The sequence below is a fragment of the Rhipicephalus microplus genome, unplaced genomic scaffold, assembly GCF_043290135.1.
Source record: "Rhipicephalus microplus isolate Deutch F79 unplaced genomic scaffold, USDA_Rmic scaffold_140, whole genome shotgun sequence".
In the NCBI taxonomy this organism is placed as follows: domain Eukaryota; kingdom Metazoa; phylum Arthropoda; class Arachnida; order Ixodida; family Ixodidae; genus Rhipicephalus; species Rhipicephalus microplus.
Genome location: NW_027464711.1, coordinates 169358 through 292434, shown reverse-complemented (window position 1 = coordinate 292434; position 123077 = coordinate 169358). Strand labels below are relative to the sequence as shown.

General features: G+C 45.8%; 3 protein-coding genes across 6 annotated transcripts; all 3 read right to left on the bottom strand.

The window, feature by feature from the left end:
* Positions 1–14441: 14441 nt before the first annotated feature.
* LOC119176836 (uncharacterized) lies at positions 14442–22059 on the bottom strand. Its single transcript, XM_075885411.1, has 3 exons — positions 21490–22059; positions 18429–19907; positions 14442–15828 (listed from the first exon to the last, which is right to left on the bottom strand). The coding sequence occupies exons 1-3, from the start codon at positions 21535–21537 to the stop codon at positions 15607–15609; spliced, it is 1749 nt and encodes a 582-aa protein (XP_075741526.1). The 5' UTR covers positions 21538–22059; the 3' UTR covers positions 14442–15606.
* A 16898-nt stretch (positions 22060–38957) lies between these two features.
* LOC119176835 (sodium-coupled neutral amino acid transporter 7) lies at positions 38958–70947 on the bottom strand. 4 transcript variants are annotated; one of them, XM_075885415.1, is made up of 9 exons: positions 70682–70941; positions 55183–55313; positions 52645–52843; positions 50501–50636; positions 49627–49722; positions 49455–49512; positions 47200–47462; positions 39897–40093; positions 38958–39173 (listed from the first exon to the last, which is right to left on the bottom strand). In XM_075885415.1, exons 1-9 carry the CDS (start codon positions 70884–70886, stop codon positions 39091–39093), a joined length of 1368 nt encoding a protein of 455 aa, XP_075741530.1. In that variant the 5' UTR covers positions 70887–70941; the 3' UTR covers positions 38958–39090. The 4 variants fall into 4 exon arrangements, with proteins under 4 accessions (XP_075741530.1, XP_075741529.1, XP_075741528.1 ...); XM_075885414.1 differs by having other exon boundaries at positions 38958–39266; positions 50501–50612; positions 70682–70940; XM_075885413.1 differs by having other exon boundaries at positions 38958–39266; positions 70682–70935.
* A 4042-nt stretch (positions 70948–74989) lies between these two features.
* Positions 74990–114351, bottom strand: LOC119176443 (sodium-coupled neutral amino acid transporter 7). Its single transcript, XM_037427714.2, has 9 exons — positions 113699–114351; positions 88978–89099; positions 87423–87621; positions 85643–85778; positions 84722–84814; positions 84363–84420; positions 77249–77511; positions 76292–76491; positions 74990–75415 (listed from the first exon to the last, which is right to left on the bottom strand). The coding sequence occupies exons 1-9, from the start codon at positions 114039–114041 to the stop codon at positions 75234–75236; spliced, it is 1596 nt and encodes a 531-aa protein (XP_037283611.1). The 5' UTR covers positions 114042–114351; the 3' UTR covers positions 74990–75233.
* Between the last annotated feature and the right edge of the window lie 8726 nt (positions 114352–123077).

The following is a 123077-nucleotide window of genomic DNA, read 5'->3' as shown; positions in this document are numbered from 1 at the left end:
AAGCACAAAAATTTGTTGTCTTTGCTATTTATACTTTATGCTTGCCAAGTGTACATATTGTTTTTCAATTGCAAAGATTCGATAAAGGCTTGTGTGACTGTGCTACATGACGCTCTTCGAAGGTAGCTTGGGCGATTGTTGCAGTGAGTTGAAAAGAAAGTTTTTATGAAAAGTGTGTGATGTATCGGTACTGGCGTTTTTTCCCGTGCTTAATCCTGTTAGCTGGCATACTTGTCTGTTTGGAATAAATTGGTTTTAACCTAAGACTTTACCTGTTCATGAGCCATTGATGCCTGAACCATGCTGCAGAAACTTTGTTTTGCCTATTGGCCATTTCAATTGCATATGGCAGCACTTTCTGGAATACTGCTTTACCCTGTAGTTGAACAGTTTCTGTAGTTATATAAAGCTCCATTTTTCTCACCAGCTCCTTGGCAAAAATCATGCAAAAATGTAGTGAACATGAAAGTTTCCCCTTGAAACAGAATCATTAGGTATGCATCAGTGCTGTTATAAAAATGGTTGATGTTTCGCTGAATCACTTAGTCCTTTTAGAACATGAAATGTGCACAGCCCTTTTACACAAACAAGACTGCGTAGGTAATTTTTTACTTGGAAAAGACTCGTGATAATGCATTCATATATGGTACCATATCTCGAAACATTTGGCTGACCTTGAGATTCAGGGCAAAATGCAAAACCACCTTTACTTAAATGCTTGATTGAACATCTCGGGTACGTCTCTACACATTGCTATCAGATGCATTAAGAAAAGTGTGTACCTTTGGGCTGTATTTCATTTTAGTTCAACACTATGATCAGTGGCCGGCACATGCAGCCCTGCTTCTCTCGGCTATGTGCACTAAAAACGACGGCGTTGTGTGGGTACTTTGATGTTGACATAAGGTGCAGCATCTTCGATTGCCTCACATTGCTGCACATAAGAGCTTAGCCTTTCTCCGTGCACGAAAGTGTTTGAAATAAAGTTATCTCTGCTGATTCAGCCACTGTATAAAAGGTCAGAAAATTGGTTTTGTTTGAAGGACCAGTAAACAAGCCCGAGCTCCAAAAATCAAGAGAAATATGCGCACTTCTGTTATGTGAACATGTTGCCACAAAAATGTTGCGAATGCATGCTATAAGGAAGTTACAGTGGTTAGAATTCGTTTCAGTGGTTTTCAAATTTTCGCACGGCCTCTCCAGCCTTTTCTGCCAGCGGAAAGGGAAAGGCGTAGCCCGTGACTCTGCCCATTTCGGCAACGGGACACGACATCAGCGGTAGTCATCAGCACGCAGCCAACGACGAGCAGAGCATCCTGGACATGAGCACGTGTCATAGCGGCGCAGGGAAAGAAAGAAAGCACAGTTCAAGGAGCACCCCTCCCCTAGCGGTAGCGCAACGCCTCTTTATCTCTGAGGCTTTGGTTCTGGCAATACTGTTTCTCCCGGTAGTTTCGGGCTCTACAAAACTGCAGAGGGCAGCAAAGGTAAATGGAAATGCGAACTGCGTGGCGGAAACTGCATTGCCGCAGGGGGCTAAGGTGGAGTTTCGCAGGACAGAGGACCAATTGACGAGCTCGGTGGTACATAAAGTTGCTCATGGGCAAGCTTTCATCACTGTGTGTGTACGAGGAGGATTAGTATGCCGAAGGCATAGAGTTTCATACAATAATACTGTGAAACTCGATGGGCGAAGGAAACAAGCACTTGATTGTTTTTCGAAATGGAGAGAGTCTGCGTGGCGGGCAGTGCTGTAATATTTTAAAAATGTGATCGCTATGGTCTACCGTACCAGTTGGCGAGCTTTGCAGGGTGGAAAAAAAGGCTGAAGCCTGTTTACTGGCCCTAAGGGAACGTAAGCCCGCACAAGTGGCAGGGGAGACCTATGCGACTCTTTTATTTGTGCTGTTTAGAATTTACATGGCATTAATAATAATAATATATATATATATATATATATATATATATATATATATATATATTATATTTACTCGCATAATGAACACACTTTTTCTCGAAAAATCGGAGCAAAGTTGGGGGTGCGTTTACTACACGGGGTAAATTTTATGAAAACTCTTTCAGGAGAAGGAAAAAAATGTGGTAATGCAAAAAAGGTTAGGTCTCTTAGCCTTTCACAATTTATATACTCGTACACTGTTGGGAAACTGCTTCTTTGTTGCACTTTACTCATCTTCGGTAGTTGATGGCGCTATCTTCTGCAAGCTGTCATATTTCGGAAAATAGGGTACTGTGTATGAAAAATGGGGCACTGTGGAATTACAATAGGTATGATGTTGTGAGAGGAATATGGAAGGGGTCATGGCTCCTGGTCTGATGTTCGGCGATGCGGTCTTGTGCATGAGATCAGAAGTTCAAGCAAGATTAGAAATTAAGCAACGTGGAATAGGTAGGCTTGCTTTAGAAGCTCACGGGAATTCACCAAATCAGAGAGTACAAGGTGATATGGGGTGGACATCATTTGAGGGCAGGAAAGCTAGCAGCAAGATAAAATTTAAGAATCGATTGAAAGAAATGAAGGAGGAGCGTTGGGCTAGGAAGGTTTTCAGCTACTTGTACATGAATGTCGATACAAAATGGAGGAAGCGAACCAGAAAATTGGTGGGTAAATACTTAGAAAACAGCAGGGGCCAAACCAAAAAGAACTATTGGTTAAGAAGAAGGAAACGGAGACTGACATGTGGAGAATTAGCATGATTAAGTAGTCCGCACTAGATATCTATCGAACTTTTAAGCAGGAAATTGCCAAGGAAAGGATTTATGATTGTACTCGGGGTAGTTCTCTACTGTTTGAGGCCAGGACAGGAGTATTGCGAACCAAGAATTATCGGGCCAAACACAGTATGCAGTGCGTGTGGAGAGGTGGAGGGAACTGCTGAACACTTGATAATGTTCTGTAAAGGGCTTCACCCTGTAGTCCAGGATGATGCCGCAGAGTTTTTGAAAGCACTGGGGTTTAAGGACAGGGAGGGCAAAATAGACTTTAAACGGGTAGAATTAACTAGAAAGAGGTTATATGATTGGTGGCTAAAGTCAAGGCACGAGTGAAAATTAAACCATTCACTACAAAGTACCAGTCCTATACTTCACTATTTAAAGAAAAAAAAAAGAAATCTAGTTGGTTCACTAAGTATTACGGCTAGGTGGCGTTAGCCGCCGCCCGATCTAAAGGGTACAGCCACATCAATCCATCCATCGTCCCTGAGCCGCCCGCGCACGCCATAAAAACGCTTTGCGACTAGAGAGGTCTAGAATACCATTTACAAGCGCTGCGGGCGTAGCGGGCGCCATATGAGTTTCAGAATAGCGTTTGCCCTGCTGCGATCTGCAACGCACGATCGCAGCGACACCGTAGCCTCGAAACCAGTGCTCGCAGGCCACATGCGGACCGCCATGGCGCCATCACCACCCGTAGCCTCGAAACCAGCGCTTGCGGGCCGCCATTACCGCACGCAATTTCGGATTTTTTGCGTGCGGTCCGCGAACGCGAACGCCGACTCGCGTTACGATGCATGCGCAGTGGCAGCGACCGCACCGCAAGGGCTCGCAGTGCGCTATTCTAAAACTCCTTACTATCTCTTCTCGCATTCGTTTAACAGCAACAGTGGTTTCTGCTGTGTTATATAGGGGCGCCCAAACGCGTGCACTCATGGGGGAACGGGGAATGAAGGGGCAGCTACGGTGAAGGAAAAAGAAGGTAGGCTAAAAAAAGGGGGGGGGGGGTCGCAGGAAGCGACCGACGTCGGCAGGCGCGGGCAGTTTGGTGACCTTCGCTCGCTGTGGTGCACAGATAAGACGGGCACAGATAGAAAGAAAAGCAATAAGCACGCGGCTAGGGTGGAAGGGGGGGGGGGAGGGAGCGAGCCGAGGTGGTTGAGGGGGACGGAAAAGTAATAAATAACGGAAGAGCGCCAACGGGTGAGGAGGCACGAGGTTTCGGTTAGCGTGACTGCAGCGGATGAATGTAGGGGATACGTTTATTACGCAGGGAGGGGGGGGGGTGTCCGAATTTCGATGACTGAAATTGGGAGTGCGTTTATTATGCGAGTGCGTTCATTACGCGAGTAAATACTAAATGTGCAAGAGGGCCGCCTAGGCTGGTAGCTCCGACAAAGTGAAACAACCGCCAGCCGTTGAAAAACAAAGGATTCCTCTGGCCACTGAGGCTAAAACATGTGCGCTACAGAACACCTACCAGTTGTGCGCCTCCTGATTTCCAATGAGGCCTCCTTAAGCCCCGTACTGCGCACACGCATGTCTTGATCATTTTCGGGAATTCGAGCCCTTGTTGCGCCTTTGGGTAGCGTGGTGCGGACTCGGGCCATCCGAGTCCCCGGAGAGGACGAGTAGAGAAGCCGGAGAAGGAGAAAAAAATGTTTATATACAGTATTTACATGGTAGCGTGGTACAACATGAAAAGAGAATCACACACGAGCGCCTCTGCGCTAGCGTTTTTATACATCGTCCGCCTTCCCAAGATCCCTTGCAAAGAAAATTTATGCGCAGGATACTCCAATGAGATCGTCGTCTTCCTCTCCGTCCCCGAAGAGGGAAAGCCAAACACCGCCTCCCTCTGAACCTAGGAAAGGGGCAAGACATGCCCAGTTCGCTGTTTGGTGAGGGAGACCCCACGCGCCAGCGTGGCACCACAGTGAGATGACGTGGAATCCCATGCGCAAAGTCGCTCCCTGATGCAGCCAGGTTGACTCAAGCAAGGCAGAATACCCCGTACAGCTGCTGGGTCGACGCTGCTTCGGAGTGTTGCTCTCGGCGGCTGACAAAAGCTTGGCCAACGACTTTTGTGTCAAGAGGAGCCGGCGACGTGGTTTTTCCAGATTGTCCGCGTCCGTCGCCGTCCCGGTGCAGGGTTGACTCATCAACAGCTGTCAGGTGCCAGCAGGCCGCGAAGACCACGTGGAACTTGGGCGAGGCACAACAGCACCCCCGCCGCCAGATGATACATCGGGAGGTCGAGTTGTTCCATGCAGCTCGGCCGGGTCGATGTCGGCGACGTTCCGGCAAGGCTCTTGCTTTCTCGAAGGGCCTGGTCAAACTGGAATGCTCCAAGAGCTGGCCTCTGCGCCCCGCTTCGGTGAAAAGTGGGTGACAAGCTCCAAGAAACGACCTTTGTCAGCCACACACAATGCGACAAGCACCGCGTGCACGCCACTCTCATCGCCAGGCCTCCGATTTTACAAAGCAAACATCTTATCTTAATAACTTAAGCTCAAGGAAACAATGTGCATACCAATCGGGACAAGTGTCCAGTAACTCTTTCATACGTAACTCCATTTGGAATCGAGATAACATTATAATCAAGCTAAACAAGCAAACTGTAGAGCTCGGGACAACGAGGGAGTCAGTGAAAAATTTCTCTACGCCCTCACTGTAACCCATTGAAAAAAAAAGTACACATAAACTAGGTAAAGGTAAACAAAAAAATCAAACAAACCTTCCGCGTCTTTTGACGAGTCAAAACGCTCGACTTAGGGCGTCTGCATTTGTATGAAGGCCACCTCTCTTGTAGCGCACCTCGAAATTGTGCTGCTGCAGTGCTATGCTCCATCTGAGCAAACGACCATTCTTAGGTGACATTTGGTGTAACCAGGTTAGTGGAGAGTGATCAGTTTCTATAATAAACTTAGAGCCAGCAACATAGCAGCCTAGTTTTCGTACGGCCCAAACAATGCAAGCACATTCTTTTTCCGAAGTGCTATAAGCCTCTTCCCTGCTGCTCAATTTGCGACTCAAATACAAAACCGGCCGCTCCTCTCCACTCTGGTCCGTCTGACATAGCACTGCTCCTAAACCGCGTTCGCTTGCATCACACTGAATAGTGAAAGGTTTTGCAAAATCCGGTGCCCTCAAGACGGGTTTCTCACTCAATGCGTGCTTCAGCTTCTGAAAAGCGTCTTCCTTTTTAGAGTCCCATTGAATGTTCACAGGTTCGGTCTTGCGTAAACTATCTGTCAAAGGGCTGGCAATCTCGGAGTAATTCGGGACGTAATGCTGATAGTAACCTGTGAGGCCGAGGAATGCTCTCATCTCGGTCTTAGTGCTGGGACGACGATAACCGACCACCGCGGCTACCTTGAGTTCGGACGGTCGACGACGCCCATTTCCTACAATGTGCCCTAAATAGCTTACTTCAGCACAGCCCAAATGACATTTCTCTCTCTTTACCGTAAGACCTGCATTTTTGACCCGTTCCAAAACCATCCGAAGGTGTTCAACATGGTCTTCCCATTTGTCCGAAAATATCGCCACATCGTCTAGGTAAGGCAGCGCAAATTTCTCGAGCCCGTGGAGAACCTTATCCATCAGGCGGCTGAAACAATACGGCGCGTTCTTGAGCCCAAAGCTCATCATCAAAGGACGAAAAGTGCCCAGGGGTGAGATAAAAGCAGCGTATCGACTCGCGCGCTCTGTCAAAGGGACCTGCCAATACCCCCTAACAAGGTCTAACGTAGAAATGTATTTCGCCTTAGACACTGTCTCTACCCTCTCTTCAATGTTAGGAATAGGGTAAGTCTGGTCGACTGTTACAGAGTTCAGGCGGCGATAGTCCACGCATGGCCTTGGATCACGGCCCGGAATCTCAACCAAAATCAAAGGCGAGGTGAAATCACTGTCTGCTTCGATGATAACACCTAGGTCGATCATGCGGCGAATTTCGGCCTCTAGTATCTCTCTCTGTCTGGGTGACACCCGATACGGCTTACAGCTGATCGGCTTGTTAACCGTCAGCTCAATGTCGTGCTTAATCACATCCGTTTTGCCTGGCTTCTCGGAGAAAACGGTAGCGAATTCCTGTACTAAAAGCTCTAAATCTTCCTCTTGAGCCTTACTTAGGGTGTTCCCTGTGTCTACCCTATCGGACAATGTGCTGCTGACCGTGCCATCGGAAAGACAAAGGATTTCCGCGCCCTCATCCTCAGGAACATTGAGTGCAAGGTTTACTACTGCTTTTCGTCGCATGTAGGGTTTCATTAGGTTACTGTGATACACTTTGGGGCATTTCCGGCCCCACTTTACCTCGTAGTTGGTGTCTGAAAGCACTGACAACACTGTCGCTGGTCCCTCCCATTGTACGTCCAGCTTGTTTTTTCTTGAAGGGCACAACAGCATCACCTCATCGCCCACTCTAAAGACTCGCTTTCGAGCTGACTTATCGTAACGGGCCTTGGAAAGCGCCTGTGCTGCGCGCATGTTGCTCTCCACCACTTCGCGTGTAGTCCCCAGTCGCCCCAATAAATCCAGTACATAGGAAACCACATTAGGGTCCTCCCCATATCCAGTCCATGACTCTCGTATTAAGTGCAGCGGACCTCTCAAGTTCCTGCCGTAGACAAGTTCAGCCGGACTAAAACCCGTACTCTCGTGTGGGGCCGACCTCAGAGAAAACATCGCAGCTGGTATACACCCCTCCCAGTCACTTTTATGCTCAAAGCACAAAGCTCGCAAAACGCGTTTCATGACCGAGTGCATGCGTTCCACAGGGTTCGACTGTGGATGGTGAATAGAGCTATGCGCGATTTTTATCCCGCAGCGTTCTAGGAATGTAGTCGTAAGGCAGCTTGTGAACACACTTCCGTTGTCACACTGTATCTCCGAGGGAAAACCCACCCGAGAAAAAATAGACAACAATGCGTCCACCACGCATACTGAACTCAACTCTTTCAGTGCGATTGCCTCCGGGAACTTGGTGGCAACGCACAGCGCGGTCAGGACGTACCGATATCCTGATTTAGATGGAGGCAGAGGCCCCACGATGTCAATCACGAGCCGACGGAAGGGTTCTGTGACTATTGGCACTAGTTTCATTGGTGCCTTCCATTTGTCTGTTGATTTTCCTATCCGCTGACAAGTGTCGCATCCACGGACAAACATCTCTACATCCTTCCAGCACCCGGGCCAGTAGAACTCCTGAGCCAGCTTAGCTTTCGTTTTCTTTATACCTAAGTGGCCCGCCCAGGCGTTGCTGTGGGCCAGGTCGAGAATGTTCCGCCGGTATTTTAGTGGAACTACCACTTGGTTGTAGACCCGCCCTTTAGCGTTCTCATACCTGCGATGCAACACCTCGTTTTGGGTGTAGAACGAAACGTTCTTCCTAGAGTTACCTTCCTTATGTATGGCATCTAGCAGCATAGAGAGTGCGAGATCCGCCTTTTGATCGACCACTAGCGTTGCACGGTCGGTTCTGGCTAGCTGACACCAACTGGTGGACGCGGGTGTTAACACCGAGCCTGTCACCAAGTCCTCGTTGTCGGGCGTTAGAGATATTTCCTCGCTGTTGTCGACCATAGCCCCAGTTTCCGTCTCGACAACTCGCATGGCAGACTCATTTTCCGTCGCAACTACCTCAGGTTTTCCTACACTGCCCTCGGACGTCTGTTCCCCAGAGGGTGAGCTGCTCAGCTGTTGCGTCAGCTCGCGCGCCTTCGAACGGGTAAGGGCCATGCAAGCTATTTCGGTGGCAAATGATTCTCCACGTGTTTTTAACATTTCCTCAGACTTATTTGAAAATAGGTAAGGGAAGTGCTCCGGGAGGTTGGCTGAAATTGCTGCTTCCGTACACAATTGGCCGAAAGGGCCCTCGATTACAACCCTCGCTATCGGTAGGCAGACGCTTTGCTTTTCTGCCACTTGCCGAATCCAGGCACACTCTCCTATATAGTCTTCGGAAGATACGCAACTTGGATGCGCTACATCCATTGTGGCCGCCGAGTCCCTCAATACCCTACACATTCGGCCGTTCACTGAGAGTGTCCTCATGTAAGGCTTCAACAGCTTTAAGCTATCCTCTGACTCCTGAATTGTGGCAAATGCCATGTGCCTCTTACAGCTCCTGGCCATGTGGCCCTTTTCTCCGCAGCTGTAGCAAACAACTGGCTTCCGCGCTTCTAACGCATGCGCTATGTCACCAGGCGCCTTTGAACCTGATGAAGGTGCCGCCTTAGTCCCCTCACTGTCCTTTCCCTGCTGATTGTCTAATAACTTGGAATTTTCGGGTTTCCAGTTATTTCTTGCAAACCTCTTGCGTCCCTGGTTTCCCGACCAGCTTTCTACCTTTTCATTTTTTTCCGAAGTTCGTGGTGTATTGCGGAGACTACGGCGTGAGCAGTAATCTTCGGCGAGTTCTGCTGCCCTGTTCATGTCTACGTCTTTCATCCTATCCTGCACCCAAAGCCTTACCTCCTCGGGAATTCCCCGGTAAAACTGCTCAAGTACCATCAACTCAATGACCTTGTCATGGTTGCCATAGACTTGCGCGCTTTTGAGCCACTCTTCAAAGTTGGCTCTAATTTGGTAGGCATAGTCTGAATGAGATTCGTTGCCCCTCTTAGAGTGCCTGAACCGCAGGCGGAAAGCCTCTGTCGATAGGCGACATTTTCGTAGCAATGCAGCCTTTACCCTGTCATACACCTCGGAGTCCTCTTTATTCATTCTTGCGATAACATCGGACACTTCGCCTGGTAGTACGCATATCAGTTTTTGTGGCCAAGTCTCCCTACTAAACCCTGCATTTTCGCATGCTCGCTCAAAATGCACGAGGTATAATGCAATGTCGTCACCCGCCTTGAAGGTGTGGATTAGATCCTTTATCTTTGATTCTCCACCCCCTGAATTTTGATTTCCCACGGACATACGAAGCTCCAGTTCTTTCAGACGGATTTCATGTTCTTTATCCTCGCGATCCCTCCTTATTTCCTCCTCTCTTTGTTCACGGGCTAAGCGCTCACGCTCCTCTTTCTTTGCCAAAATGGTTTCTCTGGCCTCAATGGCCTCTTCTAAACTCACTTCCTCTTTTCCCAAGTGCTCCAAAATTTGTTGTTTTCTTTTAACCGAGCCGACCGAAATATTCAGCTCCTGACAAATTTCGAGGAGTTCTTGGACCTTAAACTTCTCCATCTTAGATATGCACACCGTTTCTCTTCTAAGGTAATTTTGCCCACGAGCCACCCAATTCTTGGTCTGCGAATCAAAATTTACCAAAATCACCCTACCACGTTACCGACCATCTGCGCTAACGAGTCTGGCGAAAAGAAGAGCAAACACGCGGCACTCACCACTTCGATGCAGCCGACGCAGGCGAATCCCATAAGCTGCCAGCCACTGTTGCGCCTTTGGGTAGCGTGGTGCGGACTCGGGCCATCCGAGTCCCCGGAGAGGACGAGTAGAGAAGCCGGAGAAGGAGAAAAAAATGTTTATATACAGTATTTACATGGTAGCGTGGTACAACATGAAAAGAGAATCACACACGAGCGCCTCTGCGCTAGCGTTTTTATACATCGTCCGCCTTCCCAAGATCCCTTGCAAAGAAAATTTATGCGCAGGATACTCCAATGAGATCGTCGTCTTCCTCTCCGTCCCCGAAGAGGGAAAGCCAAACACCGCCTCCCTCTGAACCTAGGAAAGGGGCAAGACATGCCCAGTTCGCTGTTTGGTGAGGGAGACCCCACGCGCCAGCGTGGCACCACAGTGAGATGACGTGGAATCCCATGCGCAAAGTCGCTCCCTGATGCAGCCAGGTTGACTCAAGCAAGGCAGAATACCCCGTACAGCTGCTGGGTCGACGCTGCTTCGGAGTGTTGCTCTCGGCGGCTGACAAAAGCTTGGCCAACGACTTTTGTGTCAAGAGGAGCCGGCGACGTGGTTTTTCCAGATTGTCCGCGTCCGTCGCCGTCCCGGTGCAGGGTTGACTCATCAACAGCTGTCAGGTGCCAGCAGGCCGCGAAGACCACGTGGAACTTGGGCGAGGCACAACACCCTGCCACAAATGGGCCACTGCAACACCTTATCAAGTCAGCTTGTGTGAGGTGACGGCAAAGTGGCTATTTTGTGGTCAGCCCCATCCCGCCAAGAGGGCAGGGATGTCAAAATTACACCCTGACGAATGTTGCCGTGTAACTACTACAGACTAAGTTCCTACAGCGGTTAAATGACCTCCTTTAACAGCCGTACACCCCAAGGAGATTTAAATAATTACTTTAACCTCCTTGGTACACCCTTACGTGTTCTCTTTGCCTTGATGACCTCTAAATTGCATTCCATGCATCTAGCGTGGAGTGTAAAAGGCAGGTTCATGTCTCTCTTAAGAAGTTGACACAGCTAAAAAAGTAGCATTAGCTTTTCTTTGGAAAAAAGCATGCCGTGGTATTCTCCAAGGGGGTAGGCTTAACTGAATACCATTCTGAAACTAAACAAAATAGGGCTGCTAGTTAAAAAAAGAACACGAAGTCTCCAGGAATTACTGAATAAGAAGCTAGGTATTACGCGCATCAAATGTCAGAGAATTAAAACAAGACACTGTGGTTCAAAACATGCCTGGAAGCTCTGGGTGCCGATAGCAAGTGCCTCATACGCGTCAATCGTTTCTTGGTAAGACTCCAGTTGAAGTCTAATGAACTTGCATGGAAATGCTGAAGCAGGCAGCTCGTTGTTGCATACGCCCTCGGTATTTGTGCGGGGGGGGGGGGGGGGGGTGAAAAGTCGCCAGGCTACGCTGCCATAGAAATGCATGAACTAATGGTCTGTGAACTTTTGGGCAGCCCTGTACATGTCCAGGTCTTGTGTGCCATAACATTATCACTCACTGAAACAAATTATACTGCACAAACAAGCTCATACTTTGATTTGAAAGCTGCGAGTGCAATGTCCCTACCAAAGCCCTCGCTTTGGTAGGGACATTGCCAACAAAATTAGCCCTGCAAAATGATATTTCATGTTTCATTGCATTATTTTATTTCGATATTTCATTATTGAATTTTGCATAGAATCGCCGGGAAAAGAGGAACCACATGACTGTTTCACAGGAATTTTGCGCACAGTGCAGAAGTCGCCATCTACCAGAAGCGCAACGCAAGCGATGCACTTCCGATAGATGGCAACTGCGCCTCCAATGTATATGTGGCACTGCAATAATCTAGCATGCCTTGATGCACATCGAGGCATCCTGCAATAATCGGTGCCATTGGTGGATCGTGAAAGAGGGCCCAGCAAGTTCACTAATGTCTCGATTTTTTTATCTACAAAAAAGGAAACATCTAGGCTTATTTTTTTTTTTTGGGGGGGGGGGGGAAGGAACTGATACATGACTTTTGGAGCTCTTTTTTTTTACAATAGGTAGCTTATGACCCACTCATCACGGCTGGGAACCTCGTTTGCAGAAGTGCCTGACAATTATTTATTTGCAGACGTTTTAGAACGTCCAATCACAGTTACGGTTACAAAGAGCACCGAGTTGGGCAGAAGCAGTTCAGGGACCAAGGCACAGTGGTGGTGCGCGCGAGAGTGGGCGCCGCACTGGCTGCACACTTGAAGCCGCACACGGAGGAGAAAATCAAATGTAGCGCAAGCGCAAAGCGCGTTCAGTAACACTGGTATGAGGCATTGGAAGCCCGACTCGCATGCGTTACGTTGCCCAGTCGTGTAGGCTGTAGAGTTAGAGCACTAAATAAACTAGTTTTATTATTCATATTTACAGCATACATGTACTCATAGGCGTGCGCCCTTCAAGAGGGCGAAGATTGAAGTAACTAGAAGAATAAGAATGGCGTAGAGCACATTTGGCAAGCATTCTCAAATCTTGACGGGTAGATTGCCACTATCCCTCAAGAGGAAGGTATATAACAGCTGCATCCTGCTGGTACTTAGATACAGAGCGAAGACCTGGAGAATTACAAAGTGGGTTCAGCTTAAATTGAGGACAACGCAGCGAGAAATGGAAAGGAAAATGGTATGTGTAACCTTAAGAGACAAGAAGAGAGCAGAGTGGATCAGTGAACAAACTGGGGTTAAGAATATCATAGTTGAAATCAAGAATAGAAAACTTAATGGGCATGGAGCGGGTACACAAGATAACCGCTGGTCATTAAGGGTAACTAATTGAATTCCCAGAGAAGGCAAGCGGGTTAGGGGAAGACAGAAAGTTAGATGGGCAGATGAGATTCAGAAGTTAAGATACTTCGGCACACTGTGTTCTCAATCCAGAGTCTATGCCTAGTTGTAATCACGTTATAGCACCACTTAGCATTTTTTCCTACAGCACCCATTTCTTGGTGCACGCAACGAAAACAACAATTTTCACAGTAATTCTTCCGTTCAGACGGAAGTCTGGCCATCCTAAGCTAAATTATGAAGACTTTTTTACGGTTCATTAACTTTCTACAGTTATGAAACTTTTCACTTAGTATCTCGAGAGATTTGCGTCGCGCAATTGAGAAGTAATCACCAACACCAGGCCCGTGACCCCGCCCCAATTTTTTCCACCAAGGCTTAGGGAGCGAGAAATGACCATTTCAAAGGGGTGCCCCTCCCGAAATCAAGGATGCCCCTCCCCCCGCCCCACCTACCGCAAAAAATAATTCTGGTTACACGCGCCTGCCAGCTAAAGAGCGGGTACGCGGCGGGCGCAGAAAAAGGAGACACGGGGAGGTGGAGAAGGCGAGTCCTTACCGCGACGTCATATCGCCGCAACCGCAGCGACGCCAGCGTTCATTCTCGGGGCTAATAGTGCACTTCCACCAGGTCTTGGAGAAAGGGCTTTTTGATTTCTGCTTCTATCTGGCATTACTGGCAGTGCTCCCCTTATTTGCTGGAGCAGATGTCTCAGCAGGAACGTCAGCTTCAGATAGTCATTTCTTTTAAAGACGATAGTCTTTCTTGGGGACCTTCGACGCCAAAATTTTCGTCTGTCTGTCTGTCTGTCTGTCTGTCTGTCTGTCTGTCTGTCTGTCTGTCTGTCTGTCTGTCTGTCTGTCTGTCTGTCTGTCTGTCTGTCTGTCTGTCTGTCTGTCTGTCTGTACATTTGTCTGTTTTTCCGCGCTAACAATACGCCAAACAGCATCAAATGATACTTCAAACGGCCAACTCCATCCGCAGCGCCCACCAATATAGCTCAAGTTACAACGTTCATAGTTGTTCGACAGTCAATTAAAAATCAATTATTGCGAATATCTGAGGCACTATAACAACACGTTGATATTTTGTATGAGCGCCTCTATTAGACAAGGCACACATAAGTAATTCTGGGGACCATGGCGTTTATCACGCTGCGCTGACTGCAACGCGATGCCGTAAAAGGCAAGTGTTTCCAACGCTTTGCTAAAATGACACGGTGGTGGCACCTACCCGTCGCTTTGCGTTCTACATCTTATCGCCTCTAAGACAGGCGCGCATCTTTCTCCGTGCGCGCGCACGCCTTCTTTCGTTTTCGAAGATGACTGCAAGATAGCGCTCGTGTCTAACGTGCCTCGATGCGCTCGTTCGCCTTCGCTGCACGGATCGAGACTCTATAACGCAGAATTTCCAGAATACAATTCACTGATTTTCTCGCGAAGAACATCAAATAAACGTTTTGTTCACTCTCTCCACACGTAAGACTCTCGTCTTTCGACGACAATTGCAGTGAAAAATGCAGATACAGGGCCATTTCTTTTTTCATTTATACATACTGCAGGCTACATTTTGGCCCAAGGAGGAGTGGTGACAAAAAAGTACATGTAGACGAGTGGCATAAATGGACACATGGTCGATCAAAAAGAAAGACAAGTAAAAAATTCAAGAAGTGTTAAACATACAGCGTTGCTTTCCGTATACGCATAAGCTGAAAGAGATTCAAAGTAAATTATGCAACATTGGATTGCGAACACTTCACACACCAAAGTTCATATTAGCAATAATATTAACAAAGGAGACTATACTGAGGCAGCGGAAACCACAGTTTCGGGTAATTTATTCCAACAGTCAATGGCAGCTGGAAATAATGACTGCTTGCGTGAGTGTATGCGGCTTATATATTGTCTCAACATTTTACTGTGAGCCGCTCGAAAATACAGTCTTGTGAGAGAATGTTAGCATGTAGAGCGATTTATTCTGAAGCAGCCATAATAGAGATAAAGAAACTTCGACCTCGATATTAGCCTGCCTTGACCTAGCGTCTGTAGGTTAGCTTCCAGAATCAAAGGGCTAACGCTGCTCCTCCCTTAATATTCAGAAAAAGCGAACCGCTTGTTGTAGTATTCGTTCCAGTTTATCAATTATATATTTCTGGTGTGACCTCCAAATTGAATCCGCATACTCTAGGCTAGGTCACACTGAACATTTATATGCTTTTAGTTAGACGGATGTTGGTGCTCAACTCAGTTTTTTTTAGCATTGTGAGTTTACCATGAGCTTTCCGACAGATGTCATTAAATTCTCGAACTCTTGCAGTCATAACGACATACACTCATCAAAATTGAACAGATCGTCCCGGAATAGTCTCCCGTCTTGTAGTGCTTCTAGTGTTCAACTTCACAATGCTGTGTCATAACAAATGACAACTGTGTGTTCCGTTTGGCTTCTGCTTGAGCGCAAATGTGCGTGCGCGCGACATGCGCGTAAAGCGAACCAACCACGCATATCCACCTTAGAATGATATAAGAGTCAAAAGAGTAACGATTCTCGATGAACCAGCAGAGACGAAAGTCTTTGAGAACGGAGAGCGTCGTGACATGTTCGTGCCAGGTCAATTCGTTCAAGTTCTACCTCGCATAGCAAGACAAAAAATAATAGAGTTAAAAAAAAACACGCAGTCTCCTTCGCTCATTCCACAGAGTGATCCACTTCAAGATCTGGTCGCTCCAGTTGTAGGTGTTGTACTGCATCTTGAGTCACCATGCACGATGTAACGTTCACGTACTTCAGCGACGGGCACTGTGCTACACGAAGAAGTGTTCCGTCGGTGACGTATCTGCATCCTCCTATGTCGAGTTGCCTTAGCCTCGATGAAGGCCTGAGGACCGGTGTCAGCGAGTCATCATCCAACTATAGGAGCAAAAGAAAAAAAGAATGGCATCAAATAATGCGTACACTTACGTACACACAGGTGACGGGAACCCATCTCGCGCTCTTTTCTCGCTAACAAAATTGTGGCACCGTCTTCTAAATTAAGTGCCCCACAGGCACGTGGTGCAAATCAGCGCTCGCCTGTCATTGTGATCTGTAGGTGCTGCCGGGGTTGAGTAAGCTCCCAACATTTAACCTGCAACGTTTTGTGTTTAAATGTAAACACTTTGACAGATACAATGGCGGATCGAGAGGGGGCGCGGAGGGGTGTTAGGGGGGATATCGCCCATTCACCAAAGGCTGTGTCAGCCCCAAACCCCTTCCCTTCAGTGCATTTCGCCACCGATTAATGAGGACTACTGTGGGCACAAATTAACAGTATGTTGTAATTGAGCTCTTATGATGATAGTAACTACAAAAAACAAAAGAGCCAGAACCCCTCTGAGCCCCTTAAGATGACTGGCTGTATGGATATACATCTGGCTTGGTTAACTAATTCAATATGCGGAAACTTTACTCCTGTAGCGGACTCGGCGTTTTGCCCCACGAGGGGCCCTTGAGGTGAAATAAATGATGACGATGAAGGATGAAACGACAAATGACTGCAGTGTCGTAGAAGCAGGGGTTCCAGAAAAGCGGGCGTCATTGTAACTGGCAAAACGTCGCGAACACGCGTCGACGCTCGTCTGATTGATTCCTCGGCCGAAGGTTAGACCTTCTAAATCGACACTTTTTCGATATGTGATAGTAGCCACCCCTGTGTCACTGTTTCTGCCTCAGTCTCTCATTTTTTTTCTTGTTCCTTCTTCCAATGTAACCTATCTATACACGGTGACAACTTTTCTCGGCGCTGAAGGGAAAGCTACGGAGGCGGAGCTTCTGCACATGTAGCACTACGCGAAGTAGTCCATTCTGGCGCACGTCTCGTAACGCTGTGGAAACCGACGGGGGCGCACCATCAGCGTTTCGTGTAGACGCAGACGCCGCACAGCGTTTGAGGTGGACGTAAAAAGGCGGGACTTTTCAAAAACGCGAAGTCACAACAGATAAATTAAAAGAACTATGAATATCTTTATGGTGTGAGCTGCGTCCAGTCTTCAATAGCTCCACATAGAAAATAAAGGAGGAAGATTTATATTTCACGTTGAAAATACAGGCGCTACGTTAGAACCACCTTCACTGGCGGTAGGATGCACGCGATTTGGCTCCGTAGCTTTCCCTTCAGTGCCAAGAAACGTTGTCGCCGAGTATAGCCGCCTACGCCTGGGTGCTCTCGCGATTACCTCCTTAACTTACCCTCACATACTAATTTTCATTCACCCCTATAGTAGTAAATCAAAATTAGTATGTGAGGGCAAGAGGCTTCGACGATTATGTATGGCTGGTAATGGCTTGATTAACGTGAAAATTCTATCGTGTACGTCGTCAAACACTTTCCTCAAGACACATGTGGCACGTATACGACAGGCCGCGGTATGCGCGCCACAGGTGATTGACAGTTAATATCTACCCAGGAACTGCCAGAAGATACGTTCGTAATATAAATGCAAGAGTATAGTAGAAGAAACTGACATTGGTGGCGTTGACCTGGTGAACAAAAATAATAAATAACAGGGTCCCAGCAGTAGGAATTGAACCCAAGCATTCTGCATGACAATAAAATATTCTACAACAGAGCCATGCCAGGTCTCATAACTCTTAGTAAAAAGACACCATGCAGGCGTAATGTTGGTGAAACGTCAATTGTGGTTGCAGTGCTGGCTATCTAATTTTATAAACATTAGATAAGTACTCCTACGATACTGGTGTCACGCCGTTTTAAGGTCGATTGTATTATTAAGTGCTACAAATTGAAGTTGGTATATACATAACACTAGCCAGGGCTATACCTTACTCGCAAGCAGAAGCGCAGCATTGCTTACTGCTTCTGGTGTTGGTAATACCATGTTGCTATTGGCGTCGTTTGGTGTATGGTTATATAAAACTTATGCGACTGTTCAGCGTTATGTGTGTGCATACAGCATTTATACATCTTTAAAAATGCACCACGATCACCTTTTCTGCTGATATGCTTCGCTTGACATCGATTTCCATGGTACGTGGGGTCTGCCGAATTTATTATTTCGTGGTTTTAACCGACTACGTTTCCGAAAGTGGTATATTTATGCAGGGTATAATTTCTTTGTGTAGTTGGTCTAATCGATGATCATGCTAGAGCACTATAGTATGCTTTACTTCTTTCCACCCCTGCAGGGTACGATGATGTGCGTGAGAACTCTTGTACAGCAAGTTCGCACAAAAGTGGACGGCAACAATATAGCCATGAGCTGATGTATTCTCTGGCGCGTCATATTTAAATATAGTTACCTGCGTGAATCAAAGTATAACTTTAGTGCAAAACAGGTGAGACGAAGGAAGAGAAGCTTACGGGAGGATCGCTGCAATGACATGGCCTGAAGGACAGCACTTGTCCCGTGGGCGTCCCTTATTCTGTTCCACCTGTTTTTGCGCTGAAGTTATTCTGAAATTCACCAACTAGCATGTATTTCAAAGCGTCTGCAGTGTATTTGTCTACCTACCTGCACGCAGCAGCGCAGAACTAACTTCGACAGGCTGGGGCAGTGCAAGGCAATGTGTTTCAGCGACGCAGACGTGAGAAGGGGGCAGTGCCCGAGGTCCAGAAACGTCAGTTCACGAAAGAACATTGCGGCCAGCACGCCTGCGTCGGAAATGAGGGAGCAGCCTCCAAGGCATAGCTCTTTGAGACCGCCGAGGCTAGCCATGGAGGTGGGCAGGCCCGCTTTCATGTTGCTTGGATGGTGCAAGGCGGCGTTAGTGAGACTTGGACAACGTCCCATACGCAGCACTCTGAGGAGGCGCAGGTGGGTCCAGATAGCTCGCACTGCCTCATCAGTAAGTAGCATCGTGTGGGACACGTCAAGGGATACGAGTGTCGGCATATGCTCACTCAGGCACTTTACCACGTTTGCTCCTATTCTGCAAGAGCTGATGTTCAAAGCTTGTATGTCTGGCCATGGCCTGGAGGAAAGAAACCGCACCATGGTTCCTTCTTCACTGAGAATACAATTTGAGAAATCGGCGCACTGAAGTTTCTTTAGGTGCACTAAGTTAGCGAATCCCATGGAACTTACAGTGCTATTGGACATGTCCAGTTGTTCAAGTGCCCTAAGACTTTCGCACACGATTTCCAGACAGTCGTCACCAAGCAGTGGGTTGGATCCGAGATTCAAGCACGTCAGCTTGGGTGTATTGGTGCATAAAGCTGTCACGCCCTGCACTCCTGACAAGACACAGGAAGCTGCGTGGAACTCTCGCAGAGTCTTCGAAAAGGTGGCAGAAAGCTTAGCGATACATCTATTGTCGATTATGGTTCGGCTCAGGTTCAGGACTTGAATCGGTGCGTTTTCTATTGTTTTCAACACTTCTTGCAGGGTGAACACTAGTGGGCTTTGCACTTGTCCACCAGGTGGGTAAAAACGTCGGTGCACCGCGTCGTGCACGCTGAGCCGGCAGCCTTCCAATGAAAGGGCGCGCACTTTTCCTGTCACAGTCATTATTTCGTGGAAAACCGCATCTGTGAGGTAAGTATTTGAAAGATCTACTGAAATGATGCCGGACGTCTCACGCAAAAAAAATCTATGCGGAGCGTGGTCAGCAATGCCGGGCTCGCCAATTGACTCCAGTTTGTCACAATGAATGACTGCTAGGTGTACCAGCTTTCGACATTTCTCAAGTACCGAAACGAAGTCTGTCCAGCAGAGCGAGCAATGTATCAATTCCAGGCTCTTGAGCGTATGCCCTACTTTCTGCCAAAACTCAGCATCTGCGTCTAGCGCACAGTTCTTGATAACCAAGCGAGTCACGATTGAGTTGGAGTGCAAAAGCACTAGCATCCTCTCTTTGATATTTTTCTCCAGTGTGACTACTACGTCTTTGTAGATTCGGCTGTCGACGGCTGACGTGTACCACGTTTTACACGTCATTCCCGCTGCTAGCCTGTCGGAAACATCCAGGTATGAGAAGATGCGGCAGAGGACCTGCATGTGAAAAGAAGAACACCATGTTTGGTATTGCAATATATAATACGACATAGTAAACGTGTCTGATCCGACTGGACTGGCCAGACGGCACTGCTTTCATGGTTAGCACAGGCAAAACAACACTTGGGACCACATATTTTCTCACATTCCCATTCTCTCTACACAGTTCCTTTCGTGTACTATATATATATATATATATATATATATATATATATATATATATATATATATATATATATATATATATATATATATATATAAGGGAGAGAAGTGTATACCTAAGGGCTCGTATTTCCGTGTTTTTTAACACAATATTGATGAGATATAACGGAGAGTAATGCCAAGAAATGTACAGGGGAAGTTATTAGAACCAATGAAATGTAAATAAGAAAAAAGAAGAAAGAAAAGTGGATGAAAAAATTACCAGCTGTGAGCAGGAATCGAACCTACGACCTTCGAATAACGTGTTCGATGCTCCAACCACTGAGCTATCACAGCGGCCGTCCCTCAATATATATATATATATATATATATATATATATATATATATATATATATATATATATATGCACGCTACACATTACTCTGACCGAGATTTATGAAAAAACACAAACACAAAGCAAAACACGCGCTTTAGCTGCTGTATATATATTAGTGACACTCATGTGTACTTAAGCCGGTATTTTTTTTTCATTGCTAAGAAATAACTTTTTAGTTAATTTTAATTTGTCAGCTCTAATTTGCCAGCCTCGCAGTAAAACACATCTGCCGCTGAAACCTGCCTGGTTGCTTCTCACTAGAATAAACAAAGACGCACGAGACACACCAGTTATGAAATAAACGCACGATCACGCCGCTGCGAGTGAACGCGCCCGCCTGGGTGGATCAGTGGCTGCCGACCCGGAGGCCGAACTCGTCAATTCGATCCCGGCGGTCGCATTTCGATGAAGGCGAAACGGAAGCCCGTACGTGTACTGTGCGATGTCAGGGAATGGTATAAAGAGCACCAGATGGTCAAAATTACATGTGCCCTCCACTGTGGCGTCTCTCATACAGTTATATCTTGGTTTCGGGACGTCAAACGACCGAACGGAGCCATGTAGCAACGAAAGTACGCTTGATAGCGCACGTGAGGGCGCATCTATTTCATATTTGGCGTGTTTCGCACGTATTTGTTTTCTCTCGGAAAAAGCAACAGGAGAAACTTCATCACAAAACAAATGCTTGATTATTAGCTCATTTGAGGCAGCCTACAACCAAAAGTTAATATTTTACAAATTAAAGTGACAATTGGCTAACAAAGTTCAATGATTAATTAGTACGTATTAATGAAAATATACAAGCACACACAACAAAGTACAAATTATATCGCAGGAAAAGCACGTGAGATAAATGACGATCGTAGTTGTGGGACTGAAAAACGCCTTAAATACGCCATTCCTATATAGTCTCTCTAATTTATAGCGTAGCTAAGTGATTGAACTTGCGTTGGCATAAGAACAAACATATAGTACAGTGAAAAGACTGACACATATTGCAAGCGATAAATGCACGTCACATTTATCAAAACGACACGCACCTCTGTGGGGAGTGATCCGCATAGTCCTGCATCTTCGTTGTAGGCCATGGTGCCAGTGGTTGGGCCCGTGTTGTCAAAGTCGAGCACTTGATCCACGTTAAGGACAGTCTCAGGGGACAAGGACGGCTTACGTCGCTGACAGAAAATGCACTTGAAGGGTGACGACGTAAGTGAAACCCGCGACAGCGCCAAAAGGACTCAACCTGTCGGGCGAGGCCGACTTGGCAACGCTCCACATGCGGCGCAGCAAACCCCGGCGCCGTCCCTCGATGAGCCCACGGAGGTAGAAAAGGCCGCTTTCGGCAGGGCGCAGCCGCTTTCGGCAGGGCGAGCAGGGGAGCCCTCTCTGGTGCGTCACAGCGATGGTGTAGAACGACGTGGAGCAAAAGGGCGCTCCTGGAATGTTCAGCCGCGCAAACTTTAGGCTTGTTGAGGCACTTATCGACGAGCGGTGGCTGTTCAATCAACGGCTCAAATCACGGACGCCGAGCGCGAGTGGCGTTCACGAGCAAAAACAGACCCATTATAGATGGCGCTAGAGTGGATACCCCACTAAGGTCACTGTATGCCCCACTGTAGTGCTACTCCTCGCCACACACTGTGCACTTGAAAATAAAGTGTATTTGTGGCAGTGGCGTAGCCAGGGGGGGGGGGTTCAACCCCCCCCCCTAATTTTTCGTCCATCATCCCCCCCCCCCCCCTCCACTGCCACTTACTGAACCTATTTTTTTTTTCGTCGCTTCGCGCTGACATGATTTAGAAACTAAGTGCTGCTACTATCAATATCATTGCTGGGCGCTTTTACAATGAATAATATCTGCATACGGAAAAACGTGTCGCGGCGTTTCTGAAGTCATAGCATTCTGTGAGATTTTGGCGAGGAATCCGGCCGCGAGCGCTTCAAGTTGGCTCGGTGACGGGATTGATGCTCAAGCGGTGGTGATACTTGTACCCACCGGAACAAATCTTGCCAGAGTCGATCACTACAATAATTTGCAATAGGGAGAGGTTTGTTTTAATGGAAACAGTCAGGCACAGTTTCAAGGTCTGATAGGCCACATTCAAGCATAATACAGTGTGACTCTTCGTACGTGGGCCAAGATATACTCAAACCAAAGAATAACATGTCTATTTAACCTTCGCACGTCCTGCTAACATCTAAACACACACACACACACACACACACACACACACACACACACACACACACACACACACACACACACACACACACACACACACACACACACACACACACACACACACACACACACACACACGCACGCACGCACAAACACACACGCACGCACGCGCGCTACAGATTATTTGGTTTATACACATAACTCGACTTGTAAGCGAGTGTACAGTATACTTATACATATCTTTATCGAGGTCCGTCATCCGGACACGAATGCATAACTGCAGTTCATGACTTCATGCAGCGTCATGTTCGCAACTCTCGTGTCCTGCTTATGGGAGATTTTAATCTCCCAGACATTGACTGGACTACGCTAAACCACACATCATCTGCCTCGGACGCTCTTATAAACATAATGTTGAACTTTAGCCTTCAGCAAATCGTGTTATCTCCAACCCGCTTACAGAACACTACCGAGAGCATATTAGATCTGATACTGATTAGTCAGCACTTCCCGGAAGACCGTGTTCGCACTGACGTAGTTGACGGCATATCAGACCATCACATAGTCATATGCTTGCTGCCGCTTGACTCCAGTATTGCATGTGAGCAGCGTGGATCAACTGTAATTGATTTCAAAAAAGCTGACGATAGCAGCGTATTAACCCATCTCGCACATGAGTTCGAAAACTTTTTGCAGCTAGCTTTTGACGCATCCAGTGATACTAATCTACTTTGGCTAAGTTTCAAATCTACCGTTATGTACTGTGTCACTAACTTCATACCAAAGAAACACAAGAAAGCTCCAGGGAATAATCCTTGAATAACACGTGAGGTTATCCAGGCCAAGCGTAGGTTAAAAAGGTTGCGTGTGGCTGCGAAAAACCATAAGTGTAAATCATCCATTCAACAGAAGCTGCAGTGTGCAAAATCAGAGTTGAAGCAGAAAAAGAAAACTGCCAGACAATATTATTTTAGTGTTATACTTCCAAGCTTTATTAAAAGCAACCCAAGCGAATTTTGTAGATACCTTCGCACTAGCAATAATACACAGTCGCACACGGATTCAGGGGAAAGAACGGAAAAGGCTAACGAATACAACATTTTTTTCCAATCAGTGTTCACGACTGATAATGGTGCCACTCCTCCAGTATTATCCCTCGATTCGCCAAGCATCGATCACCTAGAAGTCACAGATACAGGAATACTGAACTTGCTTCTTAACTTAGATCCTAAAAAATCGAGTGGTCCAGATGATATTCCTAACGAGTTCCTTAAGAGGTACGCGGAATGGTGTAGCAAGTTTCTTGGGTTAATCTTTCGAAAGTCGCTTACTTCATCCCAGCTGCCAGATGACTGGAAGATTGCAAAAATGATACCTATTCATAAATCAGGAGAACAGTCATTGGTTTCAAATTACCGGCCGATATCCCTCAGTAGCATTTCATGTAAGCTACTAGAGCATATCATCCTCAAACACATAACTGTTTTTCTCGAGAAAATAAAATTTTTGTCTCCTAATCAACACGGATTTCGTAGTGGCCTGTCCACTGTTACGCAGCTAACGGAGGTAGTTCATGATCTAGCTTCTACCATAAATAATCGTGGCCAAACAGACATAATTTTACTTGATTTCTCTAAGGCTTTCGATTGCGTATGTCACAGAAAGTTACTAATTAAACTGAAAAGTGCGATAGGAGAGGGGTTATTGTTTTCTTGGATAGAAAATTTCCTAACAAATCGCTCACAGTTCGTGCAGTATGAAGGTCATATATCAAACATAGTCCCCGTAACTTCTGGGGTCCCTCAAGGTTCCGTCTTGGGACCACTACTATTTTTAATGTTCATAAATGACCTCACGTCAAACATTAACTGTAATATCAAACTGTTTGCAGATGACTGCATTATTTATAAGGAGGTAACCAGCTACACAGACCACATTAATCTCAATGAATGTCTAACCAAGCTAGCAGATTGGTGCGCTAAGTGGCAAATGTCCATCAATGTGAAAAAATCCGCAGCTATGACGGTAACATATAAGCAGAATCCATCGCAATTCATCTACATCATTCATGGTTCACCACTGACTAATGTTGTGCAGCATAAGTACTTAGGCATTACATTAACGTTTGACCTGAGATGGGATACACACATAGTCACTGCGGCCGCACTGCGTAAACTTTTCTACCCAAAAAGACGACTTAGAATTGCACCAGCGCCCGCAAAACTCTTGGTTTATACCATGTTCGTAAGACCAGTATTAGAATATGCCAACGTAGTTTGGTTTCCTTATACGCTAAGTGGTATTAGTAAATTAGAGGCAGTACAACGCAAAGCCATACGGTTTGTACACAAGTTCAAACGTACAGATTCTCCCACTAACTTTCTGGCTTCTTCTGGCATTGAAAAACTAGCTACTAGGGCAAAAGAGGCACGCCTGAGGTCCTTGTACCAGTTGTTACATGGCCACTACAAGGTAGATGTGTCTAAGTACGTCAAATTTTCACAGTCACGCCCTACTCGTCATAAGCACAAACACAGCCTGCAAGAATATTCCTCAAACAGTGACGTCTTTGGAAAATCGTTTTTCCCACTAACAATACGCGAATAGAATAAACTGAATGCAAATGCTACTAATGCCGACACACTATTCACATTGACCGCAGTGTTAGAAACCATGCGTAATCTACAGTAGTGCTTCAATGCTTCACATACCTTTGCTATTTTCCTCTTTTCTTTTTATTTTTTGCACGGCGCACTGTAGCAGGCCAGAAGGTACTGGGTGAGGCTTATGTATGTCAGTTGGAATGTTATTGTTTGTTCTTCATGAATGTATACTACCTGCAATGTGCCCTCTGTAATGACTCCAACAATGGAGTCGACAGTATTGCAAATAAATAAATAAAATAAATAAATATCTTTATTATACCCTAACGTCTTAAGCACTCCGAAGTGTTCTCTAGTGACGAAGGTGCAACACAGGCAAACGTGCAGGCTGATCACAGTCTTAGAAAGGCCTACTAATATACTCATCATGTAACTTAGGCTGATGAATAAAAAGATGACGGTCATAAACCTGAAGCAGCAGCGTAATGAGAAATGCAGTGTGGGCAGCTGTAGTGAGCACAAGCTTTATTATTCAGCACTGTGGCAAACAGTGCAAGAATAAGGAATGAAGATGGAAAAATATGCGAAATATTATATATATTGATTCGCTTCGTCTGTTTGTTTCTTGACATTGACATGACTAGAAGGGCACACAGAGCACAGAAATGCATAAAATGCAGAAATGTAAAATTCACGTAATCACGTAAAAAGTCACGTAAAATTACGAGCAATATACATAGAAAGCATAATTTTTTACAAGAAATGAAAAAAGAAACTTTGTGCAAGCAATGTCTCATGCCGCAAACACACACATTGCATCATTATCATCATTATCATCATCATCATCATCGTCGTCGTCGTCATCATCATCATCAGCATGACTACGTTCACTGCAGGACAAAGGCCTCTCCTATGTTCCGCCAGTCAACTCGGTCCTATGCTTACTGCTGCCATTTTACAGCCGCAAACTTCTTAATCTCCTCTGCCCACCTCACTTTCTGTCTCCCCCTTACGCGCTTGCCTTCTCTGGGAACCCAGTCAGCTACTTTTAATGACCAGCGGTTATCCTGCCTATACGTGCTCAATACCCGGCCCATGTCCATTTCCTCTTCTTGATTTCAACTATGATATCCTTAACCCCGGATTGTTCCCTGAACCACTCTGCTCTCCTCTTGTCTCTTAAGGTTACACCCATCATTTTTCTTTGCGTCGCTCGCTGCGTCGTCCTCAATTTAGGCTGAACCCTCTGTGTAAGTCTTCAGGTTTCTGATCCGTAGTTAAGTACCATCAAGATGCAGCTGTTATATCCCTTCCTCTTGAGGGATAGTGGCAATCTACCTGTCAAGATTTGAGAGTGCTTGCCAAATGTGCTCCACCCCATTGTTGTTCTGCCAGTTACTTCAATCTCGTGGTTCGGCTCCGCGGTTATTACCTCTCCTAAGTAGACGTAGTATTTCACAACTTCAAGTGCACTATCACCTATCTCGAAGCGCTGTTATCTTCCGAGGTTGTTCTACATTACTTTTGTTTCCTGCAGATTAATTATAATACCTACCTTTCTGCTCGCTTTGTCTAACTCCGTGATCATAAGTTGCAATTCGTCCCCTGAGCTACTCAGCAATGCCATGTCATCGGCGAAGCGTAGGTTACAAAGGACTCTGCACTAACTCTTACCCCTAACTCTTTTCATTCTAGGCCTCTGAAAACCTACTGTAAGCACGCGGTAAATAGCAGTGGGGAGATTGTATCCCCCTGCCTTACACCCTTTTTGATTGGTATTTTGTCGCTTTCTTTATGGAGAACTATAATGGCAGTTGATCCCCTGTAGATTTTTTTGCGGATGTTTATATATGCTTCGTTGAGTCGACGCCCTGATTCCGCAGTGTCGACATGACTGCTGATATTTCTACTGAATCAAACGCCTTCTCGTAATCTATGAAGGCTATATTAGTTGGCTGTATTCTGAGCATTTCTCTATTACCTGACTGATAGCATGAATGTGGTCGATTGTTGAGTAGCCTGTCCGAAATCCTGCTTGATCCTTTGGTTGATTGTATTCTAATGTTGTCATAATTTTGTTAGCAATTACCTTTATAAATAGCTTGTATACGATGGAGAGCAAGCTGCTAAGCCTGTAATTTTTCAAGTTTTTGTTATCTCCTTTCTGATGTATTAAGATGATGTTAGCATTTTCCCAAGATTCTGGTACTCTACCCGTCAGAAGACACTTCGTAAACAGGGTGGCTAGTTTTCACAATCTATCCTCCGTCTTTTAGTAGATCTGATGTTATCTGATCCTCACCGGCAGCTTTGCCTCTTTTCATGCTCTCCAAGGCTTTTCTGACTTCTATCATTACTGGTGGGATGCCATCTGGATTACTGCTAGTTCTTATATTAAGGTCGTGGTTTTCCCGGCTACTGTACAGATCTCTGTAAAACTCCTCCGCTATTTTAACTATCCTATTCATATTGGTAGTTATTTTGCCTTCCTTGTACCAAGTTTCCTATCCACTGCTTTCACGCTTCCTCCGTTCTACAGAGCGTGTTCAATTATCTCCATGTTATAGCTTCGTACATCGAATATCTTACGCTTATTAATCAACATCTAAAGCTCTGTCAATTCCATTTTGTCTGTTGTCATTGAGGCTTTCATGCTTTGACGCTTTTTAATGAGGTTTTTCGTCTCCCGGAACAGCTTGCCAGTGTCCTGCCTAACTACCATGCCTCCAACTTCCACTGCGCACTCCGTAGTGCATGATACTCGTCAGATTATCATTCATTGCGTCAACGCTAAGGCTGGTTTCCTCGATAGGAACCAAGCACCTGTTCTGAAGCGAGACTCTGAATTCTTGTACTTTCTTCCTCAGTGCTATAGCTCATTTATTGGGTTCTTGCGTATTGGTTTGTGTAGTTTCTTCTTCAAGTCTAGGCGAATTCGAGACCATGCCATTCTATGGTCACTGCATCGCACTTTGCCAAGCACTGCCACATCCTGCGCGATGCCTCGGTGTGCACTTAGCATAAAGTCTACTTCGCTCTTACTTTCGCCATTACGGGTCCTCCGTGCTCACTTACGGTTCTCTCGTTTTCGGTAGAAGATATTCAAGATCCGTGTATTATTGCGCTCTGCGAATTATACTAATAGCTCCCCTCTGACGTTTCTAGTACCGATGCCATAATCTCCTACTGTCTGGTCTCCAGCCAGCTTATTTCCTACCACGGCATTGAAGTCGCCCATCAGAGGTTAAACCCCATAAATTGATCATTAACAACTACGTTTTTACTGTTGTTCAGAACATCTCAATACATGAATAACTTCAGTTAACTTTGATTCTTGATTGAGCTGGCACCTCTGGTTGACAACTCACACACATTCAGCTGAAGCCGACTACGTTCCCGTTAAAGAACAGAGAGAATGTTTTCCGGACGGACTTGTACTTCACGGTGAATGCTTAGAGAGTGATGCCAAACAATCTTTAATGGGTTGTTGCAGCTCTCAGGTACAACTTTAGGTGTCTCGGGGATGAAAAAAAGCGTTCTGCTTCAACTGTGCTCACCGGCAGAGTTGCCGCAATCTTTAGAAGATGGTGCACGTTTGGGAAGAATACCTCTGTGCAATTGCAACCACTTGCATCGAAGAAATGCTCAGCGTTTCTCGCTTCTCTCGCTTCCATTTCGCAGCATATACTGCTAACTCGCCTTGCAATGCTGAAGTTGAGATAATGTTCGAGTATATACTCCAGTAAACTTCTCGGCAGTGGGAAGAGTGGCAGATTTGGGAATGTTCTGTGGCAGAAGCGAAGAAAGCATCTTCAAGGTGTGCCGATGCATTTTAAAGCGCTCATTGAAGTGGTCTATTAAATAGTCCAGAAAAAGCCGGAAATTCTGAAAGCCTAAAGTTTTCTTCCACGCCAGCTACTGGCCCGTTATTTTGACGAAGCTGCATACCTGTGACAAGCGGCATTCTCATTTTCGCCAGTTGTCAAGTGTGTACTGGGAGCAGCGTCGCTTTTCGGAAAATAATCATCGAGCGTTATGCCATACGACGTTTCGGCGCGACCATCGAGTCTCATAGAAGGGCGTTGATTGACCCAGGACACGAACTACCTAGCAATATGTGTAAGCAGTCTATATCAAGGAGGTGATTACACATTGCTAGGAAGCAACGAGCTCAGCAATGTTCAGGCAGGACCCTGAATGTGAGAATCGAGAACTTTAGCGACGATACATGTCGGCTGGTAAAGTTCCGCCTTAAACGCCAGCGCCCGTTTGTCGCCTGGCGGAAAGATTCGCGGGTATACATTTCCTCCGCTTTCCTTCAGGTGCCGGTAATGTCGTGTTCGCGCAGTATCTTACTCTGCGCTAGAGTACTCGGCTGCTAACCTGCAGATCTCGGGGTGGAATCGCGGCTGCAGCGGCTGCATTTTCTATGGAGGCCAAAACGCTGTAGGCCCGTGTTCTCAGAATTGGGTGCATGTTAAAGAAACGAAGGTGGTCAAAATTTCTGGATCCCTCCACTACGACGTCTCTCATAATCATATGGTGGTTTTGGGACGTGAAAGCCCACATATCAATCAATCATTCTTACAGCACCTTTGCTTACTCTTTACACAACCATACGCATGGGAAGAGGGGGAATCTCATGGCTTGATATACTTGTGCACCATCTGTCTAAACTACCGCCGATAGTGACGTCACAGAAAAAATATAATGCCTGTGCCCCCCCGCCCCCTGTAGGGTCTCTGTGACACCCCCCCCCCCCCGAAAAAATTTCTGGCTACGCCCCTGATTTTTGTTCTGATCTTAGTCACTCAGCGATAGTCGCCTGGGGTCGAGGACATACCGTGGTGTCATCTGCTGGAATACTTCTGTGACGTATAAAATGACATCACGGGGTACTGGTTCTGCGACGTGTTCGACAACTCCCGTGATTCAGGTTGTTCTGCCATGGCTGTTCTCGCTTCGCAAGCGTCGGTTGTGTTTGTATTAGCGGCAAAACTGTCTAAAGTCTTCGCCAACTAAGATTTTTAGCGAGCCAACGTACGGTCATCGCCGCGCCGTCCACTTTCAACGGAGCGTGCGCGCATGTTGCTTTGGATGCACAACGTGAAGAGGCACTCTTGTAAAAGGTGATTGATATGATTGATATGTGGGGTTTAACGTCCCAAAACCACTATATGATTATGAGAGACGCCGTAGTGGAGGGCTCCGGAAATTTAGACCACCTGGGGTTCTTTAACGTGCACCGAAATCTGAGTACACGGGCCTACAACAATTCCGCCTCCATCGGAAATGCAGCCGCCGCAGCCGGGATTCGAACCCGTCTTGTAAAAGGTGGGTTGTTATGAAAATTGTCTAGTAATCTGTATATCGAAGCATTCTCACATTGCACGAACATTTGTGTTTGCTGATGTAAGCGTGATGGCGCGCACCTGCCTCATGTTTTTGCGCGGCCGAGACGTTTTGATCAGGGTGGACTGCCGTGCAGGATTCAGGCAACACCTCGCCCTCAGAGTGGTATAAAGTGGCCGAAGGGAACGGGGTATTTTTTGCATTGGTTCAATTCGCATGACCTTTCATGTGGGCATCTATAGAGTTTTTGGCGGCAATAACATTACTCTTCACAACAACCGTATAGTTTGTGCGGCCTGCAACTTTCACCATTTGAATTAGTGGAACTTCACCTGCCTATATTTTGTCTCCCTGATACTCGCTTTCACTCGCTGATACTCGCTTTCAAAAAAAAAAAAAGAAAGCCGCTGAGTGAGCTGCACACCTGAGAATTTCAGTTTTATCAGCGAAGTGTATCGGTGCAGCGACGTTTTGGAAGGGCTCATTCACATTAAGACTCCCTGGAATGCGTCCGGTACTGCGGCAACGAGCGTGCAAACAAACCTGTAAGTAAGAAAACTAACTGGTTCTGGGGTGCGACCAAGCGCGCTGCACTGACGACGGCAGAGGCGAGTCAAGTGATGCCGCTTACTACGTCACAGCGAGAGCAGCGCTGGCCTCTCCAGTGGTCGCCCTCGCTCCCAACAATATCTCGCCACGGCCGGGCTAGATGATGATGAATCGACATTTATTGGGCCCAACATTGTTGGTAGTGCGTGCAGACACCAGATGGGGCGGTTCCCTAGTTGCGGGACCCGTATGTATCCAGCAGCTCTTGGCCCCTGTCCGTCAGTGCACGCTGAGTCGGTAGGGCGGGGCTGGATAACAAGGTCTCCCATCGCTCAAAGGGTTGAGAATTCAGGGTTTCGGGAGGAAGGGACGGTGGGGAGTTCTTAAGTTCTGTGCACTCTGCCAAGATGTGCGGCAGTGTGCCATTTTCTATTTTACAAAACGGACAGAGCATGTCGTGTTACGCAGGGTACATGCGGTTAAGCAGTACGGGATGCGCAAGCGATCTCGCCTGCGCTCTACGCAATATCGCCTGTTGTGTCCTAATCAGGTCGGGGTGTGGTTTTGGTACTTTTCCTTGCACCTTCCATGCACCTTCCCTCTCGGTACATCTGGGTAATGTCCTGAAAGCTGGTAACCGGGTGTGGTAGCTCTTCCGGCTCAGGCTCGGCCCGGATTGATATTTCTCGGGCATGACAGTCGGCAATGATGTTGCCTGCTACCTGCGAGCGAGCCGGGACCCACACCAGCTCTACGGTTCTTCCCGGAGGCTTGCATTTGGATAGAATGGCTCGTGCCGCGGATGAGATTACTCCCCTGCGGAAGCTTCCATAGGCTGTCTTTGAGTCGGTGACCACTGTGTCCACGCTCGGCTATACGAGTGTGAGTGCCACAGCCGCTTCCTCGGCAATTGCAGGGTCCTTTGTCCTCAGAGATGTGCTGATGATTAGCCTGTCAATGGAGGTAACCACTACCGCAGCACGGTCACTGTGTTTTCGGAGTGAGGCGTCCATGTACATGACCCTGGGGTTCTCTTCCAGCTTCCGGGCCATGGCTCTGGCCCTCGCGATGCGCCTCTCGTCGTCCTTGCCCGGCGTCATGTTCCGGGGAAGAGGTTTCGTTTGAATTGTTGTCTTTCAGTCCTTCGGAAGGGCCGCCTTGATGGGTACTGGCTCGATCTGCCATCCTATTTTGCGCAGGACAGCTCGTCCGTGCTCCGTGTGACCGAGCCGGATTTTCTGATTAGAGAGGTGAGCTTCGATGAGCTCCTCCACCGTGTTGTGGGCACCCAAGCCTAGCAATCTTAGCGTAGACGAGTATATTGGCACGCCCAGTGCTTGCTTCGTTGGTAACCCGTGACACGACAGTAGGTAACCCGTGACACGACAAACGCGCGTACAAAGCGCATGACATCGTCCCCTTTCAGGGCTTAGTTTCTATTGAATACCCTTCGAATCATCCCATGAATCTGTTCGGTTGTAGTCTTGATCTTTGTGATGGTGGCCTGTGCCTTCCCATCACTATGAAGCAGTAGACCGAGAATCCTGATTTGCTGTGTTGGTTTGATGGCTATTCTGTCGATGGTGATAGTCACGTTAGGCGGCGGCTCTTTCTTGGGTTTTCCTGGTTGGATCATGAGCAGCTCTGATTTTTGGGGAGCGCAACTCAGTCCACACCACTTGGCATACTCGTGCATGGTCGTCGCCGCCCGCTGCAAGGCTTCCTCTGCCCATGCATCGGACCTGGCTCGGGACGTCCACGAAGTGATGTCATCGGTGTGGAACGCGTGGTTCACACCTTCGATTTTCTTGAGCAGACCGGGTAGGGGCAGAAGGGCTAGATTGAAGAGCAGGGGTGACAGGACCAACCCCTGAGGGGTGCCTTGATCACCGAGCTCGACAGGGTCTGATTTCTCCTCTCCTATCCTGATGGTCACCGTTCGGTTTGACAGAAAGTCACTTATGTAGCCGAATGTCTTGCGGCCACACCTGGTTTTGCTCAAATTTCGCAACACGCTCGCGTGCGACACGTTGTCAAAGGCTCCTTTCAGGTCGAGGGCGAGTATCCCACGTGGTGCGTGCTTCGTTGCTTGCTTGACGACCAGCTCGTGGAGTTGAATCATCACGTCTTGGGTGCTGAGATGTTGCCTGATGCCATACATCGTCTCCGGCATCTGATCTGTTTTTTCAAGGTGCTTCTGCAGCCGGCGAAGGACCATACGCTCCATCACCTTTCCCACACAGGACGTGAGGGAGATGGGCCGCATGTTGTCTATCGGGAGGGCCTTGCCGGGCTTTGAAATAAAGTGGACCTCGGCTTCCTTCCATTCCTTCGGCAACCATGAGCTCTCCCAGGCTACGTAGATGTGCTGAGGCCGCGGGCCGCTGCATCGCTCATGTTACCGAGTAGTTTGAAAGTTATGGCGTTCCTGCCGGGTGCGCTTCTCTTGTTGCTTAGGTCTATCGCTGTCCACATTTCCGTCATGGTAAACGGCCGATCAAGCTTTTCGTTATCAGGTTCCTCGTACCTCTCGGGTACCGGGTACTGGCCCTTCTCTGTCTTTAGGTACTTCACCTTCAGATCTTCCAGGAGTCTGCGGCCGTCTCCCTTGTACATGTTGTTACGAAGTGCGCCTCCGATGACGTTACGAAGGGTGCCACGAACCTCGCCGCTGCCACCACTGTTACGAAAGACGGCGACGCCAACACGGTCCCGAAGGCGCCACTGCTTCGAACTCCACCGGGAAGGTCACCAGCCGTTTGGCAGCGTAGGTTTCTCAGCTCGCGACTGCTTCTGCGCAGAGCTGATAGACGAGAGGACGAGACGATGGTGCGTTAAACAAGGTTTATGTACAGCATATATACAGATGCGTTACAAATTCGGCACTGGGGCCGGCAGCTGAGAGACTAGAAGAGCCTAGCTCTCTTCTCTGACACATAGGTCTACTACTCGCGACGCGCCGCAAGGCTTTTTTATATGCACTGGGTAGATTATTTGAGTAATCAAATGTCCAACCAGAAGCGCCGCTGGCCGTGAGGTCAGAATCCTTCAATGGGGTGGCCACTGGGCCACGTCATTTTCATCAAATCCGGAGCCGCTGCGCGTGGTTGCAGCCAAGGACAAGTGACGTCACCACGCATTGCGTCAGACTCGCCAGACAGGAAGGCGCTGATTGCTTCGACGGGCTCATGGGCTGACGGAGCTCGATGTGCGTTGCGGGACAGATCGGCGCCGCCGCGTGATGACGACGTTGAGTTGGTCGCGTCAGGCGGGCTCACGTGCTGGCCTTGACACAGATTGCCTTTTTCAGAGGCATGGACGTTCGGTGTGGACTCGCAGGCATAACAATGTTCAATACTTTGGCAACGTTGCGATTGGTCGTGGTTTTGCTACTCAGCGGGTCGAACAGATACCTCAAGAGGCACCACGTCTTCCGTGCCGAGAGCTTGCCCTGCAGGCCGTCGCAGGTCTTCAGCCAATTTTCCCTGCAGAGCTTGGCCGCGTGCTCGGCGATTTGTTTGTTCAAGAGTGCTATGCGCTCGGCCAGTTTTTTGTTGTGTCTCTGACGCTTCCACCACCGCGTTAACGAGTGCAGGGCCACCCACATGTTGGTTAGTCTAGCATCCACGTACGGTGTCTGCGACGTCGTTGCGATTTCTTGGGTGAATTTTTGTAGGGCCTTCTTCTGGTCTCTCGCCCATTCACTGTAGGTCTGTTTTCTTTTAGATGGATTCAATTCTTCCTCGGACGCCTCTTCTTGTTCTTGGGTAAACTTCCTCATCTTAATTGTCCCAATCCATGATACGTGCCTTCCCCAGTACAGCCCGGTATCGGGAGCCTCTGATCGTAATGCCGATCATGCTGTGGTCACACCCCAAGTCCACGTCTTCCTTTGCCCAGGTGACGTCTAGTGTGCCCGATAAACACGTCAGGTCTGGCGTAGTGTCCTTCGCGACTCTGTTGCTTCTTCTGGTGGTTACATCCGGCTCGTTCAGGAGGGCCATCTCGTGATCATTCATCACCTTGGCGAACGCTTTCCCCCTCTTGGACTGGAACTTATATCCACAAGTTGTGTGAGGGGCGTTAAAGTCACCGAGGATCAGGAGTGGCCTAGTTCCCGCCAACCCCTTTGCCTGTCTCACGATGTAGTCAAATTGCATCGTAAAGTGTGGCCTGTGCGGAGGCAATCACCTGACCACGGACAGGGCCTGGAAAGCCTGCTTTAAGATGCCTTACATTGTCCGCCGGCGACGCTGGGAGCGGCGCTGAGTGGAGGAACCATACGACGCTGGGAGAGGTAACCGAGACAAGAGAGGTCCTGCAGGTGGACCCTGCCGTAGCGCCTCCAAACAACGAGACCGGTCACAAACGCCGGACTGCAGCAGCAACAGTGGCGGTGGAAACGGCCGCCAGAGCCGCTCCCGATCGAAGCAATGATCCGGGGGTGGCAAAGGCGGTGGCAACTGCCGCTGGGGGATGACGCATAGGACTGCCTCGGAGTCCCGGGCCTGTTCAAAACGCCGGACTGGCTGCAGCTGCCGGGCCAGTTCGAGCTCCAGGGCCGGTTCGTAGCCCCGGAACGAGTCAACCAAGCATCGAGGGATCGCCGAAAAAAAGGTGGGCTGGATAAACAGGTCTCCCGTCGCGCGAAACAGTGAAACCGAATCCCCACCCCTCACCCCCTCCCAATCTCTTAAAGGGAATACGCAAAAAGACACTAACGAAGTGACAGAGCTTAAGAAAATTATTGAGTGCCAACATGCTCAGATCAAGGAGCAGAACGCCCAAGTACGAGCGCTTCTGAGCAAGATTGATACGCTAGTGAGTAATGACAGTTTGGCAAACACAAAGCCCCAAAACAATACCACGGCTGTAAACAACGCCGGAGGCTTGAGCAAGGTGCCGCGTAGAAACCCCCTCAACCCGCCTAGTGTGTACGACGGGAGAGGCTGAGGCCTCGCAACGGGCATCGAATAACCAAGAGGCAATGGACGCTGATGAGAGCCGTGTGACTGCAGAGACCACGACCACGGCAACGACGCAGATCCCACGAGAAGGAGAGCCGGTGGCCATTTTGGCTGCAATCACCCAAATTAATGTAAGGCTAGGCAATATGGATGCCCGACTTGAAGCTATCGAGAGTCAGCGTCACACGCTCCCGGTAAAGCGTGACTGCCTAGCGACAAAAGTAGTCTCAACGTCGGTATGGAACCGGTTTGCGTCCCTGAAAAAGAAAAAGGAGTGGGCCGAAAGAATAAAGGACGCGATCGCGAAAAGGCGCGGTCGACTCGAGACGTCCGGAAGGGATGATGCAGAAGCTGAGTAAAAAGCATAACAAGACCGCGGGGGGGGGGGGGGGGACACTACCGTAATTTACCAATGGAACTGCCACGGCATTCGCAATAAAGAAGCGGAGCTACTGTTACACATTGACGAGCAAGAAAACAAGTCCGATATAATTGTTCTACAAGAAACGAATGGGAAACCAAGACTCCCGGGGTACGTCACGTACACTGACCCCACGGAGAATGGAACGGCGGTGCTCGTACGGAGCAGCGTGGCGGCTACTCAGCACGTCACGGCGCAGGGTGGATGCGAGCACACGCTGGTAGAAAATCATGCAAGAGAAATTGGCAGTTCGGGCAATCTATTCGTAATGAGCGTGTACTGCCGGTCATCACAACGTCAGTACGAATTTGACTGGGCTAGAGAGGGAGCGGCGCGCTAACGGCGTCGTGGACTGGGCTGTGGACGTGGATGCTCGCCGTAGAGTGTTTGTAGGAAAGGGAGGGGCGGCAAGTGGGTGGGGGCAAAAGTTTATGTTGTTCGGATATGCGCACGTCAGCGCGCAGCGGGCGACTGCCACGTGCGAGAGCATCAGGCCAAGCCTGCCTGCCGCTCCGCGGGCCAACTCTGATCCCAATCCATAGACGGCGCCGCAATTTCCCCTGGAATATTATGCTGTTGAGTTTGTGTGTATGCTACCTTTAACTTTACCACAGTCACTCTACTAGGGCTGCTTTCACTGTGTACAGTCGAATCTGCTTATAACACTACCAGTTTGAACAATATGTCCGGTATAACAATTAGAAGCTGCTGCCCCGTCAATTGTTGTAAGTTTAATATGGTGGATTAACCCGCTCGCAGCAGTACTCGCATGCCGCATTATCAGTTATAACAATGAACTCTGGATGTTGCGGGTTCTTCCTGAAAGGTAATGGAACGCGAAATTTCTTAAACTAAAAAAAAAAACAAACTTGAAATTAAAGTTGTTGAACCCAAAGGCATAGGCAGAATTTTCTTTTTTTTTCCGGGGGGTGGGCGCACCCCCTATTTGAAATGGGGGTCGGGCAGGCAGATGTTGCCGAGTGTCATTTTGGGCTCTGTATGTCATGGAAAAAAAAAAAAAAAACACGGACTTGAAACGAGCTCGGTGTGCCACCCCTTGGCTACGTCACGCCCCCCAGCAGCCCTTCAAATTTGTAATATGCTTCACCGCAGAGCGCAGTGACATTGTAGCAAAGTTAACTTTTTAAAATTTGCCATTACGGGGGTGCGGCGTTGGCTTCAGCTAAAGCACTTTCAGACATGAAATTTGAATGAGTTGACACTTTGCCAAGTTTTAGCGTTCGGAACTCCAGGCGTTGTCATACATTGTGATACATGTTCATTCACTACCAAGGTATTTTAATCATTTCATATAAGAACGTATAAAACAGAAAATGCGAATACATTACTCGCGAAAAAACAATTGAGATGTTAAACATGCAGCAATTTGCAATTTTTTTGAGAAAGGCAAAAAATAATGAAGTTATAACAGAAAGGAATAAACAATCATAGTCATGAAAAAATAGAGTCTCGAGGTTGAAGAAAAAAAGTTGTTCCGTAGTAAATGTTCAAACCAGTAATAGCATATAATTCATTTAGCGCGACACATTTTCACCTGGCGGCCCAAATTTCAGAGTGCCTTCTAGGCAACACCTTTTTTTTTTCGAAACGTAACACCTCAATACCAACTTCTCTCACATTCATATTGTCACGGGGTCGCCTTCTCTTGTAGAAGCCTGTACTCCGGTGGTAGCCCTTGCTGTCGGCGGCTTGTTCGCTGCTCTTGGTTGGCGTCGGTGTCTTCTCCGCGACGTGGGCTGGGTTCATGGCTTGACGGGGGCGTCCGGTACATGAACGAAGCAGCACCTCCACCAGATGTTACGGGGTCGTGACGTGGCCGAAGACAGGAGACTTCGTGTTGGGATTTAACTGTTTATTTGGGCGAACCTGTGCCCGGTAAACGGAAAGTCCAATTACAGCAGCAGTCTCGCACAGATAGCAGTCTCGGACTGATAGCGGCGAACGGAGCGTCGGCCTTCGATCAACAACAGACAAGCGGCGAAGCGCGTCGGCATTTATACTCTTGCTGTCGAATGTTCTAGTGTTATCGCTGGCGGTGGCGTAGGTTCCAAAACAATCTGTACCGTTCGCAAAGTGGGCGTGATCTTATCGAAATGATCTACTACAGTCCGGAACCTTCTCGAAAACTGCAGGCGCGGTTTGCGCTGAGAATCGTGTGGTGTTTTGGGACGATAACAAAAACTTGGGAAATGGAACGTGGCAATATGTATACCTGCACGATTCCCCCATCTTACACTGTTAATTTATTCATTTACTGATTTGTGTTTATGTGTGCGTGTGTGTGTGCGTGTGTCCATGCGTGTGTGTGTGCGTGTGTGTGTGCGTGCGTGTACCTGTGTGTGTGTGATGAAGCGCAAAAGACGCCCTCTTCTCGCCAATACATCTATATACTGGCATGGACTCACGTATCAGACACGCTAGAACTTTTTTTTTTATTTCAGCACAGAGTTCAGGAAAACTATTGCATATTCGAAAAAGAGAACATTCAGTTCAATACACACAACTAAACTGTAATAGCAGAGGAGAAATATGTTGATTGGTCACTGTCAAGAGCAGAGGTGGTTGGCATGTCCGGAGACGAGTTCGACGAGCACGATGTGCAGCAGGACCACGACGAATAGGACGGCCCCTGCAAACACCATGAGGGAGCCGACAAGCATATGCCATTGCAGATGGGTGGTCGGGGCACCTTTAAGCTGGGTGTAGCCCAGCAGGCACATGCCTACACGTAGAAGTAGTGCGAGGTATGTCGTCAGAGCAGGCCCAGGGAGAGACAACAATGGAAAGGAAAATAGCCACGCTCGAAATGATGAAATGATGAAACTTTGCCTAAGCGCTATAGAACGAAAAGAACATGCAATCTTTGTACATGATTCATTATTTTCCTTTTACTTCTTTTCAATATATGAGGGGGGGGGGGGGGGTCAATACGCGGTACATCACCATTATTTCGCCGGATAGATCCCGGTCTAGGTGCTTCTGAAATCCCAATTTCGGCGTTCGTATAGCACCGTGTTTGGGATCTCTTTGTATGATCATGCTTAAGTATCAGACGAGATGAAGTGGCGCACCCCGTAAGATCAAATTTAACAATAATAATAACTGAAACCTCCATTAAAAAAAGGAAAGAGCGAGAAAAGAAGGCTACACGTCTTTCGAGATTTGGGCGACATTCGTCACTCGAGACTAGTTCGTATATATTAGGGTGCCTGAACTGTTTCTCTCGCAGGGGCTGGCGAGGGAAAGCCATTTAGGTACCCTAGTATACATGAATAACCAGCACCAGGACCTGAAGTTGTGGCACTGCAGCTTCTATTTCTTCGCCGCCAGCCATCACATTCCAAATGCGTACCGGGAAACACAAATATGTTGAGCGCGGCCAGGCATCCAAGGAACTTGATGGCCACACCAATGTCCAGAGGCAATATGGCTAGACCCACGGTGCTGGCGAACCAGGCGAGGCTGAGCTTCGTCTTGCGAGCGCGCTCTTCCTTCCGGTTCTCTGATGGACTTCCGCGCAGCTCCAGGTACAGCTCCTCGATTGCATCCCTGCAAGGAATATTGCCCAAACTGTCATTTGTTGATTTTATTCGAACAGAATGGCTGCAAGCGTTCATGCGTCGTTGTAAAATTTTCCGCTGAGACATTGCTGCATGTACTGTATAGATGAAGGCCACATTTGATCATATACGGCAGAAAAGTGCCGCAAGAAGCTGAATTCACGTACATCTTGACGTTCGTGGATGATGCTTATGGCCAGTGTTGCAAGCGTTGCCGAAAAAAAAGTAACTGAATACGTTACTCGTTACGCCAACTAAAAAAGGAACAAGTTATCGCCCTTACGTTACTTCAAAAAAAAAAAGTAACGCGTTAACGTCCCCGTCATGAAAAAAAAAGAAGCAACGCACGTTGCTTCTGCCATTACTTCATGGTTAAAAATTTGAGTCGATTAGCCTTCTCTGCATAAACACAGGAACAATTTTATAAAGCTCACATTTATATTTCATATAAAACTGCCAGCCAAAACAACGATTTTACCTGAAATACTGATTAAGCGAGAATGCTTTGCACCAATGTTCCGGAGCCCAGACGTATTATAGTGGCCTATTAAGTTGCGTGTAGTTGCCTGTAGTTACACGCGGACTCTGTGTCACATGATATAACCATTTTTCTCAGTGTCACATTAAGCACCAATTGAGATTTAATCATCAATGCCCTCCTTAACATAAAAAAAGTCACTGAACTCTCAAAACAAATTTACAGTAGTTCTGGCGGTGTGCTTCTACACCAACTACACAAATGCTCAAGCATTTTCGCCTCAAATAAAAGCTCGACGGATTAGTTCCAGGGAAGAAATTATCGCACACATAAGTAGAACTCGCTGTTGGTCCAGTTGGCACATGTCTGAATTAAATAGTCAACTACGCGCCAAGATCACGCATCGTCCTGTCTATGTGTTTTACAGCGAAAGCTGTTATGATATCACAACTCGGGTCTCGCGCAGCGCTGTAGTTGTCCGCCGCCGCCGGTGTCCGTAACCACATCGCGCGAAATCAGAAAAACAAAAACCTAGTACCGACGACACAGTAAGGCTCTAACCCGGTTCTGCTGGGTGCCAGCCCAGTATTCTACCACTGAGTCACGCCGGTGCTTGGGACTAGCTGGCAAACTTGCCTTAGACAGGCTTTATGTCGGGAAATCAATCGCGTTAACTGGTTTACAAAGCGTTTCAAAACAGCGAAAGAACAAGCAGTCGTCGCACAAAGAGAATAGCGTAACGAGTGGGTCGTCCAATCCTTAAACCAATTACAAAAGCTTGCTTTTGTTCACCTATTAACTGTGGCGCATACCCACTTCAGGCCCAATTCCTCATCGTCATCGGCCACTGCACGAGCAATTAATTGGCACAAAATTCTTGAGAGTGAAACAACTTTATTGACGATCCGGCATAAAGGGGGAAGGGGTAGGGGGATTAAAGCGAGACACTAGCGTGCTCGGACGTCCCAGAGCAGCAACCTACTCGCGTCAAACCCGTGGGGGCACCGCTTTCGGCCACTGGCGTTCCAGGATGCTAAGCACGTGCTGGACCACGTCTCTTTGATTGCCTGGCTCTCGGCTGATGATTTTGCTGCTTATGGCAGTTGGCATTACTTCTTGGTTACCCGGCGGTAGTGCACAGTCCCAGAGGAGGTGTCTCTGGGTGGCTCGCGCCTTCTTGCAGTGTTGGCATACATCAGTGGTGTAAACCTCCGGGCAAACGTGCTTTCCCAGACGGGGGTCCTTATTGCTTGTACTTGCAGCTGCCGTAGTGTGGCTGCTTCTCTGCTTTGTAGGTCTCGGTGAGGCGGTGGGTAGAGGCGTCTGCTCGTTCTGTACCACTGCAGAACGTCGGCGTAGGTTGTGATAAAGTACTCTCCGTCTTCGGCATCGGGTCGTTGCGGCTCCGAGGAATGCGTTGACAGAGGCCCGCGGCTAATTAGCGCGTGTGCCTCCGTATCTGCCTCCTCGTTGCGGTTCGGGCCCACGTCCAGCTCCACGGCGTGCGCAGGGAACCACTTGACGGTAATGTTGGTTTCCGGTCTTGCTATAGTTGAACATACTCTTGCAGTGGTTCCATGGACGTTGTTTGTAGCAAAGTTGACTATTGCCGTCTTCGAGTCACTGAGGACCGTGCGGCAATCCGGGATCGCTAGTGCCAGTGCGATTGCAAACTCCTCGGCTTGCGTGGGCGACTTGCACCGTATGCTTCCCGACGTTGTGAGTACTCCAGTGTCTGCTGCGATGACTGCTGCTGCGTACGTGCTTGGCCGGTGGGGATACTTTGCCACGTCCACGTAGTACGCGCGCGGATCGTTGGCGTGACCTTTTGTGAGGGCCGTGGCTCTCGCCGGTCTTCTTTCTTGGTGTACTTGCGGATGCACGTGCTTCGGTAAGGGTGGAACCCTCAGTCCTTGGAGAACGTCCCGGGGTAGCTGCTTTGGTACCTCCGGAGTCGTCGCTGGCGCGTTGATTCCGATGCGTTGTAGTATCGTTCTTCCCGTCCTGGTCTGGGACAGGCGGTGATACTGCGCCGTTCGCTGGGCTTCTGCGATTTCTTCCAGCGTGTTGTGAACACCCAACGCGAGCAAGCGTTCCGTGTTGGTGTTGGCACAAAATTCTTGCAAGTGTTTAGCGGATACAATGCTTCTCAGAAGAATGACGAAAAATAGCATAGCGAATGCTGGTCTACTACCCTAAATTTTTTATTATAATGTCGTAGTGGGCATCAAGCAAGTGTGCTTGCAGCAGTTACCCAATGAGTGTTTAGAAAAGGCTTTGAAAGGCCGCTCTTTTAGCTTTCGCTGTGACTGCGCTGTGCCTTCCACGCAGACCTGGCGTTTTTTTTCTTCCGTGTGATTGGGATTTTGGCGTGAAGTTGCCTATTTAATTCACACATATACAATTTTTTCCCCTTTAAGTGGTTTTTCTCTTTAAGCGGTTGTCGTAAAAATTGCGGATGTTCATGTGAAGGTCTTTAAGATAAGCCTTGTTCGCACAAAAGTAGAGTAACTATTGAAATGTGTACCAAGCAGTTTCCGATTGAAAGAGTCGAATTTCATCGCGAAAATAATGGTAATAACTATTGCTATATATATATATATATATATACAGTACTTCACGGAGAACTTTCTAATAACTAAAACTTGTTGTAGAGCTTATAGGCAACAGCTGCATTTAAAGCCCTCATCTCACAGCTTGCCTCGCTACTTAATGAATACGACTGCACCGACGCTCGAACGCTTTGGATGTTGCTTGGTGGGTCAACAGTTCGCCACTGCGTCAAAAAAAAAAAAAAAAACACTGGGGCGAGCTTTGCGAAAGTTGCGTCTATAAGACGAATGAGTTTTTTTTTTAGATTTAAACTTCCGAGATAGGGGAATAAAAAGTTACGAGTAACGCGAAACCTCACGTTACTGAAAAATGTCAACGTAAGTACGTCTCCCGTTACGGTTTGTCAATGTAAACAACTACGCAAGTTACTGAAGAAGGCGGCGCTATGCCGGTGACGCCATTACTTGTATCACGGTGCCGCAAACACTGCTTATGTCACATCGAGAACGCTACGAAGTTGGCACATGTAAGAAGGCGCTTGTTCAAAACAACTTCATATTGTGGCGATGGATGTTACATTGGGTGCGCTTCTGGCTCCGCACATTACATACATTGTCGGCAAAAGGAGATTTTAAACAGCCCTCAACTCCGAAATTGAGGAGCAGGTCGCCACTCCCCCTCCTCGTCTCGAAATAAAACTTGGGCTACGCCCCTCTGGTTGTTGGCTACGCGTTTTAAAGAAATTACCTTGCCTGATATATATAGCGCAGCAGAATGTTTTAGCCTAAACCACATCGTAATCCTCTGCGATATAAATTCATATAATCGTTAAGTTTTCCCCCGCAGGTAAATAAAGCGTGCGGATGCTTGCCCATATTTCTTAAAGTTTGTGTATATCGAAAACCAGCGGTTGACTCAATAAGTGCCGGAGATTTATTGGGTTATTATAAGTACAAGTAATTTTTATTCAGAGTGTTAAGTTGGATACCCCAGAGCTTATAAATGAAGGATTAAGAGATGTTGCAGAAATTAGGTTACCTTGAACTCTTTTGTTGTTACTGTTCTTATACATTATCGGAAAAAACGGCGCGCCAACTGACGGGACGAAAATATATAGCTTAACACAACACACTCGTCCCGTCGAAATCTTCGTCCCGTCCGTTAATCATAATGTATCCCCTACTAGCGAAACTACCATTTTTTCACATAGTCAAGTCATATGCTAATTTGGAAGACACTTTTTCACAGAGAACCGACAAACCGAGAATATTTTGAAACAAAAGGCCCTTGTTCTATCATTGCTCGACATGCATTTTAAGGCAAGTCGCGAACATATTATATATACTGCGAAAGCAAATTCTCTCTAGAATAAATGAAAATAAAGTAATTAAATAAAAATACTCAATGACGCCGGCAATATCGGCACCGGCTATATATAGTTCCTTGGCAACATTGAACAATAACACACTCAATGAAATGGCGTAGTCAGCATCAGCTTGAGTATTAGCACAAAATGATTATATATATATATCTCTAAGACCACCCCTGCTTTCCATATATTCATTACCTGTTCCTCCATGCTTCAAGCACATAACGCATATCCTGTCTTTATTTTGTTTTTACTTTTTGTTAGGAGCCGTGGGCTGTCACAGAGGTATTTGCACGGAGGTACTTTTCTTAGTGCTGGTCATTGTTTAGAGCCATGTGTAATGCATTGGGCTGCTCTTCCGGGTATTCTAATAACAAATGACAAAATATTTTGATAGAGTTTTGCGCTTTGTCTCTTGTTAATAGAAAATACGCATACGTTATAGAGAAACGAGCATCGTCTGTCCTCTTGCTTGTGTCTCGTGTCCCCGAGACATGAAACGTACTTTGAAGAGAAAAAAATTTGGTTTGCCGCTCGGATATTCGAATGAATTTACAAGTATGTAAGACAACAGAATGTATGCAGCCACAGCTTCAAAATGCAATTGACAAGTACTTGCAGATCAATTGAGACAATAAGACTGCAGTGCCGTCATACATGCGGTAAAGATGGGTCTTGAAGTGGCGAGGAATTATTGAACATGGACTGTGACCAACGTTTCGGCAAGGGTGTAAACCTGTCTTGCTCATGCGTGTTGTTTCTTTCTGGGAGCATGGGCTGCAGCAGAATTTCCTGTGCGAGAATTCCTCCTCAGTACAAATCAGGGGCAAGTTCCTCTGTCAGCCAAAAATCAGTTTGCGAAAAAAGCAGCCCGACAATTACAAGGAAGACAAATTTGCCATTATAATGGCTGCAATATATGCGTGCTATATGTTTTCTCGATACTCTAGCAATTTACAAGAAAAACAATTGAACCTCCAAACGTCTACCAAGGTGAAGACTGACATTTTACTCTTCACCATTTCTCCAAATTGCTATGCTATTCGGCTAACATATTACAAACCCACTGCTGTCAAAAAAATTTTCTGAAATTTTGAAAGGGTTACACAGTACTTTAACTGTTTTGTAGTAATTGGCTCAAAACATGCTGACAAAATTTTGTGTTTTTTTTTCTCCCCGATCCCACGTTTTGTTACGATTATGCAGTCGAGACACAAGGTACCTTTGTTTTCGATGGGATAGCTAAATTGCTAGCAGAATGACATGGTGCGTCAACTTTAGTTCTAGTCACCCTTCCGTATGACCGTGCGTCCGTCCGTCCGCACGTGCGTGTGTGGGTGTGTGTGTGTGCGGTGCAAGCGTGCGTGCGTGCTTGCATGCGGGCGCGCGCATGTCTTTGAACCTCTTCATCCCGTTCAGGTGAAGACAAAGATTTTTAACATTTTGATTTGATCGAATAACTGTTTGATCACACGTTTGACCTCAGTTTTGTCTTGCGCTGATATTATGTTACATGGTTTCAACAAAGCGATCATGGTATACACCTTGTGTTTTTTTTTTTTCAGATTGGAACCAGAGCATTCAAAGGTAAACTGCTGCGTCAGAGCGATCATGTCTCAGAACGCACGTCTTCTTTACAAGCCTCTAACTCGCAATTTCACTCTGCTTCATATGATACCCCCCCCCCCCCCTTTAAAGTTGCTTTACCTTTAACTCATTTGTGTCCAGCTACCACACGGCGGCTTATCCACCGCATATGAGCTCATCTCAAGTTGACGTGAAAAAGTAACTACTATTCCCAATAAGTAGGTAATTATAGTTGTAAAATTGTAGAAAATGATACAGTACATCCATTCATGAGATTGTGTGGTTGCTTGAACAGTGCATGGTTTAATATTTTTATGTCATCAGTTTGTTAACTTAATTAACGCTACGTAGCTCATACAGTGCATAGGGTGATGTACTACCGGCGTCAATAAAAAGCGAAAAACGGAGCACGTAGACCAAGCATTAGTGATGCCATGGTGCTCTCTGTCCATGTCAACACCATTTACAAATGCGCACATCTGATTTGGCAGGCCATCGCGATGCCCCTACAGTGCAATCTTTTTTGCTTGCGTTCTATATAGCTTTGATATGGTGCTCATAGAGGTCGACGTGGGCGTGCCGAGCACTACCATTTCACTTTTTTCTTTTATTTTCCTTGCATTCTGTTCGAATATCAGAACTAGAAAAGAAGCGAAAATATCGAACTCTTGGGGAGTCGTGCAGTGTACTGCCAGACCGGATGCGCGGACCAGGGCGATGACTGGAGGGCACGCACTACGCCTTCTGTAATGCTTATACGGCAGACGCTCCTCTGTTCGTGTTTCATTCGACGCCGATCACCCAGCGGCGTGAAAAGTTTAGAGACCACTAATATGAGAACACTAAATTTACCGGAAATTCGCGATTGTATTTGGTCGAACTGACGTTAGCGCGTTTTAGAAGAGGCCAGAAATATAAATTTCAAGGCTCCCTCACAAAGCAGCTAGAATATATTCAGTTTTTTTCTTTTTGTATCTCGTGGTCTTTAAACTTCTGACGCTGACTATGCGGGGCCGGAGTGCATTGCTCCTACACTGCGGTAACCTTAGGCGCGCATCTGCAACGCACAGTCTAGAATCTAGGAGAGGCACCGGGTGGCAAGCGATACCTAGCACAAATCGCCGGCAGCGGGTAGGTGACGGCCATCTTGAAGATGAGCGCAAGCAAGCCGACGAGCACCCAAGCCTGTGTGGCGTCAAACATCTCCATGATATCAGGCCGCACGGATGCGCCGTAGGTCAGGTAACCGAAGCAGCCAACCGTGGAGTAGATGACGAAGAGCACGGCCGTGCAGATTGCGATCGCTCGAGCCATGTTCCACAGTGAGCGCTGGCGCATGGCGGCGTAGGCTGAAATCACCACTTCGTGGCTCTGAAAAGTGTCCCAACCACTTTCGTCATTTTTCTGGACGCGTGAACGTACACTTCATGTAGCTAAAAAACTTGGCCCCGTATCTGCATGGTAATCGGCAAATGTCGTCGAAAGACGATAGTCTTGCGTGTGGAGAGAGTGGACAAAGCATTTATTTGATGTTCTGCGCAAGAAAATAGGTTAATGGTATTCTGGAGGTGCTGAGTTAGAGTGCCTCGAGCGTGCAGCGAGGCGAACGAGCGCATCAAGTCACGTCACACGTGAGACATGAGCGCCATCTGGTAGTTTTATTTAGAAAACAAAGCGCGTGGCTCTGAGACAGGCGTGAACGCCCGTCTCAGAGGTGATTAGGTGTAGATGTAGAACACAAGGCGACGGGTAGGTGCCACCACCGTCTCGTCTTAGCAAAGCGTTGCATAGTCAGCGCAGCGTGATAAGCACTACGGTCTTTAAAATTACCTATGTATGCCTTGTAAAGGCATACATACACAATATATACGTGTTGTTATGGTGCCCCCAACATGTGCAATAATTGTTTTTTACTTGACAATTGCACAGGCATGAACGCTCAACCTTGAGCAACATTGTTGGTCGCTATGGATGGGGGCAGCCGTTTCATATGCCCGGTGCCGTTAACAGTGGACAAACAGATAAATGTTCAGACAGAAAGACCAAAATTTTTGCGTCGATGGTCCCCAAGAAAGACTACCGTCTTTAAAAAGATGGCGTGAAAGCAAAATAGTCTATCACGAGGTTATGCTCGCAGCGTGCACACGAACTATGGGGCATAGACAAAGCCGGATACCTCAAGGTTCCAACACCGATCTCTATGGGAACCTTGAGATAACCACATTTTATGACACACGTTGATGTACAAGATATTTTTATTTTCCCCCCACGCGTTAGTGTGATGTTTACTGTATTTACCATGTTTTCTTCCTCTCTTTTCTGGCTTTTGCCACTTCCTCACAAAGGGTCTGTTGGTGTCTGGATAGATGTCGCTGTTGCATAATGAATGCAGATCTCATTCAATGCTGAATGATGTCACTTGTGCTAGTTTCAACTTCTTTCTTCCTTATTGCTGTGCGTGCTTGTTCCTATTTTACATGTTCCTTCCTAACAACAACAAATTTTTTTTTCTGCCTTTTTTGCGTTATAGCTGCAATTCCTGTATCTACTGTGTATGGGCTCTGCTTTTCAATCCCAATGTGGCAAATGTCAATCATCATCATCATCAACATCATTATCATCATCACCATTATTATTATTATTATTATTATTATTATTATTATTATTATTATTATTATTTTAAGCCCAGTAAACCTAAGATCGTGAATTCCCAAGTATTATATTCGACAGACCTTACTCAGTGTTATATTAATCCTAATCTACACTTCCTCCACCCGCCCTTGTTTTTTAAAGAGATTTTTTAAGGAAATACCTTGATCAGAGCAAATATTCAGCTTACATTTATTATAGCTTTATGTATACATTTAAATAACATATCTCACTAATCAATCATAGCACTTGTACTGGCGCTCTTTGGCCTTAGATGCACTTGCAGCAATAAAACTAAACCTAATAAACGTAAAAAAGCAATAAAAATAAACATAATAATAAATAATCAATCATGAGTTAATTAGTTGTTTTCATTCCACTTCCTTCTTTCCTATTGGAGAGAGACGCAAGTTGAGGACATGTTTGCCTTTTCACGAATAAACTGCTTTCCCCACATCAGTACCTTTTTGATAGTTTTCGCATTCCGTTACGTTGTAAAAATAGTGATTCTTCCTTATCTCTATCAATGTTGGCCATGAACGCAGAAAAATAGCGAGCTCGCTTTTTGTCGTTTGTGGTTTTTTTTGTTTAGGAAAACGTGTGTAGACTAAAGAGAAGCTACACCAACTCACCAACGGCACTATCTTGGAATACACATTCAACAAGAGAATCTCGACAACAGTGCACCAGTGAAGTTGCAACTGCATGACTCACCAGATAGGCGAAGCAAAACACGGGAGTGCTGAGAAAAACGTCGCGTACGTTTGTGGGCCTGAAGAACAAAATAGACGAGAGTTGAGTATTTACCACTAGCGCAAAAATAAATAAATAAATAAAAGTGTGCCAGCGACGGTGCTTGCAAAAGAAAAGTTTGCCAAGTACGCACCACACCTTGATGTACAGGTTGTCTGGACGACGTTCTGTGAAGTACGCGATGCACGTCAGGACGCAGGGATAGATCACGGCCGCTAAGCCCAGGCTGCTGTAATGTGCATAGAACCGCGCGCGAGGATACGGATTTCAGATGCGAACAGCAGGGGCATCACGTGCACTTTACGCGAACGAAATTTCCCTGGATGCTGCGCTTGGAGGGATCAGAGTGTCGCGTTCAAGAGGCGGGCTCACACGCTCAATCCACTTGCAGATGTAGGCGTCGTCGCGTCTAACAGGGTCCGCTTGATTTCAGAATCGACCCGTTTGCGCGAGAGGAAGCATCGAATTTGCTTTAAAGCAATGATTACTCGTGATGTGCGAGTTCAAATCTGCCAACGTGTAGGAAATAGTGCTTTTTGTTTAAAATTGCCTTAGTAAACATGCCTATTCGGCGTGTATCTGTACCGCCTTTCGACCTCCTTAGAGCATCCAAATGTTGGAACTTGGGTGTGTGGGTCAAGATCCATTTAGGAGGCGCATACAGCGCAGAAATGTTTACTGCCTGCCGCTTTTCCTGCTTATGTGTGCGCTGTACACGCCAGGTATATTAATATCTTGAAAGCAATACATGGGATTCATTTTATGTCACTCGATATGGCATTTAGAAAAGCAAAAGAAAAGAGATCTCTACTTTTTTGCGGACTTCTGTGATCAACTTATAAAAAAAAGATAATAATTTCCTACTAGACACGCTCGAGCACATCTTGAGAAGATATTAAGAGCTTTGAAACTAAAAATCTAAAACATTTAGTGGCGTTATTTCATATTTCGAAGTCACGCAAAATCTTCAAAGCGCTGGACTTAAACGCACAATTCGTCGGGCGTACCTGGCGTACTTGAGGAACTCAATGTGCTGGAGCATGTTGAGCGGCAGCACGATGGCGGCAGCAGTGAGGGTGATGGTGAACTCGCGGGCCATGTACCACGTGTGGCAGAAGTCTGGTCCATGAAGCGAAGCGAATACTTGACCGGCAATGGAAATGCACCATCATGCACGCGTTCAAGAAACATTCCGCGTATAAGGCTACCTCTTATACTTTTTTTCTGAAAAATTATTTCACGTACTTTCAAACCCCAAAGGCGTTGCCAGGAGTAGTTGTTAGCAGGAAATATGTGAATGCATACAGTGCCCTTCATGTTCCCAACCGCCCCGCTACGGTGGTCTAGTGGTTAAGGTACTCGGCTGCTGACCCGCAGGTCGCGGGATCAAATCCCGGCTGTGGCGGCTGTATTTCCGATGGAGGCGGAAATGTTGTAGGCCCGTGTACTCAGATTTGGGTGCACGTTAAAGAACCCCAGGTGGTCTAAATTTCTGGAGCCCTCCACTACGGCGTCTCTCATAATCATATGGTGGTTTTGGGACGTTAAACCCCACAAATCAATCAATCATGTTCCCAACACGAGGTATAGGGTAGATAATAGGGTTTTAACTAAAGTCGGCAGTAAATTCACCTAGGTGGTAAACGATTATTTTTAAAAGGTATGAAAGCAGTAAACACCACAATACAAAGACAAACGCACCGACTATGTTCGACGAGTGCACCGCCAGCCACAGATCGCGCTGAATAAGGGAGATAGGGAATAAGCTGGAATGATGTAAACACTTAGGTCGGCTTCAGGCATAGCTCGGCACATTCACTCGGTGAGTCGACTCACTCAGTCTCTGATTGAGCCGTGAGCCCGAGTGAGTCCGGTTGAGAAACATTTTGGTGAGTCTGGGCCTGCGCTAAACGCAAAGTGGAGTTCTTGAACGAATATGAGTGAACTGCATGTACATTTTTTGCTGGTCTATATGGTTCTATATATTTATATAACTTCAGCATTACTATCAGCCTTACGTAGGCTTAAGTTTATACTAACGCCGACTCAAACGTATACTTCAACTGAGCACTAGCGTTCATATTTGTTTATTTATTCAAAGCACTAGCTCAGTGTGTATCAGCGGCGTGAGTTATGAAGGAGCAATAGGGCCGTGACCCCACCACCGCCGCACCTCCGGAAGCTCTTTCAATAAATATGTTCTAAAAATATTTAATGTGAGTACTCTCTTTCAATAATTATGTCCTTGCTGGATTGCAACCACTGATACCTCACGTCTGAAGGTACGAGATCAAAAGGCACCAAGCACAGCACTGAATACGCGAGTCATTGGTGTTAAACAGCATTGACACCAAGTTCGAAGTTCTCAATGGTAAGTTCATGGACTCATGAGTAGGCTCACTCAGATAGAGCCACGAGTCTGAGTGAGTACAAGTGAATATTTTCGTGAGTCTAAGTGTAAGTGAATCCGACTGCGAAAAATTTAATCAATCTGAGTCCGAGTGAGGTTGACAAATCCAACGGCACACTCGGGTGGTCGTTTGCGAGCACTTTGACAATGTTCGAAAGTGGTGAATTCAGCAGCTTCAAGGCGCTATACAACGAGAACAAAGATGTATGCAGATCATGCTTCCCTCCCCCCCTCCGGAAAATGTGCTTGCCCGATTATTTTAGTGGCAGTGCTTAGTTGCTATATTCCGTATTTTAGAGCCTCCGGAGCACTCGAAAACGACCAGTTGAATGTACCATAAGTAAGAGCGAGTCACAAGAGCAATGAGTGAGTCTGAGTAAGCTGAATGTTTTTTGTCGACCTATGAAATCATGGACTGCTGGGTGATAAATTTCAAGATGATTGAGTGATCGCGACGCAAATAAAGTTTGACATGTTTTTTTGCGCACATACCAGAGTGGCATGTGTGAACACATTAAAAATGGATAGTTAGAAGTTCCTGGAGCAGCCTCACAATGGCTGCTACTTTTTAGAGGCGCAAACACTGGAACACATTTCTTTGTATTTTTGCATTTGAAGCGCTCAAGGTGTCGTTCCTAAGAGGCCATCCCGGTGGCAGTTAAGCATTGCAACGTCTTCACCGGTCGTTCTTCGGCAAAGTGTGGTTGCGTGCCGAACGGGAAGACGAAAAAGAATACTTACTGCGGTCGTATTGATCACCAATGACTATCAGGTAGGTGACGCAGACGCCGTAGCAGGTGAGCAAGACGGATACTGCCGACGCGTAGCGCCATTTCTTCCCACACATGGACAGCAGGATGCCATGGTAAGTGCGGTCCTTTTTGACATCGGCACAAAACGCCAACGTCAGAATAGTTCCTCCAATGGAAACCACCAGGATCTAAAATTAACGGAAAGCAGCGACGCAGACACGATGCGTGAAGCGCGGATGCACGCTATAAGCGTAACATAAAACGAATTAGCGTGTTGGCGAGCATGCAGTTCCTGTAGCTGGTCAAAATATAGTTTTTTATACCCTTCGTATTGACGTTATCATCATCATCATCATCATTATCAACAACAACAACAACAACAACATCCTGACTACGCCCACTGAAGGGCAAGGCCTCTCTCATGTTCCGCCAGTCAACTTGGTCCTGTGATTGCTGCTGCCACTTTATATCCGCTAACTCGCTAACCTCGTCTGCCCACCTAACTTTCTGTCTCCCTTTCGCTTGCCTTCTCTTGGAATCTATAGTCCGTGATTCCTAATGACACAGCTGTTATCTTCTCTTCACGCCCATGACCATGTCTGCTTCTTGATTTCCACTATGATGTCCTCAACACCCATTTGTTCCCTGATGCACTCTGCTCTCTTATTACCCCTTAGGGTAACACCTATTTTAGTTTCCTTTCCGTTGCTCGCTTCGTTGTCCTCAACTTAAGTTGAACCCTTTTGGTAGTCCTCCAGGTTTCAGCTCTGTATCGACGTACTCGTTATCAAATTATAAAAGGGTACATTTTTTATGTTCCGGGGAAATGAAGAACACAAAAAAACTGCTACCGAGTTTACCTCACGGCAACAAAATTGATGCATCGAAATAAAAATCATGCCACAGGTCACGATGACCGCATGTAGCTGAATAAAGCTGGGCTAAACTATAGAGTAAAGTTTGGGTCTATTTATTTAATTCCTTATTCTTACCAACAATTTGGAGTTGTGAGAGACATTAAAAATGCCCTATATGTGCCTGTCACATGCATTACGCACGTCTTTCGTGCACAAAAATTTACGAATGGGAAAGATTGTTGCTTGTAGAAAGACCACTACGAATGGTCGCTGGCGCGTGTGCAGCTGGCACTTGCGCAGACGCTTGAGAAGCATTGTGTTGAATACTTGAACCGCGTCGTCGGCTTCGGCGGCGCACGCTAGCTGCATTGTCAGGCAGCGGGCAAATTTCATCGTTGCTGCGGGAACTGGACAATATTTCTCATCGTGTCACAGTACGACTCACTGCCCTCCAAAATGAGCACCGTCATCGGTGAAGTTTAAAGCTTCACACGTGTACTTAGGCACCAGCGAGTGAGCACTGCCTCATGTAATTAAATCCCATCAATAAAAAAGCACGTTCAGGTCATTATCTTGACCTACAGCATTACTTCCTAAACATTTCTGAACTTGTTCTCGTTTGTTTTATAGCGTTGAAACCACATAGCTGCACGGCAGTTGCTGTAGAGTGCTAGTTTTTTCTTTACCGTGAAATAAATACCACGCGCGTTATGTGCGCACCATGGTATTCCCCGTCGTAGCGTACTGCGGTACACATAGAAAGGGAAAAACGTACGTGAACGCACTGAGTACCCCGTCGTGACGAAAGAGCATACGCCGCATACTGTCAAATTCCGTTTATAGCACCTTATTATCGCCAATGAAGGCAGAGAGGTTGGCATCGCACAAAGTTTAGTACAGAATGTTAATGTAGTTCAGGCAGCAACGATAAAATCAGCAGGCTGCCCGACAGTGTGGTCAGCGTGAACCACTGTCGCAGACGATGTGGTTCAATAGGACGCTCACCAAGCGCCTGCGCATGCGCGAGCGAGCTGCTTCTGGCGCGCGACTGTAGTGCTGGCCTCATCGCGATGCTATGTGCTCCGAGATTTCCCCTGAGTGTGAAACAGACTGTAGTACATACGTATACGTACGTATACATATACATACGTGTGTACGTGTGCGTGTGTGTTTGTGTGTACGCGATGTTCTGCATACGTATGAGCAAGTGGCGTGGTGCATCTGCAACTGGCTTTTAATGATTTTTACGCTAAAATCTAAACAAAAGACGCAGATAAAATGGTCAACACTGGTAAAACTGTAGGCATGGGACGTTGGATTCAACATTTCAACAAGAAATCAGGCAAGGACAATGGCTGTTCTGAGGAACCAACATTTAGGCAATAAAACTTTGCATCTTGTTCCGCAGTAAAGACTGTCAGGCTTCCCCGTAGAGGCGCTGGCTCTATAAAGCTTTACTACGTTTCTGTTCGACCCCTGTTTGCGACTCCTATGTAAAATGACCACCTTGGTTTAGTGGCTCTGGCATTGAGCTACTTAGCTCGTGGATTCGATCGTGTCCGCAGAGATAACATTTTGACGTCATAATCAGATTGTGATTTCGTCTCGCAGAACCCCAGAAATTAATGGTTTAAGCTTCACCCCACCCTAAGACATCCAGAAGCTCTCACCAGCTGCAAGACTGTGGCCATGATGATGCCTCCCGCGATATTGTAGGCTGCAGGGAAATGCAGGAGTCCAGCACCGAGGGCGGTGGTTGTCATTATCAAGGCCACCGAAAAGGTTGTCATCTGGCCTGTACCTATAAGAGTAGAGAAACATCGGGACAGGAATGGCATGAGGGTGGAGTTTGTGTGGCGAATTAAACGAGTTTGCTGTAGCATGAACGGTGAACGTATATAAGTTCGTCTTCTCTTGAGGAAGTAGCACCATCTGCCCTAATCAAATGACCCATAATATCGCAATTTTTATGCCCTTAAAAACGACCTAATGGACAACAGTGAAACTACGACCATATGCTTCAGTGTCAGTAATGGTCTATTGGCTGTAAAATTAAGTATGGTAAGCATGAAATATCTAAGTTATTAAGCATGCAAACAGCACGCGTAATGCGAAATAATCAGATAAAGTGGCAGTGAAATCAATATAAAAACAGTGGCAGCAAGAACCCGCGGCTCCTGTGCTTTTGTCACGTTGCTGATTGGAGCGCAAAAGTCCACGAGCCCATTGTTATGTGTCTGAAAGTATACGTTGTTTGCATATACAGGGTGTGCCACGTAACTTTAACCAGAGTTTAGAAATATGCCGGAACACGTAATTACGTCGCGACCAAATGCATGTTGCTCACCGTTGCCTGGAGTTAGACTATTTTTGTGTTCTCAAATATTGTTTAATTATATTTGTTTAATTAACTAACTTTGGAAGGAACGAAGATCGATAAAAAATTTCGATGAGAAAGTTGTAAATCGGTTTGTAAAACGTCCAAACAGATAGTTTTTTAAACTTTGTATCTGTTAAGTATTAGTGTTTTCTGCTACTTACCTATACCCATGAAATACAAAAATACCACGTGACAAAGCCGCTCGTGCATCAGTGCGCACGATTTTTCTAGTGCTCTTTAACGTTCCGCGTACGAACGACACGCTTCCCTCGCAACGGTTCAAGACGGCGATAAGCAGTCACAGTGGTTATCGTTGTGGCGGATAGCAAAATGTGTTCATCGTAAAGCCACCAGCATCGTTGCGACCCTGCTGAGATAGCACCATGGGGCAAATGGTATGATCGTTCGTACGTGGAACGTTAGAGAGCGCTTGAATCATTGTGCGCACTGGCGCACGAGCATTCACCGTAAACGATATGCATTCTCGTACATTCTTAGTTTTTGAAATGAAGATAAAAGTGAGCCTCGTAACTGTCTCTCAGGCGGAGGACACCTCAACAGTAGCTCACAAGGGATGGGGTGAGGAGGCATTAAAAGGATAGGGAGGATTAAGACAGATAGAGAGAGGGGCAGGGACAGGGACAGCCACATACGGAAGTAAGGAGAAGATAGGAAAAATGGACACGGTCGCAGGAGTCCGAGGATGGCGCACCACTCAGCGAGAGCTCTAGTCGGCGTCAGGAGATGGCGTAGGGCGAGCCAGTCGGCCAAAGCTGCGCTGTCGTCGGAGATCGCGGGGGCACAACCGGTCGGCATGAAATCCAGTGAGTGAGTCCCACGCTTGACTATGGAGACTCCTTTTGCACGGCTTGCTGTATTGTTGCATTGACGGCTCACCATTGCGGCGTTCGGCTTTTGCGAACTATAGAAGCTGCGTTGTCCTTCCTTTATTTTTGTTTTTCAAACTCATCTAACGCTTCCCTGCCATCCCAAGACATGATGGCTTTGTGTACGTTGGAACGTATATAACTAGAATAAACGACAGAGTTCGTGGTGAGGGCCGCCGCAGCCGCGACTTCTGTACAGAGGTCGTGCTACGGTTCATCTCTGAATATGGGGTGAAAACTATGTACATCTTTTAAAAACATTACAGCTAATGAGGATTGAAAAAGTGCATCCCTACCGATGAGCATGACGGGATACAGTGGAAGCTGCTGTCGATAGGGCAATAAAAAAGTTTTTTTTTCTTGGAGCATCTAACTCGTTACCCTGGACGAGAGTGGGGAGAACCGTAAGTGACCACATCTCCCACAGATGGGTTAGTCACCACCATACAGCAAATATGCGTGTGTACTGTGTGTGTGTCCGATTTGTAGCGTTGTAAGTGTTCCTTGTGTGTAGCGTGGTCTGGATACTGGTCCGAGTTTCGGCTTGATCGCAAAGTTTGTTCTGAGTTTGCCTATCCCATAGGCACTGCAACACGCTTTGAGCTTCCGTCAAAGGAAAAGCTTCATGTAAAGTGCAGGTGCAGCCATGGGTGTATTGATGGCAGCTTTTCGCGCGCGGATGCAGTTATAGCTGGTCCGCCACAACGTTTCCAGCGATCTCGCGGTGCCATAGCTCACAGCACAATACAGCATGTCGTTTGAGAGCATAGATCGCGCATAAAATAAAGAGAAACAGGGACAATTTTTTTTCAGAGTGCTCAGAGCTGCAACTACACTAAGCGAAACTCCGTATATTACCGCGCGTAGGAGTTGTAGTTCCTTGATACCCTTCACAGCCACAGATATCGCATGGGCTTCTGCAGTGGTGAAGGTGCTTATTTAGGACTGCAGAATACCGGAATTTGAAAACGATGGGCCAACAGCAGCATAGAACACACCAGTGTGAGACTTTGAAGTATCTGTAAAGAATCCTCGGCAAGTGTACTTGTGTTGGAGTTCGAGAAAGTGTATGCGGGTATCGCAGTAAGTGCGTGTTTCGTTCATTCATTTTTTATTTCAAGTTTTATTAGTACATAAAATACACAACACTGGTTAGACCCCTAGCCACTGGCTAGTAAGGGGTCCGATAAAGTACATATTTAAATGAACAGGTTGTTAAAAAACATATGTTAAAAGTACACTTCAATCGTAACAAGGAAAATGATGCAAAACATAAAAAGGAATCATATTTGGGATAGGAAAATAGCAATACCACTCAACATGGTGTGGATAAGCATGTAACATATTATTTCTATACTTCACATTGAATATAAATACATGAAGGTACGTAAAAAATTCCAAGTGCGATATGCAATCAATATGTTATGAGATTACAATAAAAGTGTGTGCTAGTGTAACTTATTTTTTTTTGAAAAAGGTACTTTTTAGTGCTAAGGAAAAACTTTTGCTTTCTTTTATTTGGCATGGTACACCATTACAAATCTCGACACCTGCAAATGGCATCAATCGTTGTCCATAAACATTGTTAGTAGGTGGAAGATTGAAATTGTGCAGTGGGGAACGTCTAGCAATGCGGGAGGAAAATGACAATATCTATGTATGTCTCATAGGCACGTAGTTATGAATGATTTTATGGACGGTAAGTGCAGTCTTCTGCTCTTGTAAATGATCGAATGGTATCATTCGAATTTTATGAAACACTGGCCCACTGTGGTAATCATATCTAGCATTGTTTACCATTCTAAGTGCTCGCTTTTGTAGAAGGCGTATGGGATCCAGAAAAGCACTATGATATGTGACAATGAAAAAAAAGCGAAAATGAGCATTTGTACAGTATTATTTTGAAAATTATTTCTAGCGATCAATAGCATACCGCAACCGGATCCTAGTTTAGCGCATAAAAACGTAATATGGTTTTGACAATTTAAATGGCTATCAAAAATAACTCCCGGATATTTAAAATGTTTCGTATGCTACAGTACGCATTCACTTATTTTCATGCACATGGGCTCATTACTTATATCGTTATAACGGGAGTGGAAGAAAGTAAATTTAGTCTTCAAGACTAATTACTTTGGAATTAGTAATTTAGTCTTCAAGACACTTAATGCTAAGGCTTAGCATTAAGTGTCAATCTGTTCGCCGAAAAACACTTACAAACATTTTTTTTTATTTCAGCGTTATTTGGTGCGCTAGATTCTTGATATTTTCGGCAGTGACTTCCACGAAAGATAGATCGCCGTCTATAACCTGCCACTGCCACGGTGGCGGATATGCTGCGGGAGCCATCAAGCGGTGTTCTAGAAACTTACGCGGCACGTCTGTTTCCTCAGCGAGGCTCCTCACACGGAGTGGTTAAGGCTGTCTCAGCGGAAGACGGCTGTGGAACAATTAAGGCTGAATTGGAGAAATGCGAATGAAATGTAACATCTCTGAAGATGGAGCGACCATTCGTAGGATTCTACGTACACGCTTTCCACGGGGCCAGTTCGAAAAGCACCCGTAGAAAGGCGAATGCTTAAGCGTTGGACAGGGTCGAGCATCTTTGAGGCTGATGGTGTCACAGACTGATAGGTAGTGGCACCGTGATCTAAGCTCGTGTGTACGAGGCTTCTATACATATTTATCAGACATTTCCCGTCACCACGACGTGTAGTGCATGACAACACCTTCAAATTATTCATAGTTTTTAAGCACCTGTTTTTTAATACGTGGGGTATCAAAGTTAGTTTTGTATCTAATATTAGGCCCAGAAAATGCTCAGACTTTACAGAGAGCCGTTGATCATGCAGGTCAATGTCGGGCTCTGGATAAAGACCCCTCTTCTGGAAGAGCAAAGTGCACATGCTCTTTTGTGTGTTCAGATTAAACCCATTTTCTGCCTATTCAGAGACCTTACTCAAACCTAATTGAACGTAACGTTCGCACATTAAGATTTTGCGTGATTTGAAACCAACCTGTACATCGTCCACATAAGTGCAGTAAAACATATTGCGTGGGAGAGACAGGCAGAATGAATTCATTTTGACTATGAAGAGTGCACAACTCAATACACCTCCTTTTGCCATTACTGTTTTTGGGACAAACACTTAGGGTACCCACTGGAACTCGGAATGTTCAGCTGTAAATGTAGCTTTCGATGATTGTTAGCATTCTACCCCGCACACCTAAATTTGACAGGTCGCTTAGTATGCCAAAGCCCCATGTTGTCTCATAGGCCTTCTCCATATCGAGGAACACCGAAAGGAAAAATTGCTTATAAGCGAAGGCATCACAAAATTGTGCCTCAATACGGACAAGGTGGTCAGTGCTGGACTTAACCTCTTGAAATCCGCACTATAGTATAGGTCAAGTAGACCACTTGTATGACGGAAAGGCATCAGTCACCTGTTTATAATTTTCTCAAACACGTTGTAGAGGGAACTCGTAAACGCTATTGGCCTGTAGCTTGAATCTGTGGACGGGCCCTTCTATGTTTTAAGATTGGAATAACTATGGTTTCTCTCCAGGCTGAGGGGACTTGGCTGGAAAACCATACACCATTATACAGGGAGAGAAGGTCTTTTTGGGTTTCAGTGGGCAAGTGTTTCAACATTTCGTATGACTCATGACCGGAGCTTGGGGCAGACTTATTGCAGCAGTTCAGTGAGGCCAGTAGCTCAGCTAAACGGAAAGGTTCATTGTATGCCACGTGAATTGTGGATTTGCGCTGTAGTTTCTCTTTTCATATTCTGGCTTTGTATTGAAACTCTTCAATATAGTGCGACGAGCTGGAATGTGTGCCCATGGGGTTCACCTGGTCTTCCAAGCTGTTGCCTTGTGTGTTTACGAGTGGAATTGATTGTACCTGTCGTCCTGCTACCTCACTATCAATGCTCCAAACTTTCGTCTCTGGTGTATATGAATGAATGCCTGTTAAAGAGTCTGCCACCTCCGCCTGCTATCTTGTTAGTGTATTCTTCTTCCCTGAGACTTAATACTCTTGAAACTCAAGATTCTCAGCTGTCAGGGAGTACCGAAGCAACTTCCATGCTTTGTTGTGCGGTTCACATTACACTCGGCATTCCACCAAGAGACACGTCGTTTGGTGTACTGTCCCAATTGGGGGATACAATTTGTTGCAGCATCATTTAAGAGAGCTGTGAAGTAGTCTAGAGCTGCATCTATGCTTAAGTCACACCTATCAGACCAACGTAAGTGTGTAGCTTTGCGAAATTGCTCCGAATCGGCCTTCTCCATCTTCCATCTGGGAACTGTTGGCGGACCTTCATAAGGTATCGGTGTGCTCAGAATTATTGGGAAATGATGGCTTCCGTAAGCCTATTTGAGTATCATTAGAAGTGATGGAGAGGTAATGCGGAGATCTATGCATTTATAGCGAGGCTTTACTATGTGGGATCTTTGGTAGTCAGGAGACATGCAGCGGAAGTGAACAGAAACTGATTGATATGTGGGGCTTAACGTCCCAAAACCACCGTATGATTATGAGAGACGCCGTAGTGGAGGGCTCCGGAAATATCGACCACCTGGGGTTCTTTAATGTGCGCCCAAATTTGAGCACACGGGCCTACAACATTTCCGCCTCCATCGGAAATGCAGCCGTCGCAGCCGGCATTCGAACCCGCAACCTGCGGGTCAGCAGCCGAGTAAAATTAGCCACTAGACCACCGCGGTGGGGCAAGTGAACAGAAACTGTTCTACTAAACGGCCTCGGGCATCGCAGCACGGGTCACCCCCCAGACTGCTATGTGCGTTGAAGTCTCCAAGGAGAAGATACGGTTCTAGAAGTTCATCGGTTAAAGCCTGGAATTAGCTTTTGTTAGGTTGGTGGTGAGGGGGTATGTAAAGATAGCAAAGCGTGACGAGTTTGTTGAAAACAGTGGCGTGAACAGCCACTGCCTTAAGCGATGTCTGAAGTGGTAAATGTGTACAGGCTGTTCCTTAATTAACTATAACGGCAACACCACCGGATTACGCGACATCATCATCATCCTGGTCTTTTCGAAAAATAACGTTATTGCGTAGTTCGTGTGTTTTGGTTTTAAGCGTGTTTCTTGTACACACAGCACTTTTGGCGCATGTTCGTTTAAAAGTTCTTGGATATTTTCGTGGTCTCTCAGCAGTCCTCTGACGTTCCACTGTACTATTTGTGTTGCCATTTTATTGTGGTTTTATGCCGTGTGTATAAAAAGTGTTGCCTTAGGTTACAGGGCCTTTTAGAGGGCTCTGGCTTGTGGAGTTTTTCTTTTTTGGCCCGCTCTAAAGAGCTGTGCATATATATCCTTCGGCCTCTGTGACGCCGGAAGAGTGTGGCTTGTATCCATCACCTCTTCAGAGGTGATGGATGGGGCCTGCTTTGTAGGCGTGTTCACGGCTGTCTCAGACCTAGCTGTTCTAGCAGGGGCCGGGAATCCAGCAGACTCGTGTAAGCTAGCCCTGTTTGGCAGGGGGTGGAGCAGTACAGGCTGCTCCAGCCGGGAGCGCTGGTGACGCGACCACAATCACACTCGGTGTGACATTCTTGGGCGCGAAGAGACGTGGCGCAGTGCCTCGGCGCGTCACATCAGCTAAGGAAGAAGAAGACTCGTTATGTATAGCAAAATGTTCACGCGTCTCTTGAAAAGATAGGTTCAATTTAACTGTCTTGATCACATAGTTGGGTTGCGCGAAAACCACGGACGAAGGAGAGTACACAGGACAGGCGCAAAACTCTCCTTCGTCCGTGTTTTTCTTTCTTGCGCAAATATGTGTTCACAATGCACCAACTAGCTCAAACGAAAGCTTTACTTTAACTTTCAGTTAGATTATTTCTTTTTCTTTCTTCCATGAGGGACATGATCGCGTGCCCCACCGCGGTGGTCTAGTGGCTAAGGTACTCAGCTGCTGACCCGCAGGTCGCGGGATCGAATCCCAGCTGCGCCGGCTGCATTTTCGATAGAAGCAAAAATGCTGTAGGCACATGTGCTCAGATTTGAGAGCATGTTAAAAAACCCCAGGTGGTCGAAATTTCAGCAGCCCTCCACTACGGCGTCTCTCATAATCATATGGTAGTTTTGGGACGTTAAACCCCACATACCAATCAATCAATCAATCAATCAATCAATCAATCAATCAATCAATCAATCAATCAATCAAAAATTATGGTCGTGAATAGGAGGGGTAGTTTGTACAACGGGAGGCAGAGTTGCAACTGTCGGACAAATGTTCGTTGGAAAAACATTTAGCACATGTGGCACGCCCTCAACAGCTTTGCGAGCCATGCCCAAAGCGCTGACATGTGAAGCAATAACGAGGAAGATTCGGTATGTATGGTCTCGCACGAAGTTTGCGATGACCTATTTTGATGGTTTGAGGAAGGTTACTGGTTCCAAAAGTTACAATTATGTGCTTAGTAAAGATTTGTTTGTCGTCTTGTGTTATCATGATCCTTGGTATCTTAACAATGCTCTCGTCCTGTCATCTTTCAAGGAGTTCACTTTTACTGATTTGAAGAAGGTCATCGTCACAGACGACGCCCCGCACTGTATTCATGGATCTGTGTGTGCCCCATGACACAGGGATGCCCCCAAAGCTACAAGTTTTGAAAGTCTCTCGTACTGGTGCTTGTCATGAACTTTCAGAAGAAGATCGCCGCTTCCCATTTTTGTTGCTTTATAACCTGGGCCGATTACCTCCATGAGGGATTTTGACACGAGAAACGATGATATTGTTCAGACGCTGTTTGCTTGATGTTGACTGTGTACGATATGGTATTTAGGAAACGACTATTTGGTTGGCGCAAAAGTAAAGTTCTTATTGGTGCGCCACCTTTTCTGGCGGCGATCAGGGAGGGTAGGAAAAGGGCTTGCTATAGCAAGGATTATGATTCGGCACAATGGTGGCCACCCACTACCGAGCCCAACAAGGGGACGCTTCAAGATCTTGAAGACGCTAGGCATGCATCGCCGCTATAACCAAAGGTTGAGCAACTATACACACAAGGTGAACCCACGCCGCCAGAAAAGCTAGATGTAAATGAAAGTACTATGAGACAGGACAAATTTTAAGCGAAAAAGAGCCCCGTCATGGTGGTCTAATGGCTAAGGTACTCGGCTGCTAACCCGCAGGTCGCGGGATCAAATCCCGGCTGCGGTGGCCGCATTTTCGATGGAGGCGAAAATTCTGTAGCCCCATGTGCTCAGATTCAAGCGCAGAACCACAGGTGGTCAAAATTTTCAAAGCCCTTCACTATGGTGTCTCTCATAATCATATGGTGGTTTTGGGACTTTAAACCCCACGTATCAACCAGTAAGTGAAAAAGAGAGACTATTATGAGGGGAGAGAGAGAAAGGAAAAGGTGACTGCCGATTTCCCTAGGTGGGTCAGCCCAGCGGTGCCAGCTACGGGGAAAAATGCCCCTTTTTCAACCTGGGCCGACGCCCATGGGCTCAAACCCAACACTAATGAAGCCTATCTAATCAAAGCAATACCACTCGAATAACCTTTTAGGCTAGTGGAGCCAAGCTCGGAAATACACGAACTACTATACTGGCGGAGTTCAGTTTAATTAAGCTCAAATAGTTCTGGTTAAGCTCAAATAGTTCTGATTGGTGCTAATTAAGATTAATAATAAATAAGACTAATTCGGTTGTGGGTAAACAAACCAAGCCCACCCATGATATCCGAGTTTTATGGGGCCTAATTTTACTAATTAGGCGTAATTAAGATTAACTGAAGCCAGAACCAGCTGGGATACTACCAGCTACGCTGTGACTCAGCCTTTCAACTCTGTGCAAGCTTCCCGCACTTTGATTTTTTTTCTTGTATACTCTCAACGCACATGCAGCATCGCTTCACATGTCGGATCCGTCAAGATCGTGCGTCCATCAACCCGTCCATGGCGAAAAATAAAAATGGCCGATCCAAGACAGTGCAACACCCAGTCAATCTGTGGCTTCAAGCCACCGCGAACCGCCTAAACATGTTTCCCACTTAAAGTTAGCGCGGACCGATCCACAAAACAATGAAACAATGGTATGAATCGCGCCCGGTATTGACCCTTTTGCAAATACAGGGGTGATACCGCTGCCATATATGCACAACAAATGGTATTAACCTCCTAATGCCTTAGAATTTAACGCCATTTGCGTGTTGTCTCATGGGCAAATCAAATGACATTTATCTTAATCCCGTTCATCACCTATAATGACTTCACTAGAGCCCATTCAACTGGGAAATGCGTACTCTAGACACGAAAGATAAGTCACCGAAGTACACAGAATATTTGAAATAACGTATACCATAACGAAAGAATTCATAACAAATCGCACTTTATTTTTCAGTTTCACTCTAGCGAAATTCACTTCAGAATTGTTAAGGATTCGAAACGACAGGCGCCATTTGGGAATCCGCGCTTTGGTTGCAGTGTTGTAAAATAAGAAAAGCACTCAGGCTAGTGGCACCATAGTAGGCTTACTTCTACATTTCGATATACCCGAACGCAGATTATATAGAATTGTTAAAATGGTTGTTCATATTTTAATATTACCCTAAAAGTTTTCACAGCAAAAGTCGATGTTGACATCACCTAGTCAAATGCCATTAAATTTAAACCCGTGGCAGCTTCACCAAAAATAAAATGTCAATTGGGAATTAATGCTTCATACTGAGTGCCATTTCTTGTGGCCACGTCGGTGCTCGCTTGAGAGAGGACGATATGGTGTACGGCGCAATAACAGCGCATGATTACGGGTCGTTCTTTAGCATACAAAATCCTGCAGTCAGTACACGGTCATATAGAACACGCACAGGAGCAATCGTTAGAAAGTACAAGACGCTCACAAGAAGATGAGATGACTGCGTACGCATATTTATCGGCCAATTTCAAATACACGACTATATACGTGTGTATATATACGCTGTCTCTTACGCCGTATGGTAACGGTAGCCTTCGCACAAAACGTGCACAAAACATGATCAAAAGCCGTAGAAGTAAGCAGAACGAGCATAACTATACGCATATACCTCCGGTCAGGCAAGTTCCGCTGAGTGTTTTCGCAGTCGTATACTGACGTCGTGATGGTTCAGATGAAGTTGGGCGTGCAGCGCCTACAGAGAAACGCTATCAGCTCTTGCTTGTCGCGCGTAGTCTGCATGATAGCGGAATCGAATGACATACCTCGAGCTAATTGTTTGATACTCACGAAGCGAAATTCACGCGAACTTCATAAGCGCACAGAAAGGTAAAGCGTGATTCTGGAGGTAAACCGGGCTTTAATATCAGTACATTGCACAACACTTCCATTTGGTATTACGCTTCCAATAAGGAGCAAGTCATCATGGAACTCGGATGATCTGTGCTCTTCAGACGCTCCTCATCTAATTAGAAAACAACATATCTTACTACTTAGTCGCACAAATTTAACAGTGTGCGAAAGTAAATAGTGAAGTACCGTATTTCATTTGTCGACCCACCTCGCACCGCGCAGCGAATCATTCACCCTTGTTGCTTATGTGTTACTAACTGTTAAAAACATGATATAGTAAAGTGTTCGACAGAAATTCGCCTGGTCAAGTAAGATGATGGTGATGATAAAAAAGAAGAAGGTGTAGAAGCCAAAATAACTACAGAAATATTTCGGTAATGTGACCAAGGATCCAGGGCGCGTCTCGAACCATCCTCGCGCAAAGTAGCGAATTGGCCGCTGATTGTGTTTAGTATCCTTGCATATTTTTTCACCTTTGATTTGGTCAGGGACTGCAACACCACGGTGTTGTGTTAGTGGGCTGTATACGTGCTCATGGCTATTTCTGATTGATCAGACGCTAGGATCACAGTTAGAATATTAGGAAGACACGTGCGAGAACATGACGTACGGAACGGCGAGAAAGAGATAGACAATTATTTTAATAGAAAGCTGGAGAAGTTTGCCTAGTTTTTCACCTGACATGCTACTCCAGCTACTGGGTGATGACTGTGATATTTACAATTATATATCTGATATGATATAACTATGATATAAACACATAACACATACAGTCACCCACACGCACTATACACTATTTACAACGTTTCGTTCAGGCTCGTGGCTCGTAAGAATGTCAGTAGCGCTTTGATTGATATGTGGGGTTTAAAGCCTAAAAAATCTCCATAGTATTATGAGGACGCCGTAGTGGAGGGCTCCGGAAATTTCGACCACCTAAGGTTCTTTAACGCGCACCCAAATCTGAGCACACAGGCCTACAGCATTTTTGCCTCCATCGAAAATGCTGCCACCGCAGCCGGGATGCCATCCCGCAACCTGCGGATGAGCAGCCGAGTACCTTAGCCACTAGACCACCGCGGCGGGGTGTCAGTAGCACTTTCGTGGCGTGTAACGCACTGGAGCTGTTTTGCCATGGGTCTATAATATCTGTCAACTACAAGTTTGTGTCCCGTTGTAGTCTTAAGGCCATCTTCAGATATTGCCTCTCTGATGGATATATCGTGCACTCGTAAAGGACTGATTGATGGACGAGATGGCGAGTGAATGGGATGCCTGAATTGGCTACCAGAAGTTTGACGAGACGATCTTTCTTTTTGAGTTGCTTTGCCGAAGATAAGTGCTCTCGTAAACACGATGTCACAAGGCTGAGGAGCCCCTTTTTCTTGTCCTGCCGTGTCACTAAAGAAGCTGGATACTGCATGCAGTTGCCTACGGGCTGCGGTGGTCTTGACAGATCACATGGTACTTGACAGCTCACCTCAGCTCGAAAGGATCCGAATCTTGGCCACATTTCGACAGAGGCGAAATGCTAAAGGCTTGTGTACTCAAATTTAGCCACACGTCACACTTTCTTGCTAACCTGCAATGAGCTACTGATTGAAGAAATTTGGGCCTCTTTCAAAACAAAAGTAATGTATCTGATAAACAAATACATTCCACTAAGAAGAGTACTGTAATCCTCTAACTTTCCTTGGTATAACAAGTTTCTTAAGCGCTTATCTAATAAAAAACGGCGGTTTTTTCGCGCAGCGAAAAAATGCCCAAATGCCACTTGATGGGCAGCGTACAAGCGCGAAGCTAAATCTTATTCTAACGCCCTCATGAATGCCAAATTTGTCTTTTTTGATCAGACCCTTCCGTCAATTCTTCAAACCAATCCTAAGCGCTTTTGGAACATTGTAAAGAGTAAAAACAATACCATTATAACCCTTGTTGAAAGCTCCGGTGAGCAAGGTCCTAATCACCACTGCGCATCACTAATTAACGAAACTTTTACCCGCTTATTCAACAATTCGTTAAATTTTAGAGAGCCTTTCCCTCCCCAACGCAATTTTCTTACCATGGGTTTTGTTGTTGTTGACTATGCTGGGATTAGAAGTATTATTGAGGGACTTAAGCGGCCATCTTCCTTTGGCACTGATAAAATAACTTCAATATTTCTTGAAAGTACTTTAGAATACAGTTCAATAATACTGCAGTGCATCTTCAACAATGTCTTAACGATGGATGCTTACCTACTGATTGGAAAACAGGCAAAGTAGTTCCACTTCACAAATCAGGAGACACGCAAAACCTATGTACCTACCGGCCTATCTCATTCACATCTGTACCATGCAAAATTCTTGAACATATCATTTTTACGTTCCTGGTTAACTTTCTTGAATCGAATAATTTTTTCCATCCATCTCAGAATGGATTTCGAAAACATCATTCGCGTGAAACGCAGATTTTGACCTTCACTAACGATTTGCACTCATTTCTCGACTCGAGATTCGAAACCAACTGTGTGTTTTTAGACTTTGCTAAAGCTTTCGACACGGTTAACCATCAACTTTCAATACTAAAGCTTAGTCGGCTAAATATTGATACTCAAGTCTTGAGGTGGATGATTGCGTTCCTAACTAACCTAACTCAGTATGTGCTCGCTAATGAAAAAAAAGTCGCCTTCAACTCCCGTCAGTTCTGGTGTGCCTCAAGGTTCTGTTTTAGCACCATTGCTCTTCCTAATCTACATGAATGACCTTCCTAGTAATATATCCAGTTTTGTCTGTCTTTTCGCAGATGATTGTGTTGTGTACCGCAAGCAAACTACTAACTCAGATACTGCTGCACTACAGACTGATCTCGATAATATCACTTATTGGTGTGCGCTCTGGCATATGAATCTGAACATTTCCAAATGTAAATCAATGAGAATTTCGCGCAACCAATCGTCTTGTCCAAACTATTTCCTTAAAAATGTTTTCATTGACTTCGTAGTTTCATACAAATACCTTGGTGTACATATTTCGAATAATCTTTTCTGGAAACAGCATATCGAGTACATAGTTTCAAAATCGAACCGTATGCTTGGATATCTAAAACAAAACTGCCACTTTGCTCCGCCTTCACTCAAAAAAAAAAAAAAAACAATTGTATTTCACTTACGTTTGATCTAACCTTTATACGAATCTTCTGTTTAGGACACCGGTTTCGTAACCCTAATAAATAGTTTAGAAAGTGTTCAAAACCGCTCAGTTCGCTTCATTCTTTCCGACTACCGCCACACAGCAAGCGTTACTAGCATGAAGGCCACACTTAGCATTCTCTCTCTTGCCTCTCGCCGAAAGCTTTCTCGACTATGCCTCTTTCATAAGATATAATATCACAATCATCTGCTTCGATCCTGTTTCATCGCATACCCTTCCTATACTTCTGCTCGCGTTGACCACCATCATAAAGTTCGCATTCCATTTCAGCGTACCACAAAGTACAGTAACTCATTTCTTCCGAAGACGTGCGCTGATTGGAATCACCTGCCTGCCTCATTGGCGACTATCGAAGACGCTTATCTTTTTTGAGGTGCACTTACAAACCTTACCTAGAACGTACACCCCTACGCCTTACCTGCTTATTTTTTTCCCTTTATGCTAGCGATACGAAGGTGCTTGTGCTAAAGCCAACTCTGAATTTTTCCACTGCGATCTACTTTTGAGTTCTTGCCTATGTTCACTTTATATTCGTATTGTTTATTCGTACTGGTTCTTAGCAGTGTGGTTTTCAGTTCTTTTTACCTTATAATTGGTATTGTTGTTAGCAGTGTGTTTTTCAGTTTTTGATCACATTCACCTTATACTTGTTATTGTACCGTAACATGCGTGTCTTGGCTCTTGCCTTTTTTGCTGTTAGTTTATTTTTTCGGGTTCCCCGTTTTTTACGTGCCTTATAATCCACTATTGATGTAGCCCTTCCCCTCCGTAACGCTTCTTGTAAGCCCTGAGGGTAAAAAAAATAAACAAATAAATAAATAAACACCAGATGGTCAAATTTGCGTCGGCGTCCTTATGACGTAAAACTACGACAATTATTGTCAATATGTGGGTGTCTACAGGCCGCCACCAATCATTCTTCATTTCAAGCAGTTTTTATAAGTTGGTTTATAACCATTTATAACTAACAAAAAATTAACAGATCCCATGTACAGTGAGGATCGATGATATGCGAAACGCGAATGAGGGAGGTTGATATGTCACTTTAAAATCAGCACAAAGTTACGAGGCGGACATAAATTATGTCGTACATGACTTCCATGTCATGATTACCATGGTTTCGCCTGACATTTGTGCTTGTCGTCCCTTCACGTCCCGTAACAGTCGCTTTCGGCGACGCTGTCAGTCATGCTTGATTTCACGAGAACAGTAACGGATCTGTTTTTCCGTCCACAGGCCACGTCAGTGTGGCGTGCTGTCATTTTTTCTTAGACCGTGGGAACGAAACACTGCCACTCGTAGGCACCAACGCCTATCTCGGGAAATTTCGCTAAAGTAACACTGCCGCCGAAAGTGATCGTATCAGAGCACGTCTTCGAAATTTCGATGGAAGAAAACATGCACGGTACCTTCGGTGGCATCCGAACGCGACGCCACTTCGCCAATTTCCTTCACTGTTGGCGGTTCACTCATTTTCAGATCACGCCGACTCGGGCTGGTACTTCTCAAGGGTAGTAGCTGCACCTCGAAGACCACGGGGGCACCGAATGCTTCTTTCGATAAAACTTCTTCATTTTGAGAACGCGCGCCCAGCTCGTACACGGGGAGTGACATCAATGGCAGACCCAGCCGGCCGCACGTGAGTGAAGCATGCGTCACACGATCCCACGTGACGTGCGCAAGCTCACGACAGCAAGTTGCAAGTATGCGGCGCGGCAATCACAGCACGCGGTGTCTAAAATATTGGAAGCCTGAAAGTTGCGCTTGTTTGATGGTGGCCATGGTTGTACCCCCAGCCAAAAAAAAGTGAATAAAGAAAGACGGAGAAAAAGAAATTTGCCCCGTATCTGCATGTTACACTGCAAATGTCGTCGAAAGACGATAGTTTTGCGTCTGGAGAGAGTGAACAAAACGTTTGTTTGATATTCTGCGCAAGAAAATTGGCGAATGGTATTCTGGAGGCGCTTCGTTAAAGTGCCTCGAGCGTGCAACGGAGGCGAACAAGCGCATCAAGTCACGTCACACGTGCGACATGAGCGCTATCTGGCAGTTATCCTGGAAAACGGAGCGCGCGGCGTACGCGCCCATCTCTGAGGTGGTAAGGTGTAGAACGCAAGGTGACGGGTAGGTGCCACCACTGTGTCGTTTTAGCAGAGCGTTGGAAACACTTGCCTTTTCGTGCAAGCGTTGCCTGGTCAGCGCAGCGTGATAAACGCTACGCTCCTTAGAATTATGTATGCCTTTTTTAGTAAAAAATGCACGTACATAGTAATCATGTGTTGTTACGGTGCCTCAGATATGAGGCTTTTTAATTGACGATCGCACAAGTACGAATGCTGAACCTTTAGCAATATTGGTGGGCGCTGCGTATGAGGTCGGCCGTTTGGAGTATCGTTTGGTCACTTTGGTGCCGTTTAGGCTACCGTTAAGGGTGGACAAACAGACAAATGTACAGACAGATAGACCAAAATGTTTGCATCGAAGGTCCCCAAGAAAGATAGAAAACACACAACGTGACTGTCGTGTCATGCTTGCATTTATCCTTGCAAAGGCTCTTGTGCCTCTCTGCCACAGTCGAAGATTAGCCATGAATTAGCAGTGACCGAGAGCGTATGCCACTGGGTTGGTACACGTGGTGAATTATGAGGCTTTACGCATGCCAGGACAACGAAGATTATGAAGCAGGCTGCAGAGCGGGGAACTCCGGATCGGATTGATTTTTACCGACTTTGGTTCTTTAACGCGCGTATAAAGATAAGTGCGCGGATGCATTTTGAGCTTCACTTACTTTTATGCGACGATCACTCCTGGTGAAACTGACACTACGGCTAAACGCGGCCGTCTATTGGCTGGGTATCAAACCTGCGTCGTCGACCCTGGCAATCCACCACTTGAGCTACTGAGCTGCAATTCTGGGTACAGAGGTAACGAATATGTGTCGACATGCCATTAACTCAAACTACATAATATAATTCAGTTGAATATTCATGAGAAATACCCACCACAATGGTCTATAGTGCTGCTATAGACTGCCAACCCGAATTTTACATGGAGGCGAAAGTGCTTGAGGCCTGCGTACCTAGATTGAGGTGCACGTTAAGAGAGCCCCAGATGGTCGAAACTTCCCGAGTTCACTACTTCGTCCCTCGTAATCATATCGTTGTTTCCGGTCGTTACATCCCGACAGTTATTTTTAACCATGCAAAATTACTAGCTAAGAGTATTGACCAGTGCTCATAACCTTCCTTGGGTACATAATCGTACATTGAATGAGGCCGCATGTCGATGACAATGAAAATCACTCGTCGCATTGTGTGCTGGCTGCCGGCCGTTTCCTGCCCGCTTTTCATGACTATTAGAGCCTATACGCTGAAAGATTGAGAGAATGAACTCATTGCCTGATTCGCTTGGCAAACAACTTTAGGTCCACTGGTTTCAATGCATGGGCGCCTAGCCACACATCAATTTTCTTATTTGATGCCCTGTATGCGACTAAAGCACACATGTATAATTACGCAGAACATGTTGCACTGAAAATGAATCATTGGAATAATTTCGAATGCAGTAACGACTTTAGCAATTGACACTCCTAAGTCAGTGGTCGACAAGTTCAATAAACCGATAACCCGCAATTTGCTCAAAGAAATTGCCCTGGTCAAGGGAGATGACTGGTAAGGCAACGCACCAACATTTTATTTCTTTTTTTACATCTTGGCGAACATTTATTACAACGCTACGCATAACGTATGCTTATTGTTCTTACATAAGTGGACATTACGTGCTATAAATTTCATTCTACTTTACACCTGTGTTCAAGTTTCCTTTGAAGAGGATCCACCGCGGTGGGTAGCAGTTCCGGTGCTCGGCTGCTGAACTGAAGGTCGTGGGTTCGATGCCGGCCGCAGTGATCGCATTTCGATGGAGATGAAATGGTAGAGGCCCGCGTTTGTGTGCGATGTCAGGGCACGTTAAAGAACACCGGAGTGAAATTTCTGGAGCCGTCCGCTTCGGCATCCCTCGTAATCTTTTGGTTTTGGGAAGTTAAACCACAGATATTGTTATCTTTTGAAGAGTTTTCTTTCTCTATCTGTCACTAGAAACGGAACTCATAAGACGCGCATCATAATAAACAATATACAATACTAATCTGCAGTAACATTACAAAGTTATTCTTACAAACAGTGACAGATGATAAGCTCCTAGTTGCAATTTTTACTTGAGGAAATTGTCAACCTCAACGGCGAACGGTTAGTTAATTTAGCAGGCATGAAAGTTGAGAATGAGCTTCTAGAGAAGTGAACTAAATATAAAACTGAAATCCCCGGCACCCGTGTGTCAGCTTGTTTCTTTACTTTGCCACCGTACTCTTTGCACCATGTCAGTTTTTTTCCCCCTTAAATACGAAATTCCTTGCCTTTGATACTGAATGTTACTGTAGTGTTTAAATGTATATTTGTTTAAAATGTCTTGCACTTCAGGTGTGTTTTGTGTTTCACTGCAGCACGAATAAAGTCATGGGTGTTTGAATTTCATGCCTACTATAAGGCGTACAGTCCATGTTGGATTCTGTTCACCGATACATATGACTTGTATGCAAGTAGGTTGAACCGGCCCTTTATTCAAACGGGGTTTCACACATCCATTTTGACTTTTTTTCCAAAGAAATAAAAAAACTCCGATAAAATGTGACAACACAACTCTAAATCCTAAAAAGTGATGCTTACGAGCACCGCAAGCAAGCTACCAGAAAGGCGTGTTTCAGCGAACTATACTGTCGCGTCGGTAACTGCGGAGTGGATGCATAGCGACACCATTGGCGCGCGCCAATCTTGAAACGACTTTAATCTACCATGAAATCATTCGTGCAAGTCGATGAAGAAGAGTACGCGCAGGACAAAGCTAGAGGCAAGGTACCTTCTTCCGGAAGAGCGGCCCAAGAACTCTAGTCCCTATAGCTCCTTATGTCATGACTGCAGCGAGCTAAGGAGCAGAGTACTTGGGTCCCCTGTAGATTGCGCGATGTGGCAGTCTTTCCACGCTTTGAAAACGTGGAGCACACCTAAAGTCATCCGACATACTTTTTTCTCGAAAGGTTATTTTTGCACATCATCTGTTAGCTCCAACCCATTCTGCACAAAACTACGCAAGACTTCTGGGCCAGCGTTCGCACCAATGCTTCGCCTTTTAAGTGAAGCTGCTACCTAATTCTAACGTAATGAACATATCTTGCATGGCATACTGGGCAAGACAGAAATTGTGCTCTGTGAAGACAGATAAAGACACGATGTACGAGGCTATTTCGTTTTCTTACCAAATTTGCTGAATGTCATCATTTTAAGTCAATCGCCGAGTCGCACTTCACCTGACCACGAAGTTAGATGGAAACCCATCTGGTCAGGAACAGACAAAACAAGATGCTGCCTACGATAAAATCAAATAAAAGCTAGACAAAACGTTCCGGCCCCGTTGGGAGGCTTGTTGACAAGTGGAAAAATTTTTTTTTTCAATTGTGATTAAGGCTAGCGAACGGGTGCTGATAGAGCTTGCTTTTATTTGCCTTTATCATGGTCAGAGTCTTATTTTGATTGTCTTCATGACCGCAAATTGGTTTGGTAAGCGTTTTACGCATCCCGTACGTGCGGTTGTTTCGGAGTTATGCACAACTGGACACACTAGAGAGAAGTGGTCATAAAGCAGGTACGAGACGTCAAGCAATCTGAACGTTTGTAAACAAACTGCGATTGCATTTATTTCTCACGAGAACACGGCCTCGATCTGAAAACAATGCCAGTCAAGATCAAGCAGTAAAATCGATGTTCATGCGACGCTTAAGTTACAGATCTTTAAGGTGTAAAATATTAAAAAAACAAAAAGAAACATTAAGAGGCCTCAGTAAAATGTGGCGCACTCATCACACTTCTGTACAAAATGTACACAGGCACCGAGAGGTAGCCGACGCAGTCACGTACAAAGCAAGTGATGCGAACCGCCTTTGGTGATGTCGTGCATAATGGTATTGAGCAGCACCACACCGAAGACGAAGCTGCCAATGACAACCATGACGGCACCGATGGCGAACACCGCCATGGGTCGCCTCAGGAGGAATTTGTCTTGCTGGTGGAACACGCCAATAAGACAGAGACCTGCAAGTAAAACCACTTCGCGTTAGTGCATGGCTCAGAAAAACGTATACGGAGACGACAAATTACGGGTTGCTACAGCATCATCACTACGGCCACCTGCCACGAGAGTAATGTTGCAGAACACAGAATTTCCTACATTAGGGGTCTCGAACTCAGTTGAGCTAGCGGGCTGCAGCAGCTCGAAATTTAGGCCCAGACGGGCCGGGCCATTGAAGAAGGTGGGGAGTGGAAGGGGGGGGGGAGTGAATAAAAATTCACATAAACTTCACAACTTTCCCGTATTTCACATACGAATAATTTCTGATGGAGATCTGACGTCAGGATTTTAGAAGCATTGATGATTTTGATTGATATGCGGGGTTTAACGTCCCAAAACCACCATGATTGAGAGACGTCGTAGTGGAGGGCTCCGGAAATTTCGACCACCTAGGGTTCCTTAACGTGCACCCAAATCTGAACACACGGGCTTACAGCATTTTCGCCTGCATCGAAAATGCAAATTTCAGCAACGTATCGATACTGACCATCTGATGAACAAAAAAATCTGGGCGCACATTTTGAAATGCGGATTTGTTGCAACAGTGATGTTTCAACACAATTTGAACGCATAGGACGCCTAAAAAACAGAACTTGAGATCAGTTTTCTCGGTGTAGCTCACCCGAAGAAAGATTGATTAATCTCGAAATAGGAGAAAATAACCTGAGTGCTATTTAGCCAAGCCAAAAAACCTTATTTTTTATGAAGCCGTGGGCCGCTACCGAAATGTCCGCATGCTGCTCGGACGCTGTGTTGCAGCGACATTGGTCCGAGCTAGTTGGTATAGCGACATCGCAAAAACGGTAAGCGCATGAAGACGGGACCGAGATTAAGCTTACCTGGAAAGATAAAGATGTTGGCAGCGGCCAAGCAGCCCAGCAGTTCGATAACAACGCCAACGTTGGACGTAAAAGTGGCGAGCGCCACGGTAGTCAAGAACCAGCCGGTGGTGATGAAGATGCGCCTCCGCGGCTCCCCTTCGATGAATTCCTTCGTCGGAAGCTTCGTGAGCTCTGCGTACAGGCCGTCGAAGGCTCCCCTGCACACAGAGGCAGGCACGAAATGTTCCATTGAGTCGGGCTGACGGGCTCTCATGGCACTGTCTATCGCAGCGTCATGCGTGCACAGTTGCAAGGACTAGTCGATTTAGCTGAAACATTTTATCGTATGGGGAAACTCCACAGAGTGTATTTTAGCTCTGAGGTGGAACGCCTGCTTGCCACGTAGACAACCTGGCTTAGATGCTTGCTCGAACAGAATGTTTTTATCATTTATTTTATTTGAATCTCAATTTTGCAGTCACGCACAAGATATCTCGCTCTCAACCAACGACACCGGTGCCGGAATTTTCGCAAAACGAGCTCTTAAACGCTGTCGCGTTAATAAACAGAAAGAATAAAGGCCACCCACTTCAGCTGTTCCTTCCGGCATTGCATTATAGTAGTGCGAATCTGTATTATTTTTTTCTTCGTTAAAAAAGCACGCCGACTAAGCATCTCCCCTTTTTTCCCCGACACAACACAATCAATTACAATCAATCAATGTCAATCAATCAATCAATCAGTCAAAACTGATTGACCAGAAGTGACATGCGTGAGCAGGCGGGTTCGAAGCCGCTATTGCAGATAGGCTGAGCCTCGAGGACCATCACGAGTGTGTCATAAAAAAGGAAAAGAAAACGTTGCGAAGTGATGCTAGATGAATCTAAATTTTCAGATTTTTGTCTTTTCATCTCCTCCGTGCTAGTTTTGGTGAAATAGGTCGGCGAATGACAAACGGATAAACTGAGCACCCACCGACCACAAAAGGTGAGCAGTGGGTACGTGGTGACCATCTTGACTATGAGAGCGCCGATGCCGAACAGGACCCAAGGATTAGATGCATCGAACATCTGCATGATGTCCGGCTTGACCTTCGAGCCGTAGGCCATGTAGCCGAATGTGCCCATGAGAGTGTAGATGACGAACAGGAAGACGGTGGTCAGGATCGTTGCCTTGGCGAGATTCGCCAGGCGCCGGTCACGCATGTTCGCATAGATGGGCACGACCACCTCGTGCGCCTGCGAAGACAGGACACACTTGTGAGCAGCACAGCTATGAAAAACTAAGCCGATGAAGGATCGGCTATCTAACCAAAGCAAAGAGAATAAAAACTTTATTTTAAGAAATACAGCCGACCACCTTGTGTATTTTACCCTTACCAGGTAAAAAAATATTTTTTTAAAAATAAAAGCACTAGAAAAATAGGTTTAAACAGATTAAAGAGCAGCGAGAAATAGCACGTGCCGACAAAAAATGAAGCGAAAATAGCACAGGCCCAACACGTGAACATGATTGTGGAGTGGCCAGTACTATAAGCGCTCGATATGCTAAAAACAATACCAACACATTCCCAGACTTCGTTATTTGTTTATTTGCTTACGCAGGAATTGAAATTTTCAGCCGCAACCATATCTAGGTTACATCATGGCTAACATCTAAAACTTCGACCCTTGTTATCAAAACGGACGTCCAGCCTAAACAAAGCCACGGATGATCACAGGTTGAAAACAGCCTATTCAAATTTAACAAAAAAACACTAATTCACCGATGAAACTGTTACTGTTAGTTTGAAAGGGAGAGAAAAATGAACGAGAAAGTTAAAACATTCCATAACCATGGTCATGTAATACAGGGTGTTTCTGCTAAGAAGCACCACGGAATAAAAAAAACTAAAAATGAGTGCTATGCATCTTCAGCTAACGCAGTATTGCTCTTAGCTGTATGTAGCATGTCAGAATATTTTTTATTCGCCAAGCATAGTAAATAACAAAGATTGCTTAATGAACATCTTAAATACCGACTAGAGAAAAAATTTCAATACAATACAAATTTCAGAGGTAATTATTCCAGAAAGTTTTTTTTGTCATATCTGCATCGATTACGATGATTGTTCTAGTGGATACTTGCAAGAAATGCGGTACGATTGGCTGTGGGTTCAAAAGTTTATCGCTCGTACTACGTCTCGTATCGAAATTCATGTTCAGAACCAGTCTGTTAGAGCACAGCGCGTATATATATATATATATATATATATATATATATATATATATATATATATATATATATATATATATATATAGAACGAATAAAAAAATGTTCTGTGCTCTTATAGCCGCCTCTTTATTAGTAGGAAAGCTAGGTGTTGGAAAGAGATCAGCGTATTGAAAAGTCCAAAGCACTTTCATTGAGACGTCACGGGCAGTTTACATAGCGTGCTCGTACAGCCCCCCCATCAGCCCCTATACACAATCTACATCGAGTCAACACATTTTCTGTCGGGTTTCGTAGCATTCGCGGAGTAATAGAGCGGCACGCATCTGCTATCTTAAACTTCAGTCTCGTGGGCGTTGTCGTCGTTTCGGTGTAGACTTGGCCTTTAATGTATCCCAATGGAATGAAATCTAGCGGAGTCTAATATGGTTAAGACGGCCTGACGATTCATTTCTCGGGAAATTGCCGACCAAGCCACGTTTGAGTCCGCGTGTAGCTGTGCGGAGGAGCTGCGTTTTGCTGGAAGCAGCTGAAGGTGGCAGGTGAAGTCCTTGAGCGGGCCATTTAGTATTTCACCGATGTAGCGTTCTGCGGTGAGTGTTCCATTGAAAAAGACCAGGCTAATAATTTTGCCGTCGTAAATGCCACAACAAACACTGAAAGGCCACTGCACCTGGCGTTGTGACTACAACAGCCAGTGAGGATTTGCAGAGCTCCAGTAATGACCATTGTGAACATTGACTTGGGCATTGCGCGAGAAGCGAGCTTTATCGGACCAGATTATGTTCTTCAGGAAGCCGGGATTACCTCCTTCCTGTATAAGTATCCAATTGCGGAACTCAAGACTGCTTTGCAAATCTCAGTCTTCCAGCTGTTGATGCAGGTGAACATGGTATGGGTGAAGTTCTCCGCTCTTGATTGATATGTGGGGTTTAACGTCCCGAGACCACCATATGATTATGAGAGACGCCATAGTGGAGGGCTCCGGAAATTTCGACCAACGTGCACCCAAATCTAAGCACACGGGCCCACAACATTTCCGCCTCCGTCGGAGATGCAGCCGCCGCAGCCGGGATTGGATCCCGCGACCTGCGGGTCAGCAGACGAGTACCTTAGCCACTAGACCACCGTGGTGGGGCGAAGTCCTGCACACTTGAGTACGCGCCAAACACTATACTGTTAGAAACGCCCGTTTCAGTCCTCACGTCGCGCACGCTTGCGTGGGAATGGGCTGTCATGTAATCAAGAATGTCTGTTTCAAGAGACTCAGTCACACCTTTTGTGCGCTGACGCTGCTTTTTGAACGCGCCTGTCTCCTTGAGCGTTTCGTAATTTCGCACCTATGTCGAACTATTTACCCGAATTCCAGGGTGCCATCAGTGAAATAATCTTGCCGCCTTTCTCCTGTTTCCGTTCGGTAGGCCGAGAACTATATTCGCACGTTTATTAGCATCGTTTCAGACTAAGACTTTCCCTTGTCGAAGCGTGTCAAAAAAAAAAACAAAAAAAACAGCGCACTACATATTCCTATCGAGCTTTTTTATATCCTTTCGTTATCATCATCTCCCCCATCATCTCCCCCATCATCTCCCCCATCAAATTTCATCATCTCCCCCACCATCATGTTTATCGTGGGCCCAAAAAGAAAAACAAACGTCTACACTGCGCCGAATGCTGCTCCGGTCTTGTATCGCAATGCACTTAGCCGTTTTTTCATCGAAGTTTATTGTCTTCGTTTCTTTATTTCGCCCCCCCCCCCCTTTTTTTTGAATGGTAACATCCAACCATCGCTTAATGTCCATCGTAGTCACCGATAGCCTGTTCAAGCGACCTTCGTGCGTGAGAAGCCTTCGCTGATTCGTTCAACTTTCATTTGAAGGCACTCAAAGCGCCGCGAGTTACGCGGCAATCACGTGGTATTTTTTGAATTTCGCGCACTTTAAACAAACCCTGGAAAAAAATTAACCAGCGTTATTATCTTACTGTATACTTGAAAATTTTATTATTTCTGGATAAGAGCTACAAATCTTCTATGGAAATTTTTTCTCTAGTCAGCATTTAAAAAGTTCATTAAGCAATCTTTGTTAATTACCGTGCTTGGCGGATAAAGAAATATTCTGAAGCGCTACACACAGCTAAAAACTATACTGCGCTATCTGGAGACGCATAGCACTCATTTTGAATTGTTTATTGCTTGGTGGTTTTTAGCTGAAACAGCCGGCATATGTTTGTGTTGCAATACTCACGACTGAAGAAAAGAAGCGTACATTTAAGGGCTCGTTTTCTTTGTTAGACACAATATTAACGACAACTGACAGACAATAATGACAAGGAAAGTACAGGGGATGTTATTAGAAGTAATTGTAATGTAATTGTGAAGAAATGTAAGAGGACGAAAACATAACTTGCCATGGACAGGGACCGAACCTGCGACCTTCGAATAATGCGCGGGATTATTTTTCAGCTGCCAGCTCGTAATAACTTCACGTGCTTCGTCGTGCCAGCAGGCAGAAAATGAGTGTCTCAGATGCGCCTCAATGGCAACAGGGGGCGCTCACTAAAGGTAGTGAGCTTAGGATACAGGGGATCACGCTAGATATTACAGATAAGCACAAATGTCTGGACGTATGGATAAGCAATGGGACCCAGTACCTAATAGAACACGAAATATACGTAATGACTAAAGATAACAGGAATGCAGCAGTGATGAAAAATAGGGCACTGTAGAATTACAATAGGTATGATGTTGTGAGAGGAATATGGAAAGGGGTCATGGTTCCTGGTCTGACGTTCGGCATGAGATCAGAAGTTCAAGCAAGATTAGAAATTAAGCAACATGGAATAGGTTGGCTTGCTTTAGGAGCTCACGGGAATACACCAAATCAGGGAGTACAAAGTGATATGGGATGGACATCATTTGAGGGCAGGGAAGCTAGCAGCAAGATAAAATTTGAGAAGCGATTGAGAGAAATGGGGGAAGAGCGTTGGGCTAGGAAGGTTTTCAGCTACTTGTACATGAAGAATCTCGATACAAAATGGAGGAAGCGAACCGGAAATATGACGGGTAAATACTGAGAAAACAGCAGGTGCCAAACCAAAAAGAATTATCGGTTAAGAAGAAGGTGAAGGAAGCGGAGACCGATATGTGGAGGATTGGCATGATTAAGAAGTCGGCACTCAAGATCTGTCGAACTTTTAATCAGGAAATTACCAAGGAAAGGATCTATGATAATACTCGGGGTAGATCTCTACTGTTTGAGGCCAGGACGGGAGTATTGCGAACCAAGACATATCGGGCCAAATACGAAGGGGTAGACACGGTATGCAGTGCGTGTGGAGAGGAAGAGGAAACTGCCGAACACTTGATAATGCTCTGTGAAGGGCTTCACCCTATAGTTCAGGACGGTGGAGGAATAGCTATTCCTCCACCGTGGTTCAGGATAATGGCGCAGAGTTTTTCAAAGCACCGGGGTTTAGGGACAGGGAGGGCAAAATAGACAAAGCGGGTAGAATTAAATAGAAGGAGGTTATCTGATTAGTGGCTAAACTCAAGGCACGAGTGAAAATTAAACCATTCACTGCAAAGTACCAGTCCTCAAACTCATTTTTAAGGAAAAAAAATTAATCTAGCGTTTGTTCCACTAAGTATTACGGCTTGGTGGTGCTAGCTACTGCCCGATCTAAAGGGTACAGCCATATCAATCAATCAATCAATCAATCAATCAATCAATCAAAAACGTTTATATGCGCATACACACCCTATAAAGTAGACGAGGGGGGAGGGATAGCCGCCGTGGTAGCCCTGTTGGTGTAGCATCGGACGCGTTATTCGAAGGTCGCAGGTTAGGTCCCTGCCCACGGACAGTTATTTTTGTCCATTTTCTTTCTTCACAATTACATTACAATTACTTATAATAACATCCCCTATACTTTGCATGGCATAATTGCCTGGAAGTTGTCGATCGTACTCAGGACTGTATTTGCTACCCTACTATAATCCACCACATGCACGGGATGAGAGTTTAAATAAATAAATAAACAAATAAATAAATAAATAAACAAATAAATAAATAAATAAATAAATAAATAGCGCGACAGCCTCCTGTGCACAAAAAGGTAATATGAGTGATAAATGGAAAGAGATACAAAATGAGCTAAGAGTGATGTGTACCGCTGAAGAAGCTTTGAATTGATGGAAGATAATTATGGCATCTTACGGGCCAATCCACGATATTGTTATAAAGCAGACTATACAGGGGGGGCCCTTTAGAATAGTTCTGACTGCTGAAGGTTCTTTAACATGCAGCTAAGTCTAAGCACAATAGCCTTCTTATAGCCTTCATCGAAATGCAGCCGCCATGGTCGAAAAGCAAAGTGGAATCATTCATATTCGCACCGCGAGGCAACGAACTAGAACGGTTGATGTGAAAGCACCGATCCAGTCACGAAGCAGTGCGAGATATAAGCCTATAGCAATGGTGTCAAAATTTAATTAAGTGAAAGTAGAAGCTCCAGTTATTAAATTTCGAACTATAAGAAAAAAAGACTACACAAAGAAGCCGCAGTCTGAAAGAACACTACAGTGGTGCGACCACAAGGCTTGAAAAAGTAGGAGATCTCGACGAACAATATTACATCCCGATTTTGATTCAGGAATGAAACCTAAATGATTTCGCGAGAGTAAATGCGGTCTAAGTTTTGAGTTAAAGTTCACTAATTCTGGAATGTATTTACGTCGTTCGAAAGAACATAAGCCACTTTAATTTTTATTATTTTTATGGTGTAGCTAAGTGCCGTGTTTGTGCACCCTAAGTATTTCTTTTTTCTCCTTGATGAAAAAAAAAAACACGCAAGCCACTAATTACACAAGGCCTACTACTTTTTTACCCGTAAAACGAAACGTAGGTCTACTGAAGTTGAGGTGTTTATTTCAGTGGAAAATTGGTATACTAAAAAAATCAGAATTTGCAATAATTCTTAGAAGCTGAAATTAGTGCTCCTTAAGGGAAAGCCTTGTAATTTGGTGTTGGGAAACCTGAACCACCGAAATTCGTTAAATGGTTTTGTCTTTGTAGCCTGATGAACGAAATAGCACGCCTTTCATAAAAATTGCCCCAACAAGCTCGTTTAGCAGGCTCCATTCGAAATGTGATAAGATAAACAGCGGAATTTCCCCCAAACGGCAGGAAGAATTTTGTTTGCGATAGTATTGATAAGCGGCGAAAGTCGGAGATTGACAGGATGCATAATTGAAAGCATAGCGAACAGGAGGATAAAGGCATCAGAGAAAGAGTCGCCTTCGTGGAAATTCCCCAGTAAATACAGAGGGCCTTTTCTGTTCTTAACAAAAAATGCACAGGCACGCACACGACCACTTTAATAAGCCCATCGATACTCTTGACCTTGCATCGGAATGAAGATATGAGTAATCAATAGACGTTTCAGGCATTTCCTTTCCTTCAAACAGTTGACAGGTATAGTGCACGACACTTAGCTTGCAAGACAGTATAGTTTTATTTGTTTGTTTGCTGATTTGCATTGGCGTTCCTCGGCACTTTACACATTATACTGTTGATAAATTCACTTAAACAGTATACAGATACTTTCAAAATACTCTTAAATATGTTTCGTAACAAATTTGGTTCCTGTTCTAACAAATATCCACACATATGTCTACGCAATGCTTTAACGCAGTTGCGTGTAACGTACTGCAAGTTTGCTAGTTGCAAATAAGTAAGCTCAGGCTGCTTCATCATGCATGTGTGAGTGACATTAGCAAATGGTTTTCTAGCCAACACGCAGAGAACGCAGCTTCATGTGGTTAAAACGTTTTCCTAATTGAAAGATCAAACAACGTTAGATACACAGCTGCACTTACCTGGTACGCAAAGCAGATCACTGGCAAGGTTATAACAAGGTCGATAAAGTTGTCCGGTCTGTGGTGATAAAAGAAACGAGGCATCACACACACAGTCACGGCAGCTATTCTTTCTCAACGGTGTGCATAGACCGGTAAAGAAAAAAAAGCACAGCTGAGTGGTGTTAGCGTGCATGAGGTTTCAATGGTAAGAGAAATCGACAACGTCAGACTTTCGAAATCGCAAGGCGCCGGATATAGCACCTTATGAAGATCCTGCTCTTCACTCATGCATGCCGCGCCATTAGTAACGAGTAGCAAGAAAACTTTGCAACTCCAGTTTCAACTTTTTGAAGCGGGTGTCAACTCTGGAGACTTACTTTGTCTTCATGGTGACCTTCTCCAGTTCTTCCGTGGAAAAAATAAATATTGTCAGGAAAACAGGGTACAGCATAACGAAGATGCCGAGCGAGCTGAAAAAAGAAGGAAAAAGATAAAAAACTTAATATATCGTGCCTCTTCTGATCACTTCAGCAAGTATACACATTTCTACAATAACTCTGCGCCACGACCGGAAGGAATATGGGTGTCGTAAAGAGGCACTAAAAAGCAAAACGGCATTTCGCATATTAGTAAAGTACAACTTCACGATCGCGATAACACCCCTTTTACCGCGAAATGACTATTAGTAATCGAGAAAACATGCAAAAAAATTGCGGGTGGAGACACCACCTAGCGATTCAGGTGCCAAACACCGTGACGTCATAGATTTTGAGAGAGTCTTCTGGGTCCTACATAGTTTCTAATCAATAAAAGTGTACATTGTCTTCTGTGGGGGCCATAGAAGTAGTATACGAAGTTTCAGAAAATTTCGTCGACCAGTGCCCTAGGATATTGTCCACTGGAAAGGCGGTTCAGCTTGCCCAATGCGGTCGAGAGGCCTGCTGTAAGTGTCGAAATGGGTGCACTCGCTGAGAAAATGTGCTATTACTTCACTGCACCGCGGAGTTCACACAGTGGGCCGTTGGTCGTAACGATCGTGAATTAGTGTATCAGATAAAGCCACCTCAAGCCAGGCATAGAGCAGGATTGCTTTAACTTCTGCAATAAAACAGCGCACATACTTTAAGCGCCGCAAATATAGGTAGTCAGAAAACCTATCAATTTACTAACGCGAATAGCATTTTGGAAGCATTCGCATGTACGATCTCATTTACGCTCATTACCGACGGTTCCTGCATAAAAAAAATCGATAAATATCTCGTTTCGGCAACTTGTGTGCTATATAGCTATACACAAACCTGGCATATTTGAGGAAGTCCAAACGCTGGAAGTAGCACAGCGGCATGATGAACAGCACGGCCGTGGCGAATGTGGTGAACTGGCGGTTCAAGTACCACTCGTGGCAGAAGACGGGCCCAAACAGCGATGCGAACACTGCGAGAACGTGTAAGTATACTAGGTATTTCTCGAGTATGTACGATGTCATTGCGCATGCACGGCAGCTTGAGGCACATGACTCACGATTAGCGCGTCGGTTTGTCTTTCAACTCGTCGTTTTTGCCTCTGTTCGAATGTGTATGAAGGAATCTGCTCTACTTTAGTGTACTACGAATAAATAACGCACGGTATGTCTTCGAATGTCTCGAGCTCCGAACGTCTTATAACTGAATCACGCAACCGCAAACTAATTTTTACCGATTGCGTTCCATTCTCCGAAAGTAGAGCGATGAGAAGTATTTCGTGCCTAATCTTTGCATTTCGATTTGGTGTTAGCACATCACTTGACGAGTACAGTATCAGTAGCAGGCGAGCATATTGCATACTAGGCAACATTTTTACGCGAAATCTGGGTTCCGTTCCCCTTCATGTCATATTTACACTACAGACTCAAGCGAACGTAATGCAATCTTCTCGGAAAGCTAAATTACAAACCCTGCTATTTTCTCCTCTGCCTTATTATAGCGATCCATGGGTGTTCGTCAATAAAGTGGCTTTTTGGGTATCAAACGGCATCGAATGAACGAGAAAGGCACAGCGGCTCGAGAACTAACCTTAGGGTGAATGTTCATTGTAAGAACAGTACATGCATAGATCCGTGCGTGAAAAAGGCTCGGTCAACACCCGTGAAGGCTCTCCCAGAGAGGCCTACGAAGAGCATGCAGCTGACGCAACTTCCAACGGCCGGCTCTATGAGGGCGGCTTCAACAATCTCTCGCGTATTTTTATTCTTATACGAAACAGTGCACTCTTTAAACAAAGGTTCGCATCACTACAATGCACAATAATGTGAACACCCCAATATCGGCACAATGCTTATATACTCTTAGCCCAGCTGTAAGAATGGGAAGCGATACACCAAATTCTGTACGCGAGATACACATGGGGACTGGTACTCTCTAAAACACTCCGCACGCACGTCTCTTAGCTGACGGGTATGTGGCCTTGCATACGATCTGTGGAGCAAAACGACGTCTACCTTCCGTTCGATTCTCCTTAAAACATGTGGCACTTTGTGTATATACAGCACGACAACCTTTTTCACTGTGAAAAAAAACTTCATGTCTGAGCATGCGTCATTTTTTTTTACTTTTTCAACGCACTCTCTGCGCCTGAAACAAGGACATGCCCAGTGTAACATGCTAGGTGTACTTTTTTGTTTTTCAAAGCTACGAGATCTTCGTGGGTGCATGATTTGCGAAGCGCGCTGTCAAGAAAAAGATTAGCAATTGCTCGCTTGAACAGCTTAGAATTGGATACTGATACGGAAGCAGCATCTTACAACACACATACCTTTTGTTGTTTGTCGAGGTTTTTTTTTTTTACCCGCACCGCACTGGTTGCAAAGATTTTAAACTGTAACGGACTTCGGCTCGGCCTCAAAACATGAGCGTCACTCATGCAGACACGTATCACAATCTTCGCAAGTATCAGGGCCGACGCATTAAGGTAATGTGTACCACATGCACCAACGAAACAGCGTGTTCCAACTAAACAGAACTTGCGAGGTTTTGGCACAAGGTGAACATTCCGTGTCGCATCCCATCGACGTTACGTTACAAAAGAAAAGAGGGATCTTACGCCTGTCGTACTGGTCGCCGATGACAATGAGGAAGGTGATGCTGATGCCATAGCACGACAGCAAGATCGAGATGGCCGCAATCTGTTGGGCTCGCCGGCCACACGTGGTCAGCAGCACGTCATGGAACGTGTTGTCACCGTTCAGGTCAGAACAGTAGCCAAGGATCAGCATGGTCACCACATTCAGGCAGATCATGAGCTGCGACAACGGGGTGGTTCCATGACTCGCTTGAAACAAAGTGAAAGTCTTCGCCGTCAACATTGCATCTAGCTTCCGCAATGAAAGTCCTGTCACGCGTCGTGTTATACTGCTAGAAAGTGCAACAATGCACATCCCCTGCAACGTGACAATGTTTTGAAGCATTCTGTGTGAACTATACATATGCTGCCGAGCATTTCTTTTATTTTTCTATGTTGCAAATCAAGTGTATAACTGCTTTCCTTGGTTCCGAATGTAGCTTTACACAGGCTTTAAGGAATAAAAAGCCCGCATAATATGAAATCAATCCCGATTGAGCTGCGCAGAGCACTTACATTTTTAAGATCTGTGATGGTGATTCCACGCCCTCGGTTCCAGTGGTAGCACTCGACCAAAATAAATCTCTCTCCAAAGTAAAAAAAAAAAGGGGGGGGGGGCGTTTAGGGCGCACGTTGGCTAATCCCTGCCGCTTGGATCATCGTGTATTCGTGTGTTCAGCGGGACGAAAGCGAATTTGCGCTCAGAAGAGAGCACGTGAAAACAGTAGGGAAAGCGTATAGGATACAGCATGTGCCGGGCTTCAGTGAGGCGCTCGCGAGAATTTTGTGCTCCTATACGATGTAAAAAATCTCACATGCACAAGTCTCACTCGGAAGCAGCCTCACGGATGTTAAGGATATGTCGAGAGAACTTCCCAGGCGTCGTTTACAAAGTCAGAAATTTGCAGAAACAAACAACTGCAGAAACTTGCAACTTCAAGAGAAATATACGAGAGCACTGTAATAACGTCAGGAACAAAACAGGTGACGCCCGTGCCCTTACAGAACATGTGTTCACGGACCATGCGTTAAGACTATAGGTGGACGCTTCCGCCAGCACCACGTAAAAATCACCTCAAGGCTTCGCCAGAAACTGACGACTCGAACCCCTGCGCAGACGCGATACAGAAGTAGCGGTTATCTTACGCCAATCTAATTGTATGGGCACTGTTTGACCCTGTTTGATAGGATGACGTTAAAAGTATAGTGACAATGTTGTTCTTGCTTCATTGTGAACAAGGCTCCTGCGCAGGGGCCTTTTTTTTATGAATCTATTTCTACTTTTCTTGGTGCCTTGTTTTTCATCACCAAGGCCATGCATACGCCATTTTTATCGACCAGCCAGATATACATACACTCTGAACTGGTGTAAGCGGAAAACAAGGCTGAAGATAACAAAAGCTGAATATGGATAAAATATTAGCAGGAAAAGAACAGCACAATTGAGTGCTAATAAGTACCCATGCCACCAAGAAGCGGTGTAGTGCAGCTCGATATGGGTTACGATTTGAGGAAGGAGATAGTAGTATTCGCTTACTATTTGGAGCAGTGTCGCCGCCAGAATGCCGCCAGCGCGGTCGTAGGCAGCCGGATAGTTGAGCACCCCGGCGCCCAAAGCAGAGTTGACCAGCAGGAAGGCGGCCACTGTCCATGCAACACCTGCGATTCACCGCGCAAGATTCTTCAGTGATTTCAGTGTGGCTTACGCAACACCAGCTAAACAGAACGGCGAATTGCTAGCACAATCTACACAAAAAAAATGCCCCCACCCCCTCAAAGGGAATCGTGAAGAAATGCGAATGCATTGCGCTGCGTCCCTAACGGCGTTTCGCACGTAAGAAACCAACGTTAAAAAATGTTAAAAGAATAAAAATAGTGTTAGAAGAATAACAAAAAGAATATTTTTTTACACCGTGCTGCCAGTAGTAACGTTCACCGCACGTGACGTTTTTCTGTCGCGAGGAACGCGGTGTGCGTTTCCAGTTCTAGTAGCTAGCGTGCACCTCTAAAAAAAAAATCTACACAAACGCTGGCAGCACAAACGTTACAAACACGTTTCAAACGCACTGCATTGAGGCGGTGGCAAGTCACGCTCAATTTAAGGAGATGGGGGCTCCGGTTGCTAGAAGCATTGAAGGACTCTGCTAGAAGCGAGGATAAGCACGCGCGCCCGCAGCTGTTGCCGAGAGCTGCCGACGCCGAAGCGTGACATGATGAGGGCTCCAGTTGCTAGGGACGCGAGCGCCCGCAGCTGTTGCTATGGGAGAGGGTGGTGGACGGATCCCGACGACCGCCTGACGTAGCCCGACTAAGAAGTGCATTCGCATTTAAAAGCCGTAAAGGTCCCCCTCACTTCATGCTGCGTGCCAGCTCGTATCCATCAGGAGCTGCAAGCATGGGCGCGTTCAGCCTTTGAAAGGTCGCACGGACTGTAATACCTAGGGTCTTTCGGCCACAGGGTAATTTTGTAGACCAGTAACTAATATACACCCTGATAAAATACAAACTCTTTGGGAAATGTATTGAAACGTAGAATCCACAGCATTAGTGAAAGTTTCACGCCTCGCTGGAAGCAATTCGTGGAGTTCGGAAAATTTATGCAAGTCACACTTAAGAGTTATTCTGTGGGTAAGTTGGTTACTTACGTTAATTGGTTACTTACGTTAGTTGGTTACTTACGTTTACATACGTTAAAAGTTGACAGCACAGAACGACAAAAACGAAAGAACAGAACAGTCGAAGCACTGACTTTCAAGTGCTATTTATTTTAGAAACGAGGTAATATATGAAAATCGTAACATCAACCAACAACTACAACGAAAAATTATGCTCAGTAAGAGAACAAACATCACATACGCTGGCAATGTGCAAGGTACAAAAGAATGAAGTAGATTCTTCAGACAAAAAGATAGACGGCCCACTATTGTCGCTAATCCCATTAAATGGGAAGGCAATCGCCGGGCAGATACCAAGGGCTAACGTTCGGCCTTCCAGAACACACCACGAAAGGTCGCACAATTGAGGGTAAGCCCTTTTAGTGCACCAGCGGGCGCCAATTATGGTCCAAAGACCGAGTCAGAGCCTAGAGTTGATAACAAAATATGCTTTTAGTTAAGGCCGTACAGGTATTACATACACATGTACATACACGCAGAAGCAGCAAGTCAGATCACTATGTAACTCACAATATAAGTGCGATGGTGTTTAAACAACGAGAACAAACAACTCGCGCTGCATATGCAATCTCTTGCATTAGAAAATCTTCAGGACACCTATGGTTTTGAAATATTCACCAATCATGTTCAGTTCCTAAATGTCCCGAATGTTTCTCTTCCGATTAACCATCCTCAGAGACTCCAGCGCTGGTTGTTCCCTCCGTCACCGGCCGCTCTTCGCCGACTGCCTGACTCTCCGTTGTCGCCCGCTCATATCAGCCCACGGTCGAGTTGGCGAATATTCCACAGGACTCACGTGTGCGCAGCATGAGGAAGGCCAGGGAACGGACGGAAGGTTCTACTGCGTAAAGGAACGCGCGCCGGTGGTAGCCGCATTGACTTCTCGAATTCTCGAGATTTCGCCTTGTGCTCGCTTTCACGGCGTGCGTTGTTTGTGGAGGCGATGAGGCGGTGTACGGTTCGGGGAAGTGACTGTTGCTGGCCCCTTGAATCGCGAGCGGTTGCCCTCGTGTCCGTGTAGTACTCCGCTGGATTTCAACTGTGCGGTATTCCTATTGAGTACGTCAACTTTGCGTGCGTCGACTAAAGTTGCTGTGCCAAAGGGTAGCCCCTTTGTCCGAGGAGAAAATTTTTAGTCTCAGTGGCTTGTATTCGTGAGACAAGCTATGTCTGCTCGGCGCCTGGTGCCCTTCTAGTCTGCCCGAAACAAATCGTTGCCTCACAAACCCGAGGGAGAGGTGGAGCCGGGACAGACGCATGGATGATGATTGCCTCATAGATCTCTGGAACAAAGTGCCTCTGGGCTCATTGGACATACAGTATCAGTTGGACATTCCGTCGTGTTTGGACAAGTAATCTCGCCGGTAACGTGATCAATAAGGCATTTCGTCTCGGTCGGAAAAATATAGTCTCCCCATTCATAGGAAACGTTGTGCGTTCTGGGGTTTGAGGTACTGGCACGTAAAAATCAAGAACTGAATTTTAAAGAATCATTTTCTCCCAACCTTTCTCGGCACACATTTTATGAAAGGAAATGGTTGGTTAAAGAGCACGTTTCTCAAGGAGAGCATACGTACATAATTCCTTTTTTTTTCAAGTGCAGTACATGCAAATAATATGGTCTAAATTGAAAAGATAAAAGAGGCGAGAAAACATTTCTATTGTCAATTAGGATCCAAACAACTGTTGATTTGCGCGTCTGATGTTCTAACAATTGCGCTGTGATGGAGGATGCTCTCGTCCACTTTGTTAGCCATTTATGCGAGTTCCATTCCTGGAAGTGCTAGCCAGCTCAACTCGTTGCCCTAATTACGTGGTTGCGGGTTTGGATCACAAGGACGGAAAGGGTGCTTTTTCATCCACACGAATTCCTTTCAAAACAAGTTTTTAATTATTACACTACCATGAAAAAAAATTCCCCTGTGGATGCGGTGCTGTCCAAAGTAAACTCTGCGCACAGCTTCGTGTTAGGGCAAGGTCAACCGCGTTTGATGTTTTGGCTTTCCGCAAAGTGTCCACTAAGCGTGAATTTTAACTTTTGTGAAGTAGGACAGCACTCACTGTCCCATTGTTCGATCTTTTATGGATAAGCGAGGTGCACGCTACACATATTTAGGGTGTAATGCTGTTGATGCTGCATGTGACGGATGAAGATGAATTATGGCTGGCGGCTGGCACCTGGACAAAAAGCATTAAGCCACAAACACGTTGCACAAATAGCACTGTGACGACAGGTTCTTATTTCACTATTCTTCTATGGTATATTACCTAAGTTAGCTCGAATCCTTGCTCGAAATGACGCCTGCATACGGTCTTTTTGCAAAGAATTTTCAAAGACCAGCGGGGCTCTGTGGTATAATACTCGACTGCCACAGAGAAGGTCCAGGGTCAAATCTAGTCTAATATTGGATATTCTTCTCCCCTTCCATTTTTTTTCATGTAGCACTTACTTTTTCATGTCTATTCGCGATTTCAACTGAGCGCTCGCCGCCTAGCTGCCGCGCCTAGAAACGGTGCTAACAGGGTCAACATTGAAAGGAGATGTTACCACGTTGCGCGCGTTGAGGAGCGGCCTCATTTTCCCCATGCCACATGCACGAGCCCGAAAAAATTGTCGCCCGCATCTTCACAGGGAGAGAACTCAAGTAAATGCGTCGCAGAGTGATGGGGGTATCACGTGAATGTTGCGTAATTTGGGTGTGGTTCGGGAATGCCTAATTGTTATTTTGTCTTTATTATTCGTATTGATTGAATGAAGAAGATGCGTTGCCTTCAACGTCAAGCGAAAGCGAAGTAAAGATTCCCTTGACTGAATTTTGAAAGCGCGATGCTGCGGCTGCATATACGGGGTGGCCAGTGAACGGTTGTGCGTCACGAGCAATCGTTTTGGATGATGTAGGATAAGGGGACAACGGACCAGCTGAAAGATGGCGGAGAAATTGTGTTAGAAAAATTGGCCACCTTATATACGATATGCCTCCTGACGCAAAGGGTACGTGAACGCCAACATCATTTTAATCCATAAGAAAGGAGACGTTAGGGACTTGAAAAAGTACAGGCCGATCAGGCTACTGTCCGTTCTCCACAAACTGTTTACAAAAAAAAAATAGCTAATAGAATGAAGGGGACATCAGAGTTCAATAAAACAAATGACATAGGAGTATTTCGTACATGCTACTCCTCAATAGACCATATTTATACTATCAATCAGGTATAATAGGGAAATGTGTGGAATACAACCAGCCCCTATACATAGCTTTCATGGATTACGACAATAAATTTGACTCAGTAGAGACGTCAGCAGTAATGCCGGTACTACGGAATCAGGGCATCGGCAAACCCTACATGAACATGCTGGAAGAAATCTACAGTAAATTTACAGCCACCATAATTCTCCATGAAGAAAGTGACATAATCACAATAAAAGGGTGTAAGGCGGGGAGACACGATCTCTTTAATGCTATTCACCACGTGTTTACAAAAAGCTTTCAGGGCACCTTATTGAGAAGAGTTCGGGATAAGAATTAATAGAGAATATCTTAGTGATCCACGATTCGCTGATGAAATTGCTTTGAGTAATTCAGGAGACGAATTGCAGCTCATGATTGCTGAACTAGACAAAGAAAGCAGAATAGTAGGCCTGAAAATCACTATGCACAAAACTAAAGTAATGTGGAACAGTCTCGGTAGAAACAGCACTTTGCAATAGATGGAGAGACGCTGGAAGTTGTAAAGGAACATGTCTACTTAGGACCATAGGTCGGCAAAACTTGCGGAGCTCACTCAAAAGAGTGAGCTTTGGACTCACTCTGACTCAGCCTCGCAATTTTTCTGAGCCTGACTCACCGGACTCACACTCATAAAAATTTTCTTCAGCCGGGCTCACTCAAACTCACCAAAACATTCACTCTGACTCCCTCAGACTCACGTCTCGATCTGGGTCTGAGTGAGTGTGAGTGAGTCGACTCACGAGTCCGTCAGCCTAGAATTAGCTTCTTCGACTGTGGTGTGAACACAAATATCTCGCGTAATAGGTGCTCTTCATACTGCTGTTTGACATAGCATCTTCTAAAAAAGAGTTCCGAGTGCTTGCAAACCAGTAAAGTCTTTTTGTTTCTTAGAAGAAATGACAGCATGAGATATAATAATCAAGAAATTCCTTGGAAGAGTTGATTAGGGATAGTTCAAGGCACCCTACGTAATCCATTCCTCTAATAAATATTGAAACAATGTATGAACGACACTGCTTTGAAATACCTGTCAGTAGACGCGAGTATAAATGTGAAACCAGGTAAAGCTGACAGTAATGCTGAAGGTGACTATATAGAACCTGAAGTCGGCAAGAGAAAGTGAAACTCACTCAGACTCACTGAATATTTATATTTTGTGCTTTGGACTCACTCGGACTCAGACTCACCAAAACTTTTTTCAACCGGACTAGCTCGGACTCAGACTCCCCAAAATAATACTCACCTGGACTCATTCAGACTCAAACTCACAGGTTCATCTGAGTGAGTGAGTGGTCTCACAAGTGAGTTAGCCGACCTATGCTTAAGACAGGTATATCAGAGTTGAAATCAAGAAGGAATGGACATGGGCCGAGCACGTAGCACGTAGGCAGGATACTCGCTGGTCATCAAGGGTAACTGACAATTCCAAGAGAAGGAAAACGCATGAAGAGAAGACAGAAAGCTAGGTGGGTCAATGATATCAATGATATTTTAAATAGTTCGCAGGTATAACGTGGCAGCAGAAAGCGCAAGACCGGAATGACTGGCGGATCATGGGAGAGGCCTGCAGTGGGCGTAGTCAGGCTGATGATGATGACCTCACTGAAAACATCTCGCTACGCCCCTGTCACTGACGTACGTTTCTTCCACGTGAACTGTAGCAGTGAAAGCTGAAATATATTCCGTGTGGACAAACGTGTGGTTTTTATGCCTGCGTTTGCTCTGCGGTGTCTATAGACAGCGCTACGTTCTCATTAAATGCCGCACGCCGACAATTGAAGTTAATCAGCTGCGCGTGCGTAGTGTGTGTGTGCATATCTCTGCTTTGAATATCAAGTGGAGTCGTATACCAGCCACGACACCATATAGTAATGATGCGTTTGTACGAGGCTTCTGCACAAGTTCGATGGGCACTTTGTCACTGCCTCATGTGCGCGACAAAATTTTCATAATGTTCATCGTTCTTGGGCACTTGCCTTGAAGGTATTTCTTGTGGGAAATCAATGTGAACTTTGAATCAAGAATAATTCCTAAGAACTTGTGTTCTGTACCTACAGGTACAAGCTGCCTGCCTAGGCAATTTGATAGGGACAAGTCATCGTTTTCTCGAGAATAGGACATAGTAGCTTTTAAGCGTACTCAGCATAAATAAATTTTCGATCGTCCATTTTGACACCCTGTCCAGACCACGTGTTACTTATCTTTCACAATGAGAGTTGCAATGTACGCTAGTTGGCGATGCATTAAAGAAAGTCACAGTTTCGCTGCAAGGGCGAAGCAATGAATGCGATAGCAGCAACTTAGAGTGTAACGCTGAGAACGGCTAGCGGATTGAAACGTGCAGCACGCTGCTCAAGTAAAAATGACGCGCGCACGCGCTCATTGCCGCTGCACGCTCATTGCGCTATCTTACTGATAATGCTGAAAACACGATAGCCCCCCCCCCCTCCACGAGAAGCCGCCAACAGCGGTAAGTGGTAGATATGAATAGCTTGCGGTTTGAACGTTTAAGGAGGTGCCTCTCGGTGGCTCAGTGTTTAACGCCTCGCACTATGGATGGAGGTCCCACGTTCGATTCCGCACGCCAGAGTCTTTTTAAGCATTTCTTTCTTGCGTTTTAATATATATATATATATATATATATATATATATATATATATATATATATATATATATATATATATACGTAGACATATACGGTGAGTGATGGCGCCGCCCACGTCGACGCCGACGCCAGCGGCAAAATCCAGCCGAGAGTGCCCATATAATTGCTATCGCAATAAAACGACGCTCGAAGCGTGATCACAGGTACAGAGATGTGTGCGAACTAACGAGTGTCTCACTTGTTACTTCGCTGTGTTTGAAAAGCGCGCCCTTTCCGCAAAGGGGGTCTGCCCTGCGAGAAAGTTGAAGTTTGTGTCCCAGAAAGCTAACGGAATCATTGCCGTGAAAGGCCAAGGCACGCGATTCTCCCCACCGAAGGATAAGCGCGAGCGCACAATGAACGGACTCATGAACGGACCGACCCATTGACCAGCGGACGGACCCATGAACAGATGAACGGACGGATGGACGGACGGACGGACGGACGAATGAATGAATGAATGAATGAACGGACTCATGAACGGACCTATTGACCAGCGGACGGACCCATGAACAGATGAACGGACGGACGGACGAATGAATGAATGAATGAACGGACTCATGAACGGACCCATTGACCAGCGGACGGACCCATGAACAGATGGACGAACGGACGGACGGACGGACGGACGGACGCACGGACGCACGGACGCACGGACGGACGCACGGACGGGCTGACTGATGCTTCGCCCCACTCATTTACTCCGTGGACATACCGCGATTTTTTTATGCTTGTTTCCATGTCGAGGAACGCGGAAGGACAGTACTGTTTGTGGATAAACGCGTCGTGAATGCATGCTTCACTGCGTACTAGATGGTCAATATTGGACTAGCTCCACATGAAACCGCACTGATAAGGGATGATAGTTTGTTGGTTTCTAGAAAATACAGAAGCCTATTATTTTCTCGAACACCTTACACAAGCAGCTTGTAAGGGCTAATGGGCGGTACCTTGTAAATATAGAGGGATCCTTGCCTTCCTTCAACATAGGGACAGCAATGGCCTCCCTCCACGTCGATGACAGGCACCCGGCAGCCCAGATAAGGTACCAAACAAAGCTATTCTTGTGTCATCGTGAAGGTGCTTCTGCATATCGTAGGTCCGTGTGCTGTATCGTGGCATGAGTTCAAGGCCACCCTAAGGTCAGCCATATAAAACCGGAGTGCTGTTTGTCCTATATGTTACACTCGGATGTTTTGCGTTCTGTCATTTCCTCGTATTTTAAGAAATATTTTGATTAGTGCACGCAATCGGAGACCCGCTCAGGGTGCTCACGGAGAGTGTTGGCCTGGTCTTCCAGTGTGTCTCGACTCACCAAAGGCAAGGGATGAGCTTGGTGCCTCTTAAACCTACCGAAGAAAACTTTCCTTTCTTGGGCGCAGAAGTTAATACTGGAAAGAAACTTGGTGGGTTCCTTTTCAACTTTCTTCTTGCTGGACGTAGGAAACGACTAGTGATTTAAATTTTTTGAATTACCACGAGGTTTTCTGCATTCGTATATTGGCGCAGGATACCGCAGGCTATGTTTTGTTTCTTACGTCCATCCCTACAATATTCGTTTCACCAGGGAACACGTCTTCTACACAAGTGACCATTTCTTTGCGGGATAAATATTTCGGAAGCATCAAGAATAAATGCACTGAAAAATTCTACTGCGCCATCGATGCTACGATTTGTTGTAAAATCAAGAGCTAAACCTGTGGATTTTAAAAAATTTTCCCAGTCAGCGAACGCTATTTTTCATTTGGTAAAATTACCAGGAAAGCCCTGTGGTGTTGTCAACTAGGTTTAGCGCAGCAGGAAAGTGGTCGATACTGCAGGTATTCTTGATCACATTCTATTCTAACACGGCTAACAGAGGAGAGCCAAGCGCCAATTCTATTGATGAATATGAGTTATGATTGCAGTAAGTGGGCTCTTTTTTTATTAAATAGGCGTGCTCCGAAACACAAGAGAAATTGTTCTGGTAGTCAACCTCTCGCATCGCAGTGGGTGCCCTCGACAGAGTTGTGAGCATTCAAATTAACAATTTGATTCATCTTATTTTCATTCCTCAAAGACCCCGCTGAAGGAGTGTTACGTAAGGCGTGGGTACATACATGAAAAATAAAAGCCATGTTTTAATATATTGTAAAGTAATCTGCTAAAGTGGTCAAAAATATGGAAGGGCAGGTTATGGCTGTGATGTCATTGGAAAGTCCGTCCCAGTCTGTTGCTGTACGAAAAAAGAATGAAGACGAAATGGTGACGGTATAGTGGCTATAAAGGTTTCTAGCCACTGTATACAGTGGCGTTGCGGGCACGTGGGCGAGAAACTAGTTGCGAGTGACCGGTGTGACTGCAGATGCGTGTCGGGAGGAGGGGGGGATGGACAGTGGCTTACTGAGAGAGCTGTAAAAAAACTTGTGAAAAAGACAGATGCTATAGGCAGTCATGGCGACGAGATGCGAGTAATGATAAACAGGATTCTGTTTTCAGTTCCGATAGCTTCCAGTGCCGTCTTAAGACAGATTAGCAAAGTACATGCTTATTTACAATAATAGCCACACCACCGGACGCAGCAATCGCCTCAACACTGTCCCTGTGTAACAGCGTATTTTGTCGAAGAAAGTTCATTTTTGAGGACTTCAGTTGTGTCCCATGGATGTAAAGCACCTTGGAATTGTATTTTTGTAAGAGTTCTATAAAATCATCGAGATTGTGGAGAAGACTCCTAACGTTCCAGTGTACTATATTTGTGTAGCCATTTTTTGTATTTTTGTGCTGTGCGTCTAAATAGACAACCTTAGTTTAGATGGCCTTTTCGGGCCCCATAAAACGGGGTTTTTCTTTTTTGGCCCACTCTAATGGCCCCGTGGTTTCATTGGCGTCTTGGGCACCGATAGGAAGGAAGGAAAACAGGGGGAAAAGAACGGCAGGGAGGTTAACCAGCCTATAGGCAGCCAGTCTGCTACCCTGCGCATAGGAGAGAGATGGGGGAGATGAAAGATAGAGCAGAGAGGGAAGAGAGAAACACAGCACATTCGGCAGCACACGCGCGCACACTCAGTCATAGTCCAGTCTTGTCTTTCGCGGTGTGTGACGTTGCCGTTACAGTCGTTTGTTCAAGCCCGTGTCACGTAGGAATTTCAACAGAGCTTTGGTCGCCTTCTCTTGCAATGTCTTCTCTCGGGCACTTGACAGAATAGTGTCCACAGACATTTGGCTGTTGTCGATGCGCACAAACGCGGACGCCAGTGACTGTCTCTGGATTTCATACAACGGACAGTCACACAGGATGTGGTGTAGCGTCTCTTCGCAATGACAGGCATCGCAGAGAGCGTTGTCGGCCATTCCTACGACAAAGGAATAAGATTTTGTAAATGCCACTCCTAGCCATAAGCGATGAAGAAGGGTGGCTTCTCTTCGGTCGAGTCCAGCGGGCATGCGGAGAGCCATCAAAGAGGACAGGTGGTGTTGACGATTCGTATCGATGCTTGGTGGGCACCATAGTGAAAACGTGATTTCACGCGCAATTCGCCGAAGATTACTGGCAGCATCAGTCCGCGAAAGTGGTATGGCTTCTCGTGTTCCTTCAAGGGCTGCCTGCGCGGCAGTATCGGCATGTTCGTTCCCTATGATGCCGCAGTGACTTGGCAGCCATTGAAGCGTCACATGATGCCCTTTCTCGTGTGAAGTGCGGAGCAGGCGTCGAATTTTGAAAACAAGCTGTTCGTATGGCCCGCGACGCAGTGCTGAGAGCACAGATTGTAGGGCAGCCCTTGAGTCGCTGAAAATCGACCATTGTTGCGGTGGTTCCCGATTGACCACAGGAAGTGCAGCGCGCTAAGCAGCTGTTTCCGCTGCTGTAGATGCCGTGGAGTGGTCCGTCCTAAAGCTGAGGGTAACACCTCTTGCTGGGACAACTACTGCCCCTGAGGAAGACTGGCGGTTCGTGGAACCATCGGTGTATACATGTATGCTGTCTGAATATTTCTCGTGCAAAAGAAGAAGAGACAGTTGTTTCAGCACAGGCGACGTTAGCTCAGATTTCCTCCGGATCCCTGGACACTGCCTCAACACTGTCATTGTGTAACAGCGTATTTTGTCGAAGAAAGTTCGTTTGTGAGGACTTCAGTTGGGTTCCCATGTACGTGCAGCACCTTGGAATTGTATTTTTTGTAAGAGTTCTATAATATCATCAAGATTGTGGAGAAGACTCCTAACGTTCCAGTGTACTATATTTGTGTAGCCATTTTTTGTATTTTTGTGCTGTGCGTCTAAATAGACAACTTAAGTTTAGATAGCCTTTTCGGACCCCATAAAACGGAGTTTTTCTTTTTTGGCCTGCTCTAATGGCCACGTGGTCTCATTGGCGTCTTAAGCACCGATAGGCTTTGTGTTGTGTCTATGACCTCGGCAGAGCCACTGGATGGCCGCTCGCGGTGTACGCGTACGGGTGTGACAGTCTAAAAGCTCTCTGCCTTAGCAGATGGCCCGAGGACTGGAGACCCGGAGGCCTGCAAGCTATTTGGCACCAGAGCAGGACGGGATGTATTCGTGTGGATGATGTTGCGGGGGCAGAAGTTGCTCGCGGACCACTGTGCGTGAACCTCGCAGCTGCAAAACGCCGTTGCGGCGCGTCAACACCACGAGCGCCGTACCAGCATATGATGACCTGACAAATGTAAATAGTGCCCGTGCTTCATTAAACGAGCTGTTTTCATTAACCTGTGTTAAATTATCAACTCTTCCACTTAGGGCAAGAGCGCTTATACACAGGGTGATCTCCGTCGCAGTTCAAGCAGTGCGGCTTAGGCGTGCAATCCCCGATAGCACATTCTTGAACATCACATTTTGCACATGACATGCGGTGACGTTATCTCTTTGAGCTGTGACCAAACTTCACACCGGAAGCATCTGCGAGCATTAGGTATGTACGGCCAGACGCCTATCTTTATGTAGACTGCTTGCATATATTCTGGGAGTGTGGCAGTGAGTACTTTTGTGATTATTTCCTAGCCATTGCGCCCTATATTTTAGGGGCGAAGCTCCGTATGGTCTAGGGCAGTTCATCCCTCCGGCGTAGCCAGCACAGTATATCTACACACACACACACACACACACACACACACACACACACACACACACACACACACACACACACACACACACACACACACACACACACACACACACACACACACACACACACACACACACACACACACACACACACACACACACACACGCGCGCGCGCGCGCGCGCGCGCGGAAAGATCCGGATGTTTTAAGACTAAACTGAAAGATTTCTTCGGTGCACCCTCATTTAGAATGAGTCTGATCGGATAGGCGTGGAAAGGAAGTTAAACCCGTCAAAAATGTTTTCTCTAGCGAGACCAACCGCCCACCATGAAGCCCAACAAGGAGAGGCTACAAAATACCCGCCGGAATCGCTGATGCGAGTTGTACGAAACTACTATAACCCGATATAGCACACCCAAGGTTGGATACTGTATACACCAAACTAACCCTTGCCGTCCGATAAAACAAGGAAGTTGAAGGGAACAGAAAACAGGACAGACTAACAGTGATAGATGAAGACGAAGCTCTGAGAGGAGAGAGGGACAAGAAAAAGTAACTGCCAGCTTTTCCTAGGTGGGATCAGACAAGGGGTGCTGTCTACGTGAAGCCGGGGCCAAAGGGGTGTTTCGCCTCTGCCGGTGGTCCTTAAAGGCACAATTACCAGGTGTAGGCTCAATACCCAGGATACCCTTTTGCCCAGACACGGCTAAGCCACGCAAGTAGAGGCGTGCGAGGGAATTGCAACTCCCCACCCCTTTGGCTCAGGCCCGTGGTGACGCCACTCACCAAACGCCTGCTTGCGCAGATACCCCTGTGTAAATATATATTCGGATTTCACTCATAAAAACTTAAAACACTTAGGGCAGATTGTGCCGCAATGTTTTAAGGAGCTTCGCCATTCATAGAGATCGGTTTCAAGATCGCGCACAAGACATGAATAGTCTAGTTTATTCGGGGGCTTATGTGGCCACCAGGGATAACGCTGGAATCTTCAATAGCACATGTACTACAAACGCCGACGAGCTTTACCGCATGGCAGCCTACCCGACGGCCGCCATTGCTCTCTGGTCTCATTGAACTTGACCTTTCATTTTCCAGACACAAGTTCACCCTAATGAATAGGGCGCCGCATTTCAGAGTATTGCTAGAGTCTTCTTCACCGCCATGACCACGTCATGTAGCGGACACCCACGCACAGCCGTGATCTACGTCTACGTAATGCGCCAAAAAGACCTTAAAGACATGCCGGATCGTCGACGTAGCAGCAGGCAGCTAGGACTACAGCCAGGGTACGAGCCCTTTCCCTGCAACGCTAAGCAGACTCAAGACTTCGACAGCCTCGTTGACCTAGTCAGTGTACCCTAAATCAATTCGGCTCCATCAACCCAGGGAGTCACCACCTTCCGTGTGTCATCACTCAAAGAGCGGAAAGCTGGCTTGAAAGGTGAATCGGGGTCACCCTTTTCAACAACTCAACCAATGAAGACACAGCTATGGCACGTTTATTTCGCTTTGTAAAGCACCGCTTGAACACGATTCGAGAACAGAGAGGCCATGCTCATGACATGGGCGTTACATTTTTCGCGTTACATTTTTTGACACCCTCACTAGCATCGACTGCAAGAAAGAGCCCAAACCCTTCTAGAGACTCGTGTACAGCTGCCGAACGAGGTCATCGGTATGTACAATGAAGAAATTATCCTCCGGCTTCGCCATGCTGACGCCGCCGTGTCCGAGAAGCTTCGCTTCCTGACGCGGGGAGTTTGCCGGTCGTTTACGCAGTAACTGTTTGCCGGTCCTTTACTCAACCCACCTAAGAGTCATATGATTCGTCTCAGGAGCCACGTTGATCGAACTATAACTCGGGAAGTACAACCACCACATTCCTACGACAACATACGGGGAAGTTCAGGCACTACAATCCGACGACCTGTGCGAGACTATCAAAGCCATTGTACGTAAGTAGCCGCATAAATGGTTGCCATCCTTGCAGCCACAAGTGTACCCGATTGCCGCCGTCGTACGCCAGGCAATATAGTAATTTCTGGGGGCGCCTGAACCAGCACAGGCTAAGCCGCAAGTGATGAGCTATGCTGCCGCAGTCAGCCATGCCGCTCTGCACTTACGCGAAGACGCTGCACCGCAGCAGTACCATCGCTAGACACCTCTGCCGCCACCGACAACATACCTTCCGCCTGTTCGATAGCGTTACGCGCCACGGAAAATTGATGTTTGGAACACCCCTGACAAGCACCTGCTTTGCTACTACCTACCGCCGCTGCCAGAACACTGCACTGGTTGATTTTTCCGGCCCGGGCCTAGCCCAGCAACGCCACGCTCTGGCCTGCCCGAGCCTGGCGCGGTGTTTTACATATGATCCGTGTCCGGCCCGGGCCCGAGAGGTTTGGGTCCGGTCCGGCTCGTTTCAGCCAATAATGCCTTGAGCATAAAAGAGGCACTGTCCGATCTTCTGTTACTAGGAGATACCTTCGTTCGCTGTAACGACTTTCACTGGGTACTGTCTACACTTTCGGGTAATAACACCCGTAACGCTTTTGCGGAATAATTGGAAGGTAATATGAATTAGAACCGGAGTCAAAGCTGGCTGCCTCACATACGCAGTCCTAACCACGCAATCTTACTTCTGCGTTTCGAAGAATGACTAGAAAGTATGATACGACTATAAAGGGGAAATTGGCAGAAAAATAATGGTTTGAATCTACATAAACCGCATATGTATTGCAAGCTTGATTTATTACACAATGCAATTAAAATAAACGTGCTCTAGCTGCTTCTGGGAGAACTACACCTGGCTGTGTTAAATAGACCATTTTCAAGCTATCCCACAACGCCCTGCGGGCGCGGAGCACTGTGGGAAAAGTTGGTACGCCGAGAGAACCAGCTCCTCCTCCGCCCACTACTCGTTGGCGCCGTGCGAGCACAAAACGAAAAGAACATGCCAGCGCTTGTGGAGTAGGGTCCGAACAGCGACCTGTATGTATGTCTATGCATGAAACGTGGAATGAATAACGCAGTCTGAGTACGCATCATTGAACAACTGTACATCGAACGCATAAGATGAGCGGCATGCGAGTTGTGGCATACCGATACATGCATGTGGTCAAAACATGCCATCATGCGGAATGTGGGCGGGAACACGAATTCATAGCTATTGAACGATGAACTGCTCATAGAGCGCTATGACTTTTAATACCATCGCGGTTTGATTTGGCTGTCAACACAAGACTGCAAAGAAGTGTTACAGCTATAGAACTTTTGAAATTTTTATGGGAAATGTCACGCGCTCAAAAAAGGGAAAGTAAACACGGTCTAGACGTGTTTAAATACGAAGGGATGGAACTAGAAATCACGTGCGGAAGGCCTTGCTGTGATAATTTGCGGTTTTTATAAGTCTACGGAGCATGTTTGCTGGCACTAAATTCCGCATTGAGGGAAACCCTTATTGAATTTGACGTCGGTGCATTCAAATATTGTTCAGTTAGAAATAATGATTATGTCATACATACACTCGGTGAAAAAAAAGACTGAAAAACTTGGGTACATTACATGTGCAATAATTTGCAGCTGCAAGGATGTGTGGTGACCTACCTATGTAATATTGCATGGGTTTGTGAACAGCTCATTCGCACTGAAAAAATTAATTGGGACGGGCCTCACCCGCGAATAAACTAGGAATATTGCAGTTATTCCGTGCATATATAGGTTCTGCACAGTCTGAAAGGAAGTTGGTAAGCGATAAGAGGTACGTGAGGGTTGTGTTTTCTGCACCACATGCTTAGTAACATTTCCGTAGAGCGCTAAAGGTCGCAGGGGTCTGCAGTGGGCAGAGAAAAGTATTAAGAAAGGCATGCCAATTGTTGCTTCAATTGTTGTGCAAGAGCTGCTAACCGGATTCCTCTTGTGTTAACATATACACATCGGTCAGACTGGTTGTGTATCAACACTTGCCTCGGAGCGCATCGAAATTCATTGAATGAAGCCATCTCATTCCAACTCACATTTTCAGTGTTGCAAATGCAATTTAATCTTTGAAGACCTGATAATCTTGCACAGTCACCCTAGCCAGTCCACGCGAGAAATCTCCGAGACATATAATGGAGAACACCGCACTTCGTTTAAGTCAATTAACATTCGCTTTCGCAACAACATAAGAAACGTACTTTATTAATTAAATGTAAACGCGTGCACCAGTTATTAGTCTTTTTGTAACTTTCTGACATGCTCAATGCACTCCTGTTTTCTTATATAGGTTTTTAACACGTACGATAACGTTTCAGTCGTGAATGAGCGTTTCTGATGTGCCTATTTCTTTCCTGGTCCTACCTCTTTTTTGTTTTCTTTTCGTCCTGTATTTTTCATTCGAACCTGCAGTTGCAGTGCCAAAGGAAGTTGGTAGATGCATAAGCTGCGAGCGGTACGCCGTGGTCCAGTCAATGTATATTATTTTACGAAATTGCGCTTATTTCTAAAGCACTCTTTAAATATACCAGAACCGTACAAGTTGCTCGTATAGCAGCATCAAAAGACATTGCTTCCTTATGCATCCGTGACTTTATGAATAGTGCTTGCATTTTTAAGACCACCAAGTTGTATTGTTATTTTTTATTTATGCCGAAGGCGGACTGATGCTAAATGATAATAATTAATAGACTCTTCTGAGCCGCTCAGCTGGTTGAACATGGGGACAAGTGCAAATCGTATACACAGGTCATCACACCCGAACACTGAATTAAGTTTGTGTGCGAATCGTGCAGTAATTTGCTGAGTTCGCGTGATCTGAGCAGCGCTGGCACCGCGGCGCGAACGGTACAAACGGAAGAGTGAGACGCCCGCTCGTCGCGGTGGATGCTACGGCGTACAAACTTTTACCATAAGCGCTTGCGCGCCCGTTCGCGGCGCTAGTGGGCTTGAAAAAGGTCTATTAAAGTTGTGTCGACTCCTCGGTAGGCAACTGTCTCTAACGTACACTACAATTGCCCGCTCAAAACAAGAAGGTTCTCTGACCCACCCTTCTTTCTCGAGTTGCCGCCACCATTTACAGGGTGTTCCAGCTAAAAAGCACCAAGGAATCAAAAAATAAAAATTAGTGCTACGCATCTCCAGCTAGCGCAGTATTGTTCTTAGCTGTATGCAGCACGTCATAGTATATTTTATCCGCCAAGCACGGTAATTAACAAAGATTGCTTAATTAACTTTTTAAATACTCACTACAGAAAAATTTCAATACAAGACCTTAGCTCTTATCCAGAGCTACCAAAAATTTCAAGCTATGGTAAGATAACAACGGTGGTTAATTTTTTCTACGGTTTGATTAAAGTGCGCGAAATGCAAAAAATACCACGTGATTGCCGCCTAACGCGCGGCGCTTTGAGTGCCTCCGAATGTAAATTGAACGAATTAGTGAAGGCTTCTCACGCACGAAGCTCGCTTGGACAGGCTATCGGTGACTAGGATGGGCATTAAGCAATGGTTGGATGGTACCATTAAAAAGGAGGGGGGCGAAATATAGAAACGAAGACAGTAAACTTCGATGATAAAGTGGCTGCCAAGTACATTGCGATACGAGATCGGAGGCAGCATTCGGCACAGCGCAGACGTTTTTTTAATGGTTAATTGATTGATTGATATGTGGGGTTTAACGTCCCAAAGCCACGATATGATTATGAGAAATGCCGTAGTGGAGGGCTCCGGAAATTTCAACCACCTGGGATTCTTTAAGGTGCGCCGAAATCTATGCACACGGGCCTACAGCATTTCCGCCTCCAGCCCCGCCACGGTGGTCTATAGTGGCTAAGGTACTCGGCTGCTGACGCGCAGGTCGCGGGATCAAATCCCGGCTGCGGCGGCTGCATTTCCGATGGAGGCGGAAATGTTGTAGGCCCGTGTGCTCAGATTTGGGTGCACGTTAAAGATTCCCAGGTGGTCGAAATTTCCGGAGCCCTCTACTACGGCGTCTCTCATAATCATGTGGTGGTTTTGGGACGTTAAACCCCACAAATAAATCATTTCCGCCTCCATCGGAAATGCAGCCGCCGCAGCCAGAATCCAATCCCGCGACCTGCGGGTCAGCAGCCGAGTACCTTAGCCACTAGAACATCATGGCGGGGCTTTTTTTGGGGGGGTAGGGGTGTCCTCAATAAACATGATGGTGGGGGAGAGGGCAGGAAACGAAATCGTTGTCGTTGGCCCGAAAAGGAAAAAAAAAAGTCTGTGCTGCGCCCCTCCTGTCTCGTATCGCAATGCAGGCTTCAGCATTGCGATACGAGACCGGAGGGTGCGACCCTTGCGACAAAGCTTCAGTCATCATGAAGAGGTAGGTGCCACAGAATTTCGGCAAACCCCGCTACGGCGTGGCCTGTAAAATAACCTTGATGGGTGAGGGAACGAGTACAAAGTAAAAAAAAAAAATCATGAGGTGAGATTCGAATCCGCTCACATTCGATCTGAAGGGGAGCGTCCTAACAACTCGGCTATCCAGGCATAATAGCCTTGTAAAGCATAGTGTAGCAAGAGGGTTGGTTGGTCGACGGGGAGGAGGAGCTGCGATGGGCCCGTGATTTGTTCTGTCAAGCTTTGCGCGACTCGGTGCAAACATTAAAAATGTTTGCCCCGGAGAGACGAACTTCACAGCGAACCAAACCCCTGGCACTGTCCATGAACTGCTACAGCGGATTGAGTATCATAATTCATAGTTTCTTTCGCGCACTGTCAACTTGAAATAGTACAAACTCCGCCAATGCTCCTGAACGGGCATATTTCAAATATCTGCTAGGTATGGTACAAGGTCATGTTAAAAAAAGCAATTATGAAATGGAAGCGCACAACGTTGAAGCAGACGGAAAGACAGGGACAAGCGCTACAGCGCTACAACGCTATAGCGCTTGTCCCTGTCTTTCCGTCTGCTTCAACGTTGTGCGCTTCCATTTCATAATTAGTCATGTATCACCAACTCGCCCAATCAACCATTTTGACAAAAAAAGCAAGTAGCATTCATAATCAGCTCAATAAAACCAGAATTTCCTTCACGGGCAATACACATGGCCATATATATTTCTTGTTAGCGTTTGCTTACTCATTTCATTGTCCTTGTTTGCTCGTCCTTTCGAAATCACCGGCTAAGCCCCGCATCGTCGAGCCAAAACAATACTTGCTGAGTGGAATTCTTTACGCAAAAGCACTGCCTGCATTTGCATTGGCCTATTTTTCAGATAAGGACAACAAACAAAACTAGTTCCTCATCCTCTCCCCAAAAAACAAAGCACGCAATCGTCCTGAATGATAACTTGCAAAAGTCAATGAAATCACCGGTCTCACGTCCTGAAAATGCTGCAGTGGAGACAAAAAATTGGATATGCAGGCAATCTCTCTTTTACCGGTAGTGCTTATATGGTCACTTGTCAATACACTTGCACTGTAGACTTTGCATAAACTCTAGCCCTGCCAGAAATCAGACAGGCTTAGCAACTTTTGTTTTTTATACAGATCCTGCAATAAAATTATCCATTCTGTCTAAATTAAATAACTGAAATTTGGTAACTTGCATCATCATCATGTAGAGCTTGGTGCATATGATATGCATCACATATTTTGTACACAATCCAAAGCGTTGATAGACCGCAATGTCATAGAGGTAAATTGAAAATGAAGACGCAAGATGCCTCGAGTCTTCGCTACCACTATAGCCGAAAGCTAAATGCTAATTTAAGGTTCCTACACCGTCTACCATCAACTGTATCAAAAAATGGACCAACAACCAAATATGGCACTCCGGAAATGAACGCTTGTGGCCTTGAAAATCTTTGTGGAGAGCTGAAATATACGGGACACGTATGCCAAACACTCGTGAATGAGAAATCGTTTTTGAGTTGCACATAGTTCGTGAATGTATGAGCATGTTTGTTGAAAGAGTATCTAACATTGGATTTTAAAGTGTATTCATAAATTTTGTTATACAAACGTACAATTGTCACGGGCGTGTTTTCGGCATCTGGTGCATTTCCACTTCCCTTAGTGACGGTGTTATCTTCGGTGCCTTGATTCGCTCTATTGTGGAACAGCAAATCTTTTGAGATTTGTGACAGACTCGGGTGCCTTCTAGTCTCGATTCTTTGTTGTGCCGTTAGTTCTGTTATCATACAAAAAGTATTAGAGGGGGCTGATTGAGGAGCGAGCCTCTCGTATACAAACGAGATAAGCAAAATTTTCAAGCAGCTTCACTGACTGGTTAAACAGTGGAGCTGGTAGCATCGTATTTGTACTTCAGTGCTTTACTTTGGTTTGCAGAAGTTTTTGGCACAATCTGCGCTGTTTGCCAGTTTTTGCGGTATTGATTCAGCGTAGCTGCTTGAGATTTCACGCTCACAACGGCGTCGTGCGTCCTCTCGCCTCCCGTTAAACTCAGTGTCTGATCAAGCCGTTAATATCCAACCCCAGCTCCTCTCACTCGAAGCGTTCGTCCACAAATGTTCAAGATTAGGCGAGTTCGTTCGTCGTATATACTTGAATTGTTAGAGCGCAATACAGTAAAGAAGAAACGGCCGAGCAGACCGACAAAAAAGTTGGTTGGAATTAAGTTAGCACTCTGTATTCGTGTGTCGATCTGCGCGGCAGTTTTTTTCTCCTTTCCCGTAATGTGCTATACCAATCCAAGTTCGAAGCGCTAGATCTTCCACCCTACTTTTGTGCTTGGTAGTTAGAACGACGTCGTCGTTCACGCGCCAATTTCCGTTGGCGCACCCGATGTGCATGCAGCTTCTTCTGGAGAACGCATGATTTTGGCCATCGCCAAACAAATATTATAGGCAGCGCCGCCATTGCTAGTGGACCAGGGGTGAGACGTGCATGGGTTTCGGCTAAGTACTGTGGCCCATACCCGCTTTGACCTCTGCCTCAGCAAGCAACGTGCGCCCCTTCGGAACTCCTTTCCCTACAAAAACGTTTGTGTCATTTTGACATACGATTAACCATACTACCATGCAATTATGGATAATATGTGTCTGGGGCCTATAAAACTACATGCTTGAGCCTGTTCATCGAGGGCGTTGACACGCGATTTTGCCTGGCGGTTGGAGAGTTACACACGCAAAAAAAGATAAAAAAGTAATAGAAACGGTTTTGTAGAGCACCACTGTTCACCAACGATGTATACGCCATTCTCAAAGTTCTCAATGAATATTTTTGAGTGAATCACAACATCGTTCAGTAATACTACATTGTTTTCGCAGACAATACCTGCTTGTCAAGCGTTGCAAAAATGAAATAGGTCATTTGACTTATTGATGGAGCGAATAATCTTGGGTGAATTTACCTTAGGGATGAAGCCTAGAGGCCTGAAGCTAACTTGTGAGAATTGCTGAAGTTGAAATTAACAATTGGTCTAATTTCTTAGAACAAATCTGTCAACGCCAGGCCGGGAGGGGGGAGGGTATCTACTTTTTCCCCCCTGGCTATGAGCCTGATCCACGATTATATGACAAACTATCTGACGACTTCAATGCTCGCTTGATTATCCAGGATAAAATTACGCCTTTACATGACAATTGATCGACCGATTCGAGAGGATGACAAGAAAGACAGCCAGCTCGTGGTGAGCGTAAACTGGGAGCACCTCGCTAGTCATTAGCGCCCGTAATGAAGCTATTAAATGCGAAGATGTTTTTTGTAGAAAACGTACAAGGGAAAATGTTTGCGACCATGTTGGTGGCATGAATATTTCCGAGTCATATAAAAAGACAAGCTCTGTCAATAATATTTCCAGCGATGCTGACAACAAAAACTTTTTGCATGCTCAAATGAAACGATCCATCTATTATGAGCCGAAACCAAATCCCCGCTGACGTAAAATAAATCAGCAGTAGCCGTGTTTTTCCTGTTTAACCGTCTGCCACCCATATACCCTTCCACAGTACAACATGAACCACGAGCGAGCTCGTCTCAACGCGTGCGAGACAAAAACAGTTCAAGGATATTTGCTTAAAATATGGCTTCACGTGCACGATTACTGGCGGTCGCCGGTCGGTCGCAACCGGAGCAGCGCTTAGAAAAACAGACGCTATCGCATGCACGTCCCGAGGCAAAACGGAAAACACGTGTTATCAGATCTACTGAATCTGAAACGCTAGAGTTATACGCGTGCACACGCGGAAGTTTATCTCTTGGAATACACAAATAAATAGCGAAGAAAGTAGGCAAAGCGAAATAAAGTGTCATGCGCGAGTGACAACTGCCACATGTCCTAAAATATGTCAACGGGTCGCCTCTAGCAACACCCGCTGTTAAGACATCTTGGACATGAAATCTCGGTAATGTGATCGGGAAGCTTTACACGGCACTCCAGCAATGTATAACGAATAGTGGAGTGGCGACCCGCTCAAAAGAACTACTAAATATAGTACGTGTGCTATCTGCATGGACCTCAACGGTAACAGTGGTTCAAGCAGTTGACGTGCGACTGCAACGAACAGAGGGTAGGGTTGAGGGATTAGCAGGACCGAAAAAGATATCAATGATAGCTAAATGAAGAATTTTTTTTGGTGGTTGATTATAGACAAAGCCTCTCGCCCACGATCAAGCGCAAAGTGTCTAACGGAAATTTGAAGACATTCTCCTATACAGCAACAATAAAAGAAAAATAGTTACGGCTATATAGAGTGAGTCTTGAAGACTCTGGGGGTCATTGGTAAATTTTCGTAAGATTCGTCGTAATTAGACGCGTGCGCACCTTCCCAATTTCGTTATAAGATGTTACGTAAAAATCGCTTCGAGATTAGTCTCGTGGTGGCCAGACACAGTTGACTCTTATAAGAGTTTCATCTTTCAAATCCCGATGGGTTTTGCCTCGCCGCGGTTGTCTAGGGGCCAAGGTACTCGGCTGCTGACCCGAAGATCGCAGGATCGAATCCCTGCTGCAGCGGCTGCATTTCCGATGGAGGCGGAAATGCTGTAGGCCTGTGTGCTCAGATTTGGGTGCACGTTAAAGAACCCCAGGTGGCTAAAATTTCCGGAGCCCTTCACTTCGGCGTCTCTCATAATCATATATGGTGGTTTTGGAACATGAAACCCCATGCACATATCAATCATGAGCGGAGGACTTCACCGATACCTTGTTCACCTGCATCAACAGCTGGGCGACAGAGATTCGCAAAGCTGTCTTGACTTTGAAAGGACACGCTACTGCAACCCCGAAGCTAAGTTAACAGAAAATTTAGTATTTTAACACATACAACGTAGTCGCACAAAGGACATTCCATACACATCAACTTTGACGCATGCGTCATAAACCACCAATTTCACTGTGCAAGCACTCAAAAAAAAAAAACATTATGCTTAACATTCAAGGAGGACATTCGCCACAACATACGGGAAAAAGTGAGGCCGAGATAATTATTTTGAAGTAATGAGTACTTCATATATCTAAACACTGTCTAAAAAAGTGTGGAGGTCACACTGTGTTTCAAGTAGGTATAAGTGGCGCTTATATACGGACGTGTAAACCGTCACCCATGGCCTATCGTAAGAATTCTTAAAAGGAATTCCGTGTATTCCAAGGAAATTAAGGATTACTCATTTTTTAGTGATGATCTTCCAGTTGCGTGGCGCATTCTCGGAGATTTTCACGTCCTCTCAGCGTTCTGCGGTGAAATGATACATTCCGCTCTTCCATAGCGCTAGCTATGAACACATATCAGAGTCATGCACACATAATCCATATTGTTTTACCGGAAGGTTCCTAGGTAGGTTTCAGTTTGAATTTCATGCAGCTTTTTTGAAAAAATCGTCACTATATATGTAGCTTACACACCACGCTTGTCTGTTTTGCAGTTCCTAAACCACGCCATTATCATCAACATTATGGTTGTGTGGTCGTAAAGAACTGGAGACGCCTTTGCCCACTTCAGGACAAATGCCTCTCCCCTTTTCCAGCAATCAACTCGGTCCTGTGCATGCTGTGGCCACATTGTACCCAAAAAACTCCTAATTTTATTTGCCAACTTAACGTTCTGTCTCCCCCTCGTGCATTTGCCGCCTCTTGCAATCCTGTATGTAACGCTCAATTTCAAGCGGTTATTGATGTGCGGCTTAGGCAGTGCCCAAACCACACGACGAGCCAGTAATTAATTCCAAATGCCAAGGTGCAGTATAGACATACTCGTGCTCTCATCCGGTTACTGGCTAGACATGACGCAAGGCAATTCCTACGTTTGCGAGAGAGTTAACGTTGCGAATAGTCGGTAAGAGTCTATGTAAGCGCGACAAAGGTGATTTGCGGTACAATAGAATAGTTGGCATTCTGCAGAGGCACTGCTGAAAACAAGAATAAAACTAACGGGTCAAAGGCTCGCTTATGTTTATTAGGACGCTGCACCTTAAACGCACCAGCCAACCTACACACGGCAGCTTATCGAGCATGACGGTAACAATGCTAGATGATTCATAATTGGACTGTACCGTGTAGTGCGGCTTTTGGGGGGCCGGCCCTCCAATGTGCTCGTCGGAAACTTTACGATGCTTTGGCAAGAAAAACAAGATTACAGTAGTGGTTTCTGCCCTTACCAAATTTGCCTTAAGGCCGCAGTGGCTCGAACAGCGCAGCATTCAGTGAGTCTCGAGCACATCACCACCCACCTTGCTGAATGGCTGGAGTGGAGATGGTGGACTCGGAGAAGCTCGTTTCGTCCGGGATATTTAACAGCGGCGCCTTCTCGCCGTTCTCCTCGGTGATGGGCGCGTACTCAAGAGTGTTGGTCCGGCTGAGACGCACTGAACCCTGGCGCATGCGCTCAGACAGGTCGGTGGACAGCGTCTGCCACGCGATATACGTGGGAAAGTCGGTGGAACTGTGGAAGCTGTCCTGGATGAAGTTGCCGCCGGGGCCGTGCCGGTAGTAGGCGCCTGCAGGCATCCCTGTGGTCGCCGTCGAAGCGAACGCCTCGCTGAAGCTGACCATGCTTTTGCGGTGTGAGGCCATGGAGGCACCTGTGGGAACGAGATCGGCCTCCGTCTCAAAGTCGGCACACTCGACCAAGCGGCCGGACCTGCCTTCTCGGCGGGACGACGTGATTAACTTATTTCGTCTGCCTCGCTGGACAGACAGTGCTCTATGCTATGCTTCCAATCCTCGCCTACTGGGCTTTGTCGCGAAAAATTCCGAATCGTCCGTGCGCAGATCGTATGGCGCTTGCGCAGTGGACTGCAGCCTAAGTCAAGGGCATCTGGTAAACCCGGCCACCGCCGCTCTGGATGAATCCAGCGTCACTGCCGGTGTGATCCCGCATCCCTCCTCGCCCTCGCCTGTTTGCGGCCGACTGGCTTTCGGCGTGCGCAGCAGCTATCGGCGCCTCCTAGATTAGTCAAGCCGAGGACCGATAAAATCTACCACACGGCAGATCGTGTTCCATCGCGACCCGCACGCTGCCCCAGCTTCTATATACGCTGTTCCCGCTCGGTCAGAGGCTTGCTGTTCTGTTGTTAGCCATTGGCTAGCCATTGTGAAATGGAGCACCGCGATTTCGACTGTGTAAATGAGCACCTTATTTCGGGAACCTGCGATGTTCTTTCCCGTCGAGAAGGCAACTTCACATTAGTGCGTTTTCACGTTAGGACTATTGCGCCCGTTACCATAGACAATTTATCGTAACTCTGCGACGGTTATATATCTGTTGCGGATGTGCAACTTGCGAAGTATGCGAAATTCAATGGTCGCCTAATGTCTTAAGCACTTCCGGTGAGCTCTAAAAATAAAATAAAAGCGGACAGAATAACAGTGTTAGATAAAGCCCGTCAGCACATTGTGTTGTTATCGGGCTTTCTATTGCTGCACTTGAGAAGATACTGAAAAGTGTAGCAGGTCGTTATCTTATGTACACATTTCGGCCGCATGCCACAGTAGAATGCTTCAAATCGCTCTTTTCACAGTGAAGTTGTCTAACAAATCGTTCCTTGCGAGTCGATCCAGAAAACTATCATCATCATCAACGGGAATATGCTACAAAAATTGATAAAACCCCCCCGTACTCGCCTCTGGTCCACTCAAAATGGAAGTAACAGTTGGCCCAACAAATGGCTGAAGGGAAGGCGGTTAGCCGAAGTCCCCGAGTACGCATACACCAAGACAATACTAGGGAACGGGAAAGGGGACGGCGGCTGCGAAAAGACCCAGAAGCGATGAAATGACAACGAAGACGTGCACGTAGATCTGCGAGAAGGGCGGACGCTTGACTTGAGCACGAGTTTCTGTCTCTGGAGTTTGTTCAACCGTGTCGTGTCTGTGACTGTCTGTGGTTTAACCCGAACCTCTACACGCTGGGAATCAACGGATAGAAACAACCCAGCATCACATATAGATTAGGCTTAGCAATAACTTGCATCACCTATGGCCTAGAAGCAACGAGAATTTTAAGACAGAATAGGCCAGAATCTTGTTGCACTCTTTCAAGCATCGCACGGCTTCGTGAAAGCCTCGCTTTTTTTTTTCTTCCTTCTTTTGATCTTCAAGGAAAAAAAAAATGGTGGCGCGCAAACTGAACATAGACGCAGAAGCCACGAATCAGCACAACTGGTATTTTTAGCGGACGTGGATCGTTGTTTGTTAAGCATGCTAAGAAAAGAAAACTAATGCTAGCAACGTTTTAAATATGTAAAGAATTCTTGTTACTTTAAAGAGGCCCTCTATGGTAGCTCTAAAGAAATCGATTGATTTTATTCTTGACGCTTTTCAGCAGTGCGAGAAGAGCCCGACCTTCACTCACGAAATCCCGTTCTAAGACACGCTGCAGTTTTTACATCTATACTGATTTGTTTATGTGATCACGCTTGTTGATCATAAAGCGCCCGAGCGCAGAAAAAAAAAACTGTTTTCATATGACTGCGCAGTCAAAGCCAATTAAGCGGGTGCTCGTGAAACTTAGCCTGGTTTCTGCGTTCAAAAAATCATGCCCACATGCTATGCAGGATAGGCCACTGCGGTGGAGCATGTTGTTATGCTGCTCGGCTGCTGAAATGAAGTTCGCGGGTTCGACCCCCACCGCGGTGGTGCCATTTCGATGGAGGCAAAGTAGTAGAAGCCCGTGTACTGTGCAAAGTCAATGCACGCTAAATAGCACCAGGTGGTCGAAATTTTCGGCGCCTTCCCCTACGGCGTCTATCGTAGCCATATCGTGGTTTTGGGACGTGAAATCACACATATTGGTATATGTTATGCAGGATATATACCTTTAATTAGCAAGTTCAGCGAGTGTTGGAAGCTGAGAAGAATGGTAAGATTGGCTAGTTAGTAATGACCCATAATGTGCAAAAAAGTGACGGTTTTGTGGTAATTTGGTCCCTTGTTCCTTTTTTCTCTTCCCGCTTTGCCCTCCCTTCATTTTATTTTGTATATTATAAATTGCTTCGTTCTCGCAGTAAAGCTTCAGTTGATAGACTGCGCTTGTCTATCCTTTTCTCTCCTTTTTTTGTTTCCGTCATTTTTTTGCGCAGTTACATACATTATTAAGCTAAGAACCCTTGCACGCTATTTACGACAATCGTGGAGATTTTTCTTCGTGAGACAATAGTACTTCGTTTTGGTGCAAAGCCGGGGCCACATTCAAGGAGGCACCCTGAAGAATTGCCCTACATGCACCGCAATTCTCATAATTTGAAGGGCTAGCAGGCACGAAAGTGCCGATGGTTTTTTTTTCTGGTTTTTACTGGAGCCCTGGCTCTGCCTGAAAATATCTTTTGCCTGTAAGAAACTCGGAGGATCCGGAAAAGAAGTACGAGCTGTCTTATACGCAATCTGCGTAGTTGGCGTTGTTCGGAACTTCCGCTTTCATGCGCAAGTCTTATGTCGGGTGAACCAGACGGCGCATCAATGTTCGCTCAAAGGAACATGAATTATCGATTATCCCAAAAGAGAATGCCCATTTGCATGCGCACGTTCGGCATCGCACGTGTACTCTGAATTAGCGGCAACTGATGGCAGCCTTTTTACCGCGTCAAAAGGGGATGCGTGTGTTAGCCAAACTTGAGTTTCTTGAATAGATGATGAAATGAGGCTCCTGCGTGGCCTGTTGTAGACTGCAGAGCGTGACAAGGTAATTACCATTGATATCACGTGACCGAGTGCGCTTATATGTTAACTAATACGAAAAATAAAGTTGGTTGAAAGTAAATTACGTTCGTCCGTGTTTTTGCGTCATTCTGCAGTTGCGCGCAACCATTTTTTCCCCTTGCAGGTATGAACCAGCTCACTCAGCAGAAAGATTCATGGAACCATATTTCTTTCGTCTTCTGTGGCCGTGGCCTCTGTTTTGCAAGGCATGGCACATTTATGCGCACCTCTCTTGAAATAACCATCTGTGTTCACGAGACAAAATTCGTAAACAGGTGGTGGGAGCTGAAGCCAGCGTTACGAAAGGTGGACTTTTCTCCAAGACTGCAACTTCTAGGTTGCAGCCGTGAAGAAAAGTTCACATTTTTAAACGTAGGCTCGAGCACCCACACCATGTTTGCAATTTTTTCAACACAACTTCCATCTTCCCATGACACTTTTTTTTGGGGGGGGGGGATTTTCATCTTTATTCACGGCGTATCGATCAAACTAGTAGAGCCCCACAGTCCACATCTAAATGAACAGAGCTCTGTTTTATATTACACCACTCAGATTGACGAGGGGGAACTTGCAATCACTGCAACACAAGCCCCATCCAGTACTTGTGTACCGTTAGCAAAACCTTGCCTGTTTCACGAATATCGTGAAGTTATGTATATAGTACGACAGTCTCGACCACCGCGTGCGAAGTAAGAAAAATGAGTTTCTCGAGTCTTATGCAAAACCGAAAATGATTAAACGACAAGCGCTGAAAAATGCATAATGCGGGAAAAAAGCTTAACAGGGCAAATTCCTGGACAGAGTCATGTCTGTATGTATGAGAGTGAAATATTACGCTGTGCTAAAAAAAGAAAAAAAAGATGACAGTTCCAGTTGTTGTGAAAGAACTCCTAATACGTCGCAGGTCAATTTGGGGCGAGCTTGCTTGGTGCACCGCGAAAAGGGGTGGTCATTATATTACCACTTACGATAGCACAGAACTGCACCCAAAATGGGTGACGGAAAATCATAGTAATTTATAAAAGGCCACGACAGCTTCGATGAGGACAACTTTGCTGCCGTCTGTATGTCGGCAGCAGTGCATATGTATCTCATTATTAGCTAAAAAGTTTTTTATCTTCGAGAAATTCACGCGACACTGTTAACAATGCAACTTTTCACTTTGTTGGCAGAACATTGGTCGGGGAATCCCGTTGCGAATCACCCCGCAAATACAAGCCAGCGGTTGAATCGCTCAGGTCCTTCCTCAGCTGGTCGCATCAATCTTTCGCCTTTTTTGAATAGCAGTTTTGCGTAGCTGCCATGCTGTTGGACTCGTACGTTGGCATTGTAACATTACTCAAGTAAGTTGTCCTGTTTTGAAATAATGCGGGTCAACAAAGAAGAAAACGGCTAGAATTTATATAAAACGCATTAAGTAAAAAGAAAAAAAATAGGCCTGTGCACGTAACAAACACTCCCAAGTGAAACAAATTTTTCGTAATCATTAATACTGTCAACAAAGAAGAGAAAATAAATTAGAAAAAGACGCACTACAAGTAAATAATCACGTTTAACATGAAACGTATTCTCGCTGATAGGATTACAATCTAAAACAGCAGAAAAAAAAGTACAGAATTTTTTACTTCGACCAGTGCATGTTGACCATCCGAGCCATACCAAGCGTCTTAGGTGTTCCGGTGGCCAAATCTGATGTTTTAGTATCTGATGTGAAGTATCAAGAGCGTGGCATTGACGACGCTCTTGATGCTTTATAAGGTGCTGAGTACTTTTCAAGTCTCGACTTGTGCTCTGCTTATTGGCAAATTCTGATGCACGAGTCCGATAAAGACAAGGCTACGTTTGCTGCGCCCGATGGGCTCTGAATTCAGTGCAATGCCTTTTAGTCTGTGCAACTCCCCAGCCACATTCGGACAAATGATAGACGTGGTAGTGCGTGTATTAAAATAGAAGATCTGCCTTCACTACCTAGACGACACTGTCATCTTTTCGTCCAGCTTCTCACAGCTGCACCTGAAACTATACCCAGCAATTAGGGTCATCGCTTTTAGTTCACCGTTTTTCACACCACGTAGCGTATAGACCTTCATGCTGTTAATCATATTGTACATCACATCTGGAGACTTTTGCTGAAGATTTACCATAATCAACGTTCACTTTCTCGTCGATTTACCGACTGGTGATTCTTTTACCCCTGTAGTGCTGCTTTTCTGCACTATTGATTTGGGAAAGCTCTTCAGGAAAAAAATCCATCCAGCGTAATTCCATGGTATTGCAAACACAAAGAGAGGTTGTCCTACCGTACATGTCACTAGAGTGCAATTAGCGAATAACTTATTGTTGCGCTACAATTAGCTTTTCAAAAATCACCCAATACATTTGCAATGGATGCACAAAAGTGTTTCGGGGAAAAAATCCAACCGGCCAATTAAAATTAATCGCGTCGTACAGCTTAAGGACGTTGTCAGCATTAAGTGCCTGTAGTGCAATTTGCGAAAAATCCGGCATAGATCATAGAATCAGGCATAGCTTAGATAAGGCCAACTGTTTCAACACCTTTTTTGCCTCCGTATTGTCGTCCTGTTCGTCAAACAGCGTTTTGTATTCGCCTACTTACAGATGTATGGCAGATATGAATGACGTAGCTGCTGATGAAAATGGCATTCAGTGTCTTCTCGAACACTTGAATCCTATTTTAGGAGCACCGGATAGATCGAAAGATGGTTTTCTCAAAATGTGTGCACCGTTCATCGCATGCTTTCGTAAGGTTCTATACTCCAAATCATTGAGAACGGGAAGCCTACTACACGACTGGAAAGTGGCGTGCATTGGGCCTGTGTAAAAATCAGGTCCTCGTCGTGAACTGGTCAACGACTACTGACTGATATCCCTGACAAGTATAGCCCGAAAAATATGATAGCACGTCTTGTGCAGTGATGTAACGACACACATAACGAATCAAATATTTTTAATCCAAGACAGCATGGTTTTAGACGAGGGCTTTCCTGCGTAATTCAATTACCAGAATTCGTCGAAGTTTGTAGTGCACTGAATGAATATCCCTATGTTGATTGGATATTTGTAGACTTCAAGAAAGCGTTCGACCTTGTAGATCACGGCTGCTCGTATATGCAAGCTACGTTGGTTTATTATAAATGAACAGGTGATAACATCGATTCGGGAATACTTGTCTTTGCTTTCTCAGTGCATAGTGTTATATGGTACCTAATTGGGTATGGCTAGCGTAACATCTGGTGTCCCTCAAGAATCAGTCTTGGTCTCCTTGCTCTTTTAATTATTCTCAAATGATCTTCCCGACACCATTGCTTCTTCCATCAGATTGTTTGCTGATGATCTAATAATATATAGGAAAGTTACAAGCGCCGATGATACCGTCGTTTTACAAAATTATTTAACGAAAATAGAGAACTGGTGCCATGAATCACATACGCAAATAAACATGCAGAAAACCGTGGTAATATGCGTTTCCCGCAGACAAAAAAAAAACATATTGCACCGACACTTTATAATCTGTCTGGGTCTCTGTTTCAGGCTGTTTCTGAGCATGAGTACTTGGACGTATTTTTTACATCATCCACGTGTTGGCACAGGAAAGGCATGTAGGGTGCATGTTGGGATTCTTACGGCGTAAAACAAAGCTGTTTCCTTGGCAGTTATGCGATCTCTTTCACAAGAGCTACGTCAGACAAATTTTAGAGTATGGTTGCAGTGTGTGGGACCCTCCCACAAATGCCGATTGCAACAAACTTGAGCGAGTTCAGAACATGGGCGCAAGGTACGTTACCGGTAGCTATTAAAGAAACCTTAGCATTACTGCTACAAAGAAAACATTAAAGTTGGTGTTTCTAGAAAAAAGCAAGGCGAATTTTGCGCTTGAAACTTTTTCACAATAGATATCATGGCCACATTGGAATAGACCACATTCAGTACATTCTTCAGCCTCATTACATATCAAGACGGAGAAATCATGAGCTCCACGTGAGAGAATATAGCTGCAGGACTAATCTTTTTTAAAGCCCTTTTTTCCCCAAAACAGTTTCTGAATGGAATCGTCTGCATGCTGGCACGGTTAGCATACATCACTTCTTCATGTTTTTATTCTGCCGTGACTTGTTGATGCAGTTATGGATGGGAAGGAGCAAAGTTTTTATAGACCGGTCAAAGCATTTGCTGCTTCCGGAAAAGAATTTTCTTCGAAAAGGAGATATCATTACTGCTGCTCTGTCGAGGTTGTTCCAAGCCGATGAGTGTGACGAATCGTTTATGTTGTCCAAGTTTTTCCGCATTGAAATGCAAAAAAAAATGTTTGCGCTCTAGTCTTTGGTAAACCTGATCAGTCTTGCTTGTGATAACTTGGAGCCATAGCGGCAGCTTACAAAGTGGCCACGAATAAAGCAGTGGACTCGAGCTCAGTGGGAAGTTCAGGTTTTAAAGGGGCCCTGCAAAACTTTTTGAGCATGCTCAGAAAACGCTGCCGATCGGTAGTAGAGGCTCCCGACAACACGCGACCCAAATAATATAGCGCAGCACGTGGCCTGGAATTCACAATAAATTATCAAAGTCAGCTAACAATTGTCTTCTTATATCTCGACAAATCACGTTATGTGCCCAAAAATCACACGTCAACGAGCCATCTTTCAGTCATTGGCCGATTTGAACATGGCGTGATCGCTCGTTACACAGATGGCCGCGGGAGGCCACTACTTGTCCACGCGGGCGCGTGATCACACTGAAAAATCCGCGCATCAGAAGAAAAAAAAAAGAGTGCTCAAGGTCGCGAAGCGCGCGTGACGTTTTTCAGTGGCCCTGCCATCTTTCGCTGTTTAGCTTCCAGCGCTTTCGTCGGGACGAGAAAAGAGAGATTGTAATTGCAGCATGCGACAAACCTTTGTTAACTCCACTCGCACTGGACGGATTCTTAAAATTTTTGCGGCGTTGAATTCGTGAGGCAATAAGCTCTTCCAGTGAATTCATTCCATGGTTACCTCAAAAAAGTGTTTCAGGGCCCCTTTACGATTGCCCCACAACTTGACCCAGCGGTCCAGGGAGAAGGTGAAAGACCATGGAGCTTTAGTTAAGAGTTGGGCTAGGTGGTTTTCACTGAAATTGGATTATCTTTTACAGCTCAAAATACATCCCAGACAGCAAAGAAGCACACACGTACAGCGCTGCTTATTTCTCTCTATTCCTCGTTCTCTCAGCAAGTATGAGCTTACAGAGATGAGCATGCGCATAAACTGCAAAACACCGTTGTGCTGCATGTGGAAATATTTTATTTCATAAACTCAATCTATCTCGCCAGCTGCTAAATGTAGCCGCTACTTATGCGATTGGCAGCTAGCCTACTTGAATTTCATTTAAAAGGAGATGCTCTCCGGCTTTGTGATGTCATGCAACAAGCAGGCGATTTTGTGACAACCAGAAATTTTTAAATGCCAAAGAACGAATGGCGAATAATATACGATATCGAAAACAGTCTATTTTCTTATCTTTTACGTGGTCGTGCATAAGTGGTCATTACGCTATGGATAATTTTCGCGTCATTTGCTGCCTCGCGCAACAAGCTGGTGCTGTGTGCATGACAAAGACTGTTTACAGAAGTGAGATACAGCTATGGACCATTTAGAAAGGAAGCAACGAGAGATGGTTTAACGTTATGATCGCCCGCATTTTCTTCTTTCAAAAGAATATTTTGTGTACGCCATTTGTATTGGCGTATATATAGGGGCCTGCGTGCCCCCTAAAAAATGTTAATACAAATACAATGATTGTAAACAATGTACTACGCCGTTACCAACACAAATTATACATATTTTAGAGAAAAAAGGTTGAGAGAAGTTAATAACAGTAATTTAACAATAGCAATATTAATAAAAATTGCATGCTTCAGAG

Bases quoted from the DNA above. Each gene is read 5' to 3' on its own strand.
- LOC119176836 (XM_075885411.1), bottom strand. From the start codon at position 21,537: ATGGCCTACAACGAAGATGCAGGACTATGCGGATCACTCCCCACAGAG. The intron at 19,908-21,489 runs GTGCGTGTCGTT...TTTCACATGCAG, and splicing joins GCGGATCACTCCCCACAGAG to GTCCTCTGCCGCATCTTCTC. The intron at 15,829-18,428 runs GTAGGTAGACAA...TTGCTCCTATAG, and splicing joins TTCTGCGCTGCTGCGTGCAG to TTGGATGATGACTCGCTGAC.
- LOC119176835 (XM_075885413.1), bottom strand. From the start codon at position 70,886: ATGTCACTCCCCGTGTACGAGCTGGGCGCGCGTTCTCAAAATGAAGAA. The intron at 50,637-52,644 runs GTAAGTATTCTT...TTGCCGGTCAAG, and splicing joins TGGTGATCAATACGACCGCA to TATTCGCTTCGCTTCATGGA. The intron at 40,094-47,199 runs GTATCGCTTGCC...TATTCCTTGCAG, and splicing joins CTGCCGGCGATTTGTGCTAG to GGATGCAATCGAGGAGCTGT.
- LOC119176443 (XM_037427714.2), bottom strand. From the start codon at position 114,041: ATGGCCTCACACCGCAAAAGCATGGTCAGCTTCAGCGAGGCGTTCGCT. The intron at 77,512-84,362 runs GTAAGTGCAGCT...CTGTCTTCGCAG, and splicing joins TGATCTGCTTTGCGTACCAG to GCGCACGAGGTGGTCGTGCC. The intron at 75,416-76,291 runs GTAAGCTTAATC...TTTTACTTGCAG, and splicing joins CAACATCTTTATCTTTCCAG to GTCTCTGTCTTATTGGCGTG.